At 45.3% G+C, this 119229-nt stretch overlaps 9 protein-coding genes, 2 long non-coding RNA genes and 1 pseudogene across 15 annotated transcripts in view; 7 read left to right on the top strand and 5 right to left on the bottom strand.

Moving 5' to 3' along the window:
* Positions 1–23100: 23100 nt before the first annotated feature.
* Positions 23101–23465, top strand: LOC124670709. The gene has a single exon (XM_047207185.1). The coding sequence runs from the start codon at positions 23101–23103 to the stop codon at positions 23404–23406; it is 306 nt and encodes a 101-aa protein (XP_047063141.1). The 3' UTR covers positions 23407–23465.
* A 5755-nt stretch (positions 23466–29220) lies between these two features.
* Positions 29221–29526, top strand: LOC124673056. Its single transcript, XM_047209190.1, has one exon. It carries the CDS (start codon positions 29221–29223, stop codon positions 29524–29526), a length of 306 nt encoding a protein of 101 aa, XP_047065146.1.
* Positions 29527–36088: 6562 nt separating this feature from the next.
* On the top strand, positions 36089–36394 carry LOC124673055. Its single transcript, XM_047209189.1, has one exon. It carries the CDS (start codon positions 36089–36091, stop codon positions 36392–36394), a length of 306 nt encoding a protein of 101 aa, XP_047065145.1.
* Positions 36395–54136: 17742 nt separating this feature from the next.
* On the top strand, positions 54137–56769 carry LOC124678916 (macrodontain-1-like). Its single transcript, XM_047214771.1, has 2 exons — positions 54137–54648; positions 55937–56769. The coding sequence occupies exons 1-2, from the start codon at positions 54144–54146 to the stop codon at positions 56599–56601; spliced, it is 1170 nt and encodes a 389-aa protein (XP_047070727.1). The 5' UTR covers positions 54137–54143; the 3' UTR covers positions 56602–56769.
* A 2017-nt stretch (positions 56770–58786) lies between these two features.
* LOC124678008 (protein NONRESPONDING TO OXYLIPINS 2, mitochondrial-like) lies at positions 58787–61851 on the bottom strand. Of its 3 annotated transcripts, XR_006994298.1 has the most exons (4): positions 61721–61851; positions 61539–61651; positions 59308–59381; positions 58787–58980 (listed from the first exon to the last, which is right to left on the bottom strand). XR_006994298.1 is itself a non-coding variant. In XM_047213943.1 (3 exons), exons 1-3 carry the CDS (start codon positions 61849–61851, stop codon positions 58961–58963), a joined length of 264 nt encoding a protein of 87 aa, XP_047069899.1. In that variant the 3' UTR covers positions 58787–58960. The 3 variants fall into 3 exon arrangements, 2 of the variants coding, with proteins under 2 accessions (XP_047069899.1, XP_047069900.1); XM_047213943.1 differs by lacking the exon at positions 59308–59381; XM_047213944.1 differs by lacking the exon at positions 58787–58980 and having other exon boundaries at positions 58989–59381.
* Positions 61852–62322: 471 nt separating this feature from the next.
* Positions 62323–70169, bottom strand: LOC124673054 (pentatricopeptide repeat-containing protein At1g76280-like). The gene is made up of 13 exons (XM_047209188.1): positions 69992–70169; positions 69646–69839; positions 69439–69546; positions 68162–68338; positions 67244–67664; positions 66979–67145; positions 66473–66568; positions 65883–66062; positions 65387–65614; positions 63992–64135; positions 63660–63848; positions 63419–63538; positions 62323–63336 (listed from the first exon to the last, which is right to left on the bottom strand). The coding sequence occupies exons 1-13, from the start codon at positions 70167–70169 to the stop codon at positions 62926–62928; spliced, it is 2613 nt and encodes an 870-aa protein (XP_047065144.1). The 3' UTR covers positions 62323–62925.
* Positions 70170–77716: 7547 nt separating this feature from the next.
* On the top strand, positions 77717–79060 carry LOC124679016. Its single transcript, XR_006994752.1, has 2 exons — positions 77717–78594; positions 78777–79060. It is a non-coding gene; the product is annotated as an uncharacterized LOC124679016 (long non-coding RNA).
* A 3379-nt stretch (positions 79061–82439) lies between these two features.
* LOC124677403 (heat shock protein 90-1) lies at positions 82440–85145 on the top strand. Its single transcript, XM_047213391.1, has 3 exons — positions 82440–82811; positions 82907–83048; positions 83235–85145. The coding sequence occupies exons 1-3, from the start codon at positions 82659–82661 to the stop codon at positions 85076–85078; spliced, it is 2139 nt and encodes a 712-aa protein (XP_047069347.1). The 5' UTR covers positions 82440–82658; the 3' UTR covers positions 85079–85145.
* A 1420-nt stretch (positions 85146–86565) lies between these two features.
* On the bottom strand, positions 86566–89751 carry LOC124675971 (annotated as a pseudogene).
* Positions 89752–91929: 2178 nt separating this feature from the next.
* On the bottom strand, positions 91930–106601 carry LOC124674790 (ent-kaur-16-ene synthase, chloroplastic-like). Of its 2 annotated transcripts, none has more exons than XM_047210846.1 (14): positions 106399–106601; positions 95944–95993; positions 95588–95864; positions 95304–95487; positions 94749–94966; positions 94548–94668; positions 94382–94479; positions 93749–93960; positions 93556–93668; positions 93331–93426; positions 93032–93247; positions 92798–92939; positions 92477–92722; positions 91930–92403 (listed from the first exon to the last, which is right to left on the bottom strand). In XM_047210846.1, the coding sequence occupies exons 1-14, from the start codon at positions 106550–106552 to the stop codon at positions 92071–92073; spliced, it is 2460 nt and encodes an 819-aa protein (XP_047066802.1). In that variant the 5' UTR covers positions 106553–106601; the 3' UTR covers positions 91930–92070. The 2 variants fall into 2 exon arrangements, with proteins under 2 accessions (XP_047066802.1, XP_047066803.1); XM_047210847.1 differs by having other exon boundaries at positions 92198–92350.
* A 6613-nt stretch (positions 106602–113214) lies between these two features.
* Positions 113215–116250, bottom strand: LOC124677689. Of its 2 annotated transcripts, none has more exons than XR_006994190.1 (3): positions 116110–116250; positions 114028–114138; positions 113215–113883 (listed from the first exon to the last, which is right to left on the bottom strand). It is a non-coding gene; the product is annotated as an uncharacterized LOC124677689 (long non-coding RNA). The 2 variants fall into 2 exon arrangements; XR_006994189.1 differs by lacking the exon at positions 116110–116250 and adding an exon at positions 114840–115222.
* A 2773-nt stretch (positions 116251–119023) lies between these two features.
* The window catches only part of LOC124673053, a 7991-nt gene continuing 7785 nt past the window's right edge, over positions 119024–119229 (top strand). Inside the window, exon 1 of the mRNA XM_047209187.1 lies at positions 119024–119190. Coding sequence (XP_047065143.1) covers positions 119024–119190 — 167 coding nt within the window. The remainder of the gene's footprint in view (positions 119191–119229) is intronic.

The raw sequence follows: 119229 nt of genomic DNA, 5'->3' as shown, positions 1-119229 counted from the left end.
AAACACGAGATTCCTTCCTCTTGCCGCGTGGAGCCATACAGCGCCTCCCACACTCTTCCCGAAGTAAGTATCTCCTTTGGTTAAAACTTTATCTATGTTTATCGACTGCTGTCGCATTTTCTCGTGTTCTTACTTTCCTGCCTTTACTTAATGCTGCACAGAACCATCCAATTCTCTTTTCTCTTCCCCCACTCCCTGAAGGTGTAGTGGTAGATGAACGAGCCGTTGTCACCGACGACTCGCAATAAACGTCTCGTCCTGAGAGTGAAGTCGCGGGGTCTCGAAAATCCGCGGCGTCCTCCGAAAAAGAGACTGAGTCGGAACATTCTAACTCTAGCCGCTCCATCTCTCCTCCTCTCACCGTTTCTCCTGGGCGCAAGAGGAAGAGAGATGATGTTGAAGATTCCGGCACCTCCAAGGCTACTGAATCGACTGCCGAAGAAACTTCGCCTGAGGAAGAGGGTGCCTTTGACCCCTATGATGACGCTGGCGCTGTTAGCTCGTGAGTCACTTTATTTTTCTGTTTAATCTAACTCCTTTTTCTTCGGAATGCACATTTTTCTATATTGACAGCTCCGAAGAGGAAGAAAAATAAGAACCTGCGGTTCATGGTACGGCTCCGAGGAGCACGTCTAATACCGTGGTTCTTTCTGAAGAACACCGCACTGCTGCGGGATCTTCGCTTCCCCCTCAACAGAACGTGGAAACGTCGACTCCTATGGCCAGGCCCCGAGTCCCCTTGGCAAAGAAAGCAAGGATTGGGGCTGGCGATAGTCATGAGATTGTTGCGGGGAGTTCCTCTACTCCTTCTTTGGACGATGTAAGTCTTCTTTTTCTTTGACTCGCTGTTTTGTATTACTCGTCTATTTTTCTCTTACCGTCGGTTTCTTTGACCGTTTGACGAGTTTTGCCTCTTCTGAACTTGCTTCCCGTCATTTACTATTTACAGCCTCTGATGAAGCATCTCATCAACCTTGGAACCCAGTTTATTGGGTTCCGTGATGAAGCCGACAATTTGAGAGGTAAAACCTGCCTTGTCTTTAGTGACTCACTTTCTTCACCTAGCGCCTGTCCCTTATTTCTGATTAGTGGTCTTTTCTCTTTGTCTATCTTTTCATAGGCGCTCCGCCGGGCCGAGGAACGCGCTACACACTTGCGGGTAAGCTAGAGCTCAGCGAAAAGGCTTGCGAGAAAGCCGAAAAAGACGCCGCTACTCTTGGGGATCTCCGTCAGAGACTTCAAAATGCTGAAAATGCCTTGAGCGACAAGATTGCTCAGCAGATCGAGCGTGAGAATGCCATAGTGGATCGGTTCGACACCCAGAATCGGAGATTTGTTAGTAAGTTTTTTCCCTCGCCTGTCCTTGTGTTTATCTTGATTTGCTTCTCTGAATATTGATGGACCCATGCTTCGCTCCAGCAGGAAGGATGGGTGAAGATTTTACCTTGCACGAGGGGGTCGAGGATCGACTTCTCGACACCTTTTCAATCCTCGAGTTGCATGGCGATCTGGCGCGCACCAATATTTCCAATGCTCGTGCCACATTTAAACGACTCTTCCCCCACTTCTTCCCAAAGAACACGCAACCACAGATTTTTCTGAGCTCGTTCAATGCTTCTTGGGTAAGGACGATCCTGCCTTGGTCTATCGGCAGGACAACTTGAAGGTTGGAGTCGAAGGAACCATTGCCTTGGTGGCCGACGGCCAGCAGGATGTTGACTGCGCGAAGGTTGGTAGCCCCAAGGGGATGAACAAGGAGAAGTGGAAGACTCTGGTGAAGGCTGCCAAGCCCCACTCAAAAAAAATCCTCGCCTTCCTGAACCCAAAGCCTGCTGCATCCACTAGCACTGCCAGGACGGAGGTCAAGGAGACCAACATGTCCCTATGTTTTTTCTTTTTCCTTTTGTAGTTGCCGCTTTCTTTGTGATCTACGACTATCTATATCGACTCGCTAGGTGTCAACTTTTGTAAGGGACCCCGCTTATGTAAATATCTCCACTATTAATGAAAAAGTGATCCTTCTTGAATGATTGATGTCGATATTTCTTTTTCTAGTTCATTTTTTATAACTATACCGAGGCTGCTGGACCTTCCGATGCTTCACCTGTCGCGTCTCGCTCTACACGAACACCTACTGATGTTTCCTTGGACGATTCTTCGTGTGCTGACTCAGTCCAGCAGGAGCTGGCTGAACTTCGACGGCGGCTCCAAGCCATGAAAAAACAAGTTATCACTATTATGGACCAATCCCACAAATCCTCCGAGCGTGAGAAAGCTGCTCTTCGACAAGCTCAGGAAGCTCTGGAGTTAAAGGAAACTGTGGTAGCCGAGGCTTTGTGGGCTACCAGCCGTGAGGATTACATGCTTGACCTGGTGACTGAAGGAAGTCAAGATATGGCGAGTGTGTTGCGCTGCATCTTTCTTTTTTTCCTCGACATTCCTTGTATGTTTTCTCATATCTTGTTTTTCTTGGTCGACTCTAGGTTCCTTTATCGATGTTGTTACTGAAGACCAGCGGGTTGATGCGCGAGTTGAGGTTCTTCTCCGGCTTGCCAGACAAAGCGGTAGTGACTTCTGGGCGACCGAGGACCGCACTCAATGAATTGTTCGCTTCCAGGATCGCGCTGCTCAAGTCCGGGAGTTCCGCGATTTCTTCGGTAACACTCTGGCTATGATTTATAGTTCTTTGTTTCCCCGGAACCCTCAGCCTGCAAACCTCACCGAACTGATGAACAAATTCAAGGATGTAGAAAGTATCCATGACTTTGTGAAGGCGCAGTTGATTGCTGGTGCTAAATTTGCTCTGATTTGGTTGAAGATTTGCTACTCCAAATTGGACCTTGACACTGTCTTTCATACCCTTTATTGGAAAACGTCGAAGAGGAGGGTGAACACTGATAAGCACAATGAGGCTGTGTTTCCCGTGGCTGAGAAGATGATTGATGAACTTCTTCGGTACGACGCTGGTTTCTTCACAGATCATCGGTACGATGACTCAACGTAGATTGTTCGCGCTTCCCGAGATAACATAACCATAGATAGGTTTATGTAAAGATTATTTTTTCTTTTTCCCGATATATTTGGTTTGAGCCGAATATATTTGTAACTTCGTATGTACTGTAACTATTAGTGCGAGACTTATGTATAGTCAAGGAAAATTTGTATGTTTATTGTTTTCTTTTTCCAAGCCCCGAGTGTTTGGTGGCGTATCTATGTTTATTACTCGCGAGATTTTTAACCAAGGTGAATAACTTCGAGCTATATTTTTCGAGAAACGAGTATACCTTGTGAATTCTTCGGGATCGAGCCCCCGAGTAATGCGAGAGAAATATATGCCATCACTATTTTTATTATATTGCAGCACCGAAAGCCCGCCTCATTAAAAACCTTTCAGCCCCACTCGGTGCCCTGAGTGCGTCTGGAAACTTGCGAGCTCTTCAGTACAATGTATGCTTACATATTTGATACTATATTGGTCTCTACGCGTAGAAACGTTGGAGCTACGCCACGTTCCACGGGTTTGATTCGTCCTTCCCTGTCTTCTTGTCCTTCAGCCTATACGCTCCTCCTGGTATTACTTTAGTGACTATGTATGGCCCAACCCATGTAGACTCAAATTTTTCGTGGCTATCCTGTGTGAGCCGAAGTACTAGGTCGCCAACTTGAAAGGACATGGGTCGCAAACGTCGGCTGTGATATTTTTTGAGATTCTGCTGGTACGAGGTTACTCTTGACAGTACTTCATCTCTTACTTCGTCAAGTGCATCGACATCATCTTCCAGCGCCTTTCTCGATGTTTCTTCGTCATATTCTACGACTCTTGGAGAATTATGCTCTATTTCTATCGGGAGTACCGCTTCTGCTCCATGAACCAAAAAGAACGGGGTTTCTTGAGTTGTTGTATTGGGTGTTGTCCGTATGCTCCATAGCACATTGGGTAACTCATCAATCCAAGTGTATTGTGCTTTCTCTAGTGGTGTTAACAGCCGCTTCTTGGTGCCATTGTAGATAATACTGTTTGCTTTCTCGACTTGGCCATTGGTTTGCGGATGCGCCACCGATGCGAAGTGTAGTTTGATTCCTACTTCTGTGCAGTAGTCATTGAATTCTCGAGAGGTGAAGTTGCTGCCATGTCTGTAACTATGCTGTTAGGGACGCCGAATCGAAACACTATCCGCTTGAAGAAGTTTACCGCCGATGTTGCATCTGCCGAAGTTACTGGTACTGCCTTGATCCACTTGGTAAATTTATCGACAGCTACGAGCAAATATACGTGTCCTCCTGACCAGGACTTGTGTAGTTTTCCCACCATATCGAGCCCCCATTGTGCGAAAGGCCACGCAAATGGTATCGGCATCAGTTCTGCTGCTGGAGAGTGGGGTTTATCCGCGAATATCTGGCACGCGTTGCACGTGCGTACTATGTCCATTGCATCTTCTACTGCTGCCAGCCAATAAAATTCTGCCCGAAAAGCTTTGGCTACTATTGCTCGACTGCTTGCATGGTGGCCACATACTCCCTCGTGTATGTCTTTCAGTATAACTCGCCCTTCCTCGGGTGTGACGCACCTCTGTAATACCCCAGAAATACTCTGTTTGTATAGTTCTCCCTTGATTACGGTGAAAGCCTTAGATCGTCGGATAACTCGCCGTGCTTCTACCGGATCTTCGGGTATTACTTTCCTTGTAATGTATGATACGTAAACTTGCATCCAAGGAACCTGTATCATCATAACTTCCTCGGGTTCGTCCTCATCTTCCGATGTGTTTGTTTCTGGGTCTGCTGGAGCCCCCGAGTCTTTCTTGGCCTTCTCTCTTTTCTTCGGCTGCTTTAGTGCTTTCTTTGCCTTGGTTGATCTCTCGCTTATTTCCTCCCAAAAAACGCCAGGTGGTATTGGCAGGCATTGTGAGCCGATGTTTCCCAAAACGTCAGCTTCGTCATTGCTGAGTCAGCTTCGTCACAGCCGTCAAAAAGTTTCTAGAGTTCATTGTACACCTCCTTGTATGCCATCATGCTGTCGTTGATCGCGTCGCACTTGTTCATTACCTATTGAGCCACCTACTGGGAATCACCGAAGATTTTGAGCCGAGTGGCGCCGCACGCCTTTGCCATCTTCATCCCATGTATGAGCGCCGCGTACTCTGCCTCATTATTGGACGTGTTAGGGAACGTCATCCGCAATATATATTTCATTTTGTCGCCTTGAGGTGACACGAGTATCACTCCTGCTCCAGCTCCTTTCAATCTCTTGGACCCGTCGAAGTTCATTTGCCAAGTACTCGACAAATCTGGGGGTCCCGTATTTTGCAGCTCCATCCACTCTGCGACAAAGTCCGGCAGAATCTGCGACTTGATCGCCTTTCTTTTCTCGTATGTGATGTCACGAGGGGAAAGTTCAATTCCCCAAAGGGAGACACATCCCATGGCTTCTGGATTATTTAGGATGTTCGAGAGAGGCGCTTCATTGAACACTATTATCGGGGTGTGCCGAAAATAGTGTCGTAGCTTTCTTTCTATTGAGAATACTCCATATGCGAGTTTCTGATACTGCGGGTACCTCTGTTTTGATGGTGATAGTACTTTGCTGATGAAGTATACTGGCCGCTGAACCCCATGGATCTTCCCTACTTCTTCTTGTTCCACTACGAGGACTGTGCTGACCACCTGCGGTGTGGCCGCGATGTATAACATGAGGGTTTCTTTTTTTCCTTTGGAGCCACTAATACTGGAGGTGTCGAGATTGTGCGCTTGAGGTGCTCGAAAGCTCTGTCTGCTTCTTCGTTCCACTCGAACTTTTCTCCTTGTTTGATGAGCGCGTAGAAAGGCAACGCTTTTTCTCCCAGTCTGGCGACAAATCTGCTCAAAGCTGCGACACAGCCTGTTAACTGTTGTATCTCTTTGAGCTTGTTGCTTTCCTCATCGTCACAATAGCCTATATTTTCTCGAGGTTTGCCTCAATCCATCTGGCTGACACCAAGTATCCGAGGAGTTCTCCTGCAGGAACACCAAAGGAACACTTCGTCGGGTTCAGTTTGAGGCGAAATTTGTCGAGATTGCCGAAGGTTTCTCCGAGATCATCAATTAGGGATGATCCTTGCTTTGTAGTTATGACGACATCGTCAATATATACTTGGATGTTTTTGCCAATCTGCATGGCTATTCACTTCTGCATCATCCTTTGATATGTTGCTCCCGCGTTTTCAACCCGAAGGGCATTGTTCTGTAAAAAAATATACCATAAGGGGTTATGAAAGCTGTTTTGACTTCATCTTCTTCTTTTAGGCGGATCTGGTTATAACCAGAATACGCATCCAGGAAGGAAAGACGCTCGCATCCCGCTGTGGAGTCGATAATTTGATCGATCCTCGGGAGGGGAAGTGATCCTTTGGACAATGTTTGTTGAGACACGTGAAGTCGACGCACATGCGAAGGACATCAGTGTTTTTCTTCGGGACCAGTACTGGGTTAGCGACCCATGTGGCCTCGGTGTGCAGTTCCTTGATGAAATTTGTTTCTCTTACTCGATTAATCTCAGACAGCATGGCTTTGCGGTTTGGCTCGGAGAAACGTCGCAAAGGTTGTCGAATTGGTCTAGCTCGTGGATCTAGATTGAGGGGGTGCTCGGAAAGTTCCCTAGGTACTCCTGGCATGTCAGCTGGACAGCATGCGAAGATTTCCCAGCACTCATGGAGAACTTGACGAGCGTGCTTTCCTATGCGCTATCCATGTTTGTTGCGATAGCTGTCGTCTTCTTGGGATCTGTCGGGTGAATCTGTACTTCCTTAGAGTTCTTGGATGTGTCGAAAGTTTGCTCCTTAAGGGGCCTTCCTCCGTCAGGCAGCACATCATAATCAGTTGTTAACTTTGAAGCGTCATACTCCGCCTGCATCCCGAAGGTTTCTGACAGCTTATGGAAATCTTTGTCACATTTATCTGCCAAAGCAAAGCCCCCCTTTAATGCGATTGGGATATTGGGTCCAGGAATTCTCCATAAAAAATATGTGTAGTGTGGCACCGCCATGAATCTAGCATAAGCGGGTCGTCCAAGTAGAGCATGATATTGTGATGGAAAATCTATGACTTCGAACTCCGGCTTCTCTCTTCTGTAATTATCTCGAGTCCCGATCTGAACGTCGAGTAAGATCTTTCCCAGTGGATAATTCGGCTTCTCAGGTGTGATACCATGGAAACACGTGACTTTTGGTGTTAAATTTGCCAGAGATATGTTTATCTTTCTCAATGTATCTGCGTACAAGAGGTTCAAGCTGCTTCCTCCATCTATGAATACGCGCGATACCTCGAATCCCGCGATCACCGCTGGTAAAATCATAGCTGATTGTCCTGGTCGAGGAACTTGAGGCGGATGGTCCGCTTGAGTGAACCCGATGTCCTGTGACGACCAATTCAAATACTCGATCGTTGGTGGAGGCATCTTCTCTACCATGTAAACTTGTCGCGAAATCACCTTTTGAGCCCTATTCGAGGGTCTGCCTTTCTGAATCATCGACACTGCTGCCGTTGTGTCAATGTAAGGGCCATTGTTGGCTGGCGTTGCCGCCAATTGCAACTGATGTTGGTTTGCGCTAGTTATTGCGGGTGGAGGTGGCTGGTGTACTCCACTCCTTGGTCGTGTACGTGCTCCCTGCTTGCTGCATGTGCATTGGCGTGTCCCGCATATCTATGAACTTGGAAAGTTCGGCAGTCCTTCTGAAGATGACCTGACTGTATTTTCCCATCATTATCGAGATAGAAATGCATCTGGCACGGTCCGTTCAGAAGATCTTCGGGTGATATATTGTATGGCCTCTGGAACCTCGGTCGATTGTTTTGCCTACTAGAACTTGGCGCATCCCTATGATCACTGCGCTGCTCGCTGCTTCTCTGGTAATCCTCCCGATGATTTCCTCCACTACTTCCTCGGAAGCCAGCCGCCACTTGGCTGGGACCGTCGTAGTCTGAATACTGGCGAGAATATCGTCGCCTATTTTGATTATTGTTTCTGTTGCGATCCTCCTCGGGTGATCTATGTCGTTTATTTTGCACATCATCTTCTCCAACTGCCCAGCGATGATATATTCATAAGTTCTGCTATTGTCCTTGGGTTGGATCTAACCAAGTCCTCGATTAAGTCTTTCCTTTGTATTCCTGCGACAAATGCATCTATTGCTCTTTCGTCGGATACATTTTCTGCCGAGTTTTGTATGATGTTTCATCGCTGGATGTACGTCCTCATTGGCTCGCCATACTTTTGCTTGCAGGCCCTCAACTGCTCTATGGATGTAGGTTTCTTGCACGTGGACCGGAAATTTTTCCCGAATAAGTGTTCGAAGGTTTCCCAGCTGTCGATGGATCCTACTGGTAACTTCTTTATCCATGATCTTGCGACTCCGCTAAGATGGACCTGGATGCTCTGCATAGCCGTTGCTCTCGTACCACCCAACAATTTCACTGTTTCCAGGTAGTCGATTAACCAGTCCTCTGGTTCTTGCAAGCCATCGAACTTTTTATAATTATCGGGTAACTTGAAGCCTGAAGGAACCCGAGTTCTGCGAACTCGTCGAGTAAAGCAGGGGAGTCCACACATATCTTCTTCGTCAACTTCGGGTGAGTGTCTCCTGGATCTATTTTCACGTGCTCTATCAACTCCAGCTTGTACCTCTATGTTTCTTGCATCACCTTCTCGTAGAGGATCTCGCGCCACCGTAGTGGGTCGAGGACTGTTTCGGCTTGGGGCACTTTCAGGTGGTGTGCTTGATCTTGCGAACGATGTTCCCATGGCTCCAACTCCCGCCATGGCCATTTGATACAGTGCTTCTCTCGGATCTCCAGGAGGTGGCCTAGATGCCAATATGAAGTATTGAGTCGCCATGTATCTAGCTTCCGCTGTTTTGGGGATGATGTTCCTTGTTGTATCTATCGACATAAAGGACATGTCGAGGTTCTGGATCAAATGCTCTCGTTCATTCTCGGGTATATGCGCCAGTCGACACCTTCCTCTTGCGCGTGCTGCTCTGTGGTTATCTCCCAAAGTTTCTGATTGTCGACTTAATTCATCTCTTCGTCTACTCGACGCAGAGGCTGCAACCTTTCTTTGTTCAAGTATCACTCTTTGTTTTTCAAGCTCTCGTCCAGCACGAGCGAGTCTATATTGATATGCTTGTAGCTCTTCCGCCGTGGCTGTGGTGGTCATCGGCTCTGTGCCATTCATGGCTCTTGATGCTCTGTCCCAAGCTGCTTGCGAAAGTTGTAATTTCTCGCGAGTTGTGGGCCCAACGTATTTATTTCCTAATCCTCGCGTAAGATTAGCGGGATCTATGTATGGATTTCCCAAATCATCGAAAGCCTCTGATGTTTCATCCTCTTGGCGACTTGATTTGCCAATTGCACAGAACTGATGGTATATTGTAGCTTTGTTTTCCTCTTCAGGGTCGGTGACACCATCATATAGATCCGCGAAGACCTCCCGAATAGAGGTGGATCTATCGATGAAGTCAAATATGTCGACACTTTCCGAGTTGCTGCTCAGATCTGAGTCTGTATACGACCCGAAGGACATGCCGCCAAACATGTTGGCGAGTTTTCCGCTTGAAGCGGGCTTGATGAAGTTTGACGGCGAGATCTCTTCGTTGCCTGACTCGAACGATGATGATGATCCCGAGAAATCGGAATCGGCCGCTAACGGTCCCGAAGAAATCTGTACCGCGAGACGATGCGATCCTTCTTTCCCGACACGGAAGTGTAAACTCCCGAACGTCATCTCCATTGGCTCCTTCAGATAGGCATAAGCATCCACACGGGCGGGAGGGTGAGGAAAAAAATCAACGAGACCAGTTTTGATTTGTTTACCTCCATCCGTCGCGTTGCTTGCTACCGATGATGTTGAAGATGTTGTCGATGCCATCGAGATCAGCTCCTTGTCGCCTCCAATTCCCACAGACGGCGCAAATTGACAAGGGATTAACTTGTCAATGCCTACAGGTTGTAGACTAGGGTTTCGCGGAAAGTAGAGGGCAAGTAGATCTCGAAGGTTTCAACCGAAAATGTGCTCGACTGCTAAAAACTAGGGTTTGTGTTGACAATGAATCGATCCTTTCTTTCTCCCTCGGCTCCCCCTTATATAGGAGGTGGAGCCGAGGCTTTCGTATCATACAAGTTACAAAATAGCGAGAGACTCTTTGAGTTCGTCCAGTACAATTACAAATCTCCTTATTCCTAATCTATATCCATCTTCCATATCGACGCTTTATTGGGCTTCCGAACTTTGTAATCTTTGGGTCATGGGCCTTCAGTAATCCCTGGGTACCTTCTTCGGCAGGCCCATTCGGGATGCCTATGTCAAGTAGGTCACCTAAAATGACGCCTCGCGAAAATTATCCATTTTTCTAAATTTTTATAAGAGAATTGTGCTCAAATTAGGACCCGCTGGAATGACTTTTTGCAAGAAAACGGGCGTTGTGAGGCACACCGGAGGGAACCGCGCGAAACCGGCATCATACCTTTGATAAAACAACACATTGTCGATCTAAAAATGATTTTTGCAAAAAAATTGGAACACACGAATGTTGACGCTTAGTTCAGTTCTGACCCACTTCCAACGAAGTCGGCAAGACACAATAGAAAATACCACAAATTCCCAGAAAACAAACGTCCGCAGAAAGTATGTGAACCGTGATGCGGAAGTGGTCTTCGATGTTGCTCGCGAGCTCCACCACGACGTTGGTCCTCCCCTCCTCGAGCATTCCTCCATTCCCCACAAGACCGTCGTCGTCGCCTCTTTCCCCACTTTACCGGGGAGCCTGATTAGCTCCTAGCCTCGCCATTCCCCACCGTCACGAGAACATCAGCTATGCCTACCCCTCTGCTGCGAACGTGGGCGCCAGTGCAATGCCTTCTGGCATCCCTTATCCATCAGGGTGAGGCCCCTCTCCCACTGCCTCCATATTGAAAGTCGACTCACCACCAGCCACCTCCCACACGTTGGAGGATGACGCTAGATGTAGCACGGGATGGTCAACAATGCCTCCCAGATGGTCGACAGCGCGCACCATTCCTGGCAGATGGGACAAGTACGCTCAGCGTCCATTTTTAGTAGGTATAAAAGTCGTTGCCAAGTGTTGTTTAGAAACACTAGGTAAATATAATGAGCAACGTGGAAGCACCTTGAGGCACACACTCTTTGCGGTGTGTATGCAAAACACACTCAAGGACACAGAGGACAACTTGCTAAGGCTTTTACAGAAGCAAGCAAAGAAGTAAGAAATATTCTTTCCTTACAACTTCGAGTGAGTGTTATAACCGTCTTACATACATTCGATTTCGCTTACTCGATGTGAAGTATAAATAATCCGACGAGTTGTGCGTGTGAAGCTTCTTCTATATTCTCCTAATCATTCAGCATAACAAAGGAGTAGTACTTGACATGGACTCGAAACGTAAAGACCATGGGCAATGGGCGAACATGTGTGCCATGCTCTAGAGGTAATTTTAATCAATATTGTATCGGCATCTTCATCTGTTCTTATTTGATGATATCAACTAATTAATAACTTATTTACTCATTTTAATCAATATCGTATCGGCATCTTCATCTGTTCTTATTTGATGATATCAACTAATTAATAACTTATTTACTCATTTTTTCTTTGTCGAGCAGGGCCTGGAAACGGTTCATCAAGACTGCTAGGGGTGAATGGAAACCAGAGCTTACGTTTAAAGATTATCCTATAAGTAGTACTACAACTGTATGCCCGCAAATCTCTTTGATTTTTTTGTTTCATTACCATGCATTATCATGCTTGATTATTAGTTTGATCAAACTATATTTTTGTAAAGTGTTGGAAGCAGGAACCCGGGAATAACTTATGTGGATTCTATGTCTGTTAGTTCATTCGCGAGATGACCTGTCACCGGGACCAGGAGGCGTCTATACATGCCCTTCGTGTACGTGAACAATATTTCACAATCTTACTTTATTACCATCGATTGTATTGAGTTCCATTCATATAGATTGATCTCCTCTTTTTTAATTTAGATGGAACACTTGCGGGACTCTCTCCTAAGGACCGCATACGAGCAATTCAAGAGGAATTGGCGGGTTCTTAGTTAGGGTGGTCACAGCTCCAACTGGAGAATACCGTCGGGAGTTCATATATCTATGATGTTATGAATATGAATAGATATGGTAAAGAGGATCGACTTTATATTGATAACATGCATTACTTGTACTGTATTTCATGACGATGTCTATATATTCATGACGATGTTTGTGGTTTCTTGAATGATGTATGCATTGCAGAACTGAATGAATAACATAAAACCCCGAAACTTTGCCGTGGCAGAGAAACGGCCACGCTACTCCAGCCCAAGGCATCCCCTTCTTCATCAACAATTTATCAGGTTTCTTCTCTTGAAACTATATTTTTATTCGGTCACATCTTATGTGCTTTACTTGGAGCTTCTGTTTGTTTTTATTTCCGTTTTGTTATTTTCCTTCTCTGAATAAATTCATGCTTGTGTGGGAGAGAGACACGCTCCGCTTGTTCATATGAACACTGCTGTTCTTAGTTCTATCTTTAATGTTCATGGCGGAGTTGAAAACCGTTTCGTTGATTGCTATCTGGTTGGAAACAGAAAATGCTTCATGTGGTAATTGGTATAATGTCTTGAATAATTTGATACTTGGCAATTGTTGTGCTCATATAGATCATGTTTAAGCTCTTGCATCATGTACCTTGTACCCATTAATGAAGAACTACATAGAGCTTGTTAAAATTTGGTTTGCATGATTAGTTTCTCTAGAGTCTAGATATTTTCTGGTTAAGGTGTTTGAACAACAAGGAAGACGATGTAAAGTCTTATAATGCTTACAATATGTTCATATGTGAGTCTTGCTGCACCGTTTTATACTTGAGTTTGCTTCAAACAACCTTGCTAGCCTAGCCTTGTATTGAGAGGAATTCTTCTCGTGCATCCAAATCCTTGAGCCAAAAACTATGCCATTTGTGTCCACCATACCTACCTACTACATGGTATTTCTCTGCCATTCCAAGCAAATACTTCATGTGCTACCTTTAAACAATTCAAAAGCTATTATCTCTTATTTGTGTCAATGTTTTATAGCTCATGAGGAAGTATGTGGTGTTTATCTTTCGATCTTATCATTTACTCCGGACAGACTTTCACCAATGGACTAGTGGCATATCCGCTTATCCAATAATTTTTGCAAAAAGAGCTGGCAATGGGGTGCCCAACCCCTATTAATTAACTTGCATTAATAATTCTCTTCACATGTTTTGCTATGATTCATCAGTAAGCAACTTAATTTTGCAAATAGACACTCCTTCATGGTATGTGATTGTTGGAAGGCACCCGAGGATTCGGTTAGCCATGGCTTGTGAAAGCAAAAGGTTGGAAGGAGTGTCATCCATAAATAAAATAAAAAACTAAACTAAAGTACATGTGTAAACAAAAGAGAAGAGGGATGATCTACCTTGCTGGTAGAGATAACGTCCTTCATGGGAGCCGCTCTTGAAAGTCTGGTTGATGAGGTAGTTAGAGTGCCCGCTACCATTCGTTGACAACAACAAACACCTCTCAAAACTTTATTTTTATGCTCTCTATATGATTTCAAAACTTGAAAAGCTCTAGCACATGATTTAATCCCTGCTTCTCTCTGCGAAGGGCCATTCTTTTACTTTATTGTTGAGTCAGTTTACCTATTCTTTCTATCTTAGAAGCAAACACTTGTGTCAACTGTGTGCATTGATTCTTACATGTTTACCTATTGCACTTGTTATATTGCTTTATGTTGACAACTATCCATGAGATATATATGTTACAAGTTGAAAGCAATTGCTGAAACTTAATCATCCTTTGTGTTGCTTCAATACCTTCTACTTTGAATCTATTGCTTTATGAGTAACTCTTATGCAAGTCCTATTGATGCTTGTCTTGAAAGTATTATTCATGAAAAGTCTTTGCTATATGATTCATTTGTTTACTCATTGTCTTCATCATTGCTTCGAATCGCTGCATTCATCTCATATGTTTTACAATAGTATTGATCAAGATCATGTTGGTAGCATGTCACTTAAGAAATTATCATTGTTATCGTTTACCTACTCGAGGGCGAGTAGGAACTAAGCTTGGGGATGCTTGATACGTCTCCAACGTATCTATAATTTCTTATGTTTCATGCTAGTTTTATGACAATACCTACATGTTTTGTTCATACTTTATATCGTTTTGATGCGTTTTCTGGAACTAACCTATTGACGAGATGCCGAAGTGCCAGTTCCTGTTTTCTGCTGTTTTTGGTTTCGTAAATCCTAGTAAGGAAATATTCTCGGAATTGGACGAAATCAACGCCCAGCATCTTAGAATTCCACGAAGCTTCCAGAACACCCGAGAGCCACCAGAGGAGAGCCACAGGGGGCCCACACATGGGGCTGGCGCGGCCAGGCTAGGGCCCGCGCCACCCTATTGTGTGGCAGCTCCGTACCCCCTCCGACTCCGCCTCTTCGCCTATTTAAAGGTCCCTGACCTAAATCTTCGATACGGAAAAACCACGGTACGAGAAACCTTCCAGAGCCGCCTCCATCGCGAAGCCAAGATCTGGGGGATAGGAGTCTCTGTTCCGGCACGCCGCCGGGACGGGGAAGTGCCCCCGGAAGGCTTCTCCATCGACACCACTGCCATCTTCATCACCGCTGCTATCTCCCATGAGGAGGGAGTAGTTCTCCATCGAGGCTAAGGGATGTACCGGTAGCTATGTGGTTAATCTCTCTCCTATGTACTTCAATACAATGATCTCATGAGCTGCCTTACATGATTGAGATTCATATGAGTTTTGTATCACTATTAGTCTATGTGCTACTCTTGTGATGTTATTAAAGTAGTCTATTCCTCCTTCACGGTGTAATGGTGACAAGTGTGTGCATCGTGTAGTACTTGGCGTAGGCTATGATCATAATCTCTTGTAGGTTATGGAGTTAATTATTACTATGATAGTATTGATGTGATTTATTCCCCTTCATAGTGTAAAGGTGACAGTGTGTATGCTATGTTAGTACTCGGTTTAAATTGCAAAGATCTATTATGCTCTAAGGTTACTTAAATATGAATGTCGAATGTTGTGGAGCTTGTTAACTCCGGCATTGAGGTGCTCTTGTAGCCCTACACAACGAATGGTGTTCATTATCAAACAAGAGTATATGTAGCACAAAGGAAGAGAACTTATTTATTTATGTGATCAATGTTGAGAGTGTCCACTAGTGAAAGTATGATCCCTAGGCCTTGTTTCCAAATACCGCAATCATCGCTTGTTTACTGTTTTACTGCATCTTTACTTAATGCAATATTACTACCATCAACTGCACGCCAGCAAGCACTTTTCTGGCGCAGTTACTACTGCTCATATTCATCCATACCACTTGTATTTCACTATCTCTTCGTCGAACTAGTGCACCTATACATATGACAAGTGTATTAGGTGTGTTGGGGACACAAGAGACTTCTTGTATCGTGATTGTAGGGTTGCTTGAGAGGGATATCTTTGTCCTCTTCCTCCCTGAGTTCGATAAACCTTGGGGGATCCACTTAAGGGAAACTTGCTGCTGTTCTACAAACCTCTGCTCTTGGAGGCCGAACACTGTCTACAAGAATAGAAGCACCCGTAGACATCAGTGATGTCTCGTCGGTTGCGGTGGTTGTCGGTTTGCCCGTGCTAGGATGAGCACCGGCCCGGCAACGTATCCTGCCCTTCGTTCGCTCTTCCTCCCCGTAGACTGTAATAGTCGTGCCGGCTGTCACGTTTCCGGTTGTAGCTTCGTTTGGTGGCCCTTGCTTGTGTGTGTGTGTGTGTCTGTGCAATTCATCTTATAAGTTGGATGAGCATCATGTATCTGTTTCGCTGTTAAGGACATTATTAATTTAACGTCGGGCTGATGACCTTTTATCTAAAAAAACGATAGTTAAACGGACGTGTACTTTTTTTTGCCGAGTGGCATGTACATTCTTTGGCGTGTGTCTGAAAAACACACTCGGCAAAGCATGTACCCTGTTAACGATAGTTAAACACGGTAAATAGAACGTGGCAACATCGCAGCACCTTGTAGTACACTAGTAGAAAACCTCTCATCAATACCGGTTCCAGAGTGCCATTTGCACCGGTTGAGCAACCGGTATAAAACTTCCGGCACTAAAGCCCCCCCCCCATTCGTACCGGTTGCTTACGAACCGGTATAAAAGGGGCCTCCACGCGGGCCACCAGGAGAGCTCAGGGCCAAGGAGCTTTGGTACCGGTTGGTAATACGAACCGGTACCAAAGGTTGCCACCCGCGGCAGGGAATATGCATGAATCTCTGCCGCGGCAGAGAATTCAGGTTTTAGGGTTTTTAGAGGGGTTTAGGGATATCGGTTTGTCTCATATCGCGTCGATGCACCAGAAACGTGTTTGGGTTTAGGTAGTACATGAAGATCAAGATGATGCATAGCAAGTTGGTGCATATAATATAACACACATGTAATTGCATAAGATCGCAAATTAAGTAGCACTATGCATGAAGATCGATCTTCATGCATAGTGGTACTCTCCGAGGCGTACTCTATATATGTCTATTACATGTAGCACAGTGGTACTCTTCGAGTCAACTATATATGTAACATGTACATCTTAATTCATATTGGAACTCTGCGAATGGTGTATGACATCCCGAAGGAAAAATCCCGCCAATTCCTCGCCTATTGCTATGAAGCGGTCATCGATTGAGAGTTTGTTCCGCTTTCTTGCCAACTATAAAAGAATAAGATACAAATGAATACATGAGCTATGTGTGTGTGTGTGTATATATATATATATTCAAACCACAATGAAACAACTATTACTAAAACTTAGCACAACTTATGATAAGAAAACAAATTTGTGAATATTGTTTTCGTACCTCTTTATTTCTTTCATTATTCATTCTCTCGCTGACAATTCTGTGGATGTACTCGCAACCGTAGTATCCACAGAGATCAGTCCCTTGTGGTTGTTGCGGGCATTTCTTTACAAGAATATAATTCAATCAAACAATAGTCAAGTATGATAATTAAAGGTGTGTGGACCTAGGTAGTACTACTTACTTTCGCACGCCATCGCAGCTTCGGTGGCCATTCATGGGACTTATCTTCCTTGATGAAAGTTTCCCATACGCTGCCCGACAAAAGAAAATGCATAAAAGAGTTATCAATTAGTTCATAGCAGGAAATTAACGAAACAAACCGATAAGAATTAAAATTACCTTTTGAGCATTAACTAACAAGACACGTATAGTTCCGATTTTTTTGCTTAGTGAGTCAAAGACTTCAACTTCTCCAATGTGCATATTGATGACGAGAAGAATAAAGTGAAACCTACGCACGTTTAAATATGTAGTGTCATATATATAAGTCATTAGTTAAAATTTTGACATACGATGAGCAAAATATAATGTGTTATAAGACAGTAAGACTCACTCGAAGTTGTAAGGCCAAATTATTAGCCATTTGTCACGTTGTCGCTTCAAAAACCTTAGCAAAGTCTCCGGTGTATCCTTGTTATAGAGGGGATCTTCTATGGTTTTAACATGCACTGTGTGCGGGTCAGTGAACCCAATGTCCGTGATTTCATCCCTTTTGCATTCGAGCATCTTCGATCTGCATAATATAGCGCACAAAAGATTATAATCTGCAGACAATGAACGAGCTGAGCTAAAGACTTCTCAAATTAAATAAATCACTTACAGACAATAGGAACTGATGATAGATTTGTCGAGGGCCCGGAGATTGTATAACTGGAAAAGATCGTTGAAGTCAACGTTCACACAGTATTCCTGGAAGTAGTGCTCTTCCCTAACTCGCACCATGATAGTCTCGATCCCTCCCTTTGAGGCATTAAGTACCACGAATGCAAGTTACGCATACATGTTGGTAGCTGCCTGAGATTCTCGACCAAATCTTTCCCTTCAACAAATTTATATGCTACTTTAGCGATGGCGTAATCGGTTGTGTCTTGTCGAGAACTTTGAATGGGCTTCCCATCAAACACCTTGAGAGGGGCGACCGATTGAACGGGTTGTTGTCCGAGCTGGTAGACTTGGTGTATCCCTTTTATCTCCCTGATACCCGATTGAACGGGTTTTGTCGCCTCGATCATCTTATCATACGACCTTTCAATAGAACGCCTATAGTCAGATAGCGGCGATGGTACAGGGTCATATAGATTCTCAACGGTACGCACAACTTTCACCGGATCTAGTGTCTTCTCGAAAGGTATCTCTGGCACTTTCGGTGCAAAAAAAATTTCACCTCGGCCTCAATGGCTTCCCTGTTTTCCTCGACAATTTTTTCCCAAGGTAACTTCTCAATGGGCGGCTGTGGTTTCTCCTTTCTAGATCTCTTCCTAGGCGGCGTACCGTTCCGCTTAACGGACGTTGTCTTACGCGGAGGATCTCGAGATGGTGGACTCACGCTGGGGTCCCTCTCAGGTAGGTGTGGACTTGGCTGCTCACGAGGACTGCTACCAGGAGGAGTCGATGGCATTTGCTGCTCATGTGTAGGAGTCGGTGGCCTTTGCAAAAGGACGATGTACTTCTTCGGCCATAGGGCGAAACCGTGCTTGACATCGGCCAATTTCCTCTCATCGTCACCTCTAGGAATATCAAGCTCCACTGTTTCAAAACCCGGAACAACTTCATCCACCCCGACACGAACACAGCTAGGTGGAATGGGCATATGATGGTGCATTGCTCCATCTTCACTTGGGTACACATAGCCGACCGCCACCTTAACGGACGCGGTCCTGAATAACATATGTAGCTCGCAATATGTCTTCTCCGTGACATAATCCACGGGGTAGCTTCCTCCACATCCGTCAAGATGCGAGGAACCGACACTGCTTCTTCGCTAAGATGGGGCAGCATCGGCTTGTGGATCCTGTAGAAACAGCGGCTGATCAGGTGCCTTCTGATTTTTCTCAAGCGCCTCCACCCTATTTAACAATTCCGTTAACGTGTCGGCGTCCTTCTTCTTCTTTCGCGAACTGCTTCTATAAGTGTCAGGGCTGTCCGGCCACGCTTCCTTCATGGTGAGACCTGGGCGAGCTCGTACCCGTCCAACATGTTCAGGATTCCCCAGAGCGAGTGTCAGCTCGTCATTCTCTCGATCGGGAATGTACTCTCCCTTTCTGACCTTGTTAATTGCATCTACAAGCTTCGGTACGATTGCCTCAATTTTTTCCTTCCATTTTCCCTGCGCAACGATCAACCCTGTCTTTGGGTCCAACCCTGCCCCATGAGCGAACAACCAGAACTTGGACCGTTCGGGCCAGTCCCATGTCTGTGGAGTGATTCCTGCATTCATCAGTTTATTTTCAAACGCTGTCCACTTCGGAATGGCACTCTTGTAGCCACCTGACCCCAAATGATGCGGAAGTTTCTTCTTTGAAGCATTTTCGGTATTTTTGATCGATCGGGACACAAAAGTAGACGATTGCTTACACCTCTTAAATGCGGGCCAGTGATCTTTTATCTTCACTAGATTATCATCGAATACTGGATCTTCATTCTTATATTTGTCCCATAAATTTTTCTTCCAGGTCTGGAATTGTATGGTCATCTTCTTCCATGTCCATTCCTTGACTTTATTCTTCTGGTCTTCCGTCATGTCTTCCGGTAGGCTGAACTTTGTCAGTAGCGTGTCCCAAAGAAAAAATTTCATCGCGTCGTTGACATAACTAGTACCAGTCTCCACGTTCTTCGGCTTATGGCACTCTTGAATGCTGATCGGTACATGGTCCCTAACAAGAACTCCGGCTTGACTTGTAAATTTGCGGTAGTGCTCTTTGGGATGCTCTGGTTCACCATTAGCCTTGAATGCAGTGAGGGGTTGTACTACATCACACCGCAAGTTTCTCTTCGAATATTTACAGCAATTTACAAAAGGATATCGTTGGAATGACCAGATCTAAGCTCCATATAGGAGAGATAGATCGCCAAATAATAGGAATGGCGTGTCTCACGCCATCTCTTGTTGTGTAGTCTGTATTTCTGATAATACATAAGAAAAGAAACATATTGGTTGGCGAATCAGATGGGCTGGACCATGGTGTGGATTGCTTACGAGATACGGTCGTGCACGCCTTGCATTGTCCTGTAGCAGAATTCTTGATAGCAAAACGTATGAAGTGTGTGCTTGCAACGTGAGGAAAAAACAAATACTAATATATCGTGAAAACTAAAGGCCTACTTCTCTTGGATGACTAGCATATGTAAGGAAATCTTTACACGTACAAAAGAGCCTGAAGAATATAACTTGTTTATGCTGTCGACGGGAAGAAAACAAGTCTTCTACCACACCTGTAGGTGATATGAAAGGATCGTACTATACATGGATCAAAGAATGAAACACGAAGTGTACGTAGCAAAATACATAGATGAACACGAGCGCATTTTTATTTCTGCACCTGGTTATAAATATATATTTGAATTTATACATGGACATATGTCTTTTCATATTCGTCTTTTGTAAAAATGAAAAATTCAGAGTTTCAAATTTTATTTTCACTATATAGAATAATGTTATTTTTCTCTGGTGAGCCACATGCCTTTTCATCACGAAATTTGCAGGCGTGTCAAAGACATGAACAAATGTGTAAAACATCATTAACATTGATTCCCGTCCGAGGGAACACGCATGTGCGAAATATGGCCTCGTTCATGCAAACTATGCAAGTTTGTTGGTCATAACCTACCACGTTTGACCTAAGAGCCATAGAACTATGTAGGTGGTAGCTCATTTCGTGAATGCTTTTCCAGAAAAACCGTCATATGCCAAGTTTGATTTTTCTCTTGCAACAAGGTCAGGCGGGTTGCGAAGGACTCACATTTTTCTTTTATTTTTGAATTAGTTGTGCTCAAAACGGTTATATCGTTTTGCACGGGTTTCCCTCAACCGTGGTTTGCATCCCTTTTACCCGCTTTACAAAAAATGTTTTGAAATTGAAAAAATTAAAATCAGGTATTCCATGGCCACGATGGTAAAACCCGCACATATCTTGATTCCCATCCTAGGGCACACACATGTGCACAATATAGTCTCGTACCGAAAAACTATGCAGATCCGTTGGTCATAACCTAGGTCGTTTGACCTAAAAGGCATAGAATTCTATAAGTGCAGGTCATTTCCTGAATGGTTTTCCAAAATAACTGTCCTATTCCAAATTTGAATTTTTTTTGTAAGTAGGTCACCTAAAATTAAGCCCCGCCAAGGTTCTCAATTTTACTGATTTTTTCAGTGATGATGCATCAAGCCGGAAGACAAAAAAGCTCAGACTGGTATTCATACATACTTTGAAGCTCACGATGCATATATTTATTTTTTATTTTGTATCGATAACATCAGAGTGTGTGGTCTCTGATTTGTTGGTAGTTATCTATGTCAGCAAAGGCACTGGTGTTTTTTCTTCAACATTGACCATGTCTTCAAGCGGGCAATGGTTGATGAATAATTTGTTTGAGGTGCACATATCAGTGAAATTAATGTGGTGACGGACAGTAAAATTGTTACCCGCAAGTATTTTCACCTCTATCCAATCTGTCGCTCTGCACTAGTGGTAACCTATCCTCCTTTTTTTGAAATGGAGCATAGGCCCAGCCTATGCATCAAAGCCATGCATACAACCTTTATTTAGATTTTATTAAACAGAGATCTGCCGGAGGTATTACATCGCAAAACCCGAAGCTAGCACACAACACCTACGAACCCGACAATGGGGAAGAGAAATGTGGCGAAATGGGTGCACCGTTGAGTAACCATATGCCCAAAATACAGAAACAAAAGCCCCATCAGCAAAAAAGCACCGAGGGCATCGCTGATTCACCCTATGGCGGAATAGGTGCACATAACCAGTGTAGCAGATCATCCGCGAGCGCCGCATGCTCTCGCTTCAAAAACCGTCACCTCCATCAACACCTGGTCCATCTTCAAAGCAAAGCTCTATATAGCTCCTGATAGACCTCGTAGCACCACCGTCTGGTAGTTGCTCACAAAAATAATGCTCTCATTTCCAGTAGCAGATCTAGCACAATATGTCAAGGTGGTCCAACAATGCATTTTTTATTTATTTCTATTTTATTTTTCTATGGTATATAGGCTAGATATTTCAGGGTAGTCCATGCACCACCCTGGCCACCCTGTAGATCTACCCTTGCTCATGGGGGAGAGTGAAACTAGCTGTGTCACCATTGTCCGAACCAGGATAGCCGGGTTTGGGGTTTCCCCCGGAAACAACTCAAATAAAGTGGAAGCAAACTGCAATGGCGACGCCTTCAACTAGAGAATGGTGCATACATGGTGCCATCGCCCTCCCAGACCAGATCCGGAGCACGGTTTTCACAAGTGAATTTGCCATCCCACTCACCACCGAAACAATCGTCCAACCACCTCCGGCGGAGGAAGGGCAACCACGGAGACTCGTCGACGAGGCCACTGACTCCAACTCCCATCACATGAGCAAACCCTAACCGCCATGACGAAGTGGAGTGCCACCCGTGGGGAGGGGCGAGAGGGCCGGCCGACCACTGCCACTCTCAGCCACGCCGCCAAGGGGTCCGGATCAACAGCCATCGGGATCTCCCCCGCCCCCAGCTGCTTCACCGGCAGCCACCCGACCGCCCAATTGTCAAAAAATATGCTCATATTGAGAGTCGTGATTTTTTTCATAGGCTAGTTAAAGGATTAAAGCTGATTCCAGTTTTTCAACCTGTGGACCTACATACATGTGTGCCTCTTCAGCATTGTCTGATTGATTCCTATTCACTTCTTTCTTTAACGTCCTCGAATTAAGTTATAGGGATATATAGGTGCTCCATATGTGTGTGGTCTGGAATGAACAATGAGGTATTTATATTTATTCCTTCTTTTTATGTACCTGGAGAAGCTGGAAAAGGTGTGGCATGTGTTTTGCTCTCTAAGCCTCTATAAATACCAAAGGTCTGGAGCAATACATCCATCAACAACCCACAGCTTATAACCAGCCAATACACATACATACTCAAGAATAGTCTCTCAAAGTTAGCAACAATGGCTTCTGGTGCTCAGGTGAAGATGATTGCCATTGGCATGATGTTGGCCATCGTGATCGTCGTTGCTGCTAATGCGGAACCAGATCCCTCACATAAGAAGGATATCTGCATCGACACGACGGACAAGGTTCCTGGCGCCACTGCCTGCATCTGCTCCAAGAACTGTGCTTGTGCCGGAAAGTGCATATTAGCTGGTGGTGATGGTGATGAGATCAAGACCTGCTTCGTCGAATGCGTCCTCAAGAATGACTGCAAGTGCAATGCTGAAGGTTCCAGCGACCCAGCACCACAGGCTAATAAGTAGACTGATGTTTGAAGCTTCAACATGCTGCCAGGTCTTATTTGAATTCCGTGAGTACTAATAATGTATGTTTAAACTTCTCGTACACATGCATGTCCCTAGCATAAAACGTATTGCTGGGGCGTTTGTGTTACGTTTATAATAAGATGTCGGTGACAGCCTGTATATGCCGCAAGTCACGTGTACGATGACACTGCCACATATATTGCTGGAAAATAAATACGTATAGGTGTGTGTCTCCTCATTTGTACTATTGTCATAATAAAGTTGTACGCTGGCGCATGACAGTAAATGTATATGCTTATTTTAATATAATGGATATTCCGTGTCTTGCCTTAGTTAATGTTACAGCAGTTTTTTATATTTTGTTTGTCACTATGTCTTGTGTTGCCTAATGGTGCACCAGCATATCATTATCTTATGCGGGCAACCTTACCGGTCGGTAATAATCGAGGCTGCCACAAGAAAATGAAGTGCAAGCCAGTGAAGTACTCCACATCAGTTAAAAATGACCGGAGATAGTAGTAAGTTGGAACAGTGAGGAAGAATTTTTCAGATTTTTTTTATAATCTGCAATATGTAAGCCATCTTCATTTCCTTCATATTGCATGGGTCACGACTTCTTGCCAAGGTTGTATGTCTCTTTTCAACCTGTTCAAGTCCAACTCATTGGGCCCCACGTGAAACTGAAAAAAAAAAGAAAAAAAAAACACATTTCGGAGCAATGAAAAGTTGGCGCTTAGTTCAAATTTGGCCTAATTCCAGCGAAATCAGCGGGATACGGTGGAGGATCCTATGGATTTCCGGATAGCTAGCGCATGAAGCAGGTGTATGAAACGTGTTGTATAATTGTTCTTATATCGCTGTGCACATGTTTCCCTCAACTGTAGTTTGCAACCCTTGTATCTGCTTCACAGAAAAAACGCCTTTTGACATTCGCAAAATGGAAATCGGGTATTCCGTAGCCATGATGCTAAAACCCCCACAAAGCATTGATTCCTACCCCAGGGCAAACATGTGGGCGATATGATCTCGTTCTGAAAAACTATGCATGTCCGTTGGTCATAACCTAGCTTGTTTGAATTATAAGTCATAGAACTCAGTAGGTGGTAGCTCATTTCGTGAATGTTTTTCTCGGAATAATTTTCGTATTCAAGTTTGAATTTTTTTTTTCTCGCAAGTAGGTCACCTAAAATGACACCTCGTGAAGGTTCTCCTTTTTCTGATTTTTTAAAAGAGAATTATGCTCAAATTAGGACCCGCCGAAATGACTTTTTGCAAGAACGCGCGTTGCGAGGGACACCAGAGGGAACCACACAAAACTGACATCATACCTCTGATAAAAAAAATGTCGTGGACCTAAAACTAATTTTTGCAAAAAATCTAGCACAAGCAAAAGTTGACGCTTAGTTCAAATCTGGCCCGCTTCCAGCGAAATCGGTAGGACACCTTAGAAAATACCACGAATTCCTAGAAAGCAAACGAGGACAGAAGGTATGTAAACCGTGTTGCGGAAGTGGTCTTCTATTTTTGTGCATAGGTTCCGTGCCATTGCCGATTCTTTTTGTTGTAGCTACTTCACACAAAAACCTTGTTTCGGCGCTAGGAAAATGAAAATAAGTTTTCATGGCTAGGAATGGAAAACTTAAAAATAAAATATTTCTTCTCGTCCCAAGCCCACACATGGGTGCAATATGGACTCGTTCAGGTCATGATCTAGCTTATTTGCCCTAAAAGAGGTAGCTTATTTTGTGAAGGGGTGTTCAGAATTATTATCGTATTCCAAGTTCTTTTTTTCTATCGCAAGTAGGTCACCTAAAATGATGCCTCGCGAAAATTCTCCATTTTTCTTTTTAAAAAGAGAATTGTGCTCAAATTAGGACCCGTCGGAGTGACTTTTTAAAAGAACGCGCGTTGTGAGGCACACCGGAGGAAACCGCGCGAAACCGACATCATACCTTTGATAAAACAACACATGGTGGATCTAAAAATGTTTTTTGCAAAAAATCTAGAACACGCAAATTTGACGCTTAGTTCAACTTCGAGCGAAGTTGGCAAGACACAATAGAAAATACCACGAATTCCCAGAAAACAAATGCCTGCATAAGGTATGTGAACCGTGATGCGGAAGTGGTCTTCGACGCTGCTCGCGAGCTCCACCATGACACTGCCCCATCCCTCCTCGAGCATGCCTCCATTACCCATGGGACCGCCATCGTCGCCTCGTTCCCCACTTTACCAGGGAGGCTGATTAGGCCTCGACCTAGTTGTTCCCCACCATCGCGAGAATGGCAGCCATGCCTACTCCTCTTCTGCGGACGCGGGCGCCAGCGAGATGCCTTCTGGCATCCCTTCTCCGTCAGGGTCAGGCCCATCGTGCTGCCTCCACACATTGGAGGTCGACTTACCGCCGGCCACCTCCCACATTGGAGGACGGCTCCAGATGCAGCACAGGATGGTCGACGGCGCATCCCGGACGATCGACAACGCGCACCAGGCCCGGCGGATGGGACAAGCACGCTCGGTGTTCTTTGTTTAGTAGGTATGAAAGTCTTTGCCAAGTGTTGTTTGGAAACACTATAGGTAAATAGAACGAGCAACGTGGCAGCACCTTGAGGCACACACTCTTTGCCTTGTGTCCGAAAAATACACTCGGCAAAGAACTTACAATGTTAACGATAGTTAAGTGGACGTGTACTTTTTTTTGCCGAGTGGCATGTACACTCTTGGACGTGTCTGAAAAACACACTCGGCAAAGCATATACGCTGTTAACGATAGTTAAACACGGTAAATAGAACGTGGCAACATGGCAGCACCTTGTAGTACATCAAACCGCAAGTTTCTCTTCGAATATTTACAGCAATTTACAAAAGGATACGGTTGGAATGACCACATCTAAGCTCCATATAGGAGAGATAGATCACCAAATACTAGGAATGGCGTGTATCACGCCATCTCTTGTTGTGTAGTCTGTATTTCTGATAATACATAAGAAAAGAAACATATTATTTGGCGAATCAGATGGGCTGGACCATGGAGTGGATTGCTTAAGATAAACGGTCGTGCACCACGCCTTGCATTGTTCTGTAGCAGATTCCTTGATAGCAAAACGTATGAAGTGTGCTTTGCAACGTGAGGAAAAAACAAATACTAATATATCGTGAAAACTAAAGGACGACTTCTCTCGGATGACTGCCATATGTAATACACGTACAAAAGAGCCTGAAGAATATAACTTATTTACGCTGTCGACGGGAAGAAAAGAAGTCTTCTAACACCTGTAGGTGATATGAAAGGATCGTACTATCCTTGGATCTAAGAATGAAACACAAAGTGTAAGTAGCAAATTACATAGATGAACACGAGCGCATTTTTATTTCTACACCTGGTTATAAATATACACATTTGAATTTATACATGGACATATGTCTTTTCATATTAGTTCTTTTGTCAAAATGAAAATTCAGTTTCAAAATTTCTTTTAACTATATAAAATATTATTATTTTTCTCTGGAGCGCCACATGTCTTTCCATCACGAAATTTGTAGACGTGTCAAAGACATGAACAAATGTGTTAAACATCACACAGAACGTTGATTCCTATCCGAGGTAACACGCATGTGCGAAATATGGCCTCGTTCATGCAAACTATGCAAGTTTGTTGTTCATAACCTACCAAGTTTGACCTAATAGCCATAGAACTATGTAGGTGGTAGCTCATTTCGTGAATGCTTTTCCAGAAAAGCTATCGTATGATTTGATTTTTCTCTTGCAACAAAGTCACATAAAATGGCGGGTTGCGAAGGACTCACATTTTCTTTTATTTTTGAATTAGTTATGCTCAAAACAGTTATATTATTGTGCACGGGTTTCCCACAACCGTAGTTTGCGCCCCTTTTACCCAATTTAGAAAAAAATGTTTTGGAATTCAAAAAATGAAAATAAGGTATTCCATTGCCACGATGGTAAAATCCGCACAGATCTAGATTCCCATCCTAGGGCACACACATGTGTGCAATATAGTCTCGTTCCGGAAAACTATGCATATCCGTTGGTCATAACTTAGCTCGTTTGACCTAAAAGGCACAGAATTCTGTAGGTGTAGCTCATTTCCTGAATGTTTTTCCAAAATAATTGTTGTATTTCAATTTTGAATTTTTTTCTCACAAGTAGGGCACCTAAATTAAGCCCCGTGAAGGTTCTCAATTTTACTGATTTTTTTCAATGATGATGCATCAAGCTGGAAGACGAAAAAGCTCGGACTGGTATTCTCATACATACTATGAAGCTCATGATGCATATATTTATTTTTTAGTTTGTATCGATAACATCGGAGTGTGTTGTCTCCCATTTGTTCGTAGTTATGTATGTCAACAAATGCACTGGTGTTTTCTCTTCACCATTGACCATGTCTTCAAGCGGGCAATAATTTATGAATCATTTGTTTGAGGTGCACATATCAGTGAAATTAATGATGTGGCGGAGAGTAAAACTGTTACCAGCAAGTCTTTTCACCTCTACCCAATCTGTCGCTATGCACTAGTGGTAACCTATCCTCCTTTTTTGAAATGGAGCGTAGCCCCAGCCTATGCATCAAAGCGATGCATACAACTTTTATTTAGATTTTATTAAACAGAGATCTGCTGGAGGTATTACATCGTAAAACCCGAAGCCAGCACAGAACACCTATAAACCCGACAATGGGGAGGAGAAATGTGGCGAAATGGGTGCACAGTTGAGTAACCATATGCTCAAAATACAGAAACTAACACCCCATCATAAAACAATGCACCGAGGGCATCGCTGAGTCACCCTATGGAAATAGGTGCACATGACCGGTGTAACAGAGCGCCGCATTCTCTTGCTTCAGAAATGGTCACCTCCATCAAAACCTGTTCCATCTTCAAAGCGAAGCTCTATATAGCTCCTGACAGACCTCGTAGAACCACCGTCTAGCAGTTGCTCACAAAAACAATGCTCTCATGGGGGAGAGTGAAGCCAGCTGTGTCACCATTGTCCGAACCAGGATACTCGGGGTTGGGGTTTCCCCCGGAAACAACTCAAGTAAAGTGAAATCAGACTGCAATGGCGACGCCTTCAACTAGAGAATGGTGCATACACACTGCCATCACCCTCCCAGACCAGATTCGGAGCATGGTTTTCACCAGTGGATGTGCCACCCCACTCACCACCGAAACATCTGGCCGACCACCTACGGCGGAGGAGAGGGCTACCATGGAGCCACTGACTCGTCGACGAGGCCACCGACGCCAACTCCCAAGCACATGAGCAAACCCTAACCGCCATGATTAAGAGGAGTGCCACCCGTGGGGAGGGGCAAGAGGGCCCGCGGACCACTGCCACTCTCAGCCGCGCCGCCAAGGGGTCCGGTTCGACAGCCATCTGGATCTCCCCCACCAACAGTTGTTTCACCGGACGCCACCTGAACCCGCCGCCAACTGCTTAATAGGCTAGTTATAGGATTAAAGCTGATTCCATTTTTCAGCCCGTATACCTACATACATGTGTGCATCTGCATCAGCATTGTCTGATTGATTCCTATTCACCTCTTTCTTTAACGTCCTTGAATTAAGTTACACGGGTATATAGGTGCTGCATATGTGTGTGGTCTGGAATGAACAATGAGGTATTTATATTTCTTCCTTCTTTTTCTGTACCTGGAGAAGCTAGGAAGGGAGTGGCATGCGTTTTGCTCTCTAAGCCTTTATAAATACCAAAGATCTGGAGCAATACATCCATCAACAGCCCACAACTTATAACAAGCCAATACACATATATACTCAAGAATAGTCTCAATGGCTTCTGGTGCTCAGGTGAAGATGATTGCCATTGGCATGATGTTGGCCATTGTGCTCGTCGTCGCTGCTAATGCGGAACTAGATCCCTCACATAAGAAGGATATCTGCATCGACAAGACGGACAAGGTTCCTGGCGACGCTGCCTGCATCTGCTCCAAGAACTGTGCTTGTGCCGGAAAGTGCATATTAGCTGGTGGTGATGGTGATGAGGTCAAGACATGCTTCATCGAATGCGTCCTCAAGAACGACTGCAAGTGTAATGCTGAAGGTTCCAGCAACCCAGCACCACAGACTAATAAGTAGACTGATGTTTGAAGCTTCAACATGCTGCAAGGTCTACGTTCACATGTGCACACAGTCAATTTAAGTTTCGTGAGTACTAATAATGTATGTTTAAATTTCTCGTACACCTAGCATGAAATGTATTGTTGGGACATTTGTTACGATGATAATAAGATGTCGGTGACAGCCTATATATGTGGCAAGTCACGTGTACGATGACAGTGCCACATATATTGCTGAAAATAAATACGTATAGGTTTGTGTCTCCTCATTTGTACCACTGTAATAGTAAAGTTGTACGCTGGCGCATGACAGTAATTTATATGGTTATTTTTTATTTTGTTTTTGAGAACACAGTACAACGCAGACGCTCACAAACACGTACGTACAAACACCCCTATGAACGTACGCACGCACACGGCACATCCTACCCCTATGAGTATATAATGGATATTACGTGTCTTGCTTTAGTTAATGTTGCAGAAGTTTTTTATATTTTATCTGTCATTATGTCTTGTGTTGCCCGAAATTGCTTCACAAACGACGTTTTACGTCCGATAACTGTACGACGTTTCCTTGCAGCCCTTCTCTGCCTGCCTTCCCCGACCGCGCCACCTCCCTGCTGCTTCCGTGCGTTCCCGAGCATGGTTAAACGCCGGTGACCCGACCAATCTGGCCGCCGCATCTTCTCCTGGTCTGGTCGCCGCAGCCAGCAACCATGCCTCGTCTCACCGTCCGGCCATCGCATCGGTCTTCCTCACTTAGCAGTCGCTGCGAGAGCCGCTGTCGAGCCAGCCACCAGCGCACGATGTCCCCATCCGCCGTCGCTGTGACGCCCATCTTCTCCCTCATCCAGCTGTGCACATATTCTTCATCTCTTGTCCGTCCACTAGCCCTTAGCACCCATGGCGAGTCGTGATTTGAGGAAGACGATAATGGTTGCAGTCGCTAGAAAATAGGAGATGAATCGGGATGTTGGGAAAGAATCGTGTAGATTGATTTTTTCCTGACTTGTGGGCCTCCAGCTTGGTGCTAAACGGCGAGACCCGCCTCAACACCGCACACGTTCTAACCGACGTCGTACCAAAATCGTATATAAATAATCGTACGCATAGCAGAACTCTGTGTTGCCTAATGGTACACCAGCATATCCTTATGTTGTGCTGGAAAACTGATGTAATAGGAAGTTGTACTAGAGAGTAAGATTTTTTCAGATATTTTTCTGTAATCTGCAATACGTACGCCATCTTCACTTCCTTGATATTGCACGCCTCACGAGTTCTTGCCAAGGTTATATATCTTTTATCAACTTATTCAAGTCCAAATCATTAAATGATACGTTCCGGAGCTAAAAATGATTTTTCCAAAAAATCTAGAACAAGGAATAACAGACACTGAATTAAAATCTGGCCCGATTCCTGCGAAATCGGCGGGAGACGGCAGAGGATCACGTGGATTCCCGGAGAACTAACACACGAAGAGGGTGTGTGGAAAGCGTTGTGTAGGCGTTTTTATATCGTTGTGCACGGGTTTCCCTCAACAGTAGTTTGCGCCCCTTATACATGCTATGGAAAATAACGTGTTTTGGCATTCGGAAAATGGAAATCGGGTATTTCGTGGCCATGATGGTAAAACCATGCACATAGCATTGATTCCCATCCCTGGGCACATGCATGTGTGTAATATGGTCTCGTCCCAGAAAACTATGCATGTCCGTGGGTCATGATCTAGCTCATTTGACCTAAAAGCACATAACTCCGTAGATGGTAGCTTATTTCGTGAATGTTTTTCCGGTATAACTGTCATATTCCAAATTTGGATAGGTCACCTAAAATGACGTCTCGCAAAGGTTCTCCTTTTTCTGATTATTTTTTGAATTGTGCTCAAATTAGGACCCATTGGAATGACTTTTCGCAAGATCGGGTGGGTGCACCGAAGTGAACCGCACAAAACAGACCCCAGACCTCTAAAAAACAACACGTTGTGGGCAAAAAAAGAATTTTCGAAAAAATCTAGCACAAGGAAAAGTCGACGCTTGGTTCAAATCTGAGGCGCTTCTAGCGAAATCTGCAGGACACAGTAGAAACTAACACAAATTCGTGAAGATAGAACGAGCGTAGAAGGTATATGAAACGTGGTGCGGAAGTGATCTTCTAATTTTGTGCGTGGGTTCCGTGCCATTGCAGATTTTGTTTCTTGTAGCTGCTTCACAACAAACCCTGTTTTATCGCTGGGAAAATGAAAAATGGATTTTTCATGGCTAGGAAAGGAAAACTTAAAAATAAAATATTTATTCTCATCCAAAGCCTAACGCATGTGCGAAATATGGGTTCGTTCCAACAAACTATGCCATGCTTCAGCTCATTACCTAGCGTTCGGCCTAAAAGACATAGAACTTCGTAAGAGGTAGCTCATTTTGTGAAGGGTTTTTCGGAATAATTACCGTATTCTAAGTTTGTATTTTTTTTCTCCCAAGTAGGTCACCTAAAATGACGGCTCATAAAAATTTCTCCATTTTTTATTTTTTTAGAGAATTGTGCTCAAATTAGGACATGTCAGAATGACTTTTCGCAAGAGCGATCGTCGCGAGGCACGCCAGAGGGAACCGCATGAAACCGACATCATACCTTTGATAAAACAACATGTTGTGGATCTAAAAATGATTTTCCAAGAAATCTAGAACATGCAAAAGTTGACGTTTAGTTCAAATTTAGCCGCTTCCAGCGAGATTGGTAGAATGTAGAAAATACCACGAATTCCCAGAAAACAAACGCCCACATAAGCTATGTGACCTGTGGTGCGGAAGTGGTCTTTTACTCTGTCCACGAGCTCTGCCACAATGCTGCTCCGCCCCTCCTCGAGCATGCCTCCGTTCCACACAGTACCATCTCTGTCCCTTCGTTCTGCACTTTACCGGACACCTGATCAGCTCTCAACTTCGCCGTTCCCCACTGTCGCGAGAATGGAAGCCAGGCCTACCCCATCTTTTGCGGATGCGGGCGCCAGCGTGATGCCTTCTAGCCTCCCTTCTCCGTCAGGGCCCAACCCGTGTCCCGCTGCCTCCACATTGGAGGTTGACTTACCGTCGGCCACCTCCCAGGTTGGAGGATGGCACCATATGTGGCACGGGATGGTCGAAGGTGCCTTCCGGGCTGTCAACAACACACACCAGGTCCGAGGGATGGGACAAGCATGCTCGGCATCCTTTTTTAATAGGTGCAAAGTCTTGAAGTGTTGTTTAGAAACACTCGGTAAATATAGTGGCAACGTGGCACCACCTTGAGGCACACACTCTTTTACGTGTGTCTAAAAACTCACTTGGCAAAGTACTTGCGTTGTTAACGATATGTAAATGGATAAGTACTTTTTTTTGCAGAGTGCCATGGAAATATACACAGCAAAGAAACTTTGCTGAAGATACTCGGCGAAGAAACTTTGTCGAGGTAAACTTTCCCGTGTATCTTTAGCCATTCGCCGAGTAATTCTGGTACTCACCAAAGATTTCGTTTCATGCAGTGAGGGGTTGTACTACATCACACAACATGTTTCTCTTCGAATATTTACATCAATTTACAAAAGAATATCGTTGGTATAACCACATCTAAGCTCCATATAGGAGAGATAGATCATCACCAAATAATAGGACAGGCGTGTATCACGCCACCTCTTGTTGTGTAGTCTTTATTTCTGATACATAAGAGAAGAAACATATTGGTTGGCGAATCAGATGGGCTGGACCATGGAGTGGATTGCTTAAGAGATACGGTCGTGCACCACACCTTGCATTGTTCTGTAGCAGAATCCTTGACAGCAAAACGTATGAAGTATGTGCGCGCTTGCAACGTGAGGTAAAAAACGAATACTAATATATCGTGAAAACTAAAGGACGACATCTCTCGGATGACAACCATATGTAAGGAAATCTTTACACGTACAAAAGAGCCTCAAGAATATAACTTGTTTACGCTGTCGACGGGAAGAAAACAAGCCTTCTACCACGTGTAGGTGATAGGAAAGGATCGTACTATCCTTGGATCAAAGAATGAAACACAAAGTGTATGTAGGAAAATCCATAGATGAACACGAGCGCATTTTTATTTCTGCACCTGATTATAAATATACATTTTAATTTGTGCATGGACATATGTCTTTTCATATTCGTCTTTTGTAAAAATGAAAAAATCAGAGTTTCAATATTTTCTTTTTACTATATAAAATATTGTTATTTTTCTCAGGAGCGCCACATGTCTTTTCATCATTAAATTTGCAGACATGTCGAAGACATCAACAAATGTGTAAAACATCACACACAATGTTGATTCCCATCCCAGGTACACGCATGTGCGCAATATGGCCTCATTCATGCAAACTATGTGAGTTTGCTGGTCATAACCTTGCACGTTTGCCCTAAAAGGCATAGAACTGTGTAGGCGGTAGCTCATTTCGTGAATGCCTTTCAAGAAGAACTGTTGTATGCCAAGTTTGATTTTTCTCTTGCAACAAGGACACATCAAATGGCGGGTTGTGAAGGTCTCACATTTTTCTTTTCTTTTTGAATTAGTTGTGCTCAAAACGGTTATATCATTGTGCACGGGTTTCCCTCAACTGTAGTTTGCGCCCCTTTTACCTGCTTTGCAAAATAAATGATTTGGAATTTGAAAAATGAAAATCAGGTATTCCATGTCCACAATGGTAAAACCCGCACAGATCGTTGATTCTCATCCTAGGGCACACGCATGTGCGCAATATAGTCTCGTTCTGGAAAACTATGCAATCCGTTGGTCTTAACTTAGCTCGTTTGACTTAAAAGGCATATAATTCCGTAGGTGTAGATCATTTCGTGAATGTTTTTCCAGAATAACTATCGTATTCCTTATTTGAAAAAAAAAATCGCAAGTAGGTCACCTAAAATGAAGCCCTACGAAGGTTCTTATTTTTCTGATTTTTTCGATGATGATGCATCAAGCTGGAAGACGAAAACCTCGGACTAGTATTCTCATAGATACTATGAAGCTCACAATGCACATATTTATTTTTAGTTTGTATCGAAAACATCCGAGTGTGTTGTGTCCGATTTTTTGGTAGTTATGTATGTCACCAAAGGCACTGGTGTTTTTTCTTCACCATTGACCATGTATTCAAGCGGGCAATGGTTGATGAATCACTTGTTTGAGCTACACATATCAATGAAATTAATGTGGTGACGGACAGTAACTGTTACCAGCGAGTCTTTTCACCTCTATCCAATATGTGGCTCTGCACTAGTGGTAACCTATCCTCCTTTTTCGAAACGGAGCGTAGCCCCAGTCTCTGCATCAAAGCGATGCATACGGCCTTTGTTTAGATTTGATTAAACAGAGATCTACCGGAGGCACTACATCACAAAACCCGAAGCCAGCACAAAACACCTACAAACCAGACAATGGGGAAGAGACATGTCGCGAAATAGGTGCACCGTTGAGTCACCCTATGCACAAAATACAGAAACAAATGCCCCAGCAGCAAAAAAGCACCGAAGGCATCGCTGAATAACCCTATGGCGAAACAGGTACACATGATCGGCGTAGCAGATCGTCCGCGAGCGCCTCATGCTCTCGCTTCTGAAACCGTCACCTTCATCAACACCTCATCCATCTTCAAGGCAGAGCTCTATATAGCTCCTGATAGACCTCGTAGCACCACCGTCTGGAAGTTACTCACAAAAACAATGCGCTCACGAGGTAGAGTGAAGCCAGCTGCGCCACCATTGTCCGAACCGGGATACCCAGGTCTGGGGTTTCCCCCGGAAACAACTCAAGTAAAGTGAAAGCAGACAACAATGGCGACTCCTTCAACTAGACAACAATACACACTGCCATCGCCCTTCCAGACCGGAGCCGGAGCATGGTTTTCACCAGTGGATGCACCACCCCACTCACCACTGAAACATCCAGCCAACCACCTCCGGCGGAGGATGGGGCTACCATAGAGCCACCAACTGATTGAGGAGGCAACTGACGCCAACTCCCATCACGTGAGCAAACCCTAACTGCCATGACGAAGAGAAGTGCCACCCGCGGGGAGGGGAGAGAGGGCCCGCCGACCACTGCCACTCGCAGCCACGCTGCCAAGGGTTCCATATCGACAACCATCGGGATCTCCCCCTCTGCCAGCTGCTTCACTGGCCGCCACCCGACCGTCCGACTGTCAAAAAATATGCTCATATTGAGAGTAATGATCTTTTCATAGGCTAGTTAAAGGATTAAAGCTGATACTATTTTTTCAGCCTGTGGACGTACAGACATGTGTATCTGCATCAACATTGTCTGATTGATTTCTATTCACTTTTTTCTTTAACGTCCTTGAATTAAGTTCTAGAGATAGGTGCCGCATATGTGTGTGGTCTGGAATGAATGATGAGGTATTTATATTTCTTCCTTCTTTTGTTGTACCTAGAGAAGCTAGAAACGGCGTGGCATGCGTTTTGCTCTCTAAGCCTCTATAAATACCAAAGGTCTGGAGCAATACATCCATCAACAGCCCACAGCTTATAACAAGCCAATACGCATACATACTCAAGAATAGTCTCTCAAAGTTAGCAACAATGGCTTCTGGTGCTCAGGTGAAGATGATTGCCATTGGCATGATGTTGGCCATTGTGCTCGCCATCGCTGCTAATGCGGAACCAGATCCCTCACATAAGAAGGATATCTGCATCGACAAGACGGACAAGGTTCCTGGCGCCACTGCCTGCATCTGCTCCAAGAACTGTGCTTGTGCCGGAAAGTGCATATTAGCTGGTGGTGATGGTGATGAGGTCAAGACATGCTTCGTCGAATGCGCCCTCAAGAACGACTGCAACTGTAATGCTGAAGGTTCCAGCGACCCAGCACCACAGGCTAATAAGTAGACTGAGGTTCGAAGCTTCAACATGCTGCCAGGTCTGCATCCACACGTGCACAGTCAATTTAAGTAAATTTGGTTCACGGGTACTATAATAATGTGTGTATAAATTTCTCGTACACATGTATCTGGCATGACACATATTGTTGGAAGAGTTTTCTACACTGATAACAAGTTGTCAGTCACAGCCTATATTTATGCGGCAAGTCACGAGTACGATGACACTGCCGCATATATTGCTGGATACTAAATAATTAAGTATGTGCGTGTATATGTGTCTCCTCATTTGTATCATTGTAAAAATAAAGTTGTAGCGCTGGCGCATGGCAATAATTGTATTTGGTAATTTTAATATTATGGATATTTCGTGTCTTTCTTTAGTTAATGTCTATGCACTTTTCTATATTTTATTTGCCAATATGACTTCTTCAGACTTCAAGTACAAAATGTATACTACCCATAACCGAAATGTCCTTGATTCCACGCAACCATCGGTGTCCATGAAGAATAAGTTTCTGTAAAATACGTAACCCCCTCGCGTCGCCTAACCCTAGGCGACTCGGGGGCGACCTCCGCCGCCGGCCGCCTGCCACCGTCCTCCTCGCCCCCTCCCCCTCGCCGCCGCCGGAAGACCGACAGGGCAAAGCCCGGGCGGCGGGGGTTTCGTCCCTCGCGCAATGGCGGCTCCCCTGGTGGCGGCGGCATGCGTCTCCGGCGGCTCCGGCGGCTCCGGCATCGAGCTGCCGCGGGTATGCGACGGCGTGGACGTCTCCACGGTGGCGGATCGGCCTCCTGCGCGATGGGATCGCCCTCCTGGCGGCGGATCTTCGGACCGCCGGTGGTGAGGGCCCCTAGGGTCTCGGGAGGCGCTGCCGAGATGGTGGAGGCAGTGTCGCGTCAGAATAAAGGTGCTGGAGCTCCGTCCCCATCTTCGCAAGGCCACGTGTGGCGGCGCCGGCGAGCTGTTGGCCTGGTTTCCTCTCGGATCGGTGGATCTGGGGAGGGTGGTCTCTCCGGGAAGGGTCGCATGTCGACTCTGTCGTGGATCTTCGGGAGTCGGGGGGCTGTTGTTTCTGCTGTCTTCCCCTCGGCTGGCCATGGTGGTGAGGGAGTGGAAGGGGACTCTGTCGTTAGGGTTTTTAGGGTCTTTTTCTTGAGATGCGTCTGTCGCGTCGTGAAGCCTTCTCCGGCCGGCCATGGTGGCGAGGGGAGGAGGTGTCTTGACGTGGCGTCGATGGTTGGGACCTACTGCTCGGGGTCCGTGGTTTGGAGGTTCTTCTTGGTCTCCACCAGCTCCCGCCTGCCCGATGGTCTGGAAAAGAGTTTTAGCTCTCACCCCTCGGGGTGGGCACTCATGCGGTGTTCAAAGCCCAATGTGGTGAAGGTGGCGGCAGTGACTCGATGGTGTCTGAAGACGGGCGGCTTCCGGTTTCGGTCTCTGTACTTGGGTGGTGACGATGAGGACGATGGGCTTGACTGCGTTTGGGAGTACGGTGTGTGGTTTTCTCGGTCCATATTGTATTTTCCTTTTTTTGTGGAGTCGTTTATAATCGGTTTCGCCATTGTTGAATTCCATCAGTTTTTATCTAAAAAAAAGTTTCTGTAAGGACGAGGCGGAGCGAGAGAGTATCTAGTGGTACGTCCTATTTGGATGCTACCTGAATCTCGCACTGGTTGTTCTGCTGTGCAGGAACATTTTCATCTAGCCCCCAATCATTATTTTTTTGCAAAATATAACTATATCACCTAAAGGCCAACCGGTGGCACCCAAAACTGTCGCTATGACATTTAAAAATCAGTGCGGAGTTCTGGTTAGGGATCGCATCCCGATCACTATTAGAGAATGGAGCAAGAGCAAGAAGGTGTCCGAAAGTGAGGTTGCCGATTGGTACAAAGACTCGCTTTTTGACGACCTTATGGCACATTTCACTTTGCCAGAATCGGAATCAGAGACTGAGATGGACAAGTAGAAGGCGCTAGTGAAGAAATGGGCTCTTCAGAAGATGGGGGAACTTTTCCGGGCGTGGAAGAACCGGTTATGGGCAACTTATAAGGACGAGAAGAAGCCTCCATTATTCGAAGGATATCTATCGAAGAAGGAGCATAACTGGGCGGATGCTGTGGCATTGTCAAAGAAAAACAAGAAGAATGCAAGCGGAAAGGTATATCACCATCAAACGGGGTGAGGGGGACTACCAAGTAGCAATGCCTAAGTGGGATGCATAAGAGGCTGAGATGGAGCGGAATGGGATCATTCCAGAACCCATCCGAGAAAACTAGGACATTAAGGCTCGAAATTAGTTCCTTGGGCATGGCTGTGAGTATGACATGAAGACAGGGAACCTTGTTGAAAGTGACTGCAAGGTTAAGATACCCAGGGAAAAATGGATTCAAGTGACGGCAGATATTAAAGAGGGAAAATTGAAGTTTGCTCCCGATAGAGAGAAAGACTTGCTGACGCTTGTCCTCGGTAATCCTGAAAAGGGAGGACAAACAAGAGGCTTCGGCCCTAGTGTTCCGTGGTCGCTTGGGTTTCCGGACAACGCGGAGACTTATAGAAGCCGAGCGAGAGCAAAAAAACGCGAGCTGGAGGTGCAGAATGACCGGATGGCTGAGTTCCAACGCCAACTAGACCAGCAGCAGCGAGAGATTCAGCAGCAGCGGGAGATTAATGAACTTAAAGGACAGTGCAAGCCAGATAATACCGCCGGCATATCTCATGGGCGAGGCAGCAACGTGGCTGACTCGGATGATAGATGGCGGTCCTGGCGACCCCGTGGATGGAATCAAGGAGCAAACACCTTGTGATCTCCACGATGTGTTCAGGAACGTATCTCTTAAGGTGGCGGTCAGCTATGTCTTACCTGCATTAGGAGCTGAAGGTGAGCCGGCAACATGGCATGGCAATGAGATTCCAGCTGGCTATGCTCGTGTCGGGGTGGATTCAGTTGTACCGTCGTGGGAGTCATTGCAGCTCGTAATCCCTGGAGGTGATGGTCGGGATACACTCGGAGACGTACTGGGAGAAATCATTCTTTGGGAAAAGAAAAACATCAAGCTTCCAGGCTGGGTAGCCCCTACTAGTCGTCCCAAGTCACCATCACCTCCTCCAAGTGATCGCAGGCCACCATCACCTCCTCCGACTGGTCACATGTCGCCACCATCACCCCATGGGTACAACCACGACATCCCTAGTCCATCTCCATCTCCAGCGCCGCCGCCTGCGCCCACTAGGACTCGGAATGCACCCAAGCGGAAGCATTTCAAGAGCCATGTCCGCAAGATGTCGCCCCTCCCAAGAGTACCAAAGGTTCCTCACCCCGTCCTTACAATCGTACTGAAGAGGAAAATGAGGCCATTGTAAAGAAACACACGCATGAAATGCTTCATAAGGAAAAAACCCCAGCGCCAGCGCCATACACCGAGAAGCAAAAAGCATATGCTCTTGATTTTCTGAACACACTATCGTAATATGACTTACACGAGAAGAAGGATGACTATACATGCACACTTGCGAGGGTAATTGAGGACAAGGATACTTCTAAGAAGAAGGATAGTGCTAGCACGGGAAAATCATCAACTAGAAGTGTAGCCGGGAAGAAATCAAGTTCAACAAGTGCACCCCTCAAGGCCAGCAAGCGACAGCAGGCAGAAAAAGAAAGGAAATTCTCCAGCTCGGAGAACAGGCCAAACAATCGATCCCACCACTCAAAGTGTTTGATGTTCCCTCGGTGTACCAAGAACATGGTGGTTTCGATATGGAAGAAGTTGCGACGCTAGTGGCTCAAATTGGCTGTACGGTGGAGGATTTGCTGATGGCCCGTGATGCAGTACCCATTGCTGATATAGCTCCTTAATTTGTCTACGGGGCTGACTTGGTCAGCAAAGAGCGGCTGCATCAACTGCCAACGCATATGCGGAATTTGCATCAGTGGTACCTTGATGCGTGCAAGGAGAACGCAAGTTACATCGTGGCGAATATCCCAGAAGAATATTGCTTCTGAAATGAGGAGATCCATATTGAGATGAATGAACTCTGGCAGTTATTCAATTTAGACGCCCTCGACAAATCTCTCATGAGTTGCTATTGCTTGTAAGTTGTTAACTACATATAAGTTCATGTTCATTTAGTTGTTCCTGTTCATTGCATATACTCATTATATCTTATGTGTTCTCTTATGCAGACTGAAGATCAGTGAATGCAAAAGTAATAAGATGTTCAATATTGGGTTTGCTGACCCAGATAAAGTACATCATGACACGGTAAAGACTAAATTCGAAGAAAGGGGGAAACCTACTAAGGTTTATAACGGAGCAACATTTCTGTGATTCAATATTGTTTCCGTACAACTACAGGTGAGAGTCTTACTGATCTATTGTGCACATTCAGTTTTTCTTACTCGATGTTAAGTGTAATTCACGACGTATATATATAAACCTGCGCAGTTTCCACTGGATTCTGCTAGACATTCAAGTTGATAAGGGAATAGTTGAAGTAAGGGACCCATTGAGTAGAGCCCTGGAAGGGTTCCGCGACTTGCATCACTTGCTCCAGAGGTAATTTCAATCATTAATTGCCGCGCTATATCTTTCGTGAGTTATCAATTAATTATCCACTCATTCAATCATTCTTTTGCCTGGCAGAGTTTGGAGAGTAGAACACAGTAGAAAATACCACGAATGGTAGCCAAGCCTACCCCTCTTCTCCGGACACGGGCGTCAGCGCGATGCGTTCTAGCCTCCCTTCTCCGTCAGGGCCCAACCCGTCTCCCGTTGCCTCCACATTGGAGGTCGAGTTACCATCGGCCACCTCCCACATTGGAGGATGGTGCCATATGCGGCACGGGATGGTCAACGGTGCCTCCCGGGTGGCCATCAGCACGCACCAGGTCCAACGGATGGGACAAGCATGCTCGGCGTCCTTTTTTTAATAGGTATAAAAGTCTTTGTGAAGTGTTGTTTAGAAACACTCGGTAAATATAGCAGGCAACGTGGCACCACCTTGAGGCACACACTCTTTTACATGTGTCTGAAAAACACACTCGGCAAAGCACTTACGTTGTTAACAATAGTTAAATGGATATGTACTTTTTTTTTGCAGTTTCATGGAAATATGCACAGCAAAGAAACTTTGCTGAAGACAGTCGGCGAAGAAACTTTGTCGAGCTAAACGTTCCCGTGTCTTTTTAGCCATTCGCCGAGTAATTCTGGTACTCACCTAAGATTTCGTTACATGTAGTGTGGGGTTGTAGCACATCACACCACAAGTTTCTTTTCCAATATTTACATTAATTTTGCGTCTGCCACGCGGCTGACGCCAACCCTTTAGCACCGGTTCGTGGAGGTCCCGCACGAACCGGTGCTAAAGCCCTACGGCCCCTGTGACGTCCTGGCCGCTAGAACTGGTGCTAATTAATGCACCCTTTAGTCTGGGTTCGTGGTAATTAATGCACCCTTTAGTCTGAGTTCGTAGCACAACCGGTGTTAAAGCTCCGGGCAGCTCCAAATATAAGCCTTATTTTCTACTAGTGATTGTTCATGTAACCACATCTAAGCTTCATATTATATATATAAGAGAGATAGATCATCACCAAATAATAGGACTGACGTGTATCACGCCACCTCTTGTTGTCTAGTCTTTATTTCTTGATACATAAGAGAAGAAACATAGTATTGGTTAGCGAATCAGATGGGCTGGACCATGGAGTGGATTGCTTAAGAGATACGGTTGTGCACCACGCCTTTCATTGTTCTGTAGCAGAATCCTTGATAGCAAAACGTATGAAATATGTGCTTGCAACGTGAGGAAATAACAAATACTAATATATCGTGAAAACTAAAGGACGACTTCTCTCAGATGACTACATATGTAAGGAAATCCTTACATGTACAAAAGAGCCTCAACAATATAACTTTTTTACGTTGTCGACGGGAACAAAACATGTCTTCTACCACGTGTAGGTGATATGAAAGGATCATACCATCTTTGGATCAAATAATGAAACACGAAGTCTACATAGGAAAATCCATAGATGAACACGAGCGCATTTTTACACTACTAGAAAAAGGATCCAATGTTCGGAGCTGTCCGGAGCATTAGTCCATGTCACGTTTATAACCAGGACTCATGGTTTTAGTCCTGGTTCGAACGGGACCTTTAGTTCATGTTCGAGACACCAACTGTGACTAAAGAAGTTGCGACAGGCTGCGGTCGGTGCGAGCCTCTTTAGTCTCGGTTGGGTACATCAACTGGGACTAAAGCCTTTTCTAGGTTTATTTTGCTCCATGCATCCCGTGGATTGTCTTTTTAAGTTTTGTAAAATACAAAATAAAATGATAAAAAAATTCAAAATTCAAAATCCTTTTAACTGTAAGTTGGTTAGGTGATCTAGTTATTATGAAAAATAACAGACGGAATTTTGACTTAGTTTGCAAAAAAAACTGTATTTTCGGTAAGCCGGCAATGAATTTTGCATACGAACTTGGAAACAAATGTTTAATATATAAAAATATATCTACGTGAAAAGTTACATCCGATATCAACGGGCTATGCCCGGTTAGCCAAATTTTAGATTCTCAAACTGTCAAAGGGAAATATTAAAATTTTCAAATATTAGGTTTTTCAAAAAAAATGTTATTTATTTATTCAATATTATTATTACTTCATTACTTTTATTTATTAAAATAATAATTTGGAATTCAATAATAAAGAAGTGTGACATCTTGAAAGAGAGATTAACAGAATTGATATGATACTAATATCAATTAGCAAATTACTTGGAAGTGGGATATAAGGAACTCGGAAGTATGTGAACCGTGTTGTAGAAGTGGTCTTCTATTTTGGTGTGTAGGTTCCTTGCAATTGCAGATTGTGTTTCTTGTCGCTGTTTCACAAAAACAATGTATCGGTGCTTGGAAAATGAAAAATGGGTTTTCGTGGCTAGAAAAGGAAAACTTAAAAATCTTCCCATACAAAGCCCCACGCATGTGCCTAATATTGGCCTGATTCCAGCGAAATGGGCACGACATAGTAGAAAATACCACAAATTCCCATAAAACTAACGCGCAGAGGGTATGTAAACCGTGGTGCGGAAGTGGTCTTCTACGCTGCCCGTGAGCTCCGCCCTCCATGAGCATGCCTTTGTTCCCCACTTTACCTAGGAGCATGATCATCTCACGAACTCGCCTTTCCCCACCGTCGCGAGAACGGAAGCCAGGCCAACCGCTCTTTTGCGGATGCGGGCGCTGATGTCTACGCACGCTTCTATTACTGTAGACAGTGTTGGGCCTCCAAGAGCAGAGGTTTGTAGAACAGCAGCAAGTTTCCCTTAAGTGAATCACCCAAGGTTTATCGAACTTAGGGAGGTAGAGGTCAGAGATATCCCTCTCAAGCAACCCTGCAATTAAGATACAAGAAGTCTCTTGTGTGTCCAACACACCTAATACACTTGTCAGATGTATGTGTGCACTAGTTCGGCGAAGAGATAGTAAAATGCAAGTGATATAGATGGTGATAATATTGCAGGAAGTAAAGATGCAGTAAAACAGTAAACAAGTGATGCCATAAAATAGCTTGCTAGCGTGGGAAGCAATTCTCGGTGGTGTAACTTTCTATTCGGAAACAAGGCCTAGGGATCATACTTTCACTAGTGGACACTCTCAACATTGATCACATAACTGAATAAACAAATACTACTTTCTCTACACTCTCTTGTTGGATGACAAACACCATTCATTGTGTAGGGCTACAAGAGCTCCCTCAAGCCGGAGTTAACAAGCGCCACAACATTCGGTGTTCATATTTAAGTAACCTTAGAGTGCATAATAGACCATTGCAATTATACCGAGTACTAACATAGCATGCACACTGTCACCGTCAGGCTATGAAAGGAGGAATAGATCGCATCAATACTATCATAGTAATAGTTAACTTCATAATCTACAAGAGATCACAATCATAGCTTATACCAAGTACTACATGATGCACACACTGTCACCATTACATCATGAAGGAGGAATATACTACTTTAATAACATCACTAGAGTAGCACATAGATGATATTCAACTAGATCACAAAGCTCATGATCACATAAAGATCACCTGGGAGAGAGAGATGAACCACATAGCTACCGGTACAGCCCTTAGCCTCGAGGAGAACTACTCCCTCCTCATCATGGGAGACAAGCAGCGGCGATGAAGATGGCGGTGATGTCGATTGAGATGCCTTCCGGGGGCACTTCCCCGTCCCGGCGGCGTGCCGGAACAGAGACTTCTGTCCCCCGAATCTTGGCTTCGCGATGGCGGCGGCTGCGTAACTTTTCTCGTCCCGTGGCTTATTCCTTTAGGGTTTTTGCGACGGAGTCCTTAAGTAGGCGGAAGGGCAGCCTCGGAGGGGCCATGGTGGGGCCACACAATAGGGGGGCGCGCGCCCCCACCCATTGGCCGCACCGCCCTGGCGTGTGGGGCCCCCCTGGCTCCCCTCTGGTCTCTCTCCGGTGTTCTGGAAGCTTCGTGGAAATATAAGATCGTGGGCCTTGATTTCGTCCAATTCCGAGAATATTTCCTTACTAGGATTTCTGAAACCAAAAACAGCAGAAAATAGGAACTGGCACTTCGGCATCTTGTTAATAGGTTAGTTCCGGAAAACGCATCAAAACGATATAAAGTATGAATAAAACATGTAGGTATTGTCATAAAACTAGCATGGAACATAAGAAATTATAGATACGTTGGAGACGTATCAAGCATCCCCAAGCTTAGTTCCTACTCGCCCTCGAGTAGGTAAACGATAACAAGGATAATTTCTTAAGTGACATGCTACCAACATGATCTTGATCAATACTATTGTAAAGCATATGAGATGAATGAAGTGATTCAAAGCAATGGTAAAGATAATGATTAAACAACTGAATCATATAGCAAAGACTTTTCATGAATAGTACTTTCAAGACAAGCATCAATAAGTCTTGCATAAGAGTTAACTCATAAAGCAATGATTCAAAGTAGAAGGTATTGAAGCAACACAAAGGATGATTAAGTTTCAGCAATTGCTTTCAACTTGTAACATGTATATCTCATGGATAGTTGTCAACATAAAGCAATATAACAAGTGCAATAGGTAAAAATGTAGGAATCAATGCACACAGTTGACACAAGTGTTTGCTTCTAAGATAGAAGGAAGTAGGTAAATTACTCAACATAAAGTAAAAGAAAGGCCCTTCGCAGAGGGAAGCAGGGATTAAATCATGTGCTAGAGCTTTTTAAGTTTTGAAATCATATAGAGAGCATACAAATAAAGTTTTGAGAGGTGTTTGTTGTTGTCAACGAATGGTAGCGGGTACTCTAACTACCTTATCAACCAGACTTTCAAGAGCGGCTTCCATGAAGGACGTTATCTCTACCAGCAAGGTAGATCATCCCTCTTCTCTTTTGTTTACACATGTATTTTAGTTTCATTATTGATGACACTCCTCCCAACCTTTTGCTTACACAAGCCATGGCTAACCGAATCCTCGGGTGCCTTCCAACATTCACATACCATGGAGGAGTGTCTATTTGCAAAATTAAGTTGCTTACTGATAGATCAGGGCAAAGCATATGAAGAGAATTATTAATGCAAGTTAATTAATTGGGGCTGGGAACCCCATTGCCAGCTTTTTTTGCAAAATTATTGGATAAGCGGATGTGCCACTAGTCCATTGGTGAAAGTCTGTCAGAAGTAAATGACAAGATCGAAAGATAAAACACCACATACTTCCTCATGAGCTATAAAACATTGACACAAATAAGAGATAATAGTTTTTGAATTGTTTAAAGGTAGCACATGAAGTATTTACTTGGAATGGCAGAAAATACCACATAGTAGGTAGATATGGTGGACACAAATGGCATAGGTTTTGGCTCAAGGTTTTGGATGCACGAGAAGTATTCCCTCTCAGTACAAGGCTTTGGCTAGCAAGGTTGTTTGAAGCAAACACAAGTATGAACCGGTACAGCAAAACTTACATAAGAACATATTGCAAGCATTATAAGACTCTACACTGTCTTCCTTGTTGTTCAAACACTTTTACCAGAAAATATCAAGACTTTAGAGAGACCAATCATGCAAACCAAATTTCAACAGCTCTACGGTAGTTCTCCACTAATAGGTTTAAACTACATGATGCAAGAGTTTAAACATGATCTACTTGAGAGCTCAAAACAATTGCCAAGTATCAAATTATTCAAGACAATATGAAGCATTTTCTGTTTCCAACCAAATAACAACAACTGTTGCGGTTTTCAACTCCGCCATGAACATTAAAATAACATGAAGAACACCAGTGTTCATATGAAAAAGCAGAGCGTGTCTCTCTCCCACACAATGATGAATTTATTCAGAGAATAAAAATAACAAAACGAAAATAAAAGCACACAGACGCTCCAAGTAAAGTACATAAGATGTGACGGAATAAAAATATAGTTTCACTAGAGGTGACCTGATAAGTTGTCGATGAAGAAGGGGATGCCTTGGGAATCCCCAAGCTTAGATGCTTGAGTCTTCTTGAAATATGCAGGGATGAATCACGGGGGCATCCCCAAGCTTAGAATTTTCACTCTTCTTGATCATAGTATATCATCCTCCTCTCTTGACCCTTGAAAACTTCCTCCACACCAAACTCAAAACAAACTCATTAGAGGGTTAGTGCATAATTGAAAATTCATATATTCAGAGGTGACATAATCATTCTTAACACTTCTGGACATTGCACAAAGCTACTGGAAGTTAATGGAACAATATCCATCAAACATAGCAAAAAAGGCAATGCGAAATAAAAGGCAGAATCTGTCAAAACAGAACGGTCCGTAAAGACGAATTTTTCAGGGGCACTTAACTTGCTCAGATGAAAAATCTCAAATTGAATGAAAGTTGCATACATATCTGAGAATCACGCACGTAAATTGGCAGATTTTTCTGAGTTACTTACAGACGGGGCTGCTCAATTTCGTGACAGTAAGAAATCTGTTTCTGCGCAGTAATCCAAATCTAGTATCAACCCTACTATCAAAGACTTTACTTGGCACAACAATGCAATAAAATAAATATAAGGAGAGGTTGCTACAGTAGTAACAACTTCCAAGACACAACAAAACAGTAGCAAAATAAAAACATGGGTTATCTCCCAAGAAGTGCTTTCTTTATAGCCATTAAGATGGGCTCAGTAATTTTAATGATGCTCGCGCAAGAATAAGAGTTGAAGTAAAAGAGAGCATCAAAAAGCAAATTAGAAACACTTTTAAGTTTAACCCACTTCCTATGAAAAGGAATCTTGTAAATAAACAAGTCATGTAAGCATAATGCAACAAGCGTAGGAAGGCAACACAAGCGCAACTTCAAGATTCTCAACATAAAGAGGGGAAACTTAATATTATTAAGATGCATATAACCATGTTTCCCTCTCTCATAATAACTTTCAGTGGCATCATGAACAAACTCAACAATATAACTATCACATGAAACATTCTTATCATGAGCTACATGCATAAAAGTATCATTACTCTCCACATAAGCATAATCAATTTTATTAGTAATACTGGGAGTAAAACTACCATAACCATCATTGTAATCATCATAAATTGCAGGCATGGTGTAATCATAATAACCTTTATCCTCCATAGTAGATGGCACCAAAATACCACTATCATTATAATCATCATAAATAGGAGGTAAAGTATCATCAAAGAAATTTTCTCCTCAAAACTTGGGGGACTAAAAATATCATGCTCATCAAAATCAGCTTCCCCATGATTAGAATTTTCCATAGCATTAGCAACAATGGTGTTCAAAGCATTCATACTAATAACATTCCCATTAGCATGCATATAAAGTTCCATGGGTTTTTTAATTCTCTCTTCAAACACATCATGTCCTAATTCAAGATAAAGTTCATAAAGATCTCTCATTTTGTTGTTGTTTTCTATTAAGCCTAACTAGTGAAAACAAGAAACAAAAAGATATAATTGCAGGATCTAAAGGAAATATCTTCGAGCACTCACACACCGGCAACAGTGCTAGGAAATAGCTTAGTAGTCGGAGGATGTGAATACCTTTTACCTTACCTCCCCGGCAACGGCGCCAGAAAATAGCTTAGTTGCCGGGGTCCAGAGTGTGAGTGCCTTTTACCTTACCTCCCCGGCAACGGCGCCAGAAAATAGCTTGATGTCTACGCACACTTCTATTCCTGTAGACAGTGTTGGGCCTCCAAGAGCAGAGGTTTGTAGAACAGCAGCAAGTTTCCCTTAAGTGAATCACCCAAGGTTTATCGAACTCAGGGAGGTAGAGGTCAGAGATATCCCTCTCAAGCAACCCTGCAATTAAGATACAAGAAGTCTCTTGTGTGCCCAACACACCTAATACACTTGTCAGATGTATATGTGCATTAGTTCGGCGAAGAGATAGTAAAATGCAAGTGATATAGATGGTGATAATATTGCAGGAAGTAAAGATGCAGTAAAACAGTAAACAAGCGATGCCAGAAAATAGCTTGCTAGCGTGGGAAGCAATTCTCGGTGGTGTAAATTTCTATTCGGAAACAAGGCCTAGGGATCATACTTTCACTAGTGGACACTCTCAACATTGATCACATAACTGAATAAACAAATACTACTTTCTCTACACTCTCTTGTTGGATGACAAACACCATTCATTGTGTAGGGCTACAAGAGCTCCCTCAAGCCGGAGTTAACAAGCGCCACAACATTCGGTGTTCATATTTAAGTAACCTTAGAGTGCATAATAGACCATTGCAATTATACCGAGTACTAACATAGCATGCACACTCGTCACCGTCGAGGCTATGAAAGGAGGAATAGATCGCATCAATACTATCATAGTAATAGTTAACTTCATAATCTACAAGAGATCACAATCATAGCTTATACCAAGTACTACATGATGCACACACTGTCACCATTACATCATGAAGGAGGAATAGACTACTTTAATAACATCACTAGAGTAGCACATAGATGATATTCAACTAGATCACAAAGCTTATGATCACATAAAGATCACATGGGAGAGAGAGATGAACCACATAGCTACCGGTACAGCCCTTAGCCTCGAGGGAGAACTACCCCCTCCTCATCATGGGAGACAGCAGCGGCGATGAAGATGGCGGTGATGTCGATGGAGATGCCTTCCGTGGGCACTTCCCCGTCCCGGTGGCGTGCCGGAACAGAGACTTCTGTCCCCCGAATCTTGGCTTCGCGATGGCGGCGGCTGCGTAACTTTTCTCGTCCCGTGGCTTATTCCTTTAGGGTTTTCGCGACGGAGTCCTTAAGTAGGCGGAAGGGCAGCCTCGGAGGGGCCCTGGTGGGGCCACACAATAGGGGGGCGCGCCCCACCCCTTGGCCGCGCCGCCCTGGCGTGTGGGGGCCCCCCTGGCTCCCCTCTGGTCTCTCTCCGGTGTTCTGGAAGCTTCGTGGCAATATAAGATCGTGGGCCTTGATTTCGTCCAATTCCGAGAATATTTCCTTACTAGGATTTCTGAAACTAAAAACAGCAGAAAACAGGAACTGGCACTTCGGCATCTTGTTAATAGGTTAGTTCCGGAAAACGCATCAAAACGATATAAAGTATGAATAAAACATGTAGGTATTGTCATAAAACTAGCATGGAACATAAGAAATTATAGATACATTGGAGACGTATCAGGCGCCAGCACGATGCCTTCTGGCCTCCCTTCTCTATCAGGATAGGGCCCGTCTCCCGCTGCCTTCACATTGGAGGTTGATTTACCGCTGGCCACCTCCCACGTTGGAGGACAGCGCCAAATGCGGCACGGGATGGTCGACGGCGCCTCCCGTGTGGTCGACGGCGTGCACCAGGGCCAGCGGATGGGACAAGCATGATCGGCATCCTTTTTTAAATAGGTATAAAAGTCTTTTCCGAGTGTTGTTTCGAAACACTCGGTAAATATATCAGGAAACATTATTTGTTGTGTGCCTGAAAAAGGCACTTATGCTATTAGCGATAGTTAAAGGAACGCCTGCTTTTTTTGCCGAGTACCATGGAAATATACACAGAAAAGAAACTTGGATGAAGATACTCGGCGAAGAAACTATGTCGATGTAAACTTTTCCCTGCCTTTTTAGCTATTCCGAGTAATTCTGGTACTCATGAAAGATTTTGTTTCCTGTAGCGAGCGTTTGTAGTACATCACACCGCAAGTTTCTCTTCGAATATTTACAAAAATTTACAAAAGGATATCGTTAGAATGACCACATCTAAGCTTCATGTTGGAGAGATAGATCACCAAATGATAGGACTGGCGTGTATCACGCCTTCTCTTGTTGTGTAGTCTTTATTTCTGATATATAAGACAAAAAAATACATATTGGTTGGCGAATCAGATGGTCTGGACCATGGAGTGGATTGCCTAAGAGATATGGTCGTGCACCACGCCTTCCTTTGTTCTGTAGCAGAATCCTTGATAGCAAAACATATGAACTATGCGCTTGCAAGGTGAGGAAAAAACAAATACGAATATATCGTGAAAAATAAAGGCCGACTTCTCTCGGATGACTACCATATGTAAGAAAATCTTTACACGTACAAAACAGCCTCAAGAATATAACTTGTTTACGTTGTCGTAGGTGATTAAATGGGGTCATTTTGCATGAGACAGTACATGAGATGCATACTAAGAAATTAAATGGGGTCATTTTAAAATTAGATTTCGAAAAGGCGTATGATAAGGTCAAGTGGTCTTTCCTACAACAGACACTCAGGATGAAAGGTTTTTCTCCAGAGTGGCGGGCTCTAATCTATGATTTTGTGTATGGAGGTAGTGTGGCAATTCGGGTTAATGATGACACCGGCCACTATTTTCAAACACGAAAAGGGTTACGCCAGGGGATCCGCTATCACCGATGTTGTTTAACATTGTAGCGGATATGTTGGCGATACTCATAGAGCGGGCCAAGTCTGATGGTTAAATTGAAAGTGTGATCCCACATCTGGTTGATGGGGGTTTATCTATCCTTCAATATGCCGATGATACAATTCTATTTATGGATCATGATCTCGAAAAAGCTCGCAATCTGAAATTAATTTTGGCAACTTTCGAGCAGTTGTCGGGATTGAAAATCAATTTCCATAAAAGTGAATTGTTTTGTTTCGGTGATGCCCAAAATAATATGACTCTATATACAGAGTTGTTTGGTTGAGGGCAAGGCCAATTTCCTATTCGCTATTTGGGTATTCCGATTCACTTTCGGAGACTAACAATAGCTGAATGGAAAATTATGGAGGAAAGATTACAAAAATGTCTTAGTAGTTGGAAAGGTAAATTGTTGTCCCTGGGAGAAAGATTGGTACTCATTAATTCGGTACTCACAAATATGGTACTGTATATGTTATTATTCTTTCTGCTGCCGAAAGGAATTCTGCATAAAGTCGATTATTATCGATCCAGATTCTTTTGGCAAGGGGATAGCGAGAAAAAGAAGTACCGACTGGTGAAATGGAGTATAGTTTGTAGTCCCAAAGATCAAGGCGGGCTTGGAGTTCATGACCTAGAGGTTAAGAATTCAGCTCTGCTGGGTAAATGGTTTTTTAAGCTTCTTACCGAGGATGGGATACGGCAAACTATCCTTCGGAGAAAGTATATTGGCTCGAAGACGTTATCCCAAGTGGTTTGGAAACCTGGGGATTCTCACTTCTGGGCTGGACTCATGGCAACAAAGAATGTTTTCTTTCGCCATGGTACCTTCTCGATCAAGAATGGAGAACAGATACGTTTCTGGGAAGATGTTTGGTTAGACAATGCTCCCTTAAGTGAACAGTATCCTGCTCTGTATAGTATTGTTCGTCGCAAAGGTGATACCATTTCCACATTAATGGCTACCTCACCTCCGAATGTGACGTTCAAACGGGTTTTGCTTGGACAAAGGCTTTTGGCATGGAATGCACTAATTCACCGGTTGGGAGATATTCACCTATCACCTGAACCGGACGAATTTAGATGGAATCTTCATGTAGATGGCACTTTCTCAGTCAAATCTTTATACAATGCGATCCTTCATTCTGATACACCAGTTGATAATAATAAGAAAATCTAGAAGATGAAGATACCATTAAAAATTAAAAAATTTGGATGGTACCTTCGTCGAGGAGTTATTCTTACTAAAGATAATCTTGTTAAGCGAAATTGGCATGGAAGTACACGGTGTGTTTTCTGTAATCATGATGAAAACATTAAACACCTTTTTTTCAGTGCCATTTTACGAGATATATATGGTCAGACATCCAAGTAGCATCTACCCTGTATCCTCCGACTAGTGTGGCTAATGTCTTTGGCAACTGGCTTCACGGTGTCGATTTAAGGTTTAAGTTGCTTCTTAGGGTGGGGGCGCTAGCAGTTATCTGGGCGCTTTGGCTAAGTAGAAATGACAAGATTTTTAACGATAAAAATTATTCTTTGTTGCAGGTCATCTACAGATGTACAGGTATTCTCCGTTCGTGGTTACCTCTTCAGCGGGTGGAGAACCGAGAGCTATTTACGGAGGTCTGTACACGGTTGGAGGCTACGTCGAGGGATACTTTTTCCCTACATGGGTGGCAGCATAGTCTACGGATTGCAGCGTCACCCTCATCTTAGGCGTTATATGATTCATCGCTCCGATATGTATTTTGCCTGTTTATTTCTATAATTTTAATCCAGACACTTGAACGGCTGTGTGCATCCTGGTTATGCAGAGGCTGGATGTAATTGCTTCCAAAAGTAATAAAGCATCCTTTTATCGAAAAAAAACATGTAGGTGATATGACATATGAAGGATTTTACTATCCTTGGATCAAAGAATGAAAACGAAGTGTACGTAGGAACATTCATAGATGAGCACAGGCGCATTTTTATACCTGCACCTAGTTATAAATATACACATTAGAATTTATACATGGACATATGTCTTTTCATATTTGTCTCTTTTATGAAATGAAAAATTCAGAGTTTCAGAATTTTGTTTTTTACTACATATATAGAATATTGTTATTTCTCTCAGGAGCGCCACATGTCCTTTCAGCATGATATTTGCAGACGTGTCATGCAAAGACGTGAACAAATGTGTGAAAATTCAAGTATTCTGATAATAAACTGCACACTTGCACCATTTTTTAAAACTATTATGAAGGAAATCACAGATATATTATGAGATGGAGTACGTATATTCAAAGCTTACCCAACGAATGTAACCATATGTTAAACGCACGAGATTCGCACAGTTAAGTGAAACGAACGGCTTAGAAGGCGACTGATAATTCCAATTTTTATAGCCGGTTGTGCTGGCCATAATTTAAATGGTTTAGATGTTATAACATATACAAGCAAAAAAATCATGCGGTCCTAATAGTTTTCAACAGTGAAGAAGGTTCTCTCTCTCTCTCTCTCTCTCTCTCTTTCTCTCTCTCTCCACTTCGATCTAGCCATGCTTCCGTATGCTACATGTAAAAAAATCAACAGTAAATATTTTCTTTTTGCTACATATAAATTTTGTCCGATCAAAACATGTATAAACTAATTTAAATGATATAACAAGTTCTAACTTTTTATCTACTTTCTCCAAACATACAGAAGCAAAAAAAATCGTGCGGTCCTAAAACATTTCAACAGTAAAAAGGTTCTTAATTATACATGTATAGCTGTCCTCTTATTATCTATATAACCCCAGGCCATGGACATCCAGCAAGCACCAGAACCACCTCCATCCAGCCATGCTGTCTACTTTAGTTTCTGCTCTACTCCTTGTGGTCACCCTGACGGGCGTGCTACCGTATGTGGCTTCTTCGCGTGGCCACCTCGGGGTCCTCTCAGATGGGTCGCCGGGTGACCATCTCCTGATGATGGAGAGATTCCACGGGTGGATGGCCAAGCACGGCCGGTCATACCCGACCGTCGAGGAGAAGCTGCGGCGGTTCGACATATACCGTCGCAACGTGATGTTCATCGAGGCCGCGAACCTGGACGGGAGGCTCACGTACACCCTCGGCGAGAACCAGTTCACCGACCTCACCCACGAAGAGTTCCTGGCTAAGCACACCAGCCGCCCTGTGGCACCGTCGGACCTTGCTAGGAACGAAGAGGAGATTCTCATTACAACTCGCGCTGGCGTTGTTGAGGAGGCCAAGTGCAAGGCTGCGCCTGATGATGTGCCTCGTAGCATTAATTGGACCGATCGAGGAAAAGTCACCAAGGTGAAGGATCAAGGCCACATATGCGGTATGTGTTTCACAGAGATTTGAGGTCTCTTCACAGAAATAGGAAAGCTAATACAGTAATCTTTTTTTTTTTTTTGAACATAAAAGATTTTATTCAACTTAAGTGCATTTTACAGACAACAGCGTGAATGGGGTCACGCTAGATACAGCAAGTATGTCCCTTCCTGGACATTGACCTAATTCTGAACTTAAGCAACGAAGAGCTAATGATTTGTTACAAATTCTGAGAGCTAAACGTGCTTGATGATCTGCTTTGACGTTGTTGCTCCTGTTGATGTGAGTAATCCTGTTGCAATGGAAAGAGGGAGCTAATACAGTAATCAGATATGTCATATGCAATTGAAAGTAGATCGATGAATCCCTTATAAAAGTGTTCTCTTTTTTTTTTTGCCGCACGAGTGGACAAGCATATATATGTATAAACCTTTCTAAATGCTTTGATATATGCCATGCATACTTGTCATAGAAACTATGTAACTTTTCAATTAGGTCAAACTCAATGAAATTTTCCTTCCGAATTGCGTGTAAACGAAACCGCCAGGAATTTCCACCGGCTCAATCATTGGTGGAAACAATTTGTAATGAACGAATTCTTCAAAATCAATACAAACAATTCACTGGAACAATAGAGAGACCCTTGAGCGTTTTGAATGTATCCATTTTTACGAAGAATTTGGTAAGTAAATATTATGCTCTGAAGATGCAACCAACAATGAAACGACTTTATATATAGATTTAAAGTTGTCGTTAATCAAAGCTATTTATCTAGAGAATACAGCGAAAGTTACAGATCTTTTTTAACTTTAACTATAGATGGCACAAGCCAGATATTTGTTTTTTTAGAACACAGTACAACGCAGACGCTCACAAACACGCACGTACAAACACCCCTATGAACGCACGCACGCACACCCTACCCCTATGAGCACCTCCGAGGGACCGAGCCGGCATATCTTGAGGTTGACGAAGTCACCACTGGCGCCTCGCTGTTGACGGGCACGTCACCTACCACTGAAAGCATAGCGCCGGTTAAATCCTGGAATAAATCCAGGTAAATGCAAACACCCATGTCAAGTCTAGGACTTGAACCTGGGTGGGCTGGTTCCACCACAAGGGACCTAACCAAAAGAGTCAAGCTCTGTTTGCCAAGCCAGATATTTGTTAATTTCCTTGTTAATTAAACTGGGTTATTCTCTATACGACGAGTCCTCCAGTATACATTCCATGCAGATGCACTGGATATGAATCCTTAATTCAAGTCTGTGACGATTAAATGATCATGTTTGCAGGGGCTTGCTGGGCTTTTGCTGCAGTTGCCACTATCGAAAGCGCTTACGCGATTGCCAAGGGGGTAGAGCCACCGGTTCTGTCGGAGCAGGAACTCATCGACTGCGACCAGTTCGACGATGGATGCAGAGTCGGACTCATGTCCAACGCTTACCAGTGGGTACAGAGGAACGGTGGAATCGCCAACGCCTCAACATACCCCTACCATGAGAGGCTACAAACATCTCAAAACAAGGAGAAGGACGGCACGTGTGAGGAAGCGAAGCTGCGGGAACACGCGGTCACGATCCGACGCTACAAATATGTCAGGGGGAACTGCGAGGAGCAGCTCATGGCGGCTGTGGCGGCACGGCCCGTCGCCGTCTTGTTTGACGCACATAACTACTGCTTCCAGCACTACGAGAGTGGTGTGTTCGATAGCATGTGCATCGATAAGGATGACCATAAGAAATTAGTCGGCCCATGCACGTCAGACCACCTCACCCACTCCATGGCCATCGTCGGGTATTCCGGCAAGGGGAACGACGTCGGCAAGTACTGGATCGCCAAGAACTCGTGGGGCGACTATTGGTGGGGAGAGGAAGGCTACATCCGGCTGAAGAAGGATGTGGCTGACCCTAGAGGACTCTGCGGCCTTGCAATTGAGCCGGTATACCCTATAGTCTGATGTGATGAGATCCAGCTAGCGGACTGAAGGTGCCTGCATCCTACCAAAATGGCATTCACGTATATATGTTTGGATTGCCTACTATACTCTCCGCTACACATTTTCCTATATTTTACCTCCCATGCGATAAAACACATGTCATTTAGGCATCACTACCTATTGAATAAAATGGATGAAATAATAATACAATTTCTTATCTTCTTCTCTTTTTGAACAAGAGGCATTTTTATTACTTTAAGAACATTTTACAGAGAGCAATGTGAACAGAGCCACGTTGATTACAGAGATTTCATTGACCTGTTGATGGACATAAAGGTTCCCAGGCTGAATATTCTGTTCCAATCTGCCCCGATGATGGGCTTTGACATTAGAACTCCTGTGAAGATATAAAGATTCTGCTAGCCTAGAAGGAACTGCTTCTCTTAATATCTTCGAAAAGTTGCTTAATTGACCAGTGCCCTGGTGCCATGGTAATGTCATTACTGGCTGCAGCTAACGCCAATACTAGGCAATCAGTGTAGAAAATGCTGCTTAAGTGCCAATTCATCTTATAAGATTCCCCTGGGATATAAGGAATATATTCAAGCTTCGTACATGTTGTTCTTTGGTTCAATGGTATTCTCAAAGAAAACGTTCCAAGTGGTTCCTGCTTTGATCGGGAGCTGAGATAGCTTCTTCGCTGCGGTCATCTAGCAATGGCAGTCCTCTAACTAATGGAAAAACATCATTGCTTTTCAATGGCATCTATGAAGACTTCTCCTGGGCATTAGGGGACAATAGCCAGACAGTGGCCATGCTTACTTGGCACATAGCAACTGAGTACTGCAGCATTGCATCTTCCGATGAGGAGGCAGACCAGATGCATCATCGGCAACAAGAGAAGGTGAAACTCAGAAATTACCAGCAAGTCGAAGCCACATTATCCGCTGGAAAGTGATGGCAGAATTCTGGGCCGAGACCATCATCTACATCGCGCCATGGGACAACGTCACCACACACATGGAACGCCTCGCACAAGGAGGGGCTCTCCTCACTCACCCTGGCATCTTCAAACGTGTCTAGGAGCAAATTCCAGATGATCTTTGCAGTAGGTTGTTGGTTTTGTTTCTCGGTTTTTTCCTTCTCATGTACTACCTCCATCTCAAAACTTGAGGCTTATATTACTTTTAGAAAGTCAAACTATGTCAAGTTTGATCAAAATTTTACCAAAAATCATTAACGTCCAAAATACGTAATCAATATCATTAGATAGATAATAAAATATATTTTCATATGGTATCTAGAAAATATCATGTTTGTTGATAGATTCTTCTAAAAGTTTGATCAAACTTTATTGGTTTGACTTTTCCAAAAACAAATAAACCTTGAGCTTTGGAATGAAGGTAGTATACTTTAGTTTTCACATGAGTTTTGCTTGTGCGTGCCATGTTCGCAGCTTTTCAAGCATATGCATTTTGGTTTTCACATGATCCGCGACATGTGCATGCCATGTTGGTTGTTTTTCCGGTTCTTCTTGCATATGTATTTTGGTTTCTTTCCTGTTCTTCTTGCATATGTATTTTGGTTTCTACATGAGCCACAACATGAAATGTGTTCCGTGACACACGGCGATGTTGTTGTGCCCAACTCCAAGTTCGTGTGATGGCACAGATAGGTTGCACTTAGGTGCTTCCCATGTCATGTTTCACCAAAGCTCCACTAACTTGTTATCATAGGTGGTCCTGTTTCACCAAAGCTCCACAAAAAGGATGTTGAGATCGAAACATTGCTCTACTAGCAAGAGATCTAAACATTGCTCGACCTCAACACGTTATCAATCGAAGAGCTAACCCAAAAGCAAGGACAAGTCCGGCTACTGTTCACAAGAAAAGACGGCATGCGCAGCAAAAGCAGCACGACAACATCAGCTCCATAGCGAACTCCAGCCAGCGCCATGGCAAGTGCTGCTGGTCCAGCAAGAATGGTTGTGAGCATCCAGGCTTAGTGTTAATGTGTCACTCCCTCAAGTAAAAAACCTATTATAACTAATCAGAGGGCCGAAGATGTACCACTCTAAACAAAGAAGGCATGTAGACTAAGCAAAGAATTCCAGTAGAGAAGGAGACTGATCAAAGACTTCCAGGAACACAGTTTCAAATATGAGAAGTGAATGCACAAGGAAACACAGTACACGTAACAAGGGAAGAGCTGCAGAAAATCAATGTGGCATTAAACTTTCACCACCAAGACATGAGCGGATCACGTTATAAAATAAACAGGTTTGGGTGCACCATCAGTTTACAGGTACCTAATTATTACAGCCCGGGGTGTCTGTAATCCCTAATGTTCATTGGCATCTTCAGGTACGTGCAGCTCTTTGTCACAAAGGCAAAGCATATCCTATATCACGAAACGCAAGAGCAAGTCAGGTTATGAGCACGACACAATCCACAAGTATATCACGTCAGGTCGATAAGGAGTAATTCTACAGGATGGTTTCAAGCTCACAGAAAAAATTGTGAAGATTTCCAGCTCACAATGAAGCAATAATGTGATTTAAAATATCATCCCAGGGTTTTCCCAGGCTCAACAAAAAAGGAAAGTCCACAGGGTTACACGGGGGCAACTTCTTGCATGCTCCATTGTTTTGTTACGAGTACATTCATCAAGAGCAATAGAAAAATAGATGGGATAAAGGTTCTAAGGACTATCGGCAAATAAACGCACTTTGTTTTTAACTCAGGTGTCTTCGCTTCTCAGCTGTGCAGCTCCTAACCATGATCAGATGCGCTTTTTAAAACCTATAACAACCACAGTCAATAGATAAATACTCTATGATTTCCAATAAGAAACAACGGAGAATAACCACCAGTTGGTGCCAACTACAAACATCTCATATTCAAATCATTTGATAGCTATAACTGATCGATTCAATATTTCCTGGTTGTACCAAAGGAGCCTCATCTACCAAGCAAGACCTCAATTTTCAGTATGTATAGCTAACAAAAAAAAAATAGCAGCATTCGATACGTATTAGTTATTACAGACACCAAAAGAGAAACCACAGTTAATAGCAGTAGCACCTGATATGCATTGCTAAGAAATAGACTCCACTCGTTTGGGGCATACAATTAGAAAATACTACCAGATGCTGCAAAACCAGGATCTACTCTACCATGCCAAAAAGCCTAAGTGTTAGCTCATCAACCTCAAGTACATAATACAACATCAATATTCTCCTAGAGCCAGTAAGCTCTTACGTTACTGGAGGAGATCAAGCACATTGTTTCAAAGAAAAGGCTAATATTCTGGTATGTAGACCTCCCAAAATGGTGGCAAAGATAGGCCATTGTTTCCTACCGTGTCACTCGAAATCCTAGTTGGGATGGGGGAGACAGGAGGTGAGGTAAATGGTTCAACTTCCACCCCTATACCATGAAAACTGTCCGGAATACACCATTCACCGTTTCATCAGGTTTTTACCTGGTTTTGATTGCCACGACAGTATCTTAGTTAAAAACGACAGCCACAGCGCTGCCATGTTCCTACCGAGGCTGCCACCGTGCTCTTGTCCTGCCGCCTCTGACCAGATCGCCACCGTCCGTCTCCGCTGTGCCGCTGGCCAGACCGCCATCATCCACAGCCGCCGCGGTGCCGCTGATCTGACCGCCGTCATCCACGGCCGCCGCTTAGCGGACCGCCGACGTCCGCCGCAGCCGCACCTCTGCCCAGGCCACCTCTGTGGCCCAGCCCAGGTCGCCGAGTAATACACAGGCTGACGTGGCAATCAAAACCAGGTAAAAAAACATGATGAAACTGTGGAAGGGTGTATTCCGGACCATGGATTTCGAGTCGACGAGTCGACAGGTCGTTCTGGGGTAGCGACTCAGAGACTAGTCAAGACTAGTCTCGACTCAGCAAGACTCATGTTTAAGACTAAATTACTAATATGTATAATGTAGGATATAATATAAAGCTGGGGACAGGGGAGTTGGGGAAAACCTGGGCAATTCATGATCTTTTTTTGAATTGCAGGGGTTGTTTTGGTGCACATATTGACCACTGTAAACCGCCCCAGCAAGATGCTTCTTCATCCTATAAGGCCCATAACCAACATTTTTGCCACACAGATTACATTGCAACTGAAATCTATCATCAAGATTTGGCCAGAATGCATATTTCTCTATTGATTCAGTAGTTAAAAATGGGAAGGGGAGGAAAGAATGGAAAAAAATATGACATGTGGGGTCATTTTTTTAAGTCAACCGACTCACAAACCTGGACTAGTCAAGACTTATCAAATGAGTCGAGTCAACTGGCCGAGTCGACCTTGCAAATGGGACGCATAGACTAGTCGTCGACTAGTCTCGACTAGTCATTGGACTCGAAATCCATGTTCCGGACGGTTTTCATAGTATAGGGATGGAAGTTGGACCAACTCGGAACTGAGGGTTGTAATGTGAACTTCAAGACAACTTTAAGGTGGCAATATGGACATCTCTCTGGGAAGGAAACAGATATCAAGGTCGTGAAAAGGGCTCTGGTTTGGTTTCAGCAAAGAATACTTCTCGCCAGCATATGATTAACTATTACGCGCGTTGATCACTGAGACTATCCACAGTAACAATGAATTTTCTTACTGAAAGACTCATAAATCCTGTAGCATCAACAGGATAATCTCCTTCAATTCTAGGTTCGTATGTGGCATAAGCATAATAACTAAGCCATGTTCATCGCAGTATCAACAGCTAGTCTCTATCGCGATATTGCACAAAGCTCAAACATGTACTAGTGGTAAGTGCCTAATCCCAGGATTTCACTTCATCAACTGAGGTTATTATTAGTGGATAATTAAATCTGAGAAAAACCAATCCACGGGACTATGACTACAATCCAGGCTAACGTAAATATGGAGAACTAAATGATTTTGAAGGAAGGGAGGACGTGGGCATGTTTACCTTGGGAGAGGGAGCTCCAGCAGGTGGAGTCGACGGCGATGCAGGACTTCAGGCGCGCCGACGCCACCGCGGTGTGCAGGGGCAACAGCGTCTCCAATCCCGCCACCGCCGACCTGCAAGAACCTCCATGTAAACGCAGACCCACGCCAATGAATCTAGTGGACCGCCTAGCAGTAACGTACCTGCGGAGGAGACGGGCGGCTCGTGCGGGGGAGGCAGACGGCAGGGATGCGCCGAGGCTGCGGCCGGCGAGGGGCACCGGGCGGAGGGCTGCTCTCGCGGCGGAGGCGGCGGCGCGGCCCAAAGATGCCATTTTTCTTCTCCTTCGGACGTGCTGTGTCGAGTGCGTTAAACCCTAGTCAGACCTTCAAAGCCCACACTTTGTCAGTTCTAACCCATTACTGGCCCACAAGGCCACAAATAGCTCAGCCACGATTGGTAGAATCTACCACAATTTGCTGCTTCCTTTAAACAAAAATTTAAGATTTCACTTTGAAATTGAGTTAGTACAAAATTAGATTTTCTATATGGGGTTTCAAAAACTGTCATCATTGTGCTTGTTCGTGAGGTGGTTTCTGGACCTCTTCTTAACCCATAGACTTGGCCAAAATATAATATATGTGCCCAAACCAAATGCTCCTTTTACAGGGAAAAAATAGTGTGTTCATCCAGAGTAATATATGTTCACAACCGACTGCTTTGTTCCTGGAAAATAGTTCAAAATGGATTTAGAATCAGAAACGAAACACAAATTATACTCATTGGCCAATAAGTACAGCAGATGGGGAAATCTGCATTATATAGAAGGTGGCATTGCAGAAAATTCCGGCCAGGTAACGTGCGGAGTTTAATTAAGCTGTTCTTCCGGTAACAAGGAGGAGAAGATTTCAGATTCTTTTCTTTCCATATAATTGTACAAACTTCTTACTTCTACAAAATTCTAGCATCTTAGAACCAAATTAGACTTGTTTGCCTTCAACAAAACTTCACATGCCATTCTCTGCTGCCTTGCAATCCCAGTGACTGTGTACATACATATGCATGCCGAAAAGACCTTCTCTTCATTTTAAACAGCAAAGTTATGTGGATAGTGAGAAAGTTGATGTAACAAACAATACACTGAGTGGATGTGAGTTACATGTGGTTCACTTCGTCACCATCAACCTCAGCCACATGCAAAATTAGTGGACCTGATGCTCCTCCTGACAGCTGCTATTGGCCTCAAGAGCAGGTCAAAACCACACAACAGCTTAGCGAATGATGCCTGGTGAATGATGTTAACAATTACATCACCAGGATTTCGCCACGGGAGCATGTCAAAACCATGACACATCAGCACAACTATGTCCTCGGTCGGTTCAAACATCCAATACTTTGAGCACAAATTTCATGGCATGTGCAGTCTCCTGTTAGCATCATAAGAAGATGCCAGCCTCCTCGCCCAGAGACTGTCCTCAGGTGACCAAGATATGGTGGAACCAATTGTCGCGCACCACCTCAGGTTTAATAAGGCTGCCACACTACATTCCTCGGTTGCTCCAAACGCCTTAATGATACTTAGTTCAGCATCTGGCTCTTCGCTGAGGATTAGATCCTCTAGAGCTGCTCCTTTCTCCTTGAGAACGCTTGCGTCCTCAGATATCATCCTCATACTGAGAACCTGTAATGCCTCGACTGCAGTGTTGTACAATTTTTTATCCACGTAGGCACAGAGTGTGTACCAAAGCGTTGATTCATCGGGTTGAATCTTTGCTCTGTGAATACACTCAAGAATACATTCAATGACGTGAATATTACCCTGTGAAGAATGATCAGACATGAGTTTAACTTTGACATCATTTCAGTGAAATGAGAGTTGACAAATTATATCATAGACATACTCTTGCATTCGCATCTGAGAGTAATGTGTTGAAAATCCCTATATCAGGTTGAATTCCTTCAGTTAGGCATAAGTCCAACAGATCCAATGCCCCCTCAAAATCATCTTTTGCTAATAGAACCTACCATGGAAAACATGGCATCAGATTCAAATGGCACACAGCAATTAGCCCTATCAAAACATAGGAATAAGCAGTATGTTACATAGTGAGTAGTAACAGGCCTGCAGTTATCCAGCCTTACCTTCAGGAGAGATGTGTAAGTCACAACTGTAGGGCAGAAGCCATCTCGGAGCATCAAAGACAACAAGGTGCTAGCTGATTTGAAACACGGCAACAATTTGCAGCACTCTATCATGACATTATAAATTGCAGTATTAGCTGGAAGACCACATGATCTCATGATCTTGAAAGTTCTTATTGCTTTGTGTGTCTGCAGACCAAAAAGAGGTACATCAAATTCAACAAGTTCCATTGAAAACACAGGAAGCATACAAAATAGCCTTGTGAGAAAAATTAAATCCAATTCATCATTTCATGTAACAAAGCAAATGGTAAAGGACAGTAGACTCGTACTTCCTTGGCCTTAACCAAGGCATGCAACACAATGCCGTAGAGATCACTCTTCTGATAAGGATCCATGTTAGACAAGACACTCCCCGCAACATTCAAGTACCGCAGCATTTCTTCTATCATTCCCTCAGCTCCAAAGGCTCGTATCTGAGATAACATAAAGTCGTAAATAAAACATCAAGACTTCAAATAATGCTATCACAGTAAGAACTATGGAAGATCATACAGACAAGTGATTGAATGATCTTAGCAATCTAATTTGAAAATTATCATGGTAAAATTTTAAGCCAGTGAGGTCTTGAAGTATGACCGGGTAACTGATGATATGCTAGTTTCAACATATCGTACAAGCCATAGCACATAGGTACAGAATCCCAGTAGATCATCAACAGGCAAGCAATATTGTGAATGACATTCACAGCAAAGTGCTTCCCACTCTCCTAGGTCTGACCAACACATGCATATTAGCAATTAAAATCCAGTCTTACATCACATGAAAATGATTCAGATATCCTATTCAGACAAATTAAAACATTGCTTCCCTTTTTTATGAAGTCTTACCTCCGTTCCAATGAATAAGGCTTATATATTATTTTTGGAAAGTCAAACCATGTCAAACTTGACCAAGTTTCTATAAAAAATCATTAACATGCAAACTACAAAATCAATATCATTAGATACATCATGAAATATATTTTCATATGATATCAACAGAATATCATAGTTGTTGATAGATTCTTCTAAAAGTTTGGTCAAACTTTAATTGACTTGACTTTTCAAAAAAAAAAAATATAAGCTGTATTCATTGAAACGGAGGTAGTATAAATTTATAACGGATTAGACACTGGGAATGCTGGATAAGATAGGATATCTGTATTTATTGGAACGGAGGTACTACTATAAATTTATAACGGATTAGACACTGGGAGTGCTGGATAAGATAGGATATCGTACAGGCCAATAAGCCATGGTATAGACTCAATAAATTACCTATTTTCATGGATGGACAGACTGTCATCAACAAACAACAACAAATTTGGACCAGCTTAAAACATTATGTGAATGAAGTAACAAAGCCACAAAAATGGTATTATTTCATAAAAGAATGGTTAGACACCTATGTGCTGCATACTTATTCCTTACTAGCATCAAGTGCCAACTCTGCTGATGGAAAAAATTTCATATGAAAAGGGAAACAGGAAAATTAGACTCACTGTTTCCCACTGATCATAGAGAAGGGAGCATATTAAAAAAAATTGTTACCAAAACAGTCAACTACTGTGAGTTCTTCTACATAGAAATATATGCGTTTTTTGCAAGAATATTACAAGTGATACACGTACAAAAAAAAATTGATGAAGATCTACATATATAGCATATAGTATAAGGTAAGCATACCAAGTTCTTCATAGACACAAAACTATGTTGGATCTCATGGTTTAACATGTCCATCTCGATTATACTGATCCTTTTGGAAACATCAGCATGTGATAGCATATTTCCTTCTTCATAAGGAACATTGACATTACCAAAAAGAGAAAACAGAATCTCATAGGTCCTGATTTGTGGCTTCAAATCCAAGTGTTTCATTCTAGCTAGTACACGGAGAGCCCTTTCTGGTTCATTCTACAAAAATGATGAGAGGAGACTTAGTAGTTTGTAATTTCTTACAATTAAGTAAAATTAGGTGCACCGACGAATAAAGAAAAAATAAAATCGTTTATGTGAAATAGAGCACAACTATTTAAAACAGGGTAAAACAGAGATAATTGATAGACCATATGTCAGCAGCTCAGTACACTTAACATATATGACTAAGCTGAAATTAGGATGACAATAGGTAGGGGGGCAAACATGACATGTCAGAATCTCTTTTCAAAAGTCGATGCATTACCATAATGTCGCAACCAGAAAGAAAAGCATTAAAACCATGAATATACTCTGGTTTTATATCTGAAACTCTTCCCAAGAAGTCCTCAGCCAGATCCAACTGTAAACTTTTGCTATGGCCAATTGAGAGAGCAACAAGTGTACCATCATAAGGTTTAATACCCCTTCTCTCCATCACTTCAATCTGGAAAGCATGAGAACATAAAATATAGTAGTAGAAAATTTATGGAGAATAACTAAATGAGAACATAAAATATAGTAGTAGCAAATTTTATGGAGAAGAACTAAATGAGAACATAAAATATAGTAGTAGCAAATTTTATGGAGAATAACTAAATATAGTGATTAGCGGTCACAATAGAACAGGTACAGTTCAGTTTCACATAGTAGCTTTCAAGGGGAGTAACACTGATAAACATTAGAATTACAGTACCCCTTGTAAAATCAGTCAGTACAGCATGTTACTTTTATGCAAATGTAGGTATAGCATAACTATACGAAGGGCTTCATAAAATAGGTAGTGTGCAGTGCACAACCATATTAAACAAGATGTCCTGGCATGTAACTGAAAATATCATAAACTCGGTAGCATACCACTTTAAGAGCATGTGCAACTCCTTTTCCAGCTAGCACACATTTAATAAAACCATCATATGTAAATCTTGACGGTCGCAGTCCAATCTTGTGCATCTAGCAAGAAAGGACAACATTGAGCATAAACATTGAACTTCTCAGATGTGAAATATGCACCAATAATTTCTGGTCTTCAAATCGCCAACGCGGTTTGTATACACATGTAAAACTTTTAACTTTACATACTTTAACCATTAAAATAAGGGACACATGCAATTTTTGAACTTGCCGCCACCTTTTCCAGTAATAAAAGCAGTAGATCAATATACAATTAAAATACGGGACAGGCACAGCAGATAAATTAAACTATGTAAGTAATTAGAATGCACCACACTGATGTTCAACCATCCAGAAGAAAGGTTCAAAAACCTAATGAAAGTGCTTAGGTAAAGACCTAAGTCAATAGAAAGACTGCAAGCCATAATATAACACTACATTAACCCAACAAAAACTTACATATTTCTTACCTCTAGAAATAATTGCTCAGCCAAGTGGCAGTTCTCAACTTGCACACACATATGTATAATATCATTGAAAGACCATCGCAAGATTTTCTTTACTGCAACTGGTGCAAATCTCAATGTCTTCGTCATCCTCCCACTGTCTAGTCCAGAATTGTCACCAAGATTGTCACCTGGGACAAGACTGAACGTACATAAGTTCTACAAATTTAATTAAAAATGAGTTTACAAGTATACTACTTGGCTGATGAAATTGAAATGCAGAACATACCAGCAGAAATAATTGACACATAACTCTTCAATTGCTTATGTTTTGATGATTGAGTTTCCACCTGGAACAGCTCCGGTTGAGCATCAACCAAATATCCTTCGGTTCCCGTCTTTCCTTGAAATGACGATGGCAGATCATAGTCCGATACAAGTTTGAGATCTTCTACTTCATTTAAAGCAGGTACAGGAATGTCTAATCTTGTTGATTGGCATCTCCTTTTAGAAGACACCGTCAGATGGTCAGTGTGTTCTCCAGCAAGGACAACCATACGCTGCAAGATATGATATGCAGATTGAAGGTCACCTAGTGTAGAGAAAGCCTTCACGAATTTCCTCAGAGCAATAATGCTTGGACTATAATACCTAGTGCAGTCCTTCCATAGATCATGAACTGCAGACAAATTTTCCTGCAAAACTGCAACCTGCAAATATAAATAAATCAAATAAGCAAGTTCGCGCAATAGTTGATCTAGAACCATGTACAGATGAACATCTTCACTATTTCAATAAGCATAGCATGCGGCATATATGTTATTTATCCCAAGAAACATGTGAAATACAACAATAACATGAAACAGAACAAACAATGACTCGAGAGACGCCCTAAAGATGAAATACATAAAAGGAAAAAGCATGTGACCAGAACTAACAGAAACTAAGATCAGCATGCAACTGTTTCCAAACAAAAACATCAGAAACTAAGTGGTGGTTACAGTGATGGACCAGAAGGGAATACAAATTACAAAGGAAGGCGATCAAATGTTTAATCCACAAAAGAAGGATCAAATACTCAACAATACCATGGATGGTTATGTCTCCCCAGTCAACTAGGTCTGGTATAATAATAGTTTTTATCCAGATATGAAAACAAACTTCTGAATAACATAAATAGGCAGATTGAACATTTATTTACACGAACCTTCAGAAGCTCACAGTACGTTATTTCAGACTTCCCAAGAAGATGACCTTCCATTTTCTCTAGACAGCTCCCAACGTCATTCAGATTTGTTCTGCAGGCACTTAAAAATATGTTGAAAATCGGCAAAACACCATGAGTGCTTTCTTTTTCTCCCAGAAGAGTGAGCAATTTAAGTGCCTGCATCGGAAAGATGATTGTCAACAACTTGAAAACTGAAAGGAGCCAACAGAATCTCCAGCAAAAAATGATATACTATAGGGCATTATTCAATAAGCAGATAAACATATAACATAAGAGCATAAATGCAAGAAATTAAATCACATAGAACTGCAAGGCACAGGTAGCAGAAGAAGCTAAACATTAACAAAACAACATTTTTTTTCATCAAAATGGTCCGTGATAGAAGATCAAACAAAATCGATTGCTTCTGCAAAAGGTACAACGCACACACTGTATAATTCAGCAATCTCCTACAAACAATGAAAAGGTCCACTTTCAGGGTCAAAAAAAAGGTCCACTTTAAAACCCTGAACTTTGGACCCCCTTTAGCTTCTCTCCATATAACTCCCAAACAGCCAAAAATCAGACCCTCAACTTCCAATACCATACACCTGACTCCCTTGGCGAAACCTGAAGCAGTTTTAGATGACATGGATGTCATGTGCTTACCCCATCACTATCATGTGTCTGCCACGTGCCCACGTCACCAGCAAATCAGCAACAATAAAATACACTGTTGCATAAGGGAAGACCACCAGGTCATATGGAAACAATGGTTGCAGACAGTGAGCGATCAGGATTACTTCTAGATGGTTTTGAAGTTTAGGTACAGAAACTGTACCAAACGATGGTCGAAGTAATGGTCTACATGTGAAACCAAACAATGGGTGAGCATGACAAAAAAATTGTGGGCATGATGACCACACACAAACTTATTGAGACACTGACAAGTGAAAGAAATATCTGATGCATCATTTTGGCCAAGGCATGAAATAATAGAACCATTTATCAAGTACCTGGAAAACAGGTCTTGCCTAGGATGGATGCTATTGACATTTTGACTGCCTATTAGCTAGTATCATTAAGGAATGAAAAGTTGGACACTTTACATAGAAGACACAGTGGATATAACGGTACAAGTGTATATTACATAATTACTGCTACCAATGCACTACTTTAAAGCAGTTTCACACAAGTGCATTTCTATGATTGAACCCCCAAACAAGTTAAAAGGACAAAAAAAAACTTGCACTCGGGACATGAGAAGTATGGCGTACCTCCTTGGAATACCCTCCTTTGGTGAGTGCTCGAGTGACAGATCTGTAATTGCCTTTACTAATATCTATGGCCTTATCCTCCATGATCTCCAAAATGTCCATAACAAACTATGCATATTGAGTGGATCCAAAAAGAGTAATACTAATCAAAATGACTATACCAAACTCTGTGCTTTCCGTAAAATACGTATCTGGCAGTGGATTTACCAAAGGATCAGGCGCTTCTGCACAGTACTCCAGTATATGGGAGAAATCTTCTGAAGTTAGCGCTTCTTTGGTTTGCTGAAGATTCGAGAGCATAATGGATGCTCGCTGCCGGTCACCTTTACGCAGAGCATTCACAATGCCGGCTTGCGTGAGTCTCGCAGACAAACCAGCCCTCGCCGTAGAATCGTGATGCTCTGCAGCCACCGGAATGTTTGGGTATGTAAGTTGGGCGAACATTTTATCTGTCGAGAAGTAACAGCTTGGCACTAGTGCTAGTATAAGGGTCAAGTAGGACCGATCTCACGCGAATGAACCGGGCAATGTATAGGTTGATAGATTTGGTTACCGGCGCAAGTCGAAAGCATCCGGGCCCTGATGCCAGCCCAGAAGACTGATTCGTGGCGGCGCGCTCCGGCGGCGAAGCACGGCGGGTGGCACTGCTCGCGAGACCCGGACGCCGCTGACGGCGGCGGGGCGAGGAGGGCGGCGCGGCGGCGGCGGCCCGCGTGCCGGAGAGGCAGCATCGTGGACGAGGGGATTCAGAGCTTGACACTGGGAGCGTTGAGGCGTGGACGCGGATGGGGCGGAGCGCGGTGCCCCGGCGGTGGCGGCGGAGGAAGGGGGGGGGGGGGCCCGGCCGGATGGGCGACGAAGAAGGGAGATCCTGGAACGCGACGAGGAGGCGGCGGCGCGCGGAGGGGTCCCGGCGCAGAGAGAGAGGGACGCGGCGTCACTGAGCGCAGCGGTCGGCCGGTCGTCGCCGGCGTCGCCCGTCTCGTTCGTACGGGACAGAGAGAAGAAAGAACGAAGCTTTGGTTAAATCCGTACAGGGGTAAAATGGTAAATGCAGGTTCGAGAGTTTTTTTAATTAGTTCTAAATCACCGTAACAGGTTTTTTTTTACACATGGTATAGATACATGAGCTCCAACAATTACAAAATAAGTCTAAAAGATACTAGCAAATCTTTGAGATCTTCAAAAAATTTCTTCTTCCAAGATATAATCTTGTACTTTTCTGAAGGTAGCCAAAGATAAATAACAAACTATAGACCTGTAAATACCAACGAAGGTTCTCCCATAATTTTAATTCGAGCCGCAATACCAAGACTGCGTGCACGCGCGCAACCATTAAAGTAGTCAATCAACATCGGCAAGAGTACCAACATCAGTATGTCAGGGAATAAAAACCGATCAGCCTTGTCGATGTTGATGGCGAGTCGAGAGTACGAATCACCATTGTCGAGGATGTAGCAACCGGGACAAAAACTGCGAGGATAATCCTCCTCGCGGCAACCATAAGAAAAGATCCAAGATCAATCTGGCGAAGCAAGATCTAAACACACATACCTAGATAATTGTAATCTTTCAACACCACCATTGACATCGGAAAGGAGATCTTGTCATCGAACGAAAGGCCGAAGATTACTTATTGCAGACGATGCCATCTCCATTGCGGGGAAACCAACGAGAAAACGGCAACCAAAACTCTAACATAGACTACTGAAAAGACTACTTTTAGTGAAAACTACACGCATAGATCGGGTTGCCCACTCCTCCCGACGCTGGCGAAGCCGGCCGAAGAAGGGGAAACCAATCTATAGATGAGGCTCAAGTGGAGGCGGCTAGGGTTTTTTCTCTGGAGACGGCGGCTAGCGAGACTGTTTTTCCGTCCGTTAGATACCGTAACACAGCATTTCATTTCAGCAAAATGACTAGAGTAAAACAGGGCATTTAAGCTATGCCAAAGTAAATGTGCCCGTCTGAGGGTAAATGGCAAAGTAAAGAAGAGCATTTTATCAAATAGCCCCTTTTTTTCATCTAGAATGTGTCGTATTCATTTTAATCTCCAGATCAGACATACAAAATGGTTTCGAAGGGAATTCATAATCGAGAAAAACTCAAATGTTGATGGCATTCAAAATGCAGAGCAAATGGGTATCGACGAGTACGTCGTGGGTTGATTCGTATTGTCCGGTGCCTTGATCTTGCCAGGGCCACCATTGGTCGTTCTCCCCCTCCCACTTCTTGGCTTTGGAGGCCTTCTTCAGCTCCGACTCTTTAACTTTGTCCGCTATCCGAGCTTGTCATTTTAACTTTTCTTAGATCTCCGCTTCGGTCGGAGCCTTTCCTAGCAGATTGTTGGAAGATCCGGAGTAATATAAAGCTAAAGAGTTGTCGGAAAGATGCGGAAGAAGAAGAAGAAATAAAGGCGGAACGCTTAGTGGCTCTGAGATTGACTGAAAGGGGTAGGATCCGGAGCATTTTCGGTGGAACTATGTTGCAGATAGCGGGGGCTGGTCCGGGTCGGGGGCCGCTCGCGCTTCTACTTATTCGGTGGCCACGCAGGGTGCGGTCGGTGCCGGTGATGAGCCTGGCGTCGGTGACCTGGGTTTTGGTCACCACGTCACCTTGGGCCGGCAATACTTGTTGCAGTGTTGTCGGCGGTGCTGGCTCCTCTCCCCCTTCGTGATATCATGGTGGTGGCCGGCCTCGGGTTATGGGTGAGACATCGGCAAAAGCCGTGCAAGGCCTTGTCCACTGCGGGTGACGAAGATGTCTTTGACGTCGTGTTCCTTCTTGGAGGCCCCACCAAATGCCCCTCCTTTCTCATAGCTGGACCACGCCTCCATGCTCAACTTGTGTGCTTCTCCGTTGGGGCTTGGTTATTTTCGCTATTTTTAGGCACACCCTCTTCACCTTCCTTGCGCATGTCGCCGCCTTTGTCTATGTGGCCACGTTTACACAGTGTTTTGCCCGGTTTGGGCGGCCTCCTAGATACCTAGGGGTGGTTTCTTAGGCTGTGAACCTCACTAAGATACACCAGATCTAATCAGTCCCTATTTTTTTGCAAAAAAAAGGACCCTAAATACAAACTGAGAAAAGCAATCAGGTCCTCATGTGCCACCGAAGCTCAATCCGCAGCCTGAACGGCGGCCGTCTTCGTCATCGTGACCCTTGGCCGATATGGCGGCCCATCCTCAAACTCCTTTGCGGAGGCCTCTCGGATCCGTCGCCCGAGCTCGCCGCATCTAGGAAGCCAAGTGGTGCGTCCCCGACGTCCTAGGAGTGGCCGGCGGCTGGATCTTCTCGTCGGAACAGAGATTTCGAGCAAGCTTCTCTTCGATCTCGGCAGCAACGCCTGGAGGTTGTCGGCGACTTGTGGCGGAGCACCCCATGTACCTGATTGCTTTTTTCTTGTTTGTTTCAAGGGGTTTTTGTGAGAATAGAGGTCTTATCTTTAAATATTAGGTTCATTAGGGAAAGTGATGTAAAGGGCCTCTATGTAATTTGTACCTGCCGTTAGAATAGAGCTTCTCTGGGATTTTCTAGACCCCTCTCTTGTTAAAAAAGGACTCAAAAGTCAACAACAATGATGACAGCAACCAACTCAGACTAGACTGACGACGCGACACCAACTCTGTTCCTCCTCATCTTTAGTCGGCCTCCTCCATCTTGCCCTCCTCCTCTGGGGCGGGCATGTCAGCGTCCTCTTCCTAGGCAAAAATTTACATGAGAAAAGGTCTGTCAGATGCAGCCTCGTGTATATTATAATATGGTAGATATGGTTCATCAATCACCACCATTTGTAAGAAGGGGTAAACATGACTTCTTCAAGGGACAAGGAGCAATAAAAAATTGTGCAAGAGATCCATGGAGCCTAAGCAGTAGCTCATATAAGAAATTTTCTGACGCCTTTTATTGAATAAATATTTACAAAGATGAGAAGCACACTAATTTGATAGCCTTTCTGGACGCAGGATTGACGCCTACAATAACAAGAAAATATGCCATCTCTCTTTTCTGCAAATTCGTAGTTTTATCCCATTCTTGTGATAGCTTCCAGTGTTGCCCTCAGAACAAGACTGTCCTTGGTCGATCTTTTGTAGTATTTGTTCTCGGCCTTCGTTGACTTGCCAAACTGCTCGTTCCTGCATGTTGGAGACAGAAAATTGTCACCCTCTAGTTCCGGACTCCTTATAATTACACCCACAAAACTCGAAGAAAATAAGAAGCTGGGTTCTCAACACTTAGTCATTACTACCAGTTGAAATTTTGCAGCTGCAAGAAGTATCGACACAAAACCAATTTAAATGTACATATAAAGCAAGCTCTTCCGGAAATCACCTGTTTCTGCCGTCGGCTGCCAATGGATGGCGGATATACCCTCCCTCTGGCTGCCCGGTAGAGCTGGATTGACCCATCCTTGCTATGGTCTCTCTCTCTCTAGGCTATATGTTGATGTAGGTCTGCCTGCAACTTGGCTATTTACTTGCTGTAGAGATGTTGCTGGTTACATCTGTATATAAAGGGTTTTGGTTCGAATATAAAATACATATACAAGGGAAAAAAGTGCTAAGATATTTGGTTCTTTTGATTACTGAATATAGCCTTTTGCGCTTTTGGGCAGCATGAACTGTGCTGCTTCATGGTGGTACTTGTTTATTTTCTTGTTTAGCCTGTTTCTTTCATGGTGCCACTTGTTATTTGTTCTTTAGCCTGTTTTTTTTTATGTTTGATCTCCAGCAACTCACACTCTTCGTCAACAATACTCGGACATTCACTCACTCCGTTAGACAAGGCCTCGTTTCCATTTCGAAAAAAAGACAAGGCCTCGTTTGGCACAAGTTGCGGGGATTACTACTACATGTCAAACGAAACTTGGCACAGATTGTTCCTGCGGGAACGGATGCAAGTGCTTAAGAGCATCTCTAACAGAGCCCGTAAAAGGCCCAAAACTGAAAAATAACTGCCAATTTACGGGTTCAGTTCGAAAATCGGCGCAGATCAGTTACTGCAAACAGGACGAAATCGAAAAAAAAATTACCGGCCGAGACTGAAACCAAACTCTGGTCCCTATTTGTAGGGGTCGAAAGGTCGAACTGAACGCGAACTGTACTCCTAGTGGTATTTTGGCGGGCTGAAACTTCAGCTCAGAACAGTGCACTTCCGCTGGAGGACTACTGGAATAGGACCAAATTCGACAAAATCTGGTCGAAGGTCAACCAAATTTCGGCGGAGCCATGCGTTCCGAGCTCGAGGAAGGGAGAGTGGGCAGCCGGCCGGCCACAAATTCGCCGAGCGCGGGCGGGGCGGCCCTGGAGGCGTCCGTGAAAGGGCGGGGCGGAATTGAGCTCGCCGGGGCAGTGTTGGGCGGCGCGGGGCGAGCCGGCGCGGGGCGAGCCGGCGCGGGGCCGGGGCCGAGCGGGATGGGCCAGCGCGTGGCGGGGCGAGGCAAGGCCGGGCCGGCGTGGGGCGGCGCGGCGCGGAACCGGCCGGGGCGAGGATGGGGCGGCGCGCGGCGCAGCTCGTCGCGGGCCGTCGCCGGGGCGGGGTGGGGCGGCGCGGCGCGGGGTGTCTCGTGGCGGGACTTCGCCGGGGCGGCGGGCGGGTGCGGGCCGGGCGGGCGACGCGCAGCAGGCGAGCGCGCGGCGGAGCTCGGCGGGGGGGGGGGGGGGCGGCAGGCGGGCGTGCCGCGGGGCTTGGCCGGGGCGGGGCAGTGGTGGAGCAAGCTCGGGGAGAAGAAGACAGAAAAATAAGAAAAATAAGGAAAAAAGAAAAAATGGCTGATAGTGGGCCTTATTGGCATATTTAGGGAATATTCTATTTTACAGTTTTCATTTACGGGGTCTGTTCTGCGCCAGCGTTTTTTTGACCCTTAAACGCGAGTTCGGTGAACTGAACTCCGGATTTTCAGTTCGCGTTTTTACAGGCTCTGCTAGAGATGCTCTAACAGAACATATCATGTGCTATCTCACACTATAAGAAATTGTAGAATCAAGAAAAACCATGAGGAGGATGATATCATTTAGACTTGATCTCTGAGTCTCTCACTTCGGCGCAAAAAATGCATACATCTACAGACATGACGCACTCGGGGACAAAGAACTAGTTATTAATTAAATCGGTGAAGCCTGCTACAGAAAACATCATTCCATTTCTCCTTTAATGCAATGACCATTGATGAATCAACTTATCAATTTTAACGAATCAAGAAAATATTCTATAAACTTGCCTATGAATTCCCTTTTCTCCTTTCCGCTGAAGCTAGCTGTTGCATTTACTTGTCAAGTCGAGTACAAAAGGATGGACATATTGGTAGCGGCATTTTGACTCCCTACTTAATAGTATCATTCAGAAATGCAAAGTTGTATAGCTTACATGTACAAAAGACACGGTGAATTGGATGGTACAAGTGAAGCATGGTTTACAATTCAGGGGTTTACAATTGGATCTAAACGGAATTACCAGCTCAGACCTTTATGATACATGGCATTTCAGAGGAAGTGAAGCATTTTTCTCCACAAAGAAAGTTTACAGAGCCCTTATTGGTAATAATGAAGTGGCCAAACCAATTCTTGATATATGGAAGACATGCAATATTCCGAGACAGAATTTTTTGCATGGTTACTCATGAATAACAGACTAAATACTAAAGATCTCATGTGCAGAAAGAATTTCTATGTGCAGTTCAATGACTGCGTATTGTGTGATACTTGTCCAGAGGAAACTCTTATGCACCTTTTTTCTTCGAATGCTCTTTCAGCCAAAGCTTTTGGTGGGCACTGGGCATAGAGTGGAATACTGATCTTCAGCTCATAAACATGATTTCTGATGCATGCCAGAGATACAAAATGAACTTCATCATGGAAATACTCATCTCTGGATGCTGGGCTATCTGGGACTAGAGAAATGGCTTCATTTTCAGAGACATTGCTCCATCCTTCACATCATGTTTTTCATTTTTTAAATCCATCTATGTCTCTAATCTTCATAGGGCTAGACCTAGTTTGAAGGAAGGCATGACTTCCTGGATTGATACCTTGTAAACAGCTAGACTAGTGATCTTCACCTCGCTTGTACATTTTCCAGCCATTATAATATAAAAATCGACAAACAGTAGGGTTTTTGCCCTACTGTACCTGTAAAAAAAAACAGCAATAATTATGAGTCGCCAAGTCGAGCCGAGTCGTCGGGTACTGACGCATAGACTAGTCGTGACTAGTCTAGACTGTTGCTCGACAATCAATATGAACTTTAGCAATCGCTGGTACAAAAGACACTATCATATATGACAACCAAATAAGAGATTTAATAATTAAAACTGACATATGTTCGACACAAGTTACATAAATAATAATGCTAGAGCCTAGAACATCATGGCATAGGCCTCAAATTATGTCGTCTAGATAGGGTTCCTAATTTTGGCTCCCAAACGTCTCACTTAACCAAAAAAAATTAAGGTCGATCGACTCAGGAAGCAGGACTAGTCGAGACTAGTCCACAACTAGTCGGTCGACTCGTCGACTCATGGAACTAGTCAAAACGACCATCCGAGTCGACAGTGAACTAATGACTTGTAGCCATGGACACCATTGCTCTACTTAAAGCAGTTTCACAAATGTATTTCTATGATTGAACCTGCAAACAAGTTAAAAATGCAAAAAACATGCACTTGGGACATGAGAAATATGGCATACCTCCTCGGCATACCCTCCTTCGGTGAGTGATCGAGTGACAGATCCGTAGTTGCCTTTACTAGTATTTGTTGCCTTCTCCTCCATGATCTCCAAAATCTTCTCTTTCTTAATAGATGGCCCCATTTTACTGAGCCCACAGCGATCCACGTCACCAGAATAAAATTTCTACTCGCCATACCCACACGCCCGATGAGCCTTGCTCGGCAGACGACACGCCCGATGGCGGCAGACGACACGGTCGTGCTCGCCCGATGGCCCTTGCTCGGCAGAACAGCGCGCTTGGACCAGATGGGCCGACACCGGCCCATGAACCGACCGACTCTCTTCCTCTTCCTCGCGTACTCTCCGTCTCTCCCCATCGATCTCTCCCCCACCACAGCTCCGCCTCGGTTCGTCTTCTTCGATCGTTCGCCACATTAACAGTCCGGACTCCTCGCCACAAATGTTGCCGCCGCGACCCAAGGCCTCCCCTCGCAAATGCTCATCAAACTGGCCCATAAATCACAACATTCATGACTGGAAACTGCTCGATTCAAATCATCCTGAGCAGCCTCCAGGTTAAAACCATGCCGTGCTTCCGTCCGCATCAAACGCGCGCTTGCTTGCGCCCCCACCTCCACTCTGGTACATGGCTGCTCCCCGTTTTAATTCCCCCATTGTTTTCTCCAATCCCTCAACATATATTCCCAATCTGCCTGGCTGAGCTCCGGATTGAAACCCGCTCGACATTTTCCCCCTGGACCTGATTTGATATGATTCTGCCAGCCGCTACCTCAAATCCCCGGATTTCTGGCTTGAGATCCGCTAGCCTTTCTTCCCTGCACCCGATTTGGTTTGATCCTGCCTGCTGCTACCTCGAATCCCTCGATTTATTTTTATTGGATTCAAGCAATCATCGCCTGTACCGCGTATATTTTAATTCTCCTGCTTCCGTGCGTATGCAAGTTTTCATCTCCTGCTCTTAAATTTTAATTTACATTGATTGGATGAGCAGATGCCTCTAATTTACCTTTTATTTTAGTTTCCGCCCTTCAATTGTTGCACAATATTACAACATTAATTTTGTTTCACAACGATTGAACTTCAAGCTTTCCCTTTCTGTTTGGTTCAGGTGTGGATCAAGACGAATTTCACATGAAGGATAGTTAAGAAAATGGTATTGCTAGAATTTTTTTTTTGTGTGCCGCGGATGCAGTTCATTTGTTGGTATATTCATGTTATGAAATCAGCACCACCCAAGGTTTGTATTTTCAGATATTGTATAGCATTCTCATGCTGGCATGTATTTTTTCTTTTATAAGATTATGTAGGTAAGGAGGAGTCATGAACTAAAATACTGCTATCTTTTTTACCAGTGGTGGCGAAAACATACCACCAGGCTCAACTAGAATGTAGTGGAATTTGGTAGTGGTGATGAAAATATGGCATGGACGAAATGTCTAACCTTTTTGCCAGTTTGGCATGGTTCAAGGTTTGACTGTTTAACTTCAATATGCATGTGCCTTTTCTATAATATTTGTCAATATAGACTTGCATTATTTTTCCAACAAAAGGTTGTGCGTGCAAGTTGAGCTGATATGTGTATATACATATTGGGTGAAGAAAAATATACACTTGATGAACTAATATCAGGGCATCAACTCCATGGTGCAGGGTTTGCTAGATGTTTTGACTTCTATTGGAGGCAATGAATCATCTTCAACTCTAAAATTCTGGATGGCAATACCAATACGGAAAGATACGTGCAGGAGTCGCCAATCTTTCAACTCTTTATGTGTTAATGGACTATATATTTACAGTCTTTCGCGAAGATTGGTTGGGTTAGTCTACAAATATCCCGGGTTTTTTGTAATTCGAGAAGAATGTGTAAACCATTTATGTACGGCATGCCATTTACATTGTACTAGAAACACTTCAACGTGGAATGTGGTACTTTCTTTCTTCTAAAAAAAAACTTGCATCTGCGGTGCTCTAATTTGTACAATCGTGACAACTGTTGAACCATTCTAACTCCTACTTCAGAGCACACGTCTTATATTTCTTTCTGGTCATGCATTGATCAATCTCATGTCATTATTTCAAATTTCCCAGCAGAGGTTGTGGTAAATTACAGAAGAAAATCAAATTTGTTCTTATTCATTTGTCTAATATATTCAATTTTTCTTTATGCAAATCCCGCCGCAACGCGCGGGGTATCATCTAGTATGCATAACAAACTAGACATATTGGAGAAGATCCAAGAGAAGAACCAACCAAAAGGACTTTACTGAACTCCATGTTTTCGGTAAAATATGCATCTGACAGTAGATTTACCAAAGGATACGGTGCTTCTGCACAGTAATTCAATATATAAGAGAAATCTTCTGATGTTAGCGCTTCTCTGGTTTGCTGCATAATGGATGCTGCTGCCGAATGCCAATCACCTTTATGAAACGCATACACAATGTCGGCTTGCACGCATGAATCTCGTGCACAAACTAGTTCTAATATACTGCAGTCACCGAAACGTTGTTTACACGCTGACACAAAGGACTACCTGCCTCGCAGTAACCCTTGTGAGCCCATTGCGGATACAATTCAAAATGGAGCGTCTCATGATAAATTTCAGCAAGCAGAGTACCGAATTGGTGTTCGATATATTTTCTGCAAAATGAGGAAAAACTAAAGACATCTCGGCCGGATTTGATCTAGTATCCCAAGCACAAAGTTTAGCTAACTTTTTATTTGCCAAGAAGTAACAGCTAGGCAATAGTACTTGCATAAGGGCCAAACAGGACCGACCTCACGTGAATGAACCAGGCTGATAAATCTGATTACCAGCGCAAGTCGAAAGCATCCGAGCCCTGATGCCAGCCCGGAAGACTGATTTTTTTTGATTTTTTTTTAAATAGGGAAGGGCCCCGAAGGACCTAGAAGCTGCATTACATATCATCGGTGGCAACACATTTTACAAATAGGACCTCTAGGAGATGTAAAGTTACAGACAAGCCCTCAACTTTTACAACCAAGACCTTCAGAAAAAGGACAGAAAAGCAATCGGGTCCCTTGCCACCTTCCTCGCGTCGATGCCTCCAGTTGCGGCCAGCAGCTGGATCGCCGGGACGAAACCACTTGGGATGCAACCACCGAAGAGCGCCGCACTTCTGGAGTTGAAGGCCCTCCACTTTGGCACGCCGGCCAGGAGGTTGTTGATGAGTTGACGCCAGCAAACGACCAGAAGATCAGAAGAAAACGCCAGAGCTCGGAGCGGCCGCCATTCGGCCATAGGAGTCAACGACAAGACGGCCAGAGGTCGTCGACGAAGCGCCGCCGAGGATGTGCTCCAAAGGATAGAAGCAGCCGATCTTCTCCATCGCGCAAACCTTCCAGCAGCTGCCATCCATCCCCTTCCTCCTCCATCTCCTTGATGGCGAGAAGAAGGAGCTAGAGCCACAGATCTGAGAAGATCCACACAAACCATAGAAGCGGGCTGATTGAGAAGAGCCCTAGCTAGATTCGACCCCTTCCTTCATCCACCACGGACGCCGGAGAAGGATTCAAATCCACCGTGTCCCAGCGCTGCTCGCCGACGCTAGGAGCAAGCTCAGAAACGGAATACTCTAAAGCTCCACAAGCGTAAAACCAACCTAGATCTAATCCTAAAACTAGTACTACTCTGTACAGCCCGCACCACGCATCCACCTCGTCGCTGACCGGCAGCGCCGCCAGAGAAGAGAGAGGAGCGGGCCGGGGTCGCTCTACAGGCGACTCTCAAGTGGGGGGAGAAGAAAACGAGAGGGAGGGAGAGGAGGGGAAATGGAAGTTACCTTCCCGGAAGACTGATTTGTGGCGGCGCACTCTGGCGGAAGGAAGCCCGGCGGGTGGCGCTGCTCCCGAGACACGGACACCACTGATGGTCGCGGGATAAATTAAATAGTGCTTTGAGACCTCCTAGCTCTGACACCATATTGAATTAATACACTAGGCAAGTTTTCTAAAAGTCTGAACTGTTAGAAAGGGCTAGGCTATATATTTTAACAGTGGGTTGTGATGGCACTCAAAAATGTCGTATGGATCAGTACCTCGGCTCGTCGGAGATCGGCGGCCCGATCTTCCTCCACGGCGCCATATCGAACCCACCGTCATCGGCTTCTTTGCCGACCGGCGTTGGACCCGAGGATGGAGCAGGACACGAACAAGGACAAGGCGATGTTGGTGCCCCTGTCATCGTTTGCAACACAAGTTGGGAGGGCTATGACAACAAGCATTTCCAATGCTGAAGAGGGATCCCTTCCCTCTCGTCTGGCTCGAAGGACACCGAACCATCGAACATTTGATGCGCTTCCCTGATGCAGACCACAAGCCAAACTTGGGCACAAACCAAACACACCTCGCTGAAACTGATGAAACCATCGAGATTGAAACTGCCACCGACCGAGGGGGAGCTGCCACGAAGAATGCAAGCATTTGGGAAGATCGTTGATGATGAAACAGTAGGTCACCAAGCGTGCTCGAGCAACACTACTACCAGGCGCCTACCACCTCAACCGACAATCGTTCACCAAGCGACGCCTCCAAGGAGGAATCGACGCCCATGGCGCCAACGTCTCCCAGTCCAATAGCTCCTCGAGAGGAAGCATAATGCCCATGGGCGTCGCCTCTATCGCGGTGACAAGGGATTTCACTTGAACCTAATACCAAACCACCCCCGAACCGTCTCCAGAACCGGCAGGAACTGGCGACCAGCTCAAGTGGAGAAAAGAGCCAACTTGAGGGTAGGAAAAAACTTACCTTGCAGAGGGCACCGGAGCAACCCCCATACCACGACCGCCGCATTGCCACCCCGCGGCTAAGGACGACGGCGCGCACCCGCAGACGCCGCTAGCCTTCATAGCCGATGCTGCCTCTCCGCCCGAGGCTGCCGCCTCCACCACGAGGAGCCGTCCTGCCGAGAGAAGCCGCCGACTCGTCGCTGTAGATCCCCGCCGCCAAGGTTGCTGAAGCGTTTTTCTGCCCGGGTGGACACAACCGAAAAAACATTTAGTTGAATTTTGTAGAAGAGAAAAGGATTTAGTTGGATGGAATGAATGGCCATGGCCCATCGTGGGTGCTCGCACGAATCTTACAGCAAACCCCACCCTCCTTTTTGTTGGTCGCGGGTACAGGAGAAGCTTCCAGATAATGCTAGGGCAGAGACCGCCGCTCGAAGGGACGGATAGGCAAGAGAAGAGGCAGGAACATTCGGGAACCCCCGCGAGACAAACCGCCGAGACCGATCAGCTGGTCGAAGGCGCTAGAACATCTGCGAGCCCCCGCGATCGCGCGCCCCAACTCCAAACCGCCGAGATCGAAGGCGCTAGAACATCTGCGAGCCCCCGCGACCATCAACCCCCTCCGGGTATAAAACCGCCACCAGTTCGTCCGACCTGTCCCCAAATCTCTCGCAGCGACAAGCAAATCGATCGCATTGCGCACAATCCATCCATCATCTCCCACCACCACCAAATCCATCATCCCCTTTCTTCTTGCTTCGAAAAAATTTCCCCTTTGAGGTCGATGGCGTCGGACGTGCAGATGGGCGGCGCGGCGGCGGAGGCGGAGACCTTCGCGTTCCAGGCGGAGATCAACCAGCTGCTCTCGCTCATCATCAACACCTTCTACTCCAACAAGGAGATCTTCCTCAGGGAGCTCATCTCCAACTCCTCAGATGTACGTTCCATTCCTCTCTGTTCCTTGTTTCCCCCTGCTTCCTCTGTTTCTCTGCTCTGTTCGCCGACTGATGCGTGGTGCCGAATTGACTGCAGGCGCTTGACAAGATCCGGTTCGAGAGCCTGACGGACAAGAGCAAGCTCGACGCGCAGCCGGAGCTCTTCATCCGCACCGTCCCCGACAAGGCCAACAAGACGCTCACCATCGTCGACAGCGGCGTCGGCATGACCAAGGCTGGTACGTTGCTCTGCTTCACTCCCTTTGCCTTCCTCACTGAATTCTAGATGATGTTGATTCAACTCTGTGTGCCATAAAAATGCTGAATTTCTGAACCACTGAATCTCTGAATTAAGGGCGATCTCTTCCGTGCCATAAAAATGCCGAATTTCTGACGGGACATCTCTGAATTGTTGTGGGTGGCAGACCTGGTGAACAACCTGGGCACCATCGCGCGCTCCGGCACCAAGGAGTTCATGGAGGCGCTGCAGGCGGGGGCGGACGTGAGCATGATCGGCCAGTTCGGGGTCGGCTTCTACTCGGCCTACCTCGTCGCCGAAAAGGTGGTGGTCACCACCAAGCACAACGACGACGAGCAGTACGTGTGGGAGTCGCAGGCGGGGGGCTCCTTCACGGTCACGCTCGACACCACGGGCGAGCGGCTGGGCCGTGGCACCAAGATGACGCTCTACCTCAAGGATGACCAGCTCGAGTACCTGGAGGAGCGCCGCCTCAAGGACCTCGTCAAGAAGCACTCGGAGTTCATCAGCTACCCCATCTACCTCTGGACCGAGAAGACCACCGAGAAGGAGATCAGCGACGACGAGGACGAGGACGATGTGGCTGCTGACAAGAAGGAAGGCGACGTCGAGGAGGTCGACGACGACGCCGACAAGAAGGATGGCAAGAAGAAGAGGAAGGTGAAGGAGGTGAGCCACGAGTGGGCGCAGATCAACAAGCAGAAGCCCATCTGGCTGCGCAAGCCGGAGGAGATCAGCAAGGAGGAGTACGCCTCCTTCTACAAGAGCATCACCAACGACTGGGAGGACCACCTCGCCGTGAAGCACTTCTCGGTGGAGGGGCAGCTGGAGTTCAAGGCGGTGCTCTTCGTGCCCCGCCGCGCCCCCTTCGACCTCTTCGACACCCGCAAGAAGATGAACAACATCAAGCTCTACGTGCGCCGCGTCTTCATCATGGACAACTGCGAGGACCTCATCCCGGAGTGGCTCGGCTTCGTCAAGGGCGTCGTCGACTCCGACGACCTGCCCCTCAACATCTCCCGCGAGACGCTGCAGCAGAACAAGATCCTCAAGGTCATCCGCAAGAACCTCGTCAAGAAGTGCATCGAGCTCTTCTTCGAGATCGCCGAGAACAAGGAGGACTACGCCAAGTTCTACGAGGCATTCTCCAAGAACCTCAAGCTGGGCGTGCACGAGGACTCGCAGAACCGCGCCAAGCTCGCCGACCTGCTCCGCTACCACTCCACCAAGAGCGGCGACGAGCTCACCAGCCTCAAGGACTACGTCACGCGCATGAAGGACGGCCAGAAGGACATCTACTACATCACCGGCGAGTCCAAGAAGGCCGTCGAGAACTCGCCCTTCCTGGAGCGCCTCAAGAAGCGCGGCTACGAGGTGCTTTTCATGGTGGACGCCATCGACGAGTACGCCGTCGGGCAGCTCAAGGAGTACGACGGCAAGAAGCTGGTGTCCGCCACCAAGGAGGGGCTCAAGCTCGACGAGGAAACAGAGGAAGAGAAGAAGCGCAAGGAGGAGAAGAAGGCCGCCTTCGAGGGCCTCTGCAAGACCATCAAGGATATCCTCGGCGACAAGATCGAAAAGGTCGTCGTCTCGGACCGCATCGTCGACTCCCCGTGCTGCCTCGTCACCGGCGAGTACGGGTGGACCGCCAACATGGAGCGGATCATGAAGGCGCAGGCGCTGCGGGACAGCAGCATGGGCGCCTACATGTCCAGCAAGAAGACCATGGAGATCAACCCGGAGAACGGCATCATGGAGGAGCTGCGGAAGCGGGCCGAGGCCGACAAGAACGACAAGTCCGTCAAGGACCTCGTCATGCTGCTGTTCGAGACCGCCCTGCTCACCTCCGGGTTCAGCCTCGAGGAGCCCAACACCTTCGCTGCCAGGATCCACAGGATGCTCAAGCTCGGGCTCAACATCGATGACGTTGGTGCCGAGGAGGAGGACGCCGACATGCCCGCCCTGGAGGAGGAGGGCGCCGAGGAGAGCAAGATGGAGGAGGTCGACTGAAGATCGATCGGGAGGAGCAGAGCTGCTGGTATCGTGTCGTCAGTCAGTCTGAGTTGGTCGCTGTCATCAGTCGCCGTCATGTTGATTCGAGTCTAGTCCAGTATGTGTCTCTCAATTGGGTGGGTCGTGTAATGTAGTGTGTCCGGCGTGAGTGAACTGAAGGGAGTTTCTCCCTGTCTTTGTCCAAATCTGAAGAAATGGATTGAGTTTTTGTCAATGAGTGTTTTGAGCAGCCGGCTGCTCCTATCATCTTTCTCTTTTTGCGTGGGCGCTAGTTATTATCTCCATAACCATGGCTGGCAAATTGTTAATTCAAGCTTATAGCTCCCATGTTAGCTCAGGTACTCAAGAAACAAGATTCTTCGAGGAACATTGCTTGCATCTCACAAACTTGATTCCATCCTATTCTACAAAAGTAAACTGCGCTAAATGTCACCACATGTTAATTAGCTCAAATTAGCAAATTTAACTCCCCGATTCAGATATACAAGATCTAAGTACTGTAAAAAGAAATCCATGTCATAGTTGTTACTACTTAAATCAGGGGTTAGGAACAACTGAGTTACTGAAACGCCGGTCAGTTAAGTACAGAAGCGTTCCAACGCTGAAGTCTGCACAGTTCCTTCCGTGGCACCTCTATATACCACTAGTCTCACAAAGTAGTACGCTGCGAATTGAAAACATCAAGACAAGCCAAGGTCACCGTCTACACAATGGCTCACTGCTTTCTTCTCCCGCTCCTGCTCGCCTTCCTCGTGTCCACCTCGAGCATGGTCTCCCTGTCCAGAGCCACCCACCTGGCGGCGGCAGCTCGCCGTCCTCAGCAGCCTGCGGCGGAGGCACCAGCGTCGCCTTGTCCATGTTCGTGTCCTGCTCCATCCCCAGCACCGTCGCCTGCCAGCAAAGAAGCCGACGACGGTGGGTTTGATATGTCGGCGATGGCGCCGTGGAGGAAGATTGGGCCGCCGATCTCCGATGAGCCGGGCTACTACCCCGTGTCACCTGGAAAAATTAAGGGGCGGTATTGATGATACCACATCTTTTAGCGTCATCACTGACAACCTGCTCGCTCTTTTCTTGGTTATTATGAATCCTGAGAATGATGTTGCGAATTTATCTAATTTAAATATATCTAGATGATATTTGAATCTATAAAAATTTATGATATATTTTTGGTGGAAGGAGTAATCGTTTTTACGATCGTGAATTCAGTTGAGAGGCCAGCTGCTTGTTTGAGCTGGAAATTAAAACAAACAAATGCAGTAAATTCTGAATGGACCAACAGAGCCGGTTGTGGGCTAGCTGCTCAACGGATGCCATAAACTAGTACAGACTCCTTCGCCGGTCCCTCCCCGCACCACCGCCTCCTCCACGTCGCGTGCGCACTCTGGCCTAGGCTCCGCCGACATCGCTCTCCGTGTATGGAGCCATCTCTCTTTCCTCGACTGCCACCACCGTCCACCAGGACACCGCGCTCCGCCTCATCCGCGTCCACTTCTCCCTGTGTTGAGCCCGTACCCATGCTGCCTCTCCGACAGGCCGGCCGGCGCTCTGGTTTCTTCAGTTCAACAATTAGTTCAGTCTGTGCCTCCTAGATATCCCCTTCGATCCAGACAGGTGATAGATGACAAACTGACTGGTCCAAAATGATTATCCCATCTGAATGGCATTTTCTTCAGCATCCACCCCCGCCTTTTTACCATATTGGTCACAACTCGCAATTCAATCTTTATCTAAAAAAACTCAGAATCCAATTCTGACCAACATGGTAAATGCTTAAAAGAAACTGGCTACGGCTTGCAAGTCAATTGGCACAATCCAAAGCGCAGCCAATCACAAGAGGGAGATTCGACTAATAGTAGTGGCGAATATTATGGGATGCCTAGTTGAATTTGAATACCACTGAATGAATCTTAAATCGCAATTCTAGGTTTTGAACAAAAGCAAACCAAAACTCCAGGTCTACATCTACTGGCTTCTAGTGAGGAAGTACCTTGTAGTGCCACCACCTATAGTACAAATTCCACCCGCGTGTGTCGAGTGATGTTGCACATCTCTGGAGGAAGGGAGGTGGATGCTCATGTCCTTGCCATCAGCATAGTCTTCTGCAAGAATCATATATTCAGTAAATGCAACATGCTACTGGAGGAATCATGGAACCGACAGTTTTAACATGTCGGGATACAATTCTAACTAAACTAGTAGAAAACAGTTGTCCGTATGGAAAAAATAACTAGTCAATGTTCAATAGTAAGGTGTTTATACCATGGTTTCTCAGTAGTCAGCACACGGGCTAAAGGTACTCGACCCAGCAGGCTACTCTCACCTAAGACCTAACCAAGGAATTTCAGTAAAGACACGATATCCACTCTACTTCCACCTCTTCGTGTCGTTGCACAAGCATCAACTATGCATCAGCATGGAGTTCTGAATCAGTGCAATGCAGACAAACCATGTTCAGCAGATAAATGGAAGGCTAGACAATCACCCAGCTGGTACTCTTCTGAAAGCACTTGTTCCTGGCGACCATACGCCGTGGCCTCTGTATCCCACAGTGAAACATGTAGCTGTAGTGAGGCGGCAGGTGAGATGTCCATGCATGGACCTTGAAATTTCCTCGAGGCCTAACACTTCCAAATAAAAGGTCTTGCATGCTCATCATCTCGGAATGTTCAAGTTCAGTTTCAGCAGAACATGTCTGGTATTCAGACAAAATTACAAAGCACTCAGAGGAAGTTTTTGTTACTCTCCTAAGATATACCTGCTCTGTCAGCTCCCAAGTATCATCTAAACGATCCCCATATAGCAAGATGCTACTCTGGTGGATATTCCTGACGGTTGCAAGGGCCATGCTCCAGAAACGGAGGTTAAAGTTTGCTTTTAGTAGTCCACTCATGATGATTGCACCCCTGAAGCACCCATTCAGCACCCTGGCCATGTCCACGGCTATTGCTGCGAGCTTAGGGTGGTCTTCCACGCTGGTGCTCCCGAATGTACGCACCTTGAAAAAGTACCAGTATGCTTCCTGAGTAAATAACTGTAATCTGAGGGGTTGCGTGGTTCCAAAGCTTGCAATCTTGTCGGATCGGCTCACGATTATGATCTTGCTGCCACTGAGGATGCAACTTCTCGCAGCTGAATACAACCTTTTCCATACAGACTCTTTGATATCAAAAGCTAGCTCAATGATGATAAGTGTCCTTCCACGGCCCATGCCACGATTTTGATACTTGATTCTACCTCCATCTCTTAGGGTCTCTACACTTGCATCTTCAAGATCATCACCATTGAAACCCAAAATCTGAGAGAAGTGGTTGCGCACCCTTTCATCGTGGAAAGCGTGCTCGACCAGGGTGCTCTTTCCAGTTTTTCCTGGACCAATGATCGGCAGGACAGCCAGATCTTCAACAGCACCAGGAGCACTTTCCTCTTGCAACAGGAAGTTCATGATATGTTCCATCTCCATCTGGCGTCCGAAGATACACTTGTCCAGAAGCAGATACATGTTGTATGGTTACGTGGGCATCCGCATAGAAACATGACAAACTCACGCACATCTTCGATGGTCTCCCTTACGCTGCAAAGAACTAGCTCCAGCAGGTCAGCTTGCGCTGCACCTTCGTTGTTGCCACTGCAGAAACATACACGCTTGGCAGGGTTGAACTCAGATGGAGAAAAGGAGTTACTGACTTGGTGATCTTTTGTCATGTCTTCTCCACGGGCTCGGTACCTGAAGACGTCGAGGGTGTAGTACCCTCTATACATCTCCTTTTTAAGTATGCTGAGCTGATGCAGCATGGCCTGGTTCGTGATGAGCCGGCCATCTGCCTCCTCGACAACGACGCAAAGCCGCAGCAGCAGTCGTTCGAGGCTGCGTAGCCTCTCCTCCTCGGTTGGCGCTGCCTTCTGCTTCAGGTATCTATCCACGACGAAAGATAGGGATCTGCTGGCAAGCTCACCCACAGCAGCAGAAAAGATCACCTCCATGTATGTGTGTTTGAAACTCTGGTGTTTTAGTAATGGGTATTGCAATCAGGAGCTAGGAGAAGCTATGCATATCTGAAACTTCTCAGGATTCGTGCAACAACATTCTGAGACGTCTTTGCCTTGATGTCCACTAAAGCCATGTTTTTTTTCTTTGGTCAAAGAGTTGAAGATAAGACTGGTAAAATACAAATTTGCGACATCTTTCTCTGTCCTATAGACAGAGGTAGTACTTGGAGATGGTGATCCCTGGTGAGTTTGGCTAGCTAGGCTAGCCTGCAAGGAGCACAAGACAACAAAAAACTTGATGGCTTTTGGCATGAAGTCCTTCCATGTGTGCAGTTTCAACATTCAACATTCAGTATTCAACATTTCAACTGAAGCATAAAAGTGACCCGCCAACCTTTCACTGATGTCGCTATAACAAGCTAGAAACTGACCAATGCAAAAAAGCAACACAACATCAGTACGTATGTGCTTGAATATTTTTATTCAACAGAACCAGAATCAGAACAAGATCCGGTGCTAGAATAGATAACCAATCTGGCGAGCAGAGGACTGGCAAATCGGTGTGTGGAAGCAAGTGATGAAAAGGTGCCCCAAAGATAAGAGGTGGGGTGTTTGCACCCGCGGCACAGCAGAACAAATTCACTGAAATTGAAACACTGAATCCATTTTTGGAGAACTCACTGAAGCACCTCAGCGTGCACGGTCAGCCGCGGGATCCGAGGCTGATAGGCGGCTTATCGCTTCAGCGACAAGGCACCGAGACACTCATCTCGGCGGTGCTCCACGACGACCACCGACGGCAACTAACCACGACCACGAGCATCGACGAGGCAGGTACACGGTGTAGGGGACTCGGCCGCGCGTGGCCCTGTCTGAGCCATGGCAGTGGAGGGGCAGGAGGAGTGGTCTACCTGGATCGAGGCTGGAGCAGGATCGAGCAATTGGGGATCGATTACCTCGTCAGACACGTTATTTTGGTCAAGTCTGACCTTTGGCAAAACTGATATCTCATCATCCGTACCTAGCGTGCTTTAATCCCTAGCTTCGTTTCGGGAGGAAGTTTTTTCCATTAAAGTTAATGATGACATTGACAAGTACTTCCAAATCAAAAAGAGGCTTATGGTGATTCATTATCGCCAATGCTATTTAATATAGTGACTGATATGCTCGCTGTCATGATTGAATGCGCAAAGTATGGTGGCCAAATTGATGTTGCGATTCCTCACCTGGTTGATACGGGGCTATCCATCCTCCAATACGCTGACTATACAATCCTTTTTGTGGAACATGACATCAAAGAAGCAAGAAATTTGAAGTTTATTATTTTGGCTTTTGTGCAATTTTTGGGTCTAAAGATAAATTTTAATAAGAGTGAGTTGTTTTATTTTAGCAAGGCTAAAGACGATATTGCCTTGTATGCGAAATCATTTGGCTGTGAACAAGGCCAGTTTCCTATTAATTATTTGGGCATTCCGATACATTAGCGGAGGTTGACAAATGCTGAATGGAAACTGGTTGAGGAACATCTGCAAATTAGACTTGCTAGCTGGAAAAGCAAACTATTATATTTGGGAGGAAGATTGGTTCTCATAAATTCAGTACTGAGCAATATAGTATTGTATATTATTTCATTCTTCCAACTTCCAAAATGTATCTTAACATGATTGAAAATATTGATTGGCTAAGTGGAGTGCAGTTTGTCGTCCCAAAGACCAAAGGGGACTTGGGATACAAGACCTTGATGTTAAGAATAGGGTCCTCCTTGGTAAATGGCTTTTCAACCTTCTTACTAAGAAGGGGTTTGGCAAATCCTTCTTAGGAGAAAGTATGTTGGTTCAAGAGCATTATCTCAGGTTATTTAGAAACTTGGTGATGCACACTTGTGGGCTGGCCTCATAACAACAAAGAAATTATTATGTCCATATGGACCTTTCTCGATTAAGAATGGATCGGAAATTGGGTTCTAGGAGGACAAATGGCAAGGTACTACTACACTCTGAGAATAATATCCGGCTTTGTACAGTATCGTACGCCACAAAACTGATACAATCGCTAAGGTGATGGAAACATACCCACCAAATGTGTCGTTCAGAAGAAGTCTCATTGGTCCAAGACAAACATCTTGAAATGTTTTGTTACATCGCCTGGTTCAGTTGTCGCATGGATTTGATGAATTTCGTTGTAATCTAAATGAGAGTGGTAAATTCTCCATGGATTCTATGTATTGTTTGGTATGTGCCGTAGTGGAAAATAAATAAAGAGTTTTTATTTATCATATTTGTATTTTTTTCATGATATGTTTTACACCATGCTATAACTGTATTAAGCGTGAACATTAATACACGTGTGGTACATAAGCAAACTCCGTCCCTATTGATGTAGTCCATTGGTTAATAAGATGATCAAGGTTTTGTGATCATGCGACATGTAGTCATTAACAATGGAGTTATGTTGGTGAACATGATGAACTCACACCCATAAGGTATTGCAATATGATCATATCACAAAGTTTAACATTGTGATACCGTCATGAAATATTGTAACCTAATCCTTAGACCGTGAGATCATATTTAATCACCATCTTTGCGGATGTTTTGATATCATCAACCGCTACACCATGATAGGGTAGTGATAAAGGTGTGTTTAGGTATGTCAATGGGATGTGTAGAGAAGCATGTGTCAAGAGCGGAATTTGTGCAATCCTGTGATGGATAGATACTTTTGATTAATAAAGTACCCATCATCGAAAAAAATTATATTAGTTGCCACTAATATAGAAGTATATAGACATATTTTAGTTCTATGTATATCCATATTAGTGGCAAATAATATGAATCGAACGAAGTACGAGATCTTGATGATGGAAAATAATACGACTGACAGCAAAGAATTAAACCCCACGGGAGGAAATCACACCTAGTACTTAGGAAATCCATTCCAGAGGCTGGAAACTGTACTTCCATCAAGAATGCTCAAACAACTACTTGAGGCACTAAGCCTTACTTAGGTTGATCAGACAATGATGGGTTGCTAGTCTGTAGTTTCAGTGGCTCGTTGAATAGTGCATTCACTTCAGCGACCATTTCCTTGGGAGATGTTAATCCATCTACTTGGAAGTAGAACCAGAAAGCTGTCTTGCAGTGCTTCCAGAATAGTTCCTTGCATGATCTAGGAACAACACTATCTTCTCTCAGAACCAACTGTAGCAACTCTCTCCTACATTCGGCAATACTCTTATTTACCACCTTTTGAGCCTCTTCTATGGACAGGAAACCTCCACTGTGAAGAGCAAGCAATGTCACACTATTCAGTTTACCCGCTGCAGACTCCCTCTAAAACAATAGAAATTTTGTCAGAAATTAATTAGCCAATCACTAGCTCGTGGTCATGGATTTTTTTAAATACCTCGACGGATCGAGTGTCATTTAGGAGACGGCAAATTGTGCTCATTAGCCTACGCAATTCATTGTACTCTTCATGTTTGACCATGTAGTCCGAGATCATTTCTCCAAGAAAATACTTTGCTGGAAGTAACATGAGGTCAACTACAATTGAGACAGTTGAATTCGCCATGTATTCTTCAACTGTTGGCGCATATTTGGCCCTTTGCCACTCGGACTCAGTCATCATACACCTCATGCCTTTCTGCCACTGCAGATGGACGTTAACATGTCAATGGTGAATATAATTTCAATCAAGCACCAGGGGATCATACTCGAAACTCACCATTTCAACCGGGAGTTGTGTTACATCACGATTTTGAACTGCAGACGCCTTTGCTCCAAGATGGTTCACTGTACTATAGAGAGCAGTATATAGTATTTTTACTTGCTCGGAGTGGAATGCATCTTCTCGAGGCTCATCCCACCTAATTTACATGTAAGCTAACTTATAAGCAATATGCAACACACCATGACTACTGCAGAATTATGAGACAGACATCAAGTTAGAGGACTGTACTTCTCAATCAATTCTATCAGGTTGTCTGTTTCTTCTTTCGATCCTCCAACATCGAAGAAGTCATCAAAAAAAACTGTGAGAAGAACATTTTTGGCACATGCAATGCGAGCATCGGATAATTCAGGAGGTGATATTGTTGCAGCAACACAGAAATAGCAAATTGGCAGCCTCTGCCGTGCAAACTGAAGCTGGTCCAGCCCATTCTCTTTCTCCCAACTGCATGAACAAAAAGATGCACTTTCTGAGCAAGAGAAACTCAGCAGACATGGGATCAAATATATTGTAGTCACATTAATTACCTATCGATGTATTTGAGTTCTTCTTGGTATATAGACTGAGTAAAACTGAAATCCTCAACAGCCAAAGCCAGAAGATCTTGGGTGAGATGAGATGGCCTGATTCAGAAAATTATTTGAATTCTCTTTCCAACACCTATATTTCTTATTGTTGTTTTTGGTTGCTCATCCAACACCAATGTTAACATGAGTTCAGCAATAATTCTTTTTTAGAAATGAAAATCTTACAGATAGTTGGTTTGTAGTATCTGAGAGGAAATAGCATCAAAATGTTCAATGTTCCTCTTTTGATCTAGAGGTTCCACTATGGCATAAAAAGGAAACTTAAGAGCATGCTCCACCTGAAATGAAACGAAGTTGACTAAACGTAAACTGTAACTGGTAACAGAAAAAACTGAGTTTTGAATTTGATGTTAAGTACCTCAGCAAAACTTGGTATATTGTGAATCCCTTCCAAGCATAGCTTCTCTTTTAATAAGATGCCTGACCAGCAACCTATATTCTCTAGGATATATTCGTTTTCTGATAAAATAATTTCTGAAGCCTTGTACAATTCCAATATGGATTTTGTATCCTTCAAATATTTGTGCTGCCGGTCTTGGAAAGTGGAGGCAGCAACATGAGACAACCCATCTATGCCACAGAAAAAATAATGATTTAAAAGAATAGTAATGATCCCCGACCTCCAGTCACTCCCGCAGGAGCGAGTCGAGTGTACATCAAGGGCAACTCAAAGTTGTGGTTCCCTACCGGCTTGGAGCTGCAAATGTTTCTGTGGCGAGAAATCTACCGGGTTCAAAAAAATTTCTTCAAATTTCGGTGAACATCGTTAACATTAGACAAAAAAAGTTGTTCAATTAAAGTTTGAAAAAAAGGATGGAAAAAATCATTAATGGCCAATACGTGTTCAATTAAAGTTGTTTGTTGCCCGTTGAGCTTTTCAATACCATTGTGTCTGATTGCCCATCGTGGCTTCATTATTTAGGAGCTGGTTAGACTTTCGTTTGAGTAATTAAAGCAGTAAAGGTATGGAACGCCCTGCCTGTGGAAGTACCTGATGAAACATCATATGCATTCATCCGTAATATGCGAAACGCCATTGCGCATGTTTCTACATCGAGCATGACTTCCTCATCTCCTTCTAACCAAAGTCTGCAAAACTAATATAATCAATTTTACAAACAAATAAGAACATATAAATAGTTACACATGATCGTTACCTATATGTTCTGTCAAGGATACCATTGATCTCACTAGAAAAACGGTGAGATATTCCGAGCTTTTGGAGCGTATCTAGCATTGAGAGCTGATAGTGTATATTCCGTGGGTACGTCAATGGTACTAGAAAGGTATAATGACATTAAGCATTTCAAATAGTGTACACCCTTGCAGATTTTTTGTAACGAAATATAAAGACATACCTGCACTACCAAATGTATTGAGAAGAAACTGTAGGTACTGGAGAGCATTATCATCATATTTCTGGACTAATGCAGCCGCAGTTGTGGAGGGAGAGTTGAACAATGATCCATTCTTTCTCTGGAACTTCATAACTTCATTCCAGTCTAGCAGGTTTACTGACCCATCAGCAACATAGGACAAATATGTTTCTCTTGCTGAATATTTCTCCCCAGCCAGTCTGAATACAAATCAAGTATAAAGACTTCGTGTTGTTACTTGCTGGTAGTACTCAAATTATGACTGCTAATTTCATTGTTAAGAAAATGAAAACAAGATCAACATGAGAACCTTTTTTGTCCGTGCACATTATGGTATTTAGAAATATGGAAAAGATATAAAGCAAATTTGTGAAAAAAACATAATCCTCGTTAGAAGAAGAATGCAAGTGCCCACTCAAATGTCATTTTATTATACAAACAAAAATATTACCCATATTTATCAATGCATAAAGCAAGAAATTGGATATTACGATGGAAATATAACAAATTTTAATGCGGGTGTTTTTATTGCCAAACCTTTTCAATTCCATCTCACGGAGGCGGAGAATAATCTCATCAACATCAGCTTGCCTAACAGGAAATTCCAAACCTATCTGAATGGCAAGCCTAATCATACTGGGAAAAGTGAGATTGAATCCATTTGGAGTAGTGATCTGCTCATCCATAACAATGGGCATGTTTCTTCCAATAAAATGCAGTCCTGCCATTAACATTTCCATCCCCATAAAGTATCTAAAATAGGAAAGTGTTTTAACACGGGAAGATTGTGTGTGTGTGTGTGTGCGCGCGCGCGCCCATACCTCTCCGTATTTGCTCAAGGCCAACATTCCATTTCTTTAGTGCAATAACACATGCCAATGTCGATAAGAGAATATCTTTGCTGACTGAAGAGGCAAATTCGTTGATACCCCAAGATCCATTTTCCTGCTGGTTCTGCATTATCCATTCAACACATTGTGGGAAGTATGGAGCCTGAAGGGAGGTGGAAGAAGGAACCATTGCCACCCACGCCGTCTCATATGAAGATGGCAGGAATTCTGGTTTCTGCAGATTCTTCCGTATTCTAGCCTCCCGCTCCTAAGATGCATGACATAACACCATGAATCGAAAGCCCAATCACTTAATGAAAAGAAAGAATCAGGGGTGACATTTATACCGTATTTTGTAGGCTTGCATTTTGTCCTGCCAACTTCCTCTCAACATGTGCTGTTGTACAAATGAAGGTGTTGAATACCATTTCTATATATATGTATGTGTATATATATATATATATTTCGATAAAGGGCAATTTATATTACTTAAAAGGTTTAAGCATTACACCCGACCTATATGTTTGACTTTGTGAAATTATAGTACTATTACCGTATGATGCTGCAAAATAGCTTTTCAAGATACCGAGTAATGGTGTGTATATCCTATGTAATAGAAGGGCAACAATATAGAACAATGTAATCATAAGAACATGATAGAAACAGACAACATGACACTACAAGAACACATGGTTATACCTGGCACTTTTTTGAGACGACGCGTCGTAAAAATACCACCAATAGCTTTTTACGCGTCAGATCGACCTTTCGCGACGGCTAGCAAGGCCATATATAGTCCTCCCTTTCATTATCGATATCGGCATAAAACTATGCCGTGGTAGGTGGAAAACAAGAGCGGAGTTCATTGACATTGTGGTTAAGCATACGTTCGTCTTTCTTTGGAATGGAGTTAAAACTAATAACCATGTGAACTCCAAACTCAAGATGCGGAAGCAAGAAGAAATCAACAACAAATGTCGGTAGGAGGCTAAGAAAATTCTCTGTGATAGGAGGGAGGATTGCGAAGGTATCTCCATCAAGATGATGAAGGTTAGTGGTAGATTAAAAAAGATAAAGAAGGGTACCTTATCATGATTACGAGGATGATGAGATCACTAGTAGAAAAAGGGTCTTTAGAGCATCTCCAACAGGCGCGGCAAAACGCGCGAGCGGCAAAAAAAAACCGCAAGTTTGGCGCGCGAGGGCACCCGCGCGAACCCCCAGCGGACGCGGGAAAAAGGCGCGCGCGGTAAAATCTTTGCCGCGCCCACGCTTTTGCGCCATCCCGCGCGGGAAAGTTGCCGCGTCGGCTGCCGCGCTCGCTATAAAGACGAAGCGACGCGCGAGCAGGCAGAGATGCTCGCGCCGCCATGGCCCGCCGTCACCACCGAACAGCGGCGGCGCGCTCGCGAGCTCGAGCAGCGCCTGCGCGTGGCGGAGCAGGACGAGCGCCTGCGCCTCGAGTGGGCGCGCGCGTTCCCGGAGGACGTCGCCGCCATGGAAGCATTTTACGCGGAGAAGAAGGAGCACAAGGCGAAGGCGGCGGCGAAGAAGAAGGCCGACCGCGACAGGCGCCACGCTGAGTCGACGGCGAGGAAGGCGGAGAGGGCGGAGAAGGCGGCGCGGAGGGCGAAGAGGGCGGAGGAGAAGAAGAGAGGCGCCGGACCGTCGACGAACATGCCCACCACCTCCTCCTCCTTTGAGTGGACGACCACTCCGGTCTTCGACATGACTCCGACTAGCGGATCGTCGGACTTCGAGTGGGAGGACTCCGAGTAGAGTAGTTTAGGTTAAATAACATGTTGGTATTTGTTGAACTTTTATATTTCATAATTTTCAGTTAAATTTTGATAATTTATTTGATTTGTTTGATCCGTTTCAAACAATATACAATTGAACTAGACGTTTGCGTGGCCGCGCGCGCTGTATTTTGACGCGTCCGAAGGAGGTCCAATTTTACCGCCCACGCACGCGCTGCATTTTGGTGCGTCCGGTTGGGCAAAGTTCGGCCAAGCGCGCGTCAAATGTTTACAGCGCGTCGCAAGGGAGGTATTGCACGCCGAAATTTTGCGCGCCTGTTGGAGATGCTCTTAGTCCCGGTTCATAAGAGGCTTTAGTCCTGGTTATGCAACCGGAACTAATGGTCCATTCACGTTGGCTGCAGACGTGCATCGGGGCGGAGTACCTTTATTCCCGGTTTGTAAAAAGGCCTCTTTTTTTCCAGAATTTATATTATTTTAGTTATTTGGATAGTTTAGTCTCTAACTACACTTAATCTCGAGTCAAATTTCTCACTTGTGGTCAAACTTCCCGCTCGGTCACCCATCATTAGAATGCTCCAGCACTAGCACTTAACTTCTCAGTTTCTTTCGTCCTGCTTTCAAGTGCTCTGCGCGCATATTATTGATACTATTATCATATCAATCATGTTAACCTATTGATTACGATGTCACACTTCTATATTTTTTGATGGTCCAGATAATTCTTTTGTTTCAACAAAAGTAAATTTGTAACAATAATCCTGAATAAATAAATGAAATTTTTTATTATTTTAATTTTTTTGGCGAAACCAAATATAAAAACTTTTCATACTTTTTTAGAAGTAATGATGTAATAATAATGTTTGCAATTTTTTTATTTTTATAAATAAAAATATATAAAATCCTGAATTTCTGGCAAAAACTAAAATTTTCCTACTTTCATACTTCCCTTTGGAATTTTAAGGATCTAAAAATTGGCTAACCGGGTACCCTAGTAGATTCGGATGTAACTTTTTTCCACGATGATTTTGATATATTATACGTTTTTTCCCGATGTCGTATGCAACCAGAAAAGTCGTTTTACCATTTTTCAAACTTAAAATTCGAATTTCTTAATTTCACCGAATAGTAGGTTGCATAACATACAAGAATCTGAAATTTTCTTTTTTGAATTTTCTATCATTTTCTTTTGTATTTTACAAAACAAAAAAAAGGCGATCCACCGAGGAGGGTGCGTGGGGACTAAAAAACCCGGAAAAACATTTAGTCCAGGTTGGGGACACTAAAGGTCCTGTTCGAACCCGCTGGCGATGGAGGCTGGAGCACTAGTCCCGATTCCCCAGCAGAACCGGGACTAAAGACTTCATTAGTTTCGAGCCAATATATTTGGGGACTAATAGGTTGGATTGGAAGACCTCTTTTCTACTAGTGGATTATCAAGAGGAGCAATAGTGTGAACGAGACTGTATATAATGTTTGAAGCTTGTTGTATACACTAAGGGTGTGTTTGGTAGGTCGGGTCTACCCAGAAAATCTCCTCCCAACCGAGAATTTTGGGTCATCCGGTGTTTGTTAGATCGGGTCGGCCGAATCGGGCAGTGCCCACCTCGCACGAAAATAAGGTCTCAGCCATGCCCGGTAGAGAAGGCCAAATCGAGGTTCTCTCCTCAACCCGGTTGAACCCATCCCGCAAAGCACTGTAGCGTGGCCCGCGGCACCCCCCAGACCCCCACCCCACAGCTCATTCTCCCCCAAGTCCTCTCTCTCCCGGAACTCATCCCTGCATCGCCTCCTCCCGCCGCTCACCTCGTCGACGCCCGCCCACCTCCCTGCCCCGGCCCCGTCGCAGAAGCAGTCCGCCCCGACCGCCACTACCTCGGCCGGCCGCCACTCCTCTGCCTCGCGCCGCCATGGCCTCGACCGGCCTCCACAGCCTCGACCTCGACCGGCCTCCACGGCCTCGGCCTCGCGCCGCCCTCCGTCGAGCACCCGCCACGGCCACCGGCCTCCACAGCCTCGCGCCGCCCTCCGTCGAGCATCCGCCATGGCCTCGACCGGCCTCCACAGCCTCGACCTCGACCGGCCTCCACAGCCTCGACCTCGACCGGCCGCCACGGTCTCGGCCACGCGCCGCCCTCCGCCGAGCACCCGCCACGGCCTCTCACCGGCGGCCGCTCTCACCGACGGCCGCTCATCTCGCCGGCGGCCGCTTCTCTCGCCGGCGGCGGTTTCTCAGGGATCCGATTGCTTTTCGTTTTAGCTTTTAGGGACCTGATTGCTTTTAATTTTTTTGTTTGAGGTTCTTTGTGTAATAAAATCAAACCAGCTCGGTTGAGCTCAGATTGCCTCACCAAACACCATCTCTGTTTAGCATGTGTGAGCACACCCGATCTACCAAACGAGTGGTACAATCTCACCTGAGCTTGTATAAGGTCAGCTTGTATGGGTTGAGAATGTCTTTCTCTAGTGACCCGGGCTAACAAACACGCCCTAATTACTTATTGTCTTCCTACAAATCTTTACCCTTCACATAATTGTTTAAAAGCGGGCTGGGCTAGCTTAGGGGTATTTAATCTCCCGACAGCTAAAACCGCTCTGGGAAAGGTTCCCGTCTATTGCCTTTTTTGTCACCCGCGCTAGCTTGTGCTCCCACCCCCGACGCATATTCCCTTTCCGTGCTGCAGGGCCGCACGGGTTGCCCTTTACATTAATTTTTTAAAAGGCTGTTTTTTTAAAAAAATCTAGGAATTTAAAACGGGAGGGGAATAGCACCAAAATCACTTTCAAATGAAATTTGCTGAAACTTTTAGATAACGTTTAAAAAGCTGAATATAATAATATATTTCCTTTTATGTAATCTAGTTGCCTTTTCCATTTAGAAAACAGAAAAAATATAACAGAGTTGGCGTCATATGCTCGTCTCCGTGTCAGTCGTCGATGTCCATCGACGTCCCTTTCGGCTCGCTCACGGATCGTCTTCGTGTCCATAGCCACGGTAGACCGCGGCGCCATCTACTCCTGACTCAGGTTACCCTAAGAGGCCGATGCTTCATCGAGTCACACAGCTTGTCTCCGACTCGCCAACCCTAAGAGGTTGCATGTGTCCGTGGCTTGTCATGTGCCCTTCTCCGTGTCCATCGTGACTGCCGCATCAATGTCCCTTCCGACTCGCTCGGGCTCGTCTTTCTGTCAGTCGTCACGGTTTACCGCGACGCCGTCCACTCTTGACTCGGGTTACCCTAAGAGGTCATTGCTTCATCGAGACGCACGGCTCGTCTCTGACTCGCCATCCCTATGAGGCCGCAATTGTCCATGGCATCACGTGCTTGTCTCTGTGTCCGTCGGCGTTGTCGCGTCGACGTCCCTTCACACTCGCTCATGTCTCGTCTTCGTGTCCGTCGTCGCGGTAAACCACAACGCCGTCCACTCTTGATTCGTGTTACCCTAAGAGGCCACTGCTTCCGTGAGATGCACGGCTCATCTCTGACACATCAACCCTAAGAGGTTGCAGGTGTCCCTGATGTCACGTCCTTGTCTTCGTGTCAGTCATCACCGCCGCGCCAACGTCCCTCCAAACTCGCTCACGGCTCATCTTTGTCTCTGTCATTGCGGTAAACCGCGACGCCGTCCACTCCCGACTCAGGTTACCCTAAGAGGCTGTTGCTTCATCGAGACGCACGACTCAGCTATTGGCAATGAGACTATTGGATAAGTCCATGCCACGCGCGCATGGAAACTAGATAGACTATGCTATTCAACAGACTATGTTGTGCTATGAGATTACGTGTAATATCTCATTCATAAATGGTGTTGGATTCTAAATTGTGAAGCACAAAATCATGTTGACGGTTGCCATACGGGGCACTATGTAGTGCCATAGTAGCATGTAATGTCCAGCACACAGTCTATGTCATACACGAGGCCAAGAATTTTATATCTTCAAATTTTGATACAAAAGAACTTGATAGAAGCTTCATATGTCCTAGACCTTGAGATTCATCGAGATAGGTCTAAAGGTATGTTGCAACTATCACAAAAGACATACTTTAAGAAAGAACTGAAGAAATACAATATGCATAAGTACTCAGACACACCTGCTCATATAGTCAAGTGCGATAAGTTTGGGATATTTTGATATCCAAGAAACCAAACTGATGAAGTTAGTTTCTTACGTTTCAGCTGTTGGAAGCATTATGTAAAAGGATGTATGCACCCTGACTTGGATTTTGTCACCGAGATGCTTGGTATATTCCAATCAAATTCAGTACTATACCACTGGGAGGCCGTAAAGAAAGGCGTGTGTTATATGCAAGGCACCAAAACCTACATCCTTACAAGATGTTTGGCTCGAGGTTATTTGTTATTTAGATGTTGATCATGGTGGATGTGTGGATGGTAGAAAATTCATGCCAGGTTATGTATTTAAACTTGCCGGAGGAGCCATATCATGGAAAAGCTCAAAACAAACGATAACTGCTTCATCTATGATGCAAGAGGAATATATATAGCATGTTATGAGGTCACTGGGCAGGCCGTATGGTTAAAGACTCAAAGTGGTCGGCAACATTTCAAAACCACTTGTATTGCACTACGATAATGAACCCTCGGGTTTCTATTCTAGTAACACCAAGTCAAGTGATGCTTCCAAGCACATTAACATTAAGTATCGCGTTGGGAAAGATAGAATCCACAACCACAAAATTGACGTTAAGCATATAAATACAACTCATATGCTTGCGGATCCACTAACGAAAGGCTAACCACCCAATATTTTCAGTGAGCATGTTTCGGGCATGTGATTACTGAAAGCTTTATAATTCTGGAATAAGAGGACCACTTTAAGAACCACTCCCAATAAGTAAAATGTTATTCATTTCGAAATAGTGTGGTATGCCATAAGTGTTGAGTTTCAGTGACATTTCATTTGTTGTTGTAACACCCCGCTATGGTTTATATTATTCCAATAGAATGGGAAAAAGAATTTAAAACCTAAAAGGGGGAGGATGTTGGTTGATCTGTTAGGTTTAACCTCTAACAGTTAAAACGAGATTACATAGAAATGTCAAAACATAACGTTAAAGTGACATGCCCACGGGACCATACGTTACTTGTTCTCATATGTAACAAAACGCCCTGCTCGGGGGCATCTTAACCAACTAATGGTTGTGGTCCCCGTTTCGTGTGCGTATGAAGCGAGGGAGCCAGCCCTTGATGGCTATGCAACACACAGAAGATAGCCGTCATCTCTACTGCTCCCCTAGATCTCTAAAGCTCTGCATCCATCGCAGTCCACATACAAGCAACGGGAAGGACACGAAACCTCGCCATGTTGTACCAGGATAGTGCATGCGGCGGTCAGAGGGGGGCAGGATGATGTCTAGATCGTCCGTCACCACCAAATCGTCATGGCCACTCCTCCAGCACTTCTCCACTAAGTCCGCAAAGAGCAGGCGGTAATGGCCACTCCAGCGCCTCGTAATGCATCTTTATCCCTATATAGGTGTTCTTGATGTTGCTATTGCATGATCGTGTGCTAGACATGATTGTTTTGACCTAAATTTTCAATATCACCACAGTTTTGAGTCATAGGCAAATACTGTACATCAAAGTATTTAAGACTCCGAAATTTTTTGGAAAATATTTAGGACTGATATTTTGCTACCAAACACTGCCTACATTTATAGTTTGACTTAGGACAAATCTAAAATGCACTCTATTGTGAAACGGGTGGTGTACCTTCTTTAGGCTGGATACTTTTTGTGCTTTTGTCTCAGTCAACCTATCGATGAGATGCTAAGATTCATACTGTTGCCCACACGAAGTATGTGCGGCGCCGCATGTTGGGTCGTTCCGTGCGGCGGGTACTGAAACGCTAATTACCAGCTGAAAAGTGGGTACGCGGGGATGTTTCGGGGAATCTTTCCAAAAAGCTGGGTTAATTATAGCAAGCAGCGCATGAACATGCAGTGAAATCAAATTGAGCAGCTCTAGTCCATGCAAATAAAAAAATTGCAACAAGTTGTAAGTGCATGCCTGTCCCCTTCATACCGTGAGTGCATGCATGTCTCATGTCAACTGAGTTGAGTCTTTGCTCTGCTAAGATATGTATACGTTTTACAAATCATTACCAAATTAATTATGCATACCAATTACATACCAACCGCGCGGCTCCGCGCTCGGCGGCGACGGCGAGCTCCCACGCTGCGTCGTGCGGCCGGCCACAGCTGCCTCTCGCGCGGCTCCGTGCTCGGCAGTAACGACCGCGACGACGACCTCCGGCGTGGCTCCGTACGGCGGCACAGCGGCCTCCCGCGCGGCTTCCGTGCTCGGCAGGAACGGCGGCCTCCCGCGGCTCCATGCTCGGCAGCGACGACGGCCTGCTCCTCCTTTGTTCGATGTCAGCGCTATTTCTCTTCGGGTTTCCACTTTTCACAGAGAAGCAATGTGTGGTGGAGATGGGATAAGGTGGGGTGGGGATTTGGCGCGCTGGATAAAAAAAAACGTTCTCAGGCGCATCCCAAATCTTTTTTTTGTTCGGCGCGGTCTGATACGGTGTCCGGCGCCCCGAGGCCGTCCCCGCCCCACAGGGGACGCTCTAGGCACGCCAGACACAACGAAAAGCGAGGCGAAGCGACGTGGGCCCGACGCGTCAGTGGCTCGGAGCCTAAAACCCCATCACATACCTTTGGTCAAGCGACGTTAATGGCGTCCCTGTTTTCCCAGGCGACGCAGGGACGCGTCTCGTCGTGCATGGCCGCGTGGCCGTTCGCGCCGACGTTATTGTGTGCAACCACCCGCTGACGCCGTTGTACATTAAGAGGCTCTGCAGTTCGTCCCAATCTCTCGCCCCTCCCAAATCTTCTCCTCGCCGCCCCCAGATCTTCTCCTCGCCCTTTCAAGCAATGTCGTCCTCATCCTCCCGCAAGATCGCCGCGGCGAACGGCTTCGGCTGTGGCAGCCTCACCGTGAAGGAGGCGTGGGCGCTGTACCACGCGGGATATCCCGTCCCACCGGACATGCGCATGCCAAGCAGCGGCGGCTGGAAGATGGCCGTGAATGGCATTGGCGTCCCGCCGCCGCCGACGCCAGGGATGGAGCGATGGAAGGACGCCATCAGGACCCGACGGGCTGAACTCGACGTCGACGACCTGGCCGATCCGACCTGGGCGGCCAAGAACAACGACGCCTGGTGGGCCACGTACTTCCAGGCCAAGTACGACATGGAGATGTGCAGTACCACCGGCCTCATCGGCGGGCCGAACAGCTGGAACAGGGACGGGCGCTCCCTGTTCTAGGGCGTTGCGGGGTGCACCCTGGAGAGCGTCATCCACGGCATGCGCAACGGCGCTCCAAGGTTGGAGGTGTCATCCTCACCGCCATCATCTCCCGCAGCGCAATGGCAGCCGAGGAGGACGTACTCGTCCTCCTCGAACTCTTCTTCCTCAGGACCGGTCCGATCAACACCATCCTGGTCGTACCGCTCGGCGCCCTACACCGTCCCCAATCGCGTGGTGAAGGAGGAGCCGGCGACGCCCGTCTATCCGAGGCGGCGGCAGCGGCAGCCCACGGCAGCAAGAGAGGCGCGGCGGCGCCTTCCTCATCCCGAAGCCGGAGGTGAAGGAGGAGCCAGAGGAAGCGTCGAAGGCGGCGTTGCTAGCGGAGTACGAGCGGCAACAGCGCCTCATCGACGTCCCCCAAACGCGGCGCGAATAAAACACGTCTCCCAAACGCTCGATCTGGCGCCGTTTGGGCGACGGTTTTGGGGACGCGACTGGAGATGCTCTAAGGGCATCTCCAACGGGGCGACGCATATCGAACGTCCAAAAGTGGTCGCAAGCGTCCGTTTGCGTCGCTATGTCCGCGCGTCCGTTTGTGTCTGGGTGTGCTCCCAGCGGGGCGACCCATTTTCAGATTTGCAACATAGAAAAAAGCATAGAAAGTAGTACATTCAAACTATACAAAGTAGTTCTAGAAGCTAGACTACTTGCTGCCTGACGGGGCGGCTCCATCGTTGTGTCGCTCCCTCGTGTGCTTCTCCGCCGTCTCTCGTGCGGCCGCTAGGGCTCGGTGCGCCGCCACATCCTCTAGCTGGCACTGCGAGCGGCCTCGCGTTGGCGACATCATCCTTGAGCGTCTCGAAGGACTCGACTATCGCCCTCTGCTCCTCCGCCTTCTCCTTCAGGGTAGGCGCATCAGGGTCGTCGGAGACCATGAGATGTCAGAGTCGTCCTCCTCTGCGGCTGCGGCGGCTGCCACCCTACGGCGTTCCATCTCGGCATCAAACGCAGCGTGGCCCGCCAGCTCCTCATCTGCTTCTTTCGCCGCGTCAGCCAGGACCTGGCGTCCCTGACCGGGTCGAGGAGGTCGCCTGTGCTGTCGTCGTCGTTGAAGTCCTCGTCGGAGCTCGAGGCCGGGGAGGTGGAGTCGGAGGTGGAGGTGGAGTGGCGGCAGCTCGGCCGCGGCCGGCGCTGCGCATGGTGGCTACGGTGGAGGTTGCGCGGCAGCGGCGCTACGGTGGAGGTTGTGCGGCGTCTTGGGTTAGTATGGGAGGAGATGAGATGCGCGCGCCCATGTTTATATAGGCCAGAGGCAGGAGACGGCCGTGACACGCGTGGCATCGCCATTAACATGTGCGCAGAGTAGGCGATGGCAGCGCGCCGCAGACTGCCGAAGCGACGCATCGGCGCCGCTGGTAAGACGCATCGACGCTGGGTCACTGCCAGGCGGGGCAGACGAAACATCCGCCAGACGCGAGCAGACACTTTGCACGTTCACGCAGCGTCCGCAAAGACTCATCTGAGGCGCATATTTGGACCAGATTTGCATCGCCACAACCGGCCCCCTAAAGGTACCAGACGTATTTTCGGACCGGACGAACGCAAACGGTTACTTAGTGTTCGTTTCGTTAGAGATACCCTAAGGGAGATCGATGCAGTTTTTTCTTTGGCCGCACGGGGAGGCTCATCATGCGGCGCTTATGTTTAGATTTTCCCAATAAAGAAATAAGGAATTGAAAGGCACGAGGGAAGCTGGGTTCCTTACCACTGCAAGAAGAAATCCGCCGAGTCTTGACGCCACTCCAGTAGAGGGAAAAAGGGCGAGGGAAGAGTTTCTGGCAGCGCGCTTGGGGGAAGCTGGGACGAAGAGGGTGTGTTGTGAGCGCTGGGAGGAACCCGAGAACTTTAGGTGACGACATCAAGAGAGCCAGCGGAACGTAGTGTGTGTCTCTGCCTTGTATGTCTGTAGGTTTTTATTACATGGCTTGCAGGAGTACTACAAGTATATTAAATACAAGGCTGGTGTTTGAAACCCTGGTCTTTTAGAGCATCTCCACTCGTCCCCCGAACAGGCGCCCGGCGAGCGTTTTTTCCATCCGGACGGCGTAATTCGGCCCAGTCGCGCCCCCGGTTCCTCGTTTTCGTCCGGATTTGGGCCTAAATTCATCCGGCGATCCCACGACATCCCCGGCCCCCGGGGAGCTCTCGGGGACTCCGGACGAAACGAAAGCGCGCGAAACGGCGAGGAAACTTCCCGCGCGTCTGGTGGCCCCAACTTGTCGGCGAGAGAAACCGATCGTCGTCCTCATCGCATCGTCTTCCGCGCGCACTAAAGGCTGCCGCCGGTCAGCTCGCCGCGGACGCGTCGCAATCCACGCGGCATTTAATCCCCGCGCCAGCCACGCCTATATACGCCGGTCCGCTCACCGCGAGGCGTACCCCGTGCTCCACTCTCCCTCCACTCTCCAGATGGCGTTCTACGACGACGACGGCGCAGCCAACAACGGCTTCCCCCGCCGGTCGCTCCACGCGTGGGAGGGGCACCTCCTCCACCAGGCGGGGTACCCCTGCCCGCCGGACACGAGGCCTCCCGGAGGCGGGCCGGCGGCTAAGTGCCGGCGGCGTTCCAATCCCGCCGCCGCCGCGGGGCCATGCCCTCGACGTCGCCATCGAGGAGGCGAGGATGACGATGACCGACGAGGAGCGCGCCGACCCGCGCCACCACCCCGAGAACTACACGCGGTGGAACTCCTACTTCCTCCGGCGGTGGGAGCGGGAGCTGGCAGCCTACGACGGCCCGCCGCCTCCGCCTGCGCGCAACAACGCCGCGGGCCGCCGACGGTGGTGGAGCGCGCCGGAAAGGACGTTGGCGAACGTCCTCGCGCACATCGAGGGCGGCAACTTCCCGGTGCTCACGATGCCCCCTCTATCGGCGTCGAGGGCATCGGCGAGCCGCCGTCGGGGAAGCGTCGCGGCAGCCACGGCGCATGGCTGCCGGCTCGTCGTCTTCCGGATCGGCGTCAAGGTCATCCTTGGCGCCGGTGAAGAGGAGGAGGCGACGTCGCCTTCGACGCCGGTGCGCGTCAAGAAGGAGCCGGCGTCTCCGCCGGCGACCGAGAGGCGCAGCGGCCGGCGCCCTCGTCATCCGAGAACAGCCTTCCGCGCCGCGAGCGGGCCGGAAGAAGACGAAGAAAGAGGCCGCCGCAAGCCGGCTCGCCGAGGAGGAGGCGAAGCGCGCGGAGGACGCCGCGATGGCGGAGGCGATCGCCGGGTCGCTGCACAACATGGAGGAGGAGAAGCGCGCGGACGACGCCGCACCGGACTCGGGCCAGGCGCGGCCGGGAGCGCGAGGAGGCGGAGCGGCGGCGGCGGCTGCTGGACCTGGCCGCCGCACGTCGACTCGCCGCCCGCGCCGCTCCAACCGCCAACGACGATGTCGCGCGGTACCGCCGTCCTGCGACACCTCCATCCGGCGTCGCTGTCCCCGTCGTCGACCTCGAGTCCTCCGACGACGACCGGGTACAAGCCATCCCCGGGGTGGGGAGACGCCGGCCGGGCAGCGGCAGCCAGGCCGCGCAGCCGAAGGCCAACGACGACGGCTCCGACGACGACGGCGGCGACTACACGGTGTTCTACCGTCATTTCGGCATGTAGAGCGCCGTGTTTTAAAATTAGCGTTTGAATTCCCCTAGCCGAATTCGAAATATAGTCGAATTCGGCCTCTATGTATGAACTCCTCCCGTAATGTAATAAATATCATTAAATTTAGTCTATATTCACCCGTTTTTAGCCGTAGTTTGTCAAGTTTCCGTTTTTAAATTCGCATCGTCGACTACGCCCAGGCACGCGGCTGGGAAACTACTACTCCCCACGCCAAATCTTCCTCCAATCCGGACGAAAATTTCGCCGGATTTGGGCGTGGGGAGCGCCAACGAGTGGGGATGCTCTTAGTAATGGGGTATTGCAATCAGGAGCTAGGAGAAGCTATGCATATCTGAAACTTCTCGGAGGATTCGTGCAATAGCATCCTGAGACGTTTTTGCCTTGTTGTCCACTGAAGCCACGTTTTTTTTCTTTGGTCAAAGAGTTGAAAATAAGACTGGTAAAATACAATTTTGCGATATCTTTCTATGGACAGAAGTAGTACTTGGAGATGGTGATCCCCTGGTGAGTTTGGCTAGGCAAGCGTGTAAGGAGCACAAGACAACAAAAAGCTTGATGACTTCTGCCATGAAGTCCTTCCACGTGTGTGCAGTTTCAACATTTAAAAATTCAACATTCAACATTTTCACTGAAGCCTGAAAGTGACCCACCAACCTTTTACTGACGTCGCTATAACAAGCTAGAAAATGACCAATGCAGAAAGCAGCACAATATCAGTACGTTTTTTATTTATATGGGAGCCTAGCCCCGGTCTCTGCATCAATAGATGCACACAGCCATATCCTTTATTAAAAAAGATGTTCAAAGTATATACTTATTACAATCACACAGTATCTAAGGTCGCGGCAAGGACCAACCAAACAAAGATGAAAAATATACAAAAACTATCCATCTTCAATTCTTCTAATATGCCACCATCCAGTAGCCTGAAGATAACAGTCCCGTGTGACCGTCACTAGATGGTTGCATCTAGTAACCATAATATCCCGCTGCTCCTCCGGAAGAAGGTATGCCCATAGCTGTATCCAATGCGCCGCACGAAGAATAACCGGCAAAAAATTGGTTCCCTTCTATTTATTAAACATAATATCATTTCTACTAGTCCATATCGACCAACAAATTGTAGAAACGCCAATACGAATACATTCTTTATCTTTCTTATTCACTCCATTCAACCAATTACCTAACATATTAGTAATATTGGATGGAGGAGGAATGTTATAGGAAAAGAAAACCATACTCCAAATTAGTTTCGCAAACCGGCAGGAAATAAACAAGTGACCAATAGTCTCATTCTCATCACAGAAAAAACATTTTTGACAACCTCTCCACTTTCTCTTTATCAAATTATCATTAGTTAACAACATCTTATTACTAAGGAACCACATAATTTTTTTTTATCTTAAGCGGTATTTTGATCTTCCAAAGATACTTACGCAAAAATCTAGTATGACCATTCATAAGATTCAAGTACATAGATTTAACTGAAAACAAACCCGACTCTGTTAACTTTCAGATAAACTTACTAGATTCATTAGTTAGATGCACCGACATTAAACTTAAACGCTCACATAGATGCAGCCACAAAGTCCACTTATGTTCATTTAGAGATCTCCTAAAACTTAATAGGCACTTGACCCAAAACCGTAGATAGCAAAACATTTTTTCGTTGGATAATATTGTACAAGAACGGATATTGTTGCGCGGCACCTCACCCAACCATACATCTTCCCAGAACGTAATTCTCGACCCATCCCCTATCTTGAATTGTCCCCGCTTGAAGAATTCAGTTTTAACCCGCATTAAACCCTCCCAAAATGGAGAATGAGTGGGTTTCTCCTCAACATGGGCTAAATTCTTATGTTTGAGATATTTATTATGTAATAGCTGTTGCCACATTCCCTCCTCAGTTAGTAATTTGAAAAGCCATTTGCTTAGCAAACATTTATTTTTCAATTTAAGAACTTCAATACCTAAACCCCCTTGATCCTTTGGTCTACATATTATATTCTAACGAGTCAATCTATATTTCTTCTTATGTTCATCGGATTGCCAAAAGAAACGAGATCGATAAAAATCAAAATCAAGTCTCTTTCTCACACCTATCGGAATCTCCAAAAAATATATTTAAGCATAAACAGAGGTAGACTAGTAAGAACTGAGTTGATAAGGGTAAGGCGATCTCCATACAATAGCATCTTTCCCCTCCAACAACCTAATTCTGCAGCAAATCTATTTTCCACCGGATTTCATTCAGAGTTACGGAGCATGCGGTGATAAATTGGAATACCAAGATATCGAATAGGCAAGGATCCAGAAGCACACCCAAATATTTCTTGGTATTGGTGTTCCATCTCTGTTGCTTTACCAAAACAAAATAATTCGCTCTTATGAAAATTTATCTTTAGCCCCGATAACTGCTCAAATATAGACAAGATAAGTTTCATATTAACCACTTTTTCTAGGTCATACCCCATAAAAATGATAGTATCATCCCAGATGCACACCCAAATATTTATCAGTACGTATGTGCTTGAGTACTTTTATTCAACATGAACCAAAATCAGAACAAGATCCGGTGCTACCATAGATAACCAATCTGGCGAGCAGAGGACTCGCGAATCGGTGTGTGGAAGCAAGTGATGAAAAGATGCCCCAAAGATCAGAAGTTGGGGTGTTTGCACTCGCGGCACGGAAGAACAAATTCACTGAAATTGAAACACTGAATCCATTTTTGGAGAACTCACTGAAGCACCTCAGCGTGCGCGGTCGGCCGCGGCATCCGAGGCTGATAGGCGGCTTATCGCCTCAGCGACGAGGCGCCGAGACACTCGGAGTCGACCCATCTCTGCGCTGCTCGTCCACGACGACCGCCGATGGCAACCAACCACGACCACGAGCGCGGGGCCCTGTCCGAGCCACGGCAGGGGAGGCGCAAAGGAGTGGTGAGCAAGGCTGCAAGGGCAGGGTCGCTGCCATGCCACGGGAGATTGGGGATCGATTCCTACTGAGAGGCGCTGACCCCTTGGTCCCACGGAACAGCCCAAATGTTCCCGTCTCGGTCACACAGGAATACCTTGTCAGACACATTATTTTTGGACTAGTAAAGGTGCATGTGCCACGCACGTATTATAATCTACAATAAAATAATTTTATTTTGAATTGTATTGTTTATCGAGTTTTCTTATAGAGCTACTTTAAATGTATATCCTGCCCAACCATGTGAGAAGTGAGTGTAACAAACGATCCACATAAAATTCTCATCATATAAATCTGCAGCGGTACATTTAGAAATACATTAATCATGAATAATAGATAAATCACTCTTAAGAATAAAAATTGAATTCTTACCATATTACACTCTGAGATATGATACTCATTGCTATTAGGCCAGCTAAGAAACAGCTACGCAAACCTAGCAACGTCTGGAATTTCACTACGACTTGGATCTCGTGCATAGTGAGACATCAACTAAACATGATAAGAAAATATTAGTATATGCAACAAATAAGTATAGTATAAATAGATTCAACACGTGATTATAGTAACTTACACTAAAGTCCAAATCCATGTAATAAACTGGAACATCTCTAGCAAGCTGAACGTCGTGGCGTGCTAGTATTCATACAACCATATTAAAGCAACTAATATCCATATTTTCATCCATTTTTAGTACTCCCTCCGATCAAAATTAATTGACTCTACTTTGTCTAAATATGAATGTATTTAGATGTGTTCGTTAACTAAATACATCTGTATCTAGATAAAGTGAAGTCAATTAGTTTGAATCGGAGGAACTATATATATTACTTAATTGTTTCAAATTAAGACTAATAGAATAGGACAGAAACTTCTAAACCACTCGGTCCTGCGAAATTAGAATTATGTCAATTACAATGAGGCTAGATCAATTTATTAGAACACACAATGTACTAGAAAAAAAATGTTGCTTACTCTAGTGAAGGGACATCATCAACTGTGCCGATGTATAGACAAAGTTCATCAATTAAATCCTCGTCCATTGGATTGGCGGCTGGTGACATAAGCAATGATTGCGACATGAACCCAGTTTCTAATGATAGTTTCGATTTTTTTGAGGCCAAACTATTTCAAAATGTGATGTCTAAATTTAACATTAACGAGGATGGAGACAAAGTTGCGAAGGTCGACGCCAAGATGTTCAGCAAAGTCAAGCTAGGTCTACGCCGATGACACCACCTAGAAAACGCTCTTGAGTGTCATCTTTGCAATATGACATATCTTTTCCATCGCAACTATTTAGTAAGCCAAAATTCAAGCATATGAAGGAATGTTCGGAGCAAGAGGAAATTTTAATATATGGTCAACAAAAGTTGATCCGAATGAGTGGAGTATTAGTGCAATCAGCATCTACAATCGACATTGGTCTTATATTCAGTTGGGCTTAATGGTACATAGCTACATGCTTTGTCTTAATTTGCAGTAGTATAATTTATAGTCTAGAATTCATATGTACTTGTCTAATATATAGTGTAGATCTTCTTGATTTGTAAATGATAATAATTATGTCGGATGTCTTTTGTGTGTGACCTACACATACTACTTCACGGTAAATATGACATTCTGGACATTGACTTGGTTTTCAAAATGTATCTTTGACCATTAGTTTCTTTTATGATGTGTGTTTTATGACCAGCTAGCGCATTTATAATGTTCCGAAAATACTCCTTTGGACCACTAGTTTATTTTATGATATGACTAGTTGAATGCCCGTGCTTCGCCACGGCTCAAAAAAACTTATTTAATTGGTAGAACAAAATTTGTCGCATGGAATTCTAGCTTAAGAATTATGTCTTATTAGAGCTATGTTGTACAACCTCAACAGTCACTTGTTTTTGTCGTGTTCTGTGAAATGTTTCCAAAATAAAAAAATTGTTTGTTAAAGAAATTCAAAATGCTATCTTATCTTTCTGATTCAAAATTCTACCTTATTTGATATGGTATCTGTACAACAAAACAAGTATATATGGCTTGTTTCTTCATTCAATCACCGACCTTCAGCGGCACAATAGAATCAATTTACTCCCTCCCACCCATCTAAAAGGCTCATAACCTCATCTTAATTCATCATACATGTTAACTAATACCACAAACATTGAGTCCATTATCAATGCCCCACAAATTCTGCTGCATCACAACCCTTTTTAAGCTAGGTCGCATGTCAGGTCCCCTCGGCCATATCTCGATGGGATTACCATCTCAGCAGCTATGGGCAACAATCTCCGTGAGAGATTTTGTGAAATTCCGCAAGACGGAAGCACCACGCACGGACGCACCGAATGAGCCGGAGTAGCTTCGAAGCCCGTCGCCCCTCTCAGCATTTGCACCTCCGCTGTCGGATATCTTGAATGTGCCCTACAACACTACTTCGATTCTGCAGCCGCGGCAGTGTCCATGATGAAGGCCTGACAACGACCTTCTTCCCGTTCACTTGGACGCCGAGCACACCGGCATCCACCGAAAGGCTCATCTCCGCCGAGGCAACAATGCAGTAGAGTCTTCACTGTCTCCAACTGGTGCAGGCAGAAGCTTGGTTTGTTCTTGGTCCCTAGAAAATTGGTATAGCAAAATCCAATTAGCCACTCCTTTGCTAGTCAAATGGTGATGCGTGTATAACTTAATATGTCAGTTCTATCATGTAAATGATAAAAAAAACGCCTTGATTGGACGTGTGAGCTAATTTAAAACTCACATCTTTGTTGTCTTCTGCTCCCCATTTCTCCTTCCTAGTATTCTCCTTTCCACCAAACTCATTTATCGATTCAGACTCTTTCTATGAAGTTAAATACCAAGAGAGATATCTCTGGAGAATGAATTTGCAGTACAACCGCAATAGCAGATATTAATATCAGAGAACAAATACATATTTCAATTTAGAAAAATAATTGAGGAGCGTATTTAGTGCTAGTGTTATCATATTTCTAAAAACAATTAGTGCTATTTAATTATTATTCATTTATTTCATTAGACATCAAAGAGCTGGAGGGAACAAGAAAGCGGAATTGCAGAACAGAAAGATAGTAAACATTAGTGTTGAAGTTCATCAATCTCAAACTATTTCTAATAATCAGAGCCTCCTCCCGGGAAAAAAATATGCATGAAAGATTATACTGGAAGAGAATTAGCTATCCTAGGATTAGTTTGGGAATGTTGAGTTCTCATATTAGCTAATGAAAAAAATGTACAAGCCGAAATGATGTAAAACCAATGAACTCACATAAGGATTTTGCATGTTTTCTAAATGAAGCACATAATCTGAGTGCATAGAAGACGTACTTTATTATGCAACATGAGCAAAAAGAAAATCAGATCACAAATATTTCTATTTACATGCAAAAAAAATCTCAGGTGATAAAACATGGTTCGGATATATTCCTATTTTAGGGAAGCCCCCAGTTCATAAAGTAGAAACACAAAACTAAGTTGTCCTATAAACAGCTTCCCACATGCTTACATGAATATGCATGTTATGTTTGATTCCGAAGTTTGTGATAAGAATCTGACCTTCTTGCACAATAAAGATTTCTCTCGATAGGGCAATGGGAAAGGGAGGCATGCCTGGAAATCCTTGCTTGAGGTAGAGCATAACTTCATTGTCACCGCTCGCCAGCATCACGCTCTTGTCCGACTCCATCAAGTCAGCGGAGGGCTGCTGCAGCGTGTGGCTAAGTTGAGGTTTGGTGATGGTTGGCAGGAGACGAATGGCGCCGCTGATGGGCGTTGCATCCTTCCGCCAACACGGGCACGAGGAAGATGGACCTGCAGCATGTCAGGCTGACATGGATGATGCTTGAGGTGGTCATTGCCCCCCTCGCCGGCGACAAGTGTTGGCCTCTCTTTAGTGCTGTGTCCGGCCTTGGTCCTGGCTTGTTCTTGTGGATAGTGGGCTGATGTTAGGGCTGGGAAAAATCCCTATGCGGTTGCGGATGACGGCGACGCCTGTGGGCGCCATCACCTTCTTGAAGGCGTCGTCTAGGCCCTTTTCTCCATGCCCCCTCCTATGCAACGGGGGAAACCCCAGACCCAGCTCGCTGGTTCAGGCAGTGGCATCGCTATGGCGTCGCTCCCTCCTTGGAGGCACTGTTCGGGTTGCACGAGTCCCAAGACGGCCGCTAGTGTCAAGGTTGGCGACTTCTGGAGCGTGGGCCTCTAGAGCGCGATGTACATTGAAGTGGCATCTCTTCGGCTACCCTCTGCTTGGGTTTGGTTGGGCCCTGCCGTTCACCCACCACCACTTCTTCTTGGCATTCAAGGGTGGACCGTACGTTGGCACGTGCCGTCTTCGAGCGAGGATGGTGTTCTCGAGTTGTCTTGCTTCGGTTTGTGAAGCGGTCTGTGGTTCTGTGTCCTGGCCTCTCGCCATCTCGGCTGGGTTAGGCAAGGCGAGTCCTTGTTTCATGATTGTGGGTGTGCGTTGTAAGCCAAAAGGCATCATCTGTATGGTTTTCAGGTCTGGTTTCCCTCATAAATTGGAACAACTTCTATCTATTCAATGGATTTAGCAGTTCTCCTGCTAACATTCAAAAAAAAAAGTCCATGAGGGCACTCCACGGGACTCCAGGGCCTCGTCTTCTAACACTATCAAGTCCATGAGGGCATCCCGGTCTTGTCCGACTAAATCGTTGCTTGAGGTACTCCGCTGAGAACTTGCCTTGGATCACATCACCCACACTTGTGTGCCCACACCGTACATTCAAAAGTCAGAACCAATAGCTTCTGCATAGGAATCACAACCCAAAATTAAAAACTTACATAGCCAGAGATTCGAGGTTACCTTTCAAAGTATCTGCGTGTAAGACTCGGAAATCTTTATCTTCATGAGAATGATCTTGTTGATGGCCATTGCAGCCTTGGGGATCTGGTCCGTGTAGTCATGCTTCTGCCGCAGTTCTCTATGCTGACTATATCAGCCCGAGCTTGGTGGCACACTGCAAGGGTGTGTTCGGTTTGGGGATGGGTGGAATGGAAACCGTTCCATCCCTGTGTTCGGTTTGGACAAAAAAAATTGTCACAGAACGGTTCCATTCTTGTGTTCGGTTTTGGAATGGGATGAGAATGGAATGGAATGGATGAGATAATCACCCGATTAATTATTCTAAACTCGATTAATTATTTGCTAAACTTGATTAATTATTGCTAAACTTGGTTAATTATTGCTAAACTTAATTAATCAGCATGTGATAGTCACCCGTTCCACTTGGTCCGGCCGAATCGGCCGGACGGGTTGGTTCCGCATCTGGAGGGAATATGCCATTCCAAGGAACCGTTCCATTCCATTCCATCCCCAAACCGAACGCAAGAATGGGTTCTAGGAATGGAACGGTTCCATTCCATTCCAGTCTATCCCAGAACCGAACAGACCCCAAAGGAAGCCACCACCTCTCCTTGCCACGGTGCTCACCGGACGGCAGGGCGCGGAGTAAAGTTCACTGGATCTTCCATGCCAATGATAAGATCTTGCAAAAGAATTTACATCACGAAAATATAAACACACACATTAATTTTGAGATCCTCTCGGACTATTTCTCCTTATACCCAACAGTATTTTAAAATATGCCATACCACACCAAAAAAATTGAGATATCTTACATGCATATTGTTGTTCTTCTGTTTCAATGACACTTATGCTTATCCTAATGGTATGGTGTATACTGCAGTGACGTTCTAAGAACCATAAAATGACATCAAGCAAAGACATTGTCTGTTCACTTTATTGTTTCTGCAAGCTTGTACTGAACTTACGAACATTATAGTTTAATTTTGCATAAAACAACCATCGCATGCGGCCAATTGAAGAACCCACTTACGAAGGATGTCACAAATTTGATAAGCCAAGCAAGCAAAGGATTGCCTTACAAATTGGCCTTCAGACCGGACAGAGTAACATGTTATACTCAACAAATAGGATCCATCATCCTTAGTCAAAAAGTTGAGTATAACAAATCAAAGAGTGATGATGGATCCATCATCACTTAAATGGGGTTTAGATGACTAAAAAATATAGTCCCTAAGCATCAGGAGATGGCCGTCCTGCACTTGCATCACAAGTATACCAGTTCATCTACCAATTAGAGCATTTAGAATGTCGACATAAAAATATGGGAGCAAAAAGTAATAATATTACATAACTCATAAACTAAAGGCACAGAGTAAAATAGGAGGATTATTTTCAATTCATTGAATAAATTAAGGATGCACTTGAACAAACAGAAGGTGTGTTACATTAATCAAGCGGTGGAGATGGATAGGTACAAGAAAGTACATAGCCACCAAGTTACCTTGTCGAAGGAAACAAGCCAGGAGAGGAGACAACTGAAATCGCAGGGACATCCTAACCAAGGCCCCTGGCCGCCGAAGTCGATGATGACGGTGCGGACCATAGTCTTGGGGTGCTTGAACCGGATCTCCTCGGAGACGGCGGCGAGCTTGTCCGGGTCGAGGCCGAGCCCGGAGGCGATGGCTCGGCTGATGCTGTCGGTTGCACCGGTGACGACGGCCCAGAGACCGTAGCGGCGGTGCAGGGGCCGAGGAAAGCGGCCTAAACCTAGAGACGCGAGGCTCATTTAGGCGTGGGCGGTGACGAGGTGGCCGACAGCAGACAGGTCTAGCACCCATGTCGGCTGCCTGCGCAGGATCTCTCCTTATGGCCACACATGGGCTATCCCTCGACCCTGCTAGGGTTCCTGCGCAAGGAGGATCTCGCAATGAGGAGCGGTGGCCTGGAGAGGAGTCGCGCCGCCATTGCCCTGGAGACTGGAGAGGAGGGTGCCGATGTCTGTTCCGAGGGGAGATGTGAGCGTGGGGTTCGGGGTGGAAAGGGAGGAGGCGGAAGGACGAGGGGGGATAATTCTTGCGGGTTGCAGTTTTTTTCTCGCAGGAGGGTATGCGCACAAAGGGTATCTGTGCGGTGGCATTTTCTTGTAAATACCATTAAGTGTGACATCACGATAACTGTGACATCACGATAAGCGTGACATTGTAGGTTTCACTTTAATAGTAAAGATCATGAGTCTCTTAGACCACTATTTTCTTTCATGACATTAGTATGATTTTCAAATTTTTGGATCTTGATACATATGCCTATGCATTTCAATGAGGGAGTGATATTTTACTTGCAGTACTATCTAGACAAACTTTATTATGTCTGAATTCATATATGATCAGGACAAGCCGCGCGGCACCGAGTGCTTCAACCTGGCGTGCACTAGGTTCGTCCAAATCTCCCGCGAGTACGCACTCGGTGCCGCCATGCGCCATCGTCGGAGCACGATGGCGCGCAGTACGAGGTCCCGCTCACACTATACAAGGTGCGTACATGCTATACTCGTAACTTCGAACACCTGAGCTCTCTTTAACACGCACTCGCCCGTGCAGTACCACAAGGCATGGAGCAAGCACGGCGTGAGCGGGAAATGGTGCGCGATGTACGGTGACACGGTGGTCGGGTACTGGCCATCGTCACCGTTCCCGGAGTTCGACCAAAGGCTTTAGGGCATCTGGGGTGGGGAGCTCTGCAACACGTATGGTAGGGGCCACAGGTTCACAACGAGTGGGATCGATGGGGAGCGGCCGGGTGCCCTCGGAAGGCGGCCAGGGAAGGAGCGCCTACATCCGCGGCGTGGAACTGCTGGAGGGACCGCGGCGGCGAGCGGTGGCGGAGGCCGGCGGAGCAGTGGATGTTACGCAAGATGACCTCCTGCTATGGGGTGGACACGTTCGTTGACGAAGATGGCGAGGTGTGGGCTTGCTTTGGTGGCACCGGCCACGCGGCGGGATGCTGCGGGAGCTACTGCGAGAGTGTTCCGTCGAGGGTGGTGAAGCAGTACGTGCGGAGGTTCAACAAGCGGCGTGGGTGGTATTGGGCTCCTGCCGACACGCCGTTTTGACCGCGCGC

The sequence above is a fragment of the Lolium rigidum genome, chromosome 7, assembly GCF_022539505.1.
Source record: "Lolium rigidum isolate FL_2022 chromosome 7, APGP_CSIRO_Lrig_0.1, whole genome shotgun sequence".
NCBI classification, from domain to species: domain Eukaryota; kingdom Viridiplantae; phylum Streptophyta; class Magnoliopsida; order Poales; family Poaceae; genus Lolium; species Lolium rigidum.
Note: the sequence above shows the minus strand (reverse complement) of the source record. Positions and strands in the feature narration are given on the sequence as shown.

Coding starts and splice junctions, on each gene's coding strand:
- LOC124673056 (XM_047209190.1), top strand. CDS start 29,221: ATGGCTTCTGGTGCTCAGGTGAAGATGATTGCCATTGGCATGATGTTG.
- LOC124670709 (XM_047207185.1), top strand. CDS start 23,101: ATGGCTTCTGGTGCTCAGGTGAAGATGATTGCCATTGGCATGATGTTG.
- LOC124674790 (XM_047210846.1), bottom strand. CDS start 106,552: ATGTCGTCACCTAAAGTTCTCGGGTTCCTCCCAGCGCTCACAACACAC. Junction 95,488..95,587: donor CCTTGAGCAAATACGGAGAG/GTATGGGCGCGC, acceptor TGTTAATGGCAG/GACTGCATTTTATTGGAAGA. Junction 94,967..95,303: donor CGTGAGATGGAATTGAAAAG/GTTTGGCAATAA, acceptor ATTTGTATTCAG/ACTGGCTGGGGAGAAATATT.
- LOC124678916 (XM_047214771.1), top strand. CDS start 54,144: ATGCTGTCTACTTTAGTTTCTGCTCTACTCCTTGTGGTCACCCTGACG. Junction 54,649..55,936: donor GGATCAAGGCCACATATGCG/GTATGTGTTTCA, acceptor TCATGTTTGCAG/GGGCTTGCTGGGCTTTTGCT.
- LOC124677403 (XM_047213391.1), top strand. CDS start 82,659: ATGGCGTCGGACGTGCAGATGGGCGGCGCGGCGGCGGAGGCGGAGACC. Junction 82,812..82,906: donor TCATCTCCAACTCCTCAGAT/GTACGTTCCATT, acceptor AATTGACTGCAG/GCGCTTGACAAGATCCGGTT. Junction 83,049..83,234: donor CGTCGGCATGACCAAGGCTG/GTACGTTGCTCT, acceptor TGTGGGTGGCAG/ACCTGGTGAACAACCTGGGC.
- LOC124673054 (XM_047209188.1), bottom strand. CDS start 70,169: ATGCTGCCTCTCCGGCACGCGGGCCGCCGCCGCCGCGCCGCCCTCCTC. Junction 69,547..69,645: donor CAGAAGCGCCTGATCCTTTG/GTAAATCCACTG, acceptor CAATATGCATAG/TTTGTTATGGACATTTTGGA. Junction 63,337..63,418: donor TCTCAGATGCGAATGCAAGA/GTATGTCTATGA, acceptor CATTCTTCACAG/GGTAATATTCACGTCATTGA.
- LOC124678008 (XM_047213943.1), bottom strand. CDS start 61,851: ATGGCATCTTTGGGCCGCGCCGCCGCCTCCGCCGCGAGAGCAGCCCTC. Junction 61,652..61,720: donor GCCGCCCGTCTCCTCCGCAG/GTACGTTACTGC, acceptor AGGTTCTTGCAG/GTCGGCGGTGGCGGGATTGG. Junction 58,981..61,538: donor CTGGAGCTCCCTCTCCCAAG/GTAAACATGCCC, acceptor TTCGTGATATAG/GATATGCTTTGCCTTTGTGA.
- LOC124673055 (XM_047209189.1), top strand. CDS start 36,089: ATGGCTTCTGGTGCTCAGGTGAAGATGATTGCCATTGGCATGATGTTG.